Consider the following 142284-nt stretch of genomic DNA (forward strand, 5'->3'; position numbering starts at 1 on the left):
AAGAGGAGGCTGGACCTCATTGGTTCCTAACCACCACGCCCGAGGTGAATAAATTGGACGAAAGCATCCCCAGCGCCCATCTTTGCTCACTGAGCAAGCAGGTGAGAGGGTGTGGCGCCCTGTTCCCAACATTTCGGGTCCTCCTGCTCAGGGCGTTGCTCAGTCACCGTGCAGAACCCTCTCCCAAACTCCTGGCCCAGCTGAGCAGTCCATATGGGAATGGAGGCAAGTCTTGTGCAGAAGGGAAAGCAGTGTTTGCAGAGCCTCTCTCCTTCCTTTGCATAGAGAAAGAGGGGAGGGCTCACTGCCTGGCAAGAAGTCACCTCCTGCCTTGGACAGCTGCGGTTATTGCGTGTGGACGCCTTGAAAAACTCTGGGGAGCAAACGTGAGGTCGTTTTTATTAATAACAGCAGTAACAGCAATAGCAATAATAGTAAACATCTACTGAAGGCTTATTATGCACAAACATTATGCCAACTGCTTTACCGAGATTATTTTGGTTTTGCCACAACAACCCTATTGCTTTCTCCTGGAAACTAGGGCTTAGCCAAGCCTTGCAAGGAGCCCAGAGTAAGCCAGCTAGGAAGCGGTGGAGCACGGGTGGGAAAGCAGGCCTCCCTCCCTCCAGAGCCTGTGCTCGCAACCATTCTGCAGTTTTCTGGGCCTCTCTATCAGCTCATGTTGCTGTACCATGCCCCCTTCCTTCTCCCCTATCTCCCCCAGCCCCCGAGGCCATTCCTCCCTTGTGGCTCAAGTGTAAACCCTAAATAGTATAAATCAATCAGATTAGTCCCTTCTTTTGTCCAGGGCTTGGCTCAGAAAAAAGCACGTGACCCGTCCTAGCCTACGCGGAAGTTGGGGGAACGTCTGCGGGGTGGGGGCGGGTCTGAGAAATGCTTCCCTGCGGGATATCCGAGCGCTGTGTATAGTTTCAGGGTGCCCACCACCTGGTGGCGCTAGTGGTAGAGAACCAGCCTGGCAATGTAAGAGACAGAAGAGATGCGGGTTGGATCCCTGGCTTGAGAAGATCCCCTGGAGGAGGACATAGCCACCCACTCCAGTATTCTTGCCTGGAGAATCCCTTGAACAAAGGAGCCTGGAGAGCGGCGTGGGAGTACGGGGGGGGACTACAGCCCATAGGGTCGCACAGAGTCGGACACGGCTGAAGAGACTTAGCACACGCGCATCACCTGGTAACCAGCAACAGAGCTCCTCTCAACAGAGACAGATTTGCAAGATTTAGCGCAGTTAATGCCAGGGCTGAAGTTGAGGAAAGTGGCGTCCTAGTCCTTTCTCTATCAACAGTGAAATCATGCTGCTTCATGTTTATTCAGGATTTTATTTAAGGTTAATTCCTTTTTTGGAACAAGAGATAATATAAAGAAGTTAACAAATGAAAACTCGAGAAATTTGGCCGTGTCTCTTCCCGACTCCGTTTCTGTTTCTTCATCTGTAAAATGATGGAAGAACTTCTGCTTCTGGGCGCTTCAAATGGAACCTCACAATCCCAACTTCTCCTCCTGGGCACGCACATCCAACCTCATTCAGTCTCAAGGCTCTCAACAGCTTTTCCCCAGCTCCCTTTTCCATCAGGACTTCTCTTTGCCTACACAGGCAAGTCATCTCTTCCTTCCCAGGGCATCAGACCCTCCATCTAACTGTGCTGCAAGCGCACATCCAGGTGTCTGAGCTTGACTGCCTTCACAGTGTTGTTTGCCAGCCTTCAAGTAGTCTCTCTGGGGAACTTGCATCTGGTTTTAAGCGTTTTGGAAAACAATGGCTACTTAACCAGTCACTTACTTGGATCCCTTGGCAATTGCTTTAAAATATAGAATCAAATTAGAATGGAAATTTTCTTTGATTGTTTCATTAAAGTCATGCACACTTTCCATTAAAATATACAAAAAACCTATATACATACTATAATATATACTGTATACTTTAACAATTCATCCGGAATCAATAAGTGGTGACCAGCTCAAACACCCTCTAATGTTTCCCTCAACCGAGGAAACGAAGCCCAAGCTCCTTAACAAGACATTCAGTACAATTCACAGTCTACACCTAACCAGCTCCAGCCTTATCTATCTACCATTCAGTTCAGTTCAGTCGCTCAGTCGTGTCTGACTCTTTGTGACCCCATGAATCGCAGCACACCAGACCTCCCTGTTCAGCACCAACTCCCAGAGTTTACCCAAACTCATGTCCATTGAGTCGGTGATGCCATCCATCCATCTCATCCTCTCTCGTCCCCTTCTCCTCCAGCCTTCAATCTTTCCCAGCATCAGGGTCTTTTCAAATGAGTCAGCTTTTCAAATCAGGTGGCCAAAGGATTGGAGTTTCAGCTTCAACATCAGTCCTTCCAATGAACACTCAGGACTGACCTCCTTGAGGATGGACTGGTTGGATCTCCTTGCAGTCCAAGGGACTCTCAAGAGTCTTCTCCAACACTACAGTTGAAAAGCATCCATTCTTCGGCGCTCAGCTTTCTTTATAGTCCAACTCTCATATCCATACATGACTACTGGAAAAACCATAGCCTTGACTAGACGGACCTTTGTTGGCAAAGTAATGTCTCTGCTTTTTAATATGCGGTCTAGGTTGGTCATAACTTTCCTTCCAATGAGCGTCTCTTAATTTCATGGCTGCAATCACCATCTGCAGTGATTTTGGAGCCCAGAAAAATAAAGTCGGCCACTGTTTCCACTGTTTCCCCATCTATTTGCCATGAAGTGATAGGACTAGACGCCATGATCTTAGTTTTCTGAATGAGTTTTAAGCCAACTTTTTCACTCTCCTCTTTCATTTTCATTGAGGCTCTTTAGTTCTTCTTCACTTTCTGCCATAAGGGTGGTGTCATCCGCATATATGAGGTTATTGTTATTTCTCCCGGCAATCTTGATTCCAGCTTGTGCTTCCTCCAGCCCAGCATTTCTCATGATGTACTCTGCATATGAGTTAAATAAGCAGGGTGACAATATACAGCCTTGATGTACTCCTTTTCCTATTTGGAACCAGTCTGTTGTTCCATGTCCAGTTCTAACTGTTGCTTCCTGACCTGTGTACAGATTTCTCAGGAGGCAGGTCAGGTGGTCTGGTACTCCCATCTCTTTAAGAATTTTCCACAGTTTATTGTGATCCACATAGTCAAAGGCTTTGGCATAGTCAATAAAGCAGAAATAGGTGTTTTTCTGGAACTCTCTTTTGCTTTTTTGATGATCCAGCAGATGTTGGCAATTTGGTCTCTGTTTCCTCTGCCTTTTCTAAAACCGGCTTGAACATCTGGAATTGCATGGTTCATGTATTGCTGAAGCCTGGCTTGGAGAATTTTGAACATTACTTTACTGGCGTGTGAGATGAGTGCAATTGTGTGGTAGTTTGAGCATTCTTTGGCATTGCCTTTCTTTGGGATTGGAATGAAAACTCGCCTTTTCCAGTCCTGTGGGCACTGCTGAGATACCCCTAAGTCATTCTAGTGCATTTCCTCTCCCACGACATAGTACTTTAGTAGGTTGGGTGTCCACATTCTCTAGAATGCCCTTGAACCTCATCTCCAACTTTTCCGAGTCCAGATTAAATACCACTTTTTTGCAAGAAGCCTTTCCCTTTCCTCACATTTAACAACACAAATACTCAGTTGTCTAGTATTTGTTCTCAGTAAATTTAACGTTTTGTGTTTATTGATACCCAGTATTCTAGAAAGAATTCCCATGTCCAAATAGCAGAGGACTTAAACATTATTATGCAAACAAGTAAAGTGGGTTATAAATATTATAGCAGACTGTATAATAAAGCTCATTCCCAGTTTAAGGATGAGTTGTTCTTATAAAGGCATTAAAGCTTCTTTCACCTTGTTTGTGTTAGAAAAACTTTGATGCAGATAATAGAAGACCTGTCTCTACTAGCTTAAACAGCAAACAAAACATAGTATTTCCTGTAGGAAGGCTCAAGATAGCAGGTGCTGAGGTTAATTAATTCATGTTTAATATTGTCAAGGACCCAGATTGTTCTCATCTTTCCACTACTCCATCTTCAGCTTACTGAACTTGTCCTTAGGTAGTTCTTCTCAGGGTCCCAAAATGGCTACCATAGTTCCAGGCATCACTTGAAGACATAGTAAAGTCCAGCCCAAAAAATGAGACTAGTCTTACTTTAAATTTCTTCTTACAAATGAGTCAGTTATACCAGAAGACCCCTCAGAAGATCTTTCCTCCTATTTATTTGGCCAGAACAGGACCACGTGCCTCTCTGTACAATTTCACTAGCAAAGGAGATGAGATAATCATCACTGATAACAAATCAGGATTTACCTTTGAGTTATATTGGTGGAGAGGGAGTGGGGGAAAGGCAAGAATTAAGACAGGCAATATCAAAGCAAAAGCTGAATTTTAATCAGTATCTCAGTCATCTATTCCTGCAAACAAACTATCACAAAGCTTACTGTCTTAAAAAAAAATCTGTTTTCCTGAAGAATCTGGGCTGGGGAGAAAGGAGTGATTCCCAGGGAAGAAGGGAAGATTATTAGGTAGGTATTTAAAAGTATTTCTCTGCAACTTATTATGGTTTATGATTTGCAAATCAAATATTCTCATATTTAAATTATTCTTGTGAGTATGTATATGTGTCTATGCTCAGTTGTGTCTGACTCTTTGCGACCCCATGTACTGTAGCCCACCAGGCTCCTCTGTCCACGGGATTTCCCAGGCAAGAGTACTGGAGTGGGTTGCCATTTCCTTCTCCAGGGATCCTCCCGACCCAGGGATTTAACTCACATCTGCTGCATCTTCCTGTGGATTCTTTACCACTGAGCCATCTGGGAAGCCCCCAAATTATTCTTATATTGGTCTTTTCCACAAAATATGGTGTACATTTTGTATATCTGGAAAATATATACAAAAAAATGTGTATATTGATTTAGTCAATAGTAAGTTGGCTAAACTCAACCGGCAATTTTCTTCGAGGGCGGTAAAATCAGTTTTACTCTTTTGCTTTGTTTTTTTCCTAAAAACTAGCTACATAATGGACTCCACATCTTAAGTTTTCCTTTCAATAATAATTCTTAAATGAATGAAGTAATTTTTGCCCTAAATCTTTAGCTTGCAGATATCTAAGAATTAAGATCAGGAGGATAGCAATTAATTCCTTTGATTTAGCAAATAATTTGATAATGGGATTACTAACCATGGGAATATTACCCCTTTGAAAAATCAGTAAATCACAGAAGTTTTGAAGACATAACAATTAAGTAATCATTCCCCTCTTTTAATCAGGGCCAGTAGGAAAGTTGCAACATACAGTCTTTGTTTTGTAATGTCATGTTATCGTAAATAGGCCTTCTAGTTCTCTTGTAACTTTTATATATCTGAGGCAAAAAAGAAAGTTCTTAAGTGGTTGCTATAGATAGATTCATATCATTTACTAAAACAATACATGATATTCCTTTTGTGACTATATCTTCCATCTTCTTATAAATGTATAACTGCTGCTTTAACAATACCCAGTCAGATGATGAATGTTCATATATTAATGCTACCTCTCTCCCTTTTTTTTGCCCAAGAAACTCATGGCAGTGCTTGAACAAAATTGAATGTATTTCAACATCATCTTTGTGAATCATAGACCATTAAAGCCAGAATCAGCCCCAGAATCAGCTCTCTCATTTGATGAGTGAAGAACGAACTTAAAGAATTTTCTGGAAGTCTCCAGGCTAATTAGTGGTAGTGTGAGATCTCATTATCTTGTTTTCTGGTTGACTGCTCTTTACACCACATAATACTATTAATGATTAACATTAAGGACAGAGCTAAGTTTAACCAGGTTGTCAAGTCAGATACCTTAATGTGGAGTTGGTGGCACCCACTCAGTCATGTTCCTGCAGGGGGCAGGGTTTCCATTCTGTCCTCAGGGGCAGAGAACTTATCCTCTAACCTCCAGCCCATCGTACCCAGAAAGCCCACCTAGCACTATATATACCGTCAAGCCCCACTCACAGATACTTAAGATTTCCTCAGATCCCTGTTTTGTTACACGTCCTAGCAGCCCAGGAAAAACCAGGGTACGAGGAACGTACTTGCTAAGGTGCTTCTCTCTTCCATGCTTGTTTTTTAGTTAGTGAGGAAAAGGGGGGAAGGAAGAATGCAATTGATAGTGTATTTCTTGCCATCTTCTCGCCATCACAGTGAACTTAAAGCCAAATTTTAACATTAGAATCTGACAGCTCAATCATATAAGTAGGTTTTTCATTCTCAAATGCTAGTTGAATTTTCCCCCTTAAATAATTATTCGGATTTAGAAATCCCAGGGTCTGTATTTTTTCAATATGAAATTATTCCATTTGCTTCATTTATTTAAATCCACAACTCATCTGTTCAAATCATACACTTCTAAACAGGAGGAAGGAAAATGTACTCTAACTCTCTAATATTTTTTAAAAAACTAAAGCACAACTAAGAAAATGAAGCCTCTTCATCCCCCCCTTCCTCCACCTTCTCTTCCTCTTCTTCCTCTTTGACCAACAACTGCTATAATCCACACTAATGAGGTAGACTGCGCTAAGAATTTTCTTCACTTAACATTTCTCATTATTAATAAATTTTACACTGACAACTATAAAGTGAACACTTAGGATTTATGCACCTAACCTAATTACATATGCTGCATGTATGCATTTCATTATTTACTTGACAGATTCATTCCTTGATATCATAAATAATTAAATAAGAATCAAATATTAACAATCAGATACATATTAATTCTCCTCAAATCTGTAGAAACAAACTATATTTTTATCTTCAGTTCAACAAGCACTGATTAAAATGTCTTCATTAGGCAAATTTCATAAGCAAAGTTCTTGGTCTACATTTCTTACCTTCTGTAAAAATTAAACCTTGGCCAAATTATTCCAGAATTACTTCATGTAAAAAAATAAATATAACAGTATTTCTAACAGGTCATTGGATTCATAATCTTTCTCAAGCACTGCTGCATCTTATATATAAAACATTAATCTTTGTGTTTGTTAGGAATTTTCAAATATAGTTTTTATTATAAACTAGAAACCAGCACCATCTTGGTTCTTAGTAGCATATTACCAGAGCTTCCTGTCTTATGAGTTGATAGGTTTAACCAAACAACAATTATATAACTTGTTTAAAGAATAATTTCTAGGCATTGTGGATAATGGTAAGAACTACATTTATTGGGGCTGAAATTTTACCCTGAGATTAAAATGTGTAGCTGTTACTTTTTCTGCTTTTAATGAGCTAGGTCTAAATTTTTTTATTCATGTATATCAACATCCTCATTGATCAATCTTTTCTCACATATTATCAAATTTGCTTTGGTAGAGCATACCATACAATTTCATCATTTAAAAAATGTTAAAGATTCATGGATAGCCACATTATTCATAATAGAAGATTAATGCCAGGCTGACAGGTTTTTGTAAAGATCTAACTCTTTTTTTCTAAGTGCATATACCATATCTATGTGAAATGTACCTCTGATGTTGCATATTGATTACTCCCTTCTCTTCTAAAGCTAAAGAGAGAATATTATGAAATGATTGTCAGGGTTAGTGTGTCTCTGACCTACACATGTACTATTAATAATTTATGAGCTGACTTGAAATACAGCATCAAGAAACCAACTGAGGACCACTGCTGCTGCCTGGAATGACATATACTCGGGGTTGACAGCATGTGCACCCAGATTTTGAGGTCCTGTTGTTAAAATATGTAGAGAGACACAAACGTTCTAAGTGCCAGAGCTAACTGAATAGAAGAAAGCCTCGCTTCTTTGTTACAAATCTCTAGTAGCTATATTTATGTCTTTTCCTCCTATCCTTTCCATGCCATGAAATTGTTTTATTAAATTATTTAATCAGCTTGCCAAGTGAACTCATGGTGTCTATAAACATTAGAAAGTCTCCACTCAAGAAATATGGAGGTATAGAAAGCAGAAGCTTGGGTCTTCTTATCTGCTACATTCCTTCACATCCAGAGGTTGTCTGGGGTGGATCCTTCAAGACTGTGTTCTATGCTCACCCAAAGATAGTGGGGGGGGGGAGAGAGTCCCTCCTACCCTCAAAAATTGTATCACACTCTACACACTGATGCAATTTGTTTTTTTCACACATGTCAAAGACATTTCCCATATCAGCACATATGTTTATAGTTCTTTTTTTTTTTTACTTTTTTTCTCATTTTTTTTTTAATTGGAGTAAAATTGCTTTACAATGTTGAATTGGTTTCTGCTGAAGAATAACACAAATCAACCATAATTATACATATACCCCTCCCTCTTGATCCTCCCTGCCCTGCCCCGATCCCACTCCTCCTGGTCATCACAAAGCACCAGTCTGGGCTCCCTGTGTTATATAGCAACTTCTCACCAGCTGTAGTTCATTTTTTAAACAACAACATAGTGTTCCATTTTATAGAATACCATGGCTCATTTATCCATCCCCTTATTAATAGATTGTTAAGCTGTCCCAGATTTTTCAAAATTGAAAAACAATGCCACATACACTGAACATATATACTATGTACTTGTTTAACTATTTCGCTAAGACAGAGTTCCAGAAGTGAAATTGTTAGGTCAGTAACTAATCTTTTAAATCTCCTTAACCCATCAATTAGGTAAGAATCAATAAGTATTACTATTTAGTATTTAAATATTATAACATTTCATTAATAGATTGGCTTGTAATATGTAAGTGTATTTTTTTTAAAGCATACCTTTACAATTTTAAGAGTAGGGAGTAATTTTGGAAAAAGATTATGTTTTAGTTACATTAACTTCATATATGAGTAGCTTTCTGCAAAAGCAGACCAAAGTCAAAGTTGTTTCCAATGTCTTAGCAATATGTCATCAAATCACATGTCTGTATATATTATTTTTAACATCAATGTCCAAAGCAGCCAGTCTTCATTTCAGCAATGCTACCCATAACTAAGGATGTTTATGGAGATTGACAACTGTTAAACCGCTGAATGCTTTTCAAAATATAGTCAAAAAATTTTATGTGTGAAAACGTTTCATCTAGGAAATCTAATTAAAAGCAAGGTTATATTTATTTGAAACCATCACAAGTAAGTAAACTTATAAAATTTCCTGCTTTTCACCTAAATTGTTTGAAGCCTTCTACAAACAGAGTAATGGTTACCTAGTGTGTCAGGTTCTATTATGTGAACTAGAATATGTTTTCAGAGAAGAAGCTTGCATCCGATGACAGACAGTTCCTATCTACTAGGACTCATATATAAAAATTGGAACATTGATCATTTCATGTAGAGATTTTCCATAGCAAGAAGATAAAGGGAAATCTTGTTATGCTAACTGACTTACTAGTCAAAAGTAGCCAGGACACTGAAACCTAGAAACTAGTTAATGGTTTGTAACAAGTCAGAAATAAAGATGTTCAAACAAGAAAATGACATTAAGCAGCACTGGCTACAAGAGAAAAGAGCAGCCTGTCAGAATCACACGAGGACTGTGGTGACAGGTGGACAATAAAATGGGATGACACTGGGTCCTCTCACCGGGGGTGTTTTCAACAGCTTTCTCTTGGGAGTTTCCATGCACTTCCTTTGTAGAAAACCTTCCCTTTAAAAATGGCAGCGGACCCCTTGGAGGTCTTATTAAAATTCTCCTTCCGTGTTATGAAGCGTGCTGTTTAAGGCAGATGGCAGTATCCGAACAGTTTGTTCTTCATTGTATAAAGGAAAGTGAGGACAACAGTCATACCAAGAAGGTAGCTGGTGGCTGACATATCCCAGTAATGTTGCACGGTGGCCATCATCAGAGCGGAAATGAATCAAAGGGGAAAATCAGTCCACAATCCCACCTAAGATGGCAGAAAGCATGAACCTAAACAGAAGCAATATGGTGCGTAATGAATATTTCATATTCAGATTGATATCCATTATATCTGCAAACATTTCATATACCAGTTAAACCTCCATAGCACCACTAGGATAAACATTGTTTTTTGTTTTAAGAGAAATTTCCTTTCATTCATTCTCCACTAGAAAACTGCAGCTAAAACAGTGTAACTCTCCCTACCTCATTATGGAGTATAAAGGCTATGCCACGCAAGAACTGAAAGAAAGCAAAGAGCCTAACTATTGCCCAATGACTTCTTTAATACAAGTAATTTCAAGGAATCAATCTACTTTCTCTAAAATAATGCTATCACTTTTTTACTTAACCTGTTCTAATGTAAAGTTAAATCATTTCCTGTATGTCTAAAATATTATAATACCACTAAACTATTTCCAATAGAGTAATAGCTTTGAGAACACTCTTCTAAACCATTTCTCTCTTTTTTATTCTATCCCAACATATTTTAAGTTATATAACAAAATAAACGTTTCATAACCTTTTTCAGCTGAATTTTTTTCTACTAATGTCATTTCAACCAGTGGGAGATCTATATTTTCCATGCTGCAGTTCAACATCTAAAATTATTTCTGATATAGATTAGCTGTCCCTTCGTGAACCATGAAAGGCAAAATCTAAGCCTCTTTAAGCCTGTCTTGTTTGACAGCATGCACATATGTACATGAAATATAAAGCAAATATTTGTTCTTTTATACAAGATGTCAGCACAAACTTGTGTTGTTTAGAAACCTGTTCAGACAAACAGAATTGGCATTTACCACATAACATATGGTAAAAGGTCAACAACAGGTAAAAGCAAAGATTATCGAAAAAGAAAGCATTGACATGCATTTGTGGAACCAAAGTTGATCACATTATGCCGTAACTCATATACTACACTGACAATTAAAACTTCATTGTTTATTCATTGTTTGTTTAAGAAAATGTGAGCCTTAATTTTAGTTGCTTACTTATCAGAGTATTAACTTTTGGTTCACTGCAGGGATAGGTGTAAGAAAACTGTTACTTGAAAAGTTCCCAATTAAAGTTGCTTTTCAGCTTTTTCTCCATGCAACTTTCTAATTGCTAATAGGAACATACTCTGGACATTTCTTGATATTACTGCCACCTAATCAGGGTCACTGAGCTACCAACTCCAACTGCCCAGGACAGTCAGGCTCTTGCTTTAAGGAACTAGTGATTCCTGAGTGTGCAGGAGCAGTGGTTTACCAAAAGATCAAATTTGCTTTCCTCCTGCCTTGAGGATTTGCACTATCATGGCTTTCCTGGCAAATGCCTCCATCCTGGGGGCACATTTCATGTACCCCTAGACCTGCTCTGTTCTGAAGCCACAAGGATGGAACTTCTGCTTCCTGTGGACAGCGTCCCATCTGCTGAACACACATTTTAATAAGTGAACTCTATTTCCAGGGAAATACCTATTGGTATTAACAAGAAAATAGCATCTCTACAAGATTCTCTGAAAAGAAATGCTGTCAGTGCCACTCATTCTACCTTCAAAGACAAGTCCCTGTAATTACTTTCTCCCCTTCATTTCCTTGTCTGGATAAAGCAACGAGATCAAGAGAACCTATCCATTTTCCCCAGATACCTTCCAAACTGTGTGTCCGCTTTTGCAGGCTGGGATCAGAAATTTCATTATCTGTATTTGTATTAGTAATTCACTGCACAGAGAGAACAGGGGGCAGAGGAGGAGAGCAAGCATGAAAGCAAACATCAGACAGACAATTGTATATATGCAAATGCTTGCAAATTTCTGCCAGCATCTCCGTATCTATAACCAAGCAACATGGAAGCCTATTCATTCCTCAGTCTCTTCACTGCCAAACATGGTTGTGGGTTTGAAGGGGAAAATTCAGGAAACGTTGAACTTTCAGCCACTGAGACTAAATCTAACTCAAAAACTACTACATAAAAGGCTAATGCATAAATATAATCAACAATTTTCTAGAAAGTCATGAGATATGCAACCTCCTGGCCACAGAGAGCAGAAAAACAAAGATGCCCTGAGAGGGGGCGGGAGAAGGGATCTGTTGCAAGTGACTCTCCAGCCCAGTTGTCAGAGGACTGAAGGGTTGCACCCAGGCTTCATGTTGTGCATAAGCTGCCTGGGCAAGAAGGGGTATGGGAAACCAGAAAGAGGCACGATGAATAAAATGCCCCCAAATTCATAAATACAAAGTGTTCACTGTCCAATGAATATACATGGTGTTTGAAAATGACAGCAAAAATCATCATGTATTTTGTTTTGCCTTGAAATCAGTTATTCTCAAACTGTTGGTAATAGAAAATTTCATGACTTCATTCTTATATGTATACTCTACTCACTGCAAATCCCTTTCACATATGGTAATTCCATTCATCCTCAAAATTATGTTTCCAGGTAGGGTCAGCATTATACCCAATTTACAAGTAAAGAAACCTGGATGTGGAAGTTGAACCAGCTCCACTGTGAACAGAGAGCTAAAGGGGTGGGCCTGAAGACAATTAAGAAACTTGTGAGAAGAGAAGTGACAGTGGGTAGGTGAAACAATGGATGTTTACTATGCCTACTAGTTGTCCTTCAGCTACAGCCCCTGATTCATTCTGTCTGGTATTATGGTTAGATGTTTTCATGTGTATCTGCTCTCAGATGGACAGCCCCTGAGAACTATGTTATCACTGTATCTCCTGAAGGACCCAGGTCAATCCTTAGAATATAGGATACGCTCAATAAATGTCTTTTTGACATTATTGTTTCATTAAACTAGTTTAAACTAGTCTTTTAAACTAAAAGACCACTTCAGGTTTTTTAAGTTCTGTGGTGTCTTGTTCTTTTTATTTCATGGATATACATAAAATCTCAAACACTGTTAAATACCTTCTAACACTGTCAAAGACAGAACCTCAACAGTGGGAGCAAATAACCTATGTTCATAATTTACACATATTTTGACTCTCCTCTAAAATCATTTCCTCGGTTAATTTTACACAGGTGAGAAAGAGTAAGCTTCTGCGATGCCTTTCTAAGTCACTTCGTTTTGCTGTTCTATTTTTGTTCAGCAAATGTTATATTTGCTGAAAATTCGAGTGCCTAAGACTCCCTGTGTCCTTTCATAATCTGTTAGCATGCAGTTGTTCATCAATTGGATTTGACTGCAGTGTAGAAATGACCTTAGTCTTTCCTTGAGTCATTTAATTTCCATCTTTCTGGCCTTTCTCAAGGAGTCTCCTCAAAGCCTGCAATCTCAAGTACTGCTTCTTTTCCTTCTTTCTGGGTTTATAGCCACCCTGCTTGAGATTGCCCAGCCTTTCCTGCAGTTAGACATGGCCATGAGGCTGAGTTCTTACCAAGAGATGTGGTGATGGTTACAACTACCAGATCATCTGTTTAAGGATGTTTGAGATTTGATTTCAAAGAATCCAGCAAAGGGGGACATATTTGGAGGACAGAATGGTACAGGTTCTACCATATGACCCTAACTTGAAGCTGAGTGATGGGCACATGGGGATGAATTATACTACATTATCCCCACTTTTATTTCAATATATTTGGAATTTTCTATTGAAAAATAAATTCAAAGGTGCTTGCCCTAGTTGTGTTGTCTCCTTTCCTTATCACTGGCTGGAAATAGAAATGGCTGGAAATAGAAATGACTGGAGCGAGCTTGGAAAGCACCTGTAGAGGATGGCAGAGCCGCCCCCCCGCCCCCCCGCCCCCCCCCCCAGCCTGGGTCTTGGAGCAGGACTTGTCCACCTGTCTTGTAGACTTCCTGAAAGAGAAATTGATTTCTCGCTCATTTGAGCTATTGCACTGTGGGGTCTCTGATAGCTACAGAGTTCTCTACATAACTCAAGCCCCTTATTTAGTTAAATTCTATTTCAAAACAGACTGGACCATAAGGAAAGTCTTTGGACCACGAAGAAGGCTGAGTGCCAAAGAATTGATGCTTTTGAACTGTGGTGTTGGAGAAGACTCTTGAGAGTCCCTTGGACTACAAGGAGATCAAACCAGTTAATCCTAAAGGAAATCAATTCTGAATATTCATTAGAAGGACTGATGCTAAAGCTGAAGCTCCAATACTTTGGCCACCTGATGTGAAGAGCCGACTCATTGGAAAAAACCCAGATGCTGGGAAAGATGGAGAGAAGGAAAAGAAGGGGACAGCAGAGGATGAGATAGTTGTATGGCATCACCGACTCAATGGACATGAATTTGAGCAAACTCTGGGAGACAGTGGAAGACAGAGGCTGTGCTACAGCCATGGAGTTGCAAAGAGTAGGACATGACTTAACAACTGAACAACAACAAATTTCAAAACAGTCTCCTTTACTCTAACAGCCAGCATAATCTCACTCGTCTTCCCCATTCCTTTACTTTTCCTGGGTTCTCTTATTGGTCGGCAGGGTGTTAGAACTCAATCAACATTTACTATGGTTACATTTTTTTTGTTCCTCTGGAGATCAGGCTGAACCACAAGCCATACAAACACCTAGATTGCACCAAGACTACCTTAAATTAAATTGCTCACAATCCAACTCACCGTCAAAACCCTTACAAAAATGTCACTTTTTAGTCTGGAAGTCTACTATTTAATACATTTATTGACAAACTTGATTTAAAAAAGAACTATACGTTACTATAGCAAAACTTAGGATGAAGTAGTAATGTTGAGAACATCTCAATCAGATAATAAAAGGTTAAGAAAAAATTTAATTTTCTTTACACAAAATATGTTTGTATTTAAACCAGTATTCCTGCCTGGAAAATCCCATGGACAGAAGAGCCTGGCAGGCTACAGTCCATGGGGTCGCAAAGAGTCAGACACATCTAAACGTGAGTGCACACACAAACACACACATTCTAAACCACTGTGTAGGCTGCATCTGATCTACCAGTGTTTTGTCTCTCACCTCCCCAGTCCAGCACAATCCAACACAGTGCTTTCAGGACTTTTGAATTTCAGTGTGTGTACAAGGCAAATGCTCCGCAGTCCAGAAGTTTCTGTCCTTCCCTGTGGCCTCACACTGGCCTTTTCCACACTGACCCTGGCCATAGATTGGTCTTAACCTGTAGCATGAGGTGCGTGGGTTAAAATAATTTTCTAAAAGGAGTTGTTAATCCTTGTGATGAATTGCCAAAGAAGGTCACAGACTCTTTCTCCAAAGGTCCTTAGAAATAAAGTAGATTTTCACAGAATGACTTTTAGAGGAGGTCCCGTGAAGGTCAGAGGATGAACTTAGGTAAACCAACAAAGAGAAAAGCAAAAACAGGATGCAAGCTAATGTTTGTTATTCGTTGAAACTAAACAGAAGGAGGAGTTTGGGGAAGTTCTCTTTTCAGGGTTAGACTGCAGGTTTCACTCTACTCACTTTTGCTCACAGGAAAAAAGATAATCAGCTGTAAGTATAGCCGACTATTCCCACCCTCGGCCTCCCAGCACTGTTCACACTCCACACTGCCCTCCCAGTCCTCTTGCCCACATCCTTCAGGAGAATTCTGTCTTTGCCAGACTAGTTCCTGAGCTATGGCTGCCCAGGTTAGACTAAGTTGGGCAGGAATCGAGAGAATTGGGTTTACATTAAGAAGAGTAAATAAGGTTAGAGAACAAGGAAAAGACAAGAGCCAGTGTGGGCTGGGATCTGGAAGTTTGGAAAGAGACTAAAGTTATCACAAGTTCAAAACAAGCTGACAAGAAATGTGAGATGTAAATATCTATATCTATCTACGTGTATCTATCTAGAGACAGAAAGAGAAGAGGACTGAGGCTTTGAAGAAAATTTTGGAGGTTAGTAGCAGAATCCTTTGGTATTTTTTAAAGAGAATTCAGTAAAGCTTTAAATTATTTTTCAATTGCTTTTTAAAAGTCAGACTGGGCTTCACCTTTAAATAGGATTATATGACATAGCAGGCTACATTTGGAAAAAATACTAGTCTGTCCATCAAGTCAAATATTCCAACTTAATCATCCACTATTTATTGAATATCAATCGCTCTATTATGTACACACTGAGCTAGGCACACTGTCTTAGAAACAAATTAACCAAAAGAAATATCTCACCAAAATATTTCAACAAATGGTTTCTTTGATAACTGAAAAGAGGAATCTGAAGCAAAGCATTGATTGACTGCCATGTAGACCTCATGAATGGACAACTACATTAGCATGTCAAGGTCTTCTGCCACAGAGAAATGAGACATGAAGCGCTGTAACAGCAGGTTCTTCTACACCCTCCAAACAACCAACGTTTTCCAGTTCCAGGAGGCAGGTCTCTGAATCACCTACCACCATTTCTGAAGTTGATCTACTGCTACTTTTGCTAGTTCTACCACAGGAAAGGGGCTTTAAGAAGGGTCTGCATACCTTTTGCCTACATAGGATTGTAACTCATCCCTGACTCTGGAACTCGCTCTGTATTAAACTGTGGCTGGTGCTGGGAGGCTGTGGTGGGCCAGAGATAAAATGCAGTCTTCATCCTCCAGGGGCTTCTGCCTGAAGAGAAGATGGGTGACCAACCGTGCAGCACAGGGGCATGGGTGCTGCCAGAAAGGCAATGTGAATGTGAAGTAGGTCCTGAGCAGAAACAGCAAAAACATCCCTGCCCTGCAGGTGGTGTGGTCAGAGTGGGCATCTGCACCAGGAGACATTTCATTAGAGTCCTGAATAACTAGGCGAAAGGAACCAGGCAAGAAGGCATGAGTAAGGAAAGCAAAAGAGCCTTCCAAGCAGAGGGAACTCGCTCTGATTTCACCAGCACCTCACAACTTGCCCTCAGGGTGTATTATTATCTTCATGTTGTATATAAAGAAACAAACCCCAAAAAGTTGAGGGACCTACCCCAAGCCACTCATCTTTAGGCAGTGAACCTAAGATTTAAACTTAACACCACACTCCCTGCCTCTTTACAGAACCTGGTCACTGAAAGGGAATCGTTCTCATTTAGTGATAGCCACATTGACTTCCCTGGTGGCTCAGTAGTAAAGGACCCGTCTGACAATGCAGAAGACGTGGATTCGAGCCCTGGGGTGGGAAGATCTCCTGGAGAAGGCAATGGCAACCCATCCCAGTATTATTGCCTGGAAATCCCATGGACCAAGAAGCCTAGGGGGCTATAGTCCATAGGGTCACAAAGAGTCAGACATGACTTAGTGACTGAGCATGCATGCACCCATTTCTCACACCATATCCTCAAGAACACTTAGGATGAACATGTGCGTGCTCAGTTGCTCAGTCATGTCTGACTCTTTGCGACCCTATGGACTGTAGCTGCCCAGGGTCCCCTGTCCATGGGATTCTTCAGGCAAGAATATTGAAATGAGTTGCCATTTCCTCCTCCAGGGGATCTTCCCAACCCGGGGATGGAACCCTCATCTCTTGCATCTCTTTGCGTTGGCAGGCAGATTCTTACCACTGAGCCACCTGGGAAACTCAAGGATGAACACAAGTGTCCCTTAATCATTCTGGGAAAAAGATCCAAAGTATTATAGACTCAAAAGATCATGAAATTTTTATTGTCTTTTTGGATACAGTCTTATAAAACAGTATCTGCCTACACACACACACACACACACACACACATACAGTATATCAACATATGAAAGGCACTGAGAAGTCCTGCAAATATAATAGACCATGGAAACTTCCACCCTACCTCCTTTTTTCCCTTTCTTTCTTTCTTTTTTTAAAATAACATTTATTAACACCTTTAAAGACATTCTGTATTTAGTCTTCTTATTGTACTGATGAGGATACTGTAGTCTACAGAGGGTGGGAGCTGCCTTTGGGTATGTGTTAATGGCAGAGTTAGAACCCAATTCAACAGACTTCCCTCCTGTCAACACTCTCTTGGGTAAATCACACTTCAAAGTGTCCATTCCATACCTCCAATATATAAACAGTACACACAGCACAAGAGCTGATAACCTTGTAATTGTCAACTTACAAATTACTCTTTTAAAAAAATACAAAGAAATCCCTAGGTGAGAGCTGAGATGGTGTATACAAATTTGAAGTGTGTTTATACACACTATTAATCGCCCTTGTCATGGTTTACACTAGTTATCCAAGTCTTGCTGATATCAATTGTTTATCTTCACAGACTTCCCACTGAAATAATAATACTAATAACAACTACTAGCTCTTTTTCTGCTCTCAATGTGAAGGATAACATTAATATATTGATGCAAATTTCCAGTGTTTATCTTTATGCATGCACTTAAATGGAACCAAAGCTGAAGAAATCACTTCTTAACAAGATAATCACAAAACAAATCTTTGTACCAAGTACTTCGTTACTAGATCAAATTCCATTATCACTAACTAAAAAAAAAAAAAATACTTTGGAATCTGGTTGGAATCAAGACAGCAAAAAAAAAAAAAAGGTGGGAGGGAGATTGGAAATCCTTTTGTTTTTGCAAAGATTCACATTGTAGCACTATTTCTTATATTAAAATTAAAGCTGTTTGACTGGAAATTCCTTAAAGTAATGTACAAATTTAGAAACATATTTTAAGAGCAGTCAGTACTCAACTTTGAAGAGTATTTATGAATAATAACATACTAGAAAAGGTCAATTGGGCTTTCTGTCTAAAAAGTTAAATATTCAGTGCCTGTATTCTGCATTTGTTACCAAAGTCCCCTTTATCAGCAGAAGGAGGCAAGAAATACCCTGAAAATGTTTTAAACGTGCAACTTTGCTTATCTTCCTGTATTAATGATCCTTATGGCAGTTGTTACATTAACCTTATCACATTGCACAGCAATAGGGGAAACCGATTGTGAAAAGAAGAAAAAGAAAAAGCATTTAGTATAATCTTGGAAACTTTTTTTCTAATCAAGCATTTTTCTGATTGTCAAGGAGGGTGAAAATGAAAGTTAGATTTTTACTGGGCTTTCTTAAAATCTCAAAGAAGAAACTAGACATTTCCAAATGGGTGACTCATTAACCATCATATACTGTGAAAAGGACACAAATTAGACTATCGACAAATGGCTTGTTACATGAATTCTGAGTTTCCTGAGATCCACAAAGAGGCTCTGACTAGGAGACAGTCAGTGACTCCTGAGAAAACCAGTTTCTTTCAAGGCTCCGAATCTCTTATTTGTGGATATGCTATTCAAAACTTGCCATTTGCCTCTAAGACGTCTATGTCCTTCTTCATACATTTGTGTGCATGTAGAGGAAATTCAAAGGCTCCATCTTTTAATCCCTTTTACCTTTGACAATAGTAAACCTGACCCTGAGACCTTTCTATCTTCTCATTCTCTCGAGGTGCTTGAGAAACCACCTAACTTTATGACTGAAATTAATGTTTTTATTCAACATGCTTGAGCTCAACACCCATACCAGCAGAGTGAGAATCAGCCCCTTTCGTTCCTTCAGCCAGGTAATACGCTTTTTCCTTTTTTTCTTTTTCTTTTTTTTTCATTTTCCTTTTAATGCAGAGCAGGGCTACTGATTACAAAGAGGCAGTTTGACTCCAGCAATAGGTCTTCTTCACTAATCCTCACTGTCATGGAAATTCCAGCTGCTACAAGAATAAGAGGCTCAATCCATATTTGCCAGCTCTAATATGAAATCTGTCAGAGCCCAAATTAATGAGTTCCAAATTCCTTACATCACGATAACAGGTTAAGACTGGTCAATTAATTACATAAATCCTTCCCGATTCATTGTGCGTTTGCAGCCCAGATTGTGTCTTACATTACTCCATGACACAAGGCCTTTTGGCTCCTGTTGTTCTGCAGAAAGGCCCCATTTAAGTGGAGGCTGCCTGCCATGGCAAAATGTTAAATGTCACCCGTTAAATTTGCACTTTTCTGTAATTGCTTTTGTTAAAAAAAAAAATTAAATTAAATTACAGCACAGGGCTCCCAGTAAACCACTACACAGAGGGCTGGGGTTGTACTGAATGGATCCTAGGGCAGGCAAGCTTTTACAGTTTACACAGGTGTGATAGTTTACAGTCTCCTTTTTACCTGGTGCCCGGTAGGCAGCAAAGCCCAGAATGTGCACCTTTATGAAAAATATACCAAATTTCCCTAAGATCGATGGCAACAGAAACATATATTCAGAAGATTCTTTTATGAAAAGATTAAAATAGGATTCTTTAAGCCAGTTTCCCTTTTGTTTACCAGTGAAAGTATTAGATATATAAACCACTTGATCTAATCACCTTTTCAGGACCATATATTGTACAGATGTGAGTTATACTTGTTCAGGTCTTTGTGTTGAATGTTGCTGATGGTTTTGCTATTTGTAACTGGCACACACCTACAGAGGGCGAATAATTGAGGATTAAGATCTCAAAAGACTTAAAAAATTATCCAGACTTTAATCCTTATTAAAACATCAAGATGCACCTGGAATCACAACTGGTTAGATTTAGACCTAGGAATATAAGGCGTTCAAGTTCCAAATTCCGAGTGCCATCTCTCTTCACTGCACTACACTTCTGGTGGAGTGGACTCTTTATGCACTTAGTTGCTCTGTATCCAATGGAACCAGTGCCGGTCGTGTTTCTTGCATCATCCTTTTGACAACTGGCTGTTCTGAGAATAAGTAAATGAACAGATGACGCTCCCAAGTACCGACGGAAACCTGTGTAGAGCGTGGGTTCTTTCCACTTGGAAGCCTCCCCACCACACCACGACACAGAGGCTAGCCAGACCCCAGGCGGCGCGTTCTCCCCCGGATCGCCGGGCCACCACGCTGGCCTGGCAGCGCCCCCCTCTGTCCTCCTGCAGCCTTGCACCGGGTCTGCCACCAGCCGCGCCCTTTTTCCAGGGTAAAGGAAGCTCGGCCTCTGGGCTCCCGGCTCTCATGGAGTGAGGGACTTGTCTCTCCCTATACATTCCCCCACACTCCCTCCACACACGCGCACACATTAAACCTTGACCCAGGGCCGTTTCAGGACCCAGAAGCACGCGCTTTTTCCTCGGCGACCCAGTCCCGCAACCAAGCGCACCTGTCCCCTCCCTACCCAGAAGGGAGGGGGCGCATTAACGCGAAGGCGCTTCCACCGCAGGGTTTATTTAGGGCTCTGCAGAGACTACAGAGGAGAGGGGGCAACGCACGTGTGCGTTGCGGGCGCAGATAAAACATTCGGAACGCGTGGGCTTCGCCCCAGCTCCATCGCGACCCCGGAGCGCTCCCGGGCCCCTACAGGCCGCAACCACACCCTAGCTGGCGGCACGTTTTCGCCCTCTTTCGGGCCCGGCGGCGGGGTCGAGGGCGCAGCGCTGCGCGAGCTTCTGCAGAACAAAGACGGGTCCAGCCCTAGAGTGAGAACTGCCGCCGCCGCCTCCCCGGCTCCGGCCCGGCCGCCCTGACCCAGCCAAGCCCGAAACCCACCCGAGCGACTGGCTGCAGCCGGCTCCACGCCCGCTCCCAAACCAGCAGGGCCCCGGAAACGACTGAACCTGCAGTCCTCGGGGGTCATCGATATTCAAACCTCCCTCCTGCACCAAGCCCGTCACCCCAAGCCCCTCTGCATTATTATTTTTATTATTTTTTTCAAGCCGCCAAACTCTCATTCTAAAGTTAGGAAGGGGGCCTTGCGGTGCCCACGTTCGAGGCAGGTGGGCAGGGGAGGGGGCACTGCAGGTCGGTGCTGTAAATCCTGTCTCTTTGCGGTTGTTGTTCCTACTCACCACCCGCCGCCCCCCTCCACCCGGGTTGGGTTTTTTTCTTTCTTTCTTTCCGCCTAGCAGTTGCTATGGGTTACCAGGGCGGTTGCCATGGGTTACCGGACCGAGGCCGGCTGGCTCGCTACCTGCCACCCAGTCGTCGCCGCTGGCGGAGCGGCCCGGGCGGGAGGCAGCGGGAGCGCGCGTGTGCGGGCAGCGGCGCGGGGAGTGTGCGCGAGCCTGCCGGGCGCCGCAGCCAACAGGCGGCCTGGGTGCCGCAGCGGGAGCGCCGCCGCCGGTGGGGTGGGGGGCAGAGCTATAAAGAAGGCCCGGAGGTAAGAAACGAGCAAAAACACAACCACAAGTTATGCCCGTGCTGTGCCTCTAGCAGCAGAGACAAGCGGTGTGGGGTTTTGGATGCATCTACACTTCTCGTCGGGGGAGAAAGGGTATTTTCCTGTTTAGCATAAACCATCTGCGTAGTGTCTTCAGAGTTTAAATTCCGCAGAAAAGTTGTAGCTTAATTTTTTTTTCTCGTTTCCTATTATTTTGAAAGGAAGTCTTTGAAATTTTGGAGAGAAGGGGTCAACTACCAGTCTGCGCAGCTAAAATAGCGTCCAGTGAGTGCACTGTTCCTAACAATGATCTAGAAAAGTTTCCATCAAGAGTGAAGAGCAATTGTGTTTGACTTAAAGGAACAATGGTCACTCGTTTGTGAGCTGCATATGGCAAAGAAGAAAGCCAGAATCCTTTGTAAATATTTCAAATTTAAAGAAATTGTTGCTTATGTACATCCTAAAATTTTTGAATTCCATTCTACTAAAATGTATTAATTTCATATGACCTTTATGTGCAAAGGAAATTGTACCTATGCTTTGAATGTCTAATTACAATAACTAATTTCAGACAACTTTTTGTGTTTGAAAATATGTATATATACATATGTTATATATATAATAAAGGTCTATATTCCAAACAAAAGCAGAAAATGGTATTGAAATAAATTGTCCCACTGTTGAAAAGATGCTCGATTGTATTCAGAGGTATCAACTAAGTGACTTAAATATTAAGAAGAAAACTTACTTAGAAATAGATTAAGTTTTTGCTATTTTTGTCTTAAAATTTTTGAAGCCTTTCATGGAAAAGGGTCCTCCTTTATGGCTGAAATGTTGAAAACCTTATCTGTACCACAGATGCTCAATAATGATGAATCCTCAAGGCACCAAAAAACATAAACTGTGTTCAAAACAACATTCAATTTAATGTTGGGATATAATGATAATTGTGGCTAAGCGAAATGAATTTGTTTAAATTCTTAAGAGCCATAAAACAATTTTTTTATCTTATTATAGTAAGGTTATTGCATATCACTTGTTTGTATTTAATTATCTAGTAAAATGTGAACTAGAGTTAAAAAGATCCTGCAAGATATTTAATATCTTAAGGTACATAACTCAAGAGTAGCATTTCCGTTTTTCCTAATTTTTAAAACTTGAAATTTTAACGCAATTTCTTTAATCACTTTCTTCCAAGTGAGACTTTAAAAGAAGCCCTAAGTAACAGGTTGTTGACTTTCATTGTTGACACTTGGATTATACATAAAATCAGTTCTGAAACAGAACACATAAACTAGCTTAATAGGTGAATAGCGTGCCCTTGCAGAATTAGCTAGAGAAATATAGTTTTGGTGTATATAAATCATAAAGCATCCAGAAATTTGTTACATTTTAAATAGTTTTAAATAAACATCTATTTTGTTTAGTTATATAAGTAATTGTTTTCTTTCTCTAAAGAAAGCTTTATAGAAATATGCCAGAGAAAAATGAGAGACTTGAACAAAGCAAGAAAGCCACTAGGGGCTGAAGTTCATTTAAATATCTCAGCTGCTAGGAAATCAGTTTTAAGAAGCCAGTACTTAGATATCAAAACAACCAAACCAAGGCTAAACGCCTTAAATGTATACAACTACAGTGAATATGAAATCAAATTTTACAAAAATTATCCATTAAAAATTACTGATGATTCAGAAATTACTGAATTTAGATCTAAGTCAGAAGAAATAAATTGTATAAAATAAGCAATCCAACAAACAAGTTGTTTTTTTCATGTTTAATGTGAAAATGATGATCTCATGAAGTTTACATACCACAGTATTACGCATTACTTAATATCAATTTTGACAGCTATAATTTCATCATCTAAGAATTACATTACAATTGGTGGCACGATATATGCTTTTCAAAACTACTGTAAAACAGAACATGAATGCAAATACATATTGCCAAAGAGCTGGTGACCACACTGAAATGACTGAATACCAAACTTCACATGTCAGCAAGATAAAAAGAAATTGCTAAATCTTTTTTCCTCCAGTATTAAAATAATGAGTCTTAGATGATAAAGTAGTAAGATCCACGATACATTTTCAATAACATTTTAGACCAAACAGAAAACAAAAAGGCAAAATTAAGGAAATCATTCATATTCTAAATTTAATTTTTTTCTGTTAAGTCTTAGTTATAAGCTTTCAAAGAACTTTTTAAAATAATACAGTAACTTTTAATAAACTCCTAGTTAAAATGAGGGTAAGGTAACATTTAATTAAAGCAACAAGTTATCCCCCTTATATAAAGATATCTTCTTGTTAATTTCAGAGATATTTCATACCATTCAACAAGGAAGAAATATGAACAGTTATCTCAAGAAAATGCTTCCTCATCTGAAATTTGAAGTTCAATGTAGTTTATCTAAGATATTTTATCTTTTGACCACTATAAAAAAAGACATTTTGTTAAATTATACCAATCCTTAGGCAGATGCCTTAAAATAAAGGACTTTTAAAAAATGAATAATTAATTCTGAAATTAGCAAGTTCATATCCTTTTCTATATTATGGGAATATTTACTGGCAAATTTTATTAATTTTTATATAAGATCCTACTTTTAAAGTAACAAGCAACCGTCACTGATACTGAAAGTTATCTAGTGATAAGAAATTGCACATTAAGTCAGAAAATAAATCATGAACCTCTAATTCTAATTACACACAGATAATGAAAACAAATGGTTTGTTCCCAGAAACCATGTGTTAAAGCTGATTTTGGACAATGAAAATGTATTTCTGAATCATATATTGCAGATTCTTTACTGCTAAGCCACCAGGGAAGCCCTCTATATATTGCAAATATAAGCAAAATGACTAGCGCTATTTCTGGGCTTTTTATTTTTAAAGATGTAAACATTATTGTAACATGTGTCTATTCATAAGATACATTTTCCATCTAAGTGTGAAATAGAATAATGGAAAGGTTAAACACTCTTAAAATATTTCAATCAACCATTCCAAAGCTCAGTGTTTTTCCAGTGCAGAGGAGGTACCCACAAAATTCCAGCTGCCTGTCTAAGAGAGGCATTCTGGTCTGTGCCGTAAGTCATACACATACCTGCTGTGTTTATGCTAACACTGCCCCAGTAATACAAGAAGAAATGCTCCATCTGGATTTGAAATGCTACCTATTTACCTATCTTTTAAAATGCAATAAAGCCAACTAGGTTTTGTTTAAACATATAAATCATTTCATCTGAGGGCAGGATCTCGTTTTACCAACAGCGTGCGCTGATCAAGGAGAGTGCTGCATTCACAGGCTTTTAGCTTTTCACAGAAGCTTAGCCAAAATAAGACAACATAAAAATACCACTAATAAACAACACAACATCTTTACGAATTTAAATACTTAATATGACAGTGAGCTTTAGGTAAGAATATATTATTCGCAAGCTTTATTCTCTATGACTGGACACAATTTGCTATTCCTAAAATGGTAACATTAGAATTATTTTTCAGGATTCCTGCGGAGCTGTGCTCATTTTACATCCGTGCGAACTGCTGTCATCACTACTATGTCCAAACCCAGAGGATGAACTGGAAAAGAAGAGAGGGGGGAAAATAATAAAAAGAGGAAATTGGTTTTCACAACACACTCAAAGCCTGAGTAACAGAGGAGAACTTTAATTATCTCCAGTCACAAAGAGAGACAGGAAATTTGGACTTTTAATTAGCCATTTGGAGTGCAGTTGGATATTTTTTTAGCTAGATAATTTAAACGCGAATAATTCAAGTCTGACTAAATGAAAGTCACATAATCAGAATGCAGATAATTGAATTTCTACTGCATTCATTAATTCAGTGTGGAGGTGTGTGTGAAGACTACTATGATGAGCTGTCACAGCTCAATAAAATCTCAGTCAATTAATTTTTTCATTATCTTAGTATTACATCAACAAAAAGTGGAGTGTGTGTATATGTCTATACACACGCATATGTGTACAATGTGTTATATAAATACGTATACGTTAAATCAAAATGCAAGGAAATACCTTTCTGAATCATAATCTATATCATTTTCTTTTTTTCCTTCTTCTTCTTCTTCAGGGAAACGTCTGTTCATCAAGGCAAACTTGTGAATTGCTTCTTCTACAGAGTACTTAGTCTGCCCAGAAACACATGCCTCGATGTCTTCTGAATTCAGATGACTTTGCAGGAAGAGGTGAAGGCTGCTATCTGAAAGCAGAAGTGCATTCTGTAGAACCCTATGTAGAAGAAAAAAGAAGACATGATCAGTGCACAGGGAGGGACAGTTACAGGGTGGGAGAGAGAAAAACATTAGAAATGTGCCACTGAAGTGATTTCTCTACTATGGCAAACTTGGCATCAATTACAGACTCTCCCTATTAAAAGGATGAAAGCATATGTTAACTTTTATTCGATTATTTGGAAATTTAGGTGAGTAAAAACATGAAGCTAATAGTTAAGAACAGCTGTGAAAAGAATAACTTCAAGGACATTTCTTCAATTTAACCATCTGTTATGACCATGTGGATTAATTATGGAAATATTTTGCTTAGATAGTCAGAGAAATTTATTCTGCCTTTAAAAAATTTACTGCCAACCAGCATGTCAGTTCTGTGATCTTTATTGGTTAGGCTGTCATGAAACATCAAAACTTTCAATGACTATTAAAAACTATTAAAAAGTCAATACATTTCTCAGCATGTCTTACATTTTCAAACTTTACAAAGATGCTTACATACAGCTTCACAAGGGCTCAATTGAGAGGGAGCATTGTTTGAATACTTAAGATTGACTAGAAATTTCTCCAAAATCTTCAGCAGTGTATGTTTTTAAACATGAGTCACTAAATAAAGTTGCTCCCAGCCAGTTTTACCATATATGTAATTAAAGTATGATAAGTCTGTAATAAGTACATACTAGCCTTTCCACATTCCAAGATCAAAGTTTACAAAGGGAGTACAGATTTCAGCTAGTACATCACGGAGAATGAAACTACATGGAGAATGAAAAAGTGCCCTGTAGCAAAAGGTACACATGCTTAAATTCATATTATCAGTTAATGTGTCTTTTCTGAAATGCATATCAAAGAACACCCTTATGTTTAAATAAAAACTGGTTTTCTCTTTTTAGCAACGATTTTGACATATGATAATTTAGTCTCTCTTAATAGTTCAATAATGATATAACACAAGACACTAAGACCGGATATTGGGGACAAACCTGAAACACTGAAACGCAAGTATAATTCTGTTCAACACAGGATTTTTCATATGGAGATCTATGAGAAATAGAGTATTTCAGACCAACGAAACTTACCTTATATTCTGCATTTTTAGATGCAGAAAACAAGTTAGAAAAGTAAACAAGTTAATTAGAAAAGTAAATCTCTTTTGATCATTCATATCAATTTACTTAAAAACCAAGGTCACTGGAATATTTCCTTCTCTTCCAAATAAGACAGTTATTTCTTAAAGAAGGCAAGCATCTAAAAATACACAGTATCAAAACGAAAATCTGGCTGTCCTCTTTGCTTCAGATAGGTTTACAAATGGTTTTTGAGAAAACATTCTCTACTGACCTACTAAAATGAAAAGTAAAACCTTTGTGTGTTTTTAAAAGGCAAAGCCTCAAGCAAAATAGCTAAATATTTCCACTCTTCCATGTCCTCTGTCCTGAGTTCCCTCAGTAAATGACCATATCACATGATAAAGATTAATTTACCAAGTACAAGGAGTAAAGTAGTAAATCCTTTTTACTACTCTTTGAGATTTATTTTCTACATTTATAAATGTTTACCACTCTTGTTTTAAATGCTTCAAATCAAGAGAAGATTTATATAGCAACGACTCATTAATATTAACTTGCACTCGCTGTGAAGTTTGAACTGAGTGTTTCCTGTGTCCTTTCGTCAGTGGTTTCCTGCCCACGATGTTACAAGTAACTGTTCATGGGATTATACTTACTGCTTTGTTTCTGTTGGAAATGTGTTTTATTTTCTTTATAAAATAATGGGTAATCTTTAAAATTGATTTTGGATGCTTCGAGGCATTACACCACAAAAGTAATGAGCACTAATGCCAATGATATTGGACACAAATTCATTTTAGCTTTATTTCATGTCTAAAGCAATTCTATTGAGCCTTGAACTGGTCACACACTGTTATTAACTTGCTAGTAACCTAACACATGGGTACAGAAAACAAAAGTGATCAGAGTCCAGGTTGATCAGGACCTCGAGGCTACTGTCTTTTTTCTTGAACTATAATTCAATTTCCAATTTTACTGTACATTAGACTCATTATTTCCCAGTCTTGTCTTTTCTGCTTAATACTGCCATCTGGAGGACACACAGGTGAACAGCCAGAGGGAGCTTGGCACACCTAGCTCAATTCTGAAAGGGGAGAAGGATGTGGAGGACCCACACAGAAGGATCTGAAGACCCATACAGGCTCTTGAGTGCAAAAACATCTGCCCAGCTTAGGTTTTGTGAATTTCCTCTGTCTGGTTGGCTAAATTTATGCCACCATACTCCATGGATAAGTTTTAAATAAGCAAAAATAATTTTTTATTATATTTATGATTTTTATTTTCAGTCAAGTGTTTCATTCCAAAATTAAAAATACAAAATTTTCACAGTGTTTTCCCATCTGGTTCAGTAAGCATAATTAATTCATTTTAAGTAATATCTGATTTACTATATATCAGAGTATTGCGACTGCCATCATAATATTAAATCCTATTTTTACCCTAGTCATACTTGCACCACATTTTCCACAAACAAATTTAATTGCAGAAAATCACCTTCAAACTTAAAATAAAGAGTACTTTGTAAAACAGTCAGTAAAATGTCACCTTTATAAGTCTCCATAAAAATAAACGTATATAATTTTCAAGCCCTTATAAAAGGAACAAAAAATAGCCTCTAGAATTTTAAAGGAATTTTAAGCACATGGTATTTATAGCATGAGTCAAAAGTTATTCCTTTCTCCATAATAACTTTAAACAAAGCAAAACCTGGTTTTCCTTGAATTAAACACATTTGAAAATCTGGTTTTCCTCAACATGAGTTTATTAGGTCTATTCTATATTGCTTCAGCTGAGAATATATATAGCTATGCAAACCATGTAACCCTAACTAAGGATGCCCGGAGTCTACAGAATCCAATATAATGATATATATACACATCTGTATAGCACGTGGAAGGTTAGCAGTTTGATGTAGAAAAAAAAATTAATTCAGCCTGTTTACCTCTTACCATGAGAAAAAAATAAAACCTACAAATCTTCATTGAAGACATTCATGATCTGTGCTGTGGTGCCCTCTATTGAACATAAAAAGACTTATAAAAATTGTGTGTGTGTGTGTGTGCATGTGTGTGTATGAAACTAGCTGTAGTGTTTCCATGATATCCTTTCATAAAAATTTTTTATATAAATTCATTAAATTTTTAAGACATATAGAACTGTAATATGAAAGTCTACCTTGTAAGGTACGTGTAGTTATATTAATAGGATGAATTCAGTAAAGAGGAAAAGCTGGCGCCCACTTGTGATAGCAAAGTGCAAAAAAATAGTAGAAATGCCAATTTCATAGCTGGAGACTTACCAACAGAGCTTATAAATTAGTCTATAACTTCTTTGTTTATAACTATTAGTAAAAGTGACTTAAAATTTAAAATTAGCCAGGGAGGAAATCCCAAAGGGAGATTATACCCAAGACTGAGGGAAAATGAATATATTTGAAAAATTTCACAATCATACCAACTTTAGCTAGCATTTAAGAGTTCTAATTATAAAGCTGCCAGTTCCTGGAATTAATATAATGCCTCTACTTTTCTTATAATTTCCTTATCTATAAAACTGAGATGAAACTTGACTCCTAATATTGTCATAGGTATTGAGGTAAAACATGTAAAAAGCTAAACATAGCCAGTCTTCAATAAAATGGTATAAATTCCTCTTAATTGGTACCTCAGCAAAGAACAACTTTCTAATTTCTCTATGAAGACTGCCTGGCTATGTACTTTGCTATCAAATATATATTACTTACAGATGACCTTAAAATGGAAAAAAATACATATTTATATTATAGACACACACCTATTCACAGAAACAGCAGTATTTTGGTTTCAGAGAGGTTGAACATATACAATACTCTTGGTTTATAACTTCAAAATTTATATAAAAACCAAGTTTTTTAAGAATTCAGAAAGCAGCATGTTTATTTGGGGCATTTATTGGGAAGCCCCCTAATTTCATTCCCTTTCATCATCATCAGTTTAAAAACCAAGTCTTAAAAATACATGCTCAAAAGGGAATTCCCTGGTGTCCAGTGGTTGGGACTCTGTGCTTCCACTGCAGGGAGTTCAGGTTCAATCCCCAGTCAGGGAACTAGGATCCTGCATGCTGTGCGGTGCAGCCAGCAATAATTAAAAATACATGCTAAAAATCTACAATACACAGGCATGTTTCATACTTTAATATTGTGGTGTTTTCTTCTTAAATTCCAAAAGTGCTCTACAAACAACGAACAGGCTACCGACAGTGGCTTCACTTAACGGGTAGCCAACAGGGCCTCAGAGGACGTCAAGGTGGGGTCAGGACACAGATGGCTGAGTTGCACATTGCATCCAGTTTCCCAAAGTGGGCTTAGGCTGGGGGGACAGAGGGGTCCACTAGAGGCAAAGACATGCAAGGTTGCTATTTCTACACCCACTGGACAAAGAACAGGACTATGTATCAGATTTGAGGGGGACAGAAAAGACGGTGGGGAGGATAGCAGGGACCACAGCATTTAGGGCATTTAGGTGAGGACTGAATCCAATGGTGTGGTATTAGACTCCTTGTTTCCTTCAGGAGCAGACCACATAGAAGCACAAGCTTTCATTTTTCATGTGAAATTTATCTCTTGGAGACCAATGTTCACAGATCATAACGGGACAAATAACATCACAGTGGTGTCTGCTCCCTGATTTGACTTCTGGATGACATCAAGATTCAACTTTAATGAATCAAGACATCCCTGATAAGTATGCAGTTGCCCCCCTGCTAGAATGGAAGCTTCAAGGGGACAAGGATATGTGTCCGTCTTGTGCAGTCCTATATCCTCAGTACCCAGTCTGGTCAAAAGCAGTCACTTCATATATTGGCTCACTGAGTCCTTTCCCAACCCTCCTCTGAATGGCACAACTACCTATGAGGTCAGTGATGCGTGTGTTACGTTATCACACTTTCCAGCAAATCAAGGCTCATAAGAATGAATGACTTTTCTGAGGTTACAGAGCCAGAAAACAACCAGGAGCCAAGATTCACAGGAGACCTGGAACCCAATCCCTCGAGCTCCTGATCCAGGACACTTTCCATTATGACCTCTGCATGAAATTCAACCAGCAAACTGCCAAACAATACAGCATGCAAGAATAACCTAGAGTAACTAAGCACAACACCTCAACAGCCTGCTGCTGCTGCTGCTGCTGCTAAGTTGCTTCAGTCTTGGCTGACTCTGTGCGACCCCATAGACGGAAGCCCACCAGGCTCCCGAGTCCCTGGGATTCTCCAGGCAAGAATACTGGAGTGGGTTGCCATTTCCTTCTCCAATGCATGAAAGTGAAAAATGAAAGTGAAGTCGTGTCCGACTTCTAGCGACCCCATGGACTGCAGCCTACCAGGCTCCTCCGTCCATGGGATTTTCCAGGCAAGAGTACTGGAGTGGGGTGCCATTGCCTCCTCCCCTCAACAGCCTAGTGACTCTCAAACTGGCATGAATTTGGTTGCCCAATTGTGCAAGGAAAGGTCATGTTCAAAACAATGAAGTAATTCCTGGCCAAAAAACACATGCCTTGTGCTTAATAAGCAACAGAAGCAAAGAGACACATGGTGTCCTTTGATCTCAAATAAGGATACTTTCCTACAGAAAACACACAGCTTCCCAAATGCTTATGGAGACTGCAGGATATGACTAGCCTTGTCCGGGACTCACTGGCTATGGCCAGTCTGCAGCTTCCCCCAGCAGCATCTGGAGTGACAGGCCACTCTGCAAACTTGTCTGTGGGGATCAGGTCTTTAGGGAGAGGCCATCGGCCACCTGGGTCTCATATAGACAATTAAAATTGGAGCTATCCCGAAAGGGAAAGGGCAGGAAAAACTTGAGCAGGTCTTTGTTCTGCCATGCCTATGAAATTCCAAAGAACACCACTGTGAGGATTTCTGAGGACTTGGCTCGGTTAGATTCTTCTGTTCTCTTGTCATTTTTCTTCCTCTGTTTTCTTTTTCTTTTCCAGCCCTCCTCCAATTTATAACCTTGGCTGTTTCGGTATGTCTCCATGACCCCTTCAAAGGAAAAGCATGATACCAATCTAATAGAAATAAATATTAATATTCATGTGGATACTTAATACCCAAGCCTTTGATGAGTGAGCCATATAGAAAGAGAGAGCCAGAGGGCAGTATATTATTTCAGGCTTGCTCGAAGGTGCCGAGTAGAAACTCAAAAGATGGCTTCAGATCCTGAAACTAGTAGAAAAAGAGTTCAGGAGACTGGGCCCTGCCACTCACTAGTAGCCACAGGACTCAGCCTATTTACGTTTCTATAAATAGGAAGATAGAAAAATTAGCTCAAAGCTATTTCATGTCTAAGTGCATTAAAATAATGGCTGATACTTGGATATTACACATCATATTTCAGTCTGTTGTGAGTGCTTTACATTCATTAACTGATTTAATCCTCTTGACAGCCTTACGAAGTAGATACTATTATTATCCCATTTTACAGGTAGGCAAACACAAGCACAGAGGAGGTAAAAGGCTTGCCTAAATTCCCTGCTAATAAGTAGCAGAAGCAGGATTTGAACCCAGGCATCTGGCCTCAGAGTCTGTGTGCAGATCATTGTGTTGTCCCATGGGATGGATATTCCAGTATTACAGAGTGGAGAAAAAAAAGAGGAATTATAGCAGGGTGAATTCAAGTCACTTTCACTGCAGTACCAACCATTACCAAGTGCTCCAGAGTTAATAACACACTGTGTGCATGTGTGCTGAGACAATCAGCTGTGTCCTACTCTTTGCAACGCCATGGACAGTACCTGCCAGGCTTTTCTGTCCATGGGCTTCTCCAGGCAAGAATACTGGAGTGGGTAGCCATGCCCTTCTCCAGCAGATCTTCCTGACACAGGAATTAAACCCATGTCTCTTAAATCTCCTGCATTGGAAGGCAGGTTCTTGATCACTAGCGCCACCTGGGAGGCCCTAATAACCCACCAAGACTATTCAAACACCAATAAATACTGCCTTATAAACATTCCCTCCAAAGAATAGCAACAAGTTATTCACTTAGAGGAGCTCAGAACAGTATTAGCAGCCCACTGTAGCGCGGATGTTGGTATGTCAATCCTAAACCTTGTAAATAAAGAGAGTTTCTAAGAAGTGCCTTTTAATAAGACACATTTGTTTCCCGGCAAATTTTACTCTTGTCAGCTAAATTCCCAAGCAATTTGGCTCTGCTTTATAGCTTAAGGGAGTATATATTTATTATCTGATTGAATTAGTTCATTGTTTTCTTTCTGGAAGGTTTGGTCCTGAATATGCACTGTGTGAGGCGAGCCACAAGATGGTGCTCTAATATAGGGAATGTCTGACTTCAGCACACAGGGCACAAATGGATTTATAGTTCTGAGGAGGATTAGTATTGGCTTCTATTGGCCATAGCTGAAAGTTACTGTAGAGGATTGAATTGTGTCTCCTTGAGAGAGATGTTCTTCTTAAATCCCAGTAACCCGTGATCATGACCTTATTTGGAAATAAGGTTTTAGCAGGTAATTAAATTAAGGATCTCAAGATAGATGATCCTGGATTTAGGGTGGGCTCTAAATCCAATGATTGATTTTCTTTTGAGAGAAAGGAAAGGAAATCGGATACACAGAGAAAAGAAAGACATGTGAGGATGGAGGTAGGGATTAAACTAGCTTCCCTGGTGGTTCAGAATCTGCCTACAATGCAGGAGACCCAGGTTCAGTCCCTAGGTTGAGAAGATCCCCTGGAGAAGGGAATGGCAATCCACTTCAGTATTCTTGCCTGGAGAATCCCTTGGACAGAGAAGACTGGTGGACTAAAGTCCATGGGATCACAAAGAGTCAGACATAACTGAATGACCAACAATATAGGAAATGAATTACTGAGCATCCCTCCAAAGCAGATTATCAGCATTTTAGAAATAAGAACATTCTCTCCGGCTTGACCACAAGACCCTCAATTCTTACAGAGCACTGTGCTCACATCTCCCATCTGCCACCAGAGTTTTTGCACACTTACTTTCTGAGGAAATCCTCCAAACCCTGACGGCGCTGATCTACATGCTGGCGATTGTTCATGTTGAAAAATAGGTTTTTAGACGGAAGTTCTGGCAGTTGTCTTATGAGAAAGAAAAAAAAAATTTTTAATCATCAAATCAAGGTGATTTAGTTACAGAAATCCCTCAAAATGAAAGCAAATCATGCATGATAATTATCACACAACTATTATATAATTTTACACATATTTTATAGTTACATTATACAATAAGGGTATGAAAAAATCAGTTAACTTAAAGAAAAAATATTTTTAAACATTTTTGAGGCCTTTAATGATCAATACTCCTATAAATTAGTATAATTCAAGTGGTAAATTTTGAATTCAGAGGTAATGGCCAAAAAAATAAAGCTGTATATTGCAATCGAGAAGAAAGCCTACAAAATCCTTCATGTATATCAATACATGTCAATTTTTTAATTGATGTATATTGCTTACAATATTATCTTAGTTTCGGGTGTTTTCCATTGTTTTTCAGATTGTTATCCATAAGTTATTACAAGATATTGAATATAGTTCCCTGTGCTATTCAGTAAATCATTGTTGCTTATTTTATATATAAAAGTGAAAGTGAAGTCGCTCAGTTGTGTCCGACTCTTTGTGACCCCATGGACCGTAGCCTACCAGGCTTCTCCGTCCATGGGATTTTCCAGGCAAGAATACTGGAGTGGGGTGCCATTTCCTTCTCCAGGAGATCTTCCTGACCCAGGGATTGAATCCGGGTCTCCTGCATTGTAAGCAGATGCTTTACCGCCTGAGCCGTGGTGTGTCAAATTTTTAAATATTGAATATAATAATAAAGTCTTCTCAATATACTCTTTAAATCACTTACACCAGTAATGCATTACTTTGGAGTCTCTGCCTCAGCCACACAAATTCTCTATACCTTCTTCTCACACAGGATGTTTTCATTGTAAAACACATGCTATTGGTCTGTTTAAAGAAAACAAAAAACATAAGCCTCACTTGAGGAAAACATGCTTTTCTTGTCTCTATAACACTCTATATGCCCCAATATTCATTCAAAGTAGGATTTTAAAAATAAAAAATAGATTTGCATTTATGCCAGACTCAAATCTTGCATACAACCCACCAACATAGCATCCATGAAGACAGCTGGGGTGACATTAATGAGCAGTGATGTCTTGGGGCAAGGCATGAACCTGCCTTTCCCTGAGTCCTGATGTAGCTCCCTGCTCATCTATAGCACTCCTTTCAGAGACAAATCATAAACATTAGACAAAATCCTGAAGCATAAATGATCAGTTAAAGCTCAGAGTCATCCACTGCATTTAACCCCACCCATCCATCCATGGAGAAGCCTTTGGGGATTAGAGACACCTTCTCATGGTCCTGAATATGACATTGCAGAAGGCCACGTCCTTGATATGGCCATCGCCACAGACCACACAAATCACCTGGGATCCTGAAATCACCTTTAAACAAGAGATCAGCATTCCCCTTCTCTACTAGGTGTGCAAGAGAGTGTGATTGAGTGAAAGAGGCATGTGGTGCACAGGACAAGTATGTGTGTGGAGGACCCAAAGTCCAGTACTGGCTCTGCTATAAGGCAAGTGACTTGAACTCCAGTTCCTCGGGTGGGAAAATGGGGACAAAATAGCACATCCCTGTTTCCCAGGGTCATTGTCAGGATTGACAATATGCAATGGCAAATGTTATCTCTTAATATTATCATTAGTTACTAGATGTAACTGGTACTTTCTGCTACCTTAAGGCAGATTTAGGAAAAGCCACCCTCAGAGTTCCTACCTGAAGCAAAACTCGATGCTTCTCCTGTGGGTTTTACCCAAGGCTGTTTCTCCTTTTTGTAAAACAAGAGACTGGCTTATGTCTATTGGTTTTGTAAGAAGATCTCTATTCTGCCTATTAATTTCAACATTCTATTCATAATCTTTATATTGCCAAATGAGAAATTTTTTTGCCCCAGAGATTGATATTATTTCAAAAACTGTTATCAACTTGCTTAATATGCACCCAAAGGCTGTTTTCTCTGGGAAGTGTCAGTGATAGCAGGCATTAATTCCTGACCGTTCCCGTGAGATGTATGGCCCAGTTCCCGGTATTCCTGAATTTTATAAAATTCAAAGAATCTCAGGATGCAGAGAGGTGAAGAAACTTGTCCACAAAGTAGTTATTGGCCTAAATCTCATTGTGGACAATTCGGCAGCAAAATGTGCTAGATGGAGTTTGTGGCACAATAATAATATTGTGTGTGTGGATTTCAAAGCACACCAGGGCCTCCCTCTAATGTGACCCTTGGGGACTCAGTTGGCAGGCGGTTTACATCAGAATTCGTGCCCTAATGAGGCCTGGGTGGGCATCCTCAGTGCTCTCTCCCCAGAGAGGACCAGGCCACTGCAGAGCCTCCTGAGCCTCGGGCATAGACGGTGTCCAGGTCAGCTCCCTTCATTTCTCTGCTCAGAACCACTAGGGATGGAATAACTGGAGATCCATGTGGTGCCCACACCAGACAAAAGTCTATCTATAAGTCCTTCATTTGCAGGACAAGCTCAAGAGAGAATACATGAAGGGCTACTCACCTTGACTGTCCATTAGTTTAAAATTCCAGGTAAATGCTACAACTTCAGAGTTGCCTGGTATTATTTCCCTTGAGGCTCATTTAAATGGGTAACACCAGCTCCTCTACCTGCAAAGCTCTATGGGTCTACGGGTCCAGTGTCTAAGCGAGGCTAACTAGAACTATCCAGGCTCCCCAACCATTCCTAATCATATAACAGGTGGAAGCCTCCTCGGGATTAGGCTACACTGAGATCACTAATTTATTAAGTTCCTCTAAATCTAGTTGCTGGTTTCTGCTATCTACCAAACCAAGAACATGTATTTATTGTCAATGTATTAGCATCTCAGAGAAACGCCAACCACTACCACCACAGAAAAATGTCAGAGCACCACCAAATAGTACTTGTGGAACCCATCATTTCTGGCTTTTAATAGACATTTCTGAACTCACATCAAGTTAGTTATGTAGAAAAGAAGGATCTATACTTTCATTAACTCCCTGAGGATAATTAAATTTCATACCTACTATAAAGTGTGTCAATAAATATGCCAAAATTTGACCCACAAATTTTTTAGAGGAAGTCAAAAGGCAACTAAAGAATTTCATTTCATTTTCAAATGCTCAGTCTTATATACTCGTGTTATAATTTTCCACACAGAATGCATATCTAGTGTGACCTTATGAGTAAAACCAAAACAAAACCAAAATACAAGGCATACCCTGATAATGGCCTTCAACACCATCATCAAAAAAAGCATTCTGAGTTTTTACTTTATTTTCTAAGTTGAGGAATTTTGAAAGAAAAAGGGAAGAAAGGAGAAAAAAGAGAAGTTTGGTGGCACTGAGGTGCCCAATATAACAATTTAGCTATTAACAATGGGAAGAGTAAAGAGTGGCTAAATTTTATCTCACTTGTATAATACTACACAGTCACAGATAAAATCTGAGCCCATTTCTATGCTCTCAAGAGAAGTCTGGACTAAATCAGACAAAAGAAGTAACTATCTTCATGGTCAAGGGCCAATAAACTATATACACCTGTGGGCCAAATCCACATGCCACTTGTCTTCACAAATAAATTTTTATTGGAACACAATTATACTCATTCATTTATGTATTGTTTATGGCTGCTTTCAGTGATTCTGAGAGTCTGTATGGCCCACAAAGCCAAAGATTTTTACTACCTGGCCCTTTACAGAAAAAGATAGCTGACCCTTATTCAAGATAATTATAGGAGGCCACACAACACCAAATACTCCTCAAAAGATTATGATACAGTATTATTTCCAAATAAAATAAGTCATTTCTAGTTAATTACCTCTCTTAATTACTCAGAATTGAGACCAAGGCAAAAATAATTGCACATATTCATTTCCCACTTTTCTGTTCTACATATAAAACACTGCACATCTCTTTTCCAGAGAACTCTACGCCCTCTCAGAACTCAAGATTTATTGGGTAATATAGTCTGCAGAAATATGCCATAACAGATCATAAAGAAATACCATTAATGAGCTATAAAAACTCTTTGTGAATTTTAGATGTTTCACATCTTCAACATGAAGGCAATAAACATTAAAATATTAATATTAACAAAGGTACAACGAAGAATTCAAATAAGTCCATTTTTCAACTTTAGGAACCATCATACTACTTCATTTAAGAGACAAGCATTAGTTGCAATCATTCAAATTCAGTTCTTTGAATTAGAAACATTTTTATAAATTTCACTTACAGTACCCATCAAATGTATGCTACTTAAAAATTACTATGATTTCTATGTACTATTGATGGCATACTTACATGAATACATATCTCATAGTCGATATAAGAGTGCCAGAAGTCCTCCTTCTGAATCCTGGGATCTCGAACCCAGACACTTACAAATTCCTGTAAGGGCATCACAAAGAAATATATTTCAGAATTGCAAGTAGGGCTCGGAAGGGCTGAGAGAAATGACTGTACTAGAACAAAACTGAAAGGAGCTTTAACTGATGTGGTTGTCATCCTTTAAAAAAACAAGAAGTTAATGAATCAAGCACCACAGGAAGTCCAAAAAACACTATTGCCACAAATGGAATTTTTATAATAACGCAAAACCGAGCTGGGCGCGATTTGCTTTTACAGGTTATATGAAGACAATAAGAACGGAGTATTCTGAAACTGATTTTCAATTTTTAATCATGAAAAATAGGTTCACATTTGTATCAAGTTTTTAAAAAGGTCACTTTGTACTTTCTTCATTTCTCTGCATTGAAACTACAGGCCCTGCCTGATCAGTTACTTGCTAGAACACTAATAAGAAAGAGTGACAAAGGTCATGTGAAAAGCAAGCAAGGAGAGTTGAAAATTACTTTTGTGCACCCCGATGCCCTGAGAATAAGCAATACTAACTTAATAATATGAATAGAAAGATGGGTACTTTTGACATACGTTTCTATTTTTAAAATATACTTTCCCATGTGGTAAACTACTTCTTCATAACAACCTCATGTTATAGGTAAAAGTTAGAGAAGTTAAAAAAATACAGAGTAGATCATTTTATTCCTTTTTAAAGATAATAAGAACAGGAAATACAGGGTAAAAAGTGCTCTTCACTACATCAGCTTAATTTTAAAATATGAAAACATGTACAACAAAAAAGTGTTACGTTTGGCATGATGATCTTTGAAAGTATCATTTATTCATTTGGTGATTATAAATTTGCTAATTAAATTTCATTTTAAATATTTTAACCTTTTGTTTTGAAAAAAAAAAAAGACTTCAAGACTGAAATTATAGGCATTTCTACTGCTTTGCTTTGGCACATCTGAGAAGCAGGCTGTCAATCCACCAGAGCAGCAGAAGAAGAAATATTATGGAGTTTCTGGACAAAGAACATCTATTCTGTTATGCAGATAATAAAATGAGAGTTTGCAAGACAGAAAATTAACAGAAAATCAGAAAAACAGTTCATATTCCCTTAAATAGCTTTTGCTATCTATAAGTCTCACCTTCTAAAGTAATACTTTGTTCTTGCATTTCTGTCCTTCTGCTTGTCCTCAATATGTCCTCAATATGAGAGTTAATGCTCCAAAAAGACTCATTTTAAAATCTTTTCATTATGTATTTTTAAAGTCGTTTAGAAGACAGACAATAAAAACAAGGCAACAATACACCAATGTTCTAAACATTTTGGCCATTATTTCTTAAACGCACATTCTTACTTATAAGAAGGATTATAAACACAATTGTTGATAAGAGCCCCTCTTACATAAAGTGTGACTGGTTCAGTGTAAAGCAGATCCTGCCCAGGGGCAGAAATGAAACAGAACCCAGGCACCCTGCCCTCAGTACACATTTCATCTCCATCTCCTACCAGAGTGTGTGCACGTAACTCACTTTCCCGCAGTGCTTTTCACACACCCATAGTTCTTAGAAGGAATGAATCAATCATCAGTAAATCAATAAACAGAGGGACAAATAGGTTAAGAACAGGAGAGAAGACCAGAGTCCAGGGTAGACCACATCTAACCCTCTAAATTGTCCCCACACACTCAGGGCAAGACAGAATGTTGACAAGGGCTAACAAGGTTATCCTGCCCCCGTTCAGCCCAACTAAGGGAGAAGGCTCCTAGTCATCCAGTCACATGTAAGCTACACTCCCTCACAGGGTGCTGGCAGCTCCACTTTTCCACTGGAGAAGCAGAAGTTCTTGAAAATCCCACAGGGGAAATTAAATATTTCCAAGAGTTCAATGTTCCATATTAACAGTAGAAGACACGCACCCATTACTGAAATAGTGAGCCTTTACCCAGGTTAAACAAAAATGAAAAGACAAACAAATGCATTTGTCAATTTTCTACAAACCTGTCATTTAAAAAAGGGTTTCTGAACTAAAATTATAGAATCCACAGTTACTACACCATCACAGACTCCTTGACCACTCAACATATTATTAATTGAAGGTGGTAGTAATGACAAATAATTCTCAAAAAAATCAGAACTTTTCCTCCCTGTTTGCTATTGCCCAACTACTAACATCTAAACTTTGAGTAATATGTCCCTTTTCATGGAAAGGACACTGAAATTATGGTCACAAGACCGGGGTAAATTCTTGTTCACTTACTTCCTAAATTATGTGCTTATTCACTGAGCCTCTGTTTCTACATCAGGAAAATAGGAATGATGCCTATCCAACCTATCTCAGCTGTTCATTAAGAGGACCAAATTATAAAATACCTGTGAAAGCACCAGGAAAATTTTTATTGTTCTACATGAAGTTAAATATTACATAGAAAGGAAAGTGCTTATAAACCCAAAGCATGAAGGTCTTCCCATAAACCTTGGCAATAAGCAATTCAGAAAAGCTAACCCAATTATCTTTTTTAAGTATAAATTTATTAATTTAAGAACCTAGTAGAAAATACTTTAATACTGTAATTTTTCAGTGAAAGACAGAGAGACCTAAAGATTTCACAGGACTCAGAGCAGGCCCCTCATAATATTTGTAGAAGAAATGAATATCAAAATGACAAATTACAGTAAGGAACCTAGTTTCCTCATCTTAATGGGGTAGAATTCTCAGATTCTACCTTTATTAATACTCATTACATCTAATCTTTATGTAGGGAAGGGTATGTTGAAAACAGATTCTAAAACTATGCTGGGAAAAAAAAAATCTCCTAAGAACACAGCAATGCACTTTAAATGCACACTCAAAATTAACTATGGTGCTAAGTCTCCAAATACTTTCTCAGTCCTGAAAATCTTTAACTTGGTTGAAGTGCTAAATGGTAAGCTTCCTTCCTTCTCATTCCCCTCCACGTCGCCGTGGCCCTGAGAGCCATCCCAAGATGCTGTTCTTCACATCCTGCTACCATTCCAGGGTGACCTCATCCAAACATATGGTTTCAAGCACTCAGCATGAACTGATGATTCTCTCTCCATCTCGGTCCAGGCATCTCCCCACATATCCAGCCTCCTGCCTAGAAGGCTCACTTGAAAATCCCACTAGCGCACAGAGTCCACACCCTCCCCACATCCTCCTCCTCATCTCATCCCCAGCAACCCCAGCCAAAAATCCAGAGTCCCCAGACTTCTGTCTTTGACTAACTGACCAAGTCCTGCAGTTTCACCCTCCTTTGATACACCCACCACTCTATTCCCTCTGTGAGTGCTCTGACCCATGGATGGATAGCATGCCCAATGTTAACGCAAGTGTTAATTGATCTCTGGGCCTGTATCCAATTCATCCCCCATACTAAAACAAGTTCCAAAGCACACATCTGATGATATCATTTTCCTGCTCAAAATCCTACAAAACCTGTCCCATGACCTTCAAGATCAAGTTCAAAGTCTGTAGCTAGCACAATACAGCCTTTCATGATTTTCATTCTACTTATCTCCAAAGGTGAAGCTTGGGTCACCATACATAACAGGTCATTTCACACCTGTGTGCCTTTGAACACACTGTTCTCTCTGCCTGGACTGCTGTCCTCATCCCGCTTTCTGCTTTTTCCTTTATCGTCATCATCTGGTTCTTTCTTTCATTTTTTGCTAACTCAAATCCATTTTCAAAATGTAACTCAGTCTCTAGAAATCCTTCTGGAATTCCTCTGGAAATCCTCAGATTCATCCAGTCTGATTAATTTGACTCTTCTCCAAGCCCCTACTGCCTCTGGGCAGACCTTGGGCATCCTCTCTTTTCACCGTGCCTTGTTGCACTGTACTTACCTGCTGGCCTCCTTCACTAGATGCTAAGCTCCTTTAGGGTAGCTTAGGCTTTGCAGTATAACTTGAGTGCCTAGTACATCCAAAGCAGTCCATTAATATCACTTAATGAATAAATGAATGCCTGTAGGAATAAATGAATTGCCTTCAGGGGGAAAAATAAAGATGAGATCAAACTTCTACTGAAATGAAAACCTCATCCACTTGGGTTCTTGGACTCCATGAATTAATGATAAGTTATTTAGCAGCTGGTCTAAAGTTTATCTTAACAAACCCCTTCCTCTAAGGGTGTGCCAATTAACAGCACATGGCTACAAGAGCAATGTTCAAGATCTATGAGAATCAACTGTTTTTCGAGCACCCTAAAGAACTCCAGAATCACCTATTTACATAGAAATAATTGAAAATCATCCTGAAAGCTCCAATAACCGGAGTCCCCTAAGACTTCTACCAGATGACAATTTGTTTGCCTAGTTGGAGTTAAAATACGTACTTGAAAGTAATAAAAGTATATTTATTTTAAAATATTCCATAATTCAGATGGGCCTCCCCTCCCCCACTCCACAATTAGTAGGAATTAGTGAAGTTTCACGATACTTCCAGCTATGAACAGCACACCCAGGAAGCCAAGGTTCACCTATAATCTCTTAATTAGACGCATCCCTCATGATCCTGCCCACCATCCTTCAAGGGAATGTTGACAGCCTGTCAGCCACAAAGGACAGCTCCAAGTTCCATACCTAGAATCATATGGATTTCCTATGAAAATTGCTTCTGCAGCAGCAGTTAGTCAATTTAATAACCTTATTAAACACTTTAATGACTTCTTGGGCCTAATGATTATTTCTAGTATGAAGGAAGAAGTCAGGCAGAGTAGAATTAAAAATTTAAGCTAACTGATCCCTACTGTTCTCCATGTGAAAACAGGCTTCTGAAGAAAGACTGCTGCATTGTTTGAAAATCTAATTCCTATGTTGTCTTATAATGATCACACCTTGGTTTCAGTGTACCCCGTTCACTCTCCCAGCCCCATTCCAGGTTCAACCTTTATCCATGTATCCATCTACCTTGTCTTTTTTCCCTTAGTCCTTATATGAGATGAAATCAACACTAAAAATCACCATACTGAACAAAGCATGCGTATGGGTCATGCACTGTGGTGTTTTACACATGTTTTCCTTTAATCTTTACAACAATCCTAAGAGGTCAGTAATATTATTACTCCATGTGACAGACTAAAAAAAAGAAGAAATGAGCTTCTAAAGCTTAAACAACTGGCTCAAAGTCAAATGGCCAATAGGCTCAGCTAGGTTTCAAACTCTGGTCTGCCTTGCTCCAAAGCCAGTGCATTAAATACATTATATCTGGTGGTTCTTAAGCAATAAATAATAAATCTCCAATTTCACTGTATTTTAAATTTCATATAAGTGCATTATTCTGGAGTGGAAAAAATTATTTTCTTTGCTATTAGCTACAGCATCAGTTCAACCAGCATGCTCTTCTGAAATTCTGTCCCACAAGCCTCTCAAACGTCTTATATTTTATTTTTATATTTCTAGCACCAAGCACAGTACTGACACCCATTAGTAAGTGCTCATGAAATGCTTGAGAATTAATTAACCAATCAATTTCCTAGAAGATTCAAAAACAAAGGATGTATAGGTTCTGTATGCTGAAAATCATAAGACGATGTTAAAAAAAAATCGAAGGAGTATATACTTCTTTGTATATATTTATGGATTGGATGGTTGGCTGGCATCACCGACTCAACGGACATGAGTTTGAGCAAGCTCTGGGAGTTGGTGATGGACAGGGAAGTCTGGCGTGCTGCAGTCCATGGGGTCACAAAGAGTCGGACATGACTGAGCGACTGAACTGAACTGAATTGATGCTAAAGCTGAAACTCCAATACTTCGGCCACTGATGCGAAGAGCTGACTCACTGGAAAAGACCCTGATGTTGGGAAAGATTGAGGGCAAGAGGAGAAGGGGGCAACAGAGAATGAGATGGTTGGATGGCATCACTGACTTAATGGACAAGAGCTTGAGCAAACTCAGGGAGCGAGTGATGGACAGAGAAGCCTGGTATGCTGCAGTTCATGGGGTCACAAAGAGTGGGACATGAGTTAGTGATTGAATGAACAGTAAAACTTTTAGAAAAGAAATATAGGAGAAAATCTTTGCAACCTACAGTTAGACAAAAGCTCTTAGATTTGACACCAAGAGTATAATTCATACAAGGTAAGAGAGCTAAGGAGTTGTCCAGATTCAGCACTCCCAATGCAGGGGGCACAGGTTCGATCCCTGGTTGGGGAACTAAGATCTTGCATGCCACACACTTCAGACAAAAAAATAAAATACAATAAATAAATTCTTTAAAATGTTTTTTTTTTTAAAAAAGGAAAGAGCTAAATTCTACCTCACCAAAATTAAAAACCTTTGCTCAGCACCTCCTGCAAAGAGGCTGCAAAGACAAATTACAGACTAGAAGAACATATCTGCAAATCACTCATTCTTCAAAGGACTTGTAGTTAGAATATATAAAGAACTCTCAAAACCCAACATTAAAAAAAAAAAAAAAAACAAAGAATTCAACTAGAAAATGGGCAAAACACATGAAGAGACATTTCACTAAGGAGGACATACAGACAGCAAAGAAGCACATGAAAAGATGCTCAAAATCATTAGCCATTGTGTGTGTGTGTGTTAGTCGCTCAGTTGTGTCCAACCCTTTGTGACCCCATGGACTGTAGCCCACCAGGCTCCTCTATCCATGGAATTCTCCAGGCAAGAATTTTGGAGTGGGCTGCCATGCCCTTCTCCAGGGGATCTTCCCGATCCAGGGATCAAACCCAGGTCTCCCACATTGCAGGCAGAGTCTTTACCATTTGAGCTACCCAGGAAGCCATTAGGGAAATGCAAATTAATACCACAATGATATGTCACTATATACCTATCAGTTTCTAACAGTATTATCACTATTTTTTTTATTTTAGCCATCTTGACATACATTTTTAAATCTTCACTGTAGTCTAGCTTTAATCTTTATAGTACAGTAAACATAACTGTGTTAACTGAAAAAAACATTTATTCGGATTACAAAAACATGAACAGAGACAAAAGCTAATACCCAAAATACAAGGTGTTAGGTGCTAGTGAGTTTCAGTTTTTTATAGCCTTGATGAGAATTTTCTATCACAAAAATGAAAACTTGTTTCATTTTGTGCTCCCTTTCTCAGAACATTTTTTTCCTACTCCAAAGTATATACCATTTTATATGTTCATGTATTTGAACTGGAAGACTCATTCATTCTATTAAAATGTGTTGAGCCCTGGCTCAGTGCCGGCAGAGAACAGAATTTAACCCAACACCTTATTCACCAGGGTTCTAGCCAGGACTCCCACATAACAATCTCAAAGCTAAAATTTAGCCCATTTCACCCAAACTACATTCTTTACAAATAACATGCTTGAAAGGCAGAAGAAATGTACCAAGTAACCTTCCTGTATTTCCTGATAACAGTTATGATAAATAACCTAAAAGACATACTACAAGGGATGTTACTTGTCACTTTATAGCTTGAAGTAGGTTTAAATGCCATGCTCTGGCAGTTTTGAATGATGACTTTCAAGAAAGCTTTTATTACTTCAGGATAAATAACTGTGGTGAGCTTTGCCTTTTACATGAATTATAATAATTTGTGATGTTGCAAGTTTCTCTACACAAGCAGCATCCAGAATTAAGTACAGTTACCTTTCTGCATCTCATAATACATTAGGAAAAGTCCAGTGGAAAATGACTCACCTTTTACAACAAGAAATAATTGCCAACCTGTGTTAAACTACACCACAAGAACCTGAAAGATCAGCAAAATCCAGAATATGAAAATGTCTACAGGTCAAAAGATGCAGTTTCTTCAACAAATAAATTGCACAAGGGGGAAAAAGGGCAGAATAAGAGGTTTTAAGCAATATATTAACCAAATGCCAAGTGTATTCCTTATTTGCATCAGGATTAGAATAACCAAATATACAAAACTTTTTTCAACATCATCAGGGAGGCTTGAACACTGAATATTTGATGGTATAAAGGAATTAATGTTAGTTATTTAAGGTGTGATAATGTGGTGTGTTTCTAAGAAGGGTCATTTGTTAGAAATGCATACTGAAATATTTACAGATGAGATTACATTATGCCTAAAATTCATTTCAGATAATTCACCGGGTGGTAGCAGAAGGAAATGGGTGGGGGTGGGGCTTGGTCATGAATTAATAATGTGTTAATTGTTGAACCCTTAAGTATGTAAGGGTTCCTTATATTTTCTACTTTGTATATGTTTAAAATTTATAATGAAAAGTTAAAACCAGTAAAAGAAGAGAAGCAAGAGAGGAAGAGAAAAAGGGATGGAACTCATTTCAAGGGGACTGCTTTAAGAAGAGACACATATGGCACCTGAAAGTGAAAGTAAGTCAGCAATGTGAATCTAAAAGAGCTAACCATGAGTTCAGCCTGTACTGACACCACTAACATAATGACATCCTAATACTTATCTACCTTTGGAAAATACAATTTTTTCATTATTATAAAAATAAAATATTATGTAATTAGAGAGAGAGATACAATTGCAATTTCAGATGATAACACCATGAAAATGAAGTCCCCCTCCAACTGTACTCCCAGTTTCTTGCCCACCTATCTAGGACTTTTATATATTTTTAATATTATATGTATAACTAGCATATATATGGATATAGCATATATATATGTGCCACATATATATAATACTATATACATAAGTAGCATATATATGTCGGAGAAGGAAATGGCAACCCACTCCAGTACTCTTGCCTGGAAAATCCCACGGATGGAGGAGCCTGGTAGGCTGCAGTCCATGGGGTTGCTGAGAGTCAGACACGACTGAACGACTTCACTTTCACTTTTCAGTTTCGTGCATTGGAGAAGGAAATGGCAACCCACTCCAGTATTCTTGCCTGGAGAATCCCAGGGACCAGGGAGCCTGGTGGGCTGCCGTCTATGGGGTCGCACAGAGTCAGACACGACTGAAGTGACTTAGCAGCAGCAACATATATATGTGTCTATATATGTATGTGCTCACTTGTGTCCAACTCTTTGAAACCCCATGGACTGTAGACATCCAGGCTCCTGTGTCTATGGAATTTTCCAGGCAAGGATGCTGGAGTGGGTTGCCATTTCCTTCTCCAAGAGATCTTCCCAACCCAGGATTGAACCTGAGTCTCTTGCATCTCCTGCACTGGCAGGCAGGTTCTTTACCACCAGCACCACCTGGGAAGCCTCCTGTACATACATATACACACACATGAATATAAAATTTTTAATGCAAATGGGAGCACACCATAAATACTGCTTCATACCTTGGTTTATTCATTGCACAATCTGTTAGTAATCTTTATGTGTGAGCACATAAAACTCAATGTTATTTGTTTTAAAACAAATTGTTTATTTTAGTACAGTTTGAAACATACAGAAAAACTGTTCAAAGATAACAGAGAATTCCCATCTATCCTATCCTATACCCAGTTTCCCTGATTATTACACATCACATATGTAGGGAGGAAAGGAGGAAGGAAAAACAAATTGATTTATGGCGATTGGGAAAGGGTCATATCTTGTCTTATTGCTTCCATTCTAAAGTCCCCAGCATCACAAGACACCAGGTGGAAGCCTTGCTTATGGATATTCTTTAATATTATTCATGGGTTCCAGCTTAGTCAGTTTCCAATCAGATTTCTGATTTCCAATCAGAAATCAACATTAAAAACATGCTTTCCTAGAGCAAGCCCAAAACGTTACCATCAGTCAGCCTAAGTATATCTTGGACATCTAAGTGTCAAGCTCAGAGCCAACACATCCAAAATAGCAGCACCTCCCTCCTATCTCTCCCTGTAGGGGCCTGAGTGGCTGGGTCCTCATGGTGCCTGGAACTTTCCCAGACCCACTTGGTTCTGCCCTGCTCAGGGTACCTCCTGCCACAGAGCTAATGGATTTATTGTCACTCAAGTGTCAATAAATGGTGAAGTGAAGTGGAAAGTGTTAGTCACTCAGCTGTGTCCAACTCTTTGTGACCGCACGCACTGTAGCCCACCAGGCTCCTCTGTCCTTGGAATTCTCCAGGCAAGAATACTGGAGCAGGTAGCCATTCCCTTCTCTAGGGGATCTTCTCAACTAGGGAATGAACCTGCACTGCAGGCAGATTCTTTACCATCTGAGCCACCAGGGAAGCCCCAATAAAAGGTAATTGACATTATATCCAATATAAAGTATGTGCCTTTTGAAGGAATAAAAACTCTTATCCAAAAGACATGAATCTCTAGAAGTTAAACTCAGCCATCCTGATTCAGGAGAGCTGGGGAGACACACACAAACACACACACACACACACAAAGAGGTCTCAGCACACCCTTCCTGTCACATCACATACACAACACTGTCTCACACCAAGAAAGCTCTGGTCAGAGGAACAAACCCAGTTCCTTGGAGGGGCTAGAATGTCAGACTCCATGAAAGACTGTAAACTGCTTATTTACATATCACATAAGATGAGCTCCATGTAGCTGGAGCCAAGGGGCCTTAGTAATGTAGAAAACTCAAACTGTTCATTCTGGACATTAGAATATACAGAGAACAAAAATGCCTGACTCCACAAAAGACACCATCTGAAACGTGTTTCCTGTCACAGCCACCTGCCTTTTCATAAGGGTTCTGGGTTCTGTCTCATTAAACAGAAGAGTTGATTCAGTTGGGTCCATCTAATTATTCTTATTAAAATATGTAACCATAATATTTTAATTGTAAATTAAAGCTGCATGCATGAATGAATCTGAATTCATTTTAATTTTACAATGGCCCAGTGCCAAGGCCTTTTTATGGGGAAGATCCATCAGCACGGATACTGCTCTCATGGGAATTCAAACCAATGTGCAAATGGAACATGTTTAACTAACAAGGGAGCCTCTCCCTCCCTGCTCTCCTCTCTCTAGATTTATTGCAGTAATAAAGCTATTTTAACAAGAGAGTGCAATTGACTCCCCACTCCCCCCCACCACCATCTTTAAAAGAAAAATTTACCAAACTTCTAGGCTGACACTACCAGTTAGGTGGAACCAAAATGTCAGTCCGGGGCCGTCTGCATCTTAAACTTCTTTTGTTTGCCACACTGCATGGCTTATGGGATCTTAGTTCCCCAACCAGGGATCGAACCCGGGCCCTAGCAGTGAAAGCTTGGAGCTCGAACCATTGGACTGCCAGGGAGTTACCCAGTGTGCATCTTGAACAAGGATGGTAACTAGGTCTCAATTCATGTGCTAACCTCACGATTAATTAGCAACGTCCCCTGTGGGTACTGAGTGCAAAGTGCTTATACACACACTGCCCCCTGGGTCCGGATTCTAGAATAATTAGGGATACTGCATTCAGCCCTTACATACCCCGTTGGGGGGGAATTGAATTATTTTCCACTAAACAGCCACCAGCCACTAGGATATTTAAAGTCTCCACCAAAACCTCCACGCTAACTGGCACTGACTCCAGGGTGCTGCTGGGTAGGTGTTGAGATAAAAATACCTTGATAACTGAGGCTTGAGGAAAGCCTCTTCTTGATTTATAAGCTGAGGCCTGAAAAATAAGGAGTCAGCCAGCCAAGGTGGTGTGAAAGCAGTGGGAAAAACATCTGTGAAAGCGCAGGAGCCCAGGGCTAGCAGAGCAATAAAGTCTCTGAAATAAGGAGTGAGATGGGTGCTGGGTGGAGGAAGGGTGGGAGACGAGCCTGGGGAAAGAAGCAGGGTCAGATCATCTGGGGCCTTAGAAACCACATTGAGGAATTTGTACTTTGTTCTAAGAGCAATGTGTTAGAAGCCAGGAAGTCATTCTGACCACATGCAGAAAATGAACTGATAGGTGATGAACCTGAATGTGCTATGGTACATTGAGAATCTCACTTTGCTGTGCTGGTTTCTTGCTGACAGAGGCCAAAGTAAATTTCGAGACATTATACCTCTTTCTCCTTATGGGTATTTTCCTTTTCAGTTGAAGGACTTTCCAGTTTAAAATTCTTTAACATTATGCAGTTGCATTAACACTCTGTATGTGCTGTGTGCTCAGTCATGTCCAACCCTTTGTAACTCCATGGACTGTAGCCCACCAGGCTCCTCTGGCCATGGGTTTCTCCAGGCAAGAATACTGGAGTGGGCTGCATTTCCTTCTCCAGGGAATCTTCTCGACCCAGGGACTGAACCCAGGTCTCCTGTATTACAGGTGGTCTCTTTACTGACTGAGCCACCAGAGAAACATTAATGTTATAATAACATTAAGGTATAATGTTATATAACCTTAATGTTATAATATTACATAATTATTTATAATAAAGGACTTTGCAAGGTCAATAAAATGCTTTCTTTATGTAGTTGGTTAAAATTTGTGTCTAGTTTTTATGAATTGAAATGAACTAAAAATTAATGATTAAAATCTAATTAAAACTAAAAATCAAGCAATTAAACCAGCCAAGTCAAAAAGAAAAAGAAATGCTTCTTCTAATTGGAAAAAAAATCGCTGTTGCTTTCATGGGTAGCTTTCCCCTCCCAAGAGAATAATTTTTAAAATGTGCCTTTGGAATAATGCTGGCTGTCAGCACAGCCATGCTCCTTTGGCATAGCCTGCCCAGGGCTCAGGCTGATACTGGTGCTTAGTGAAGCATTCAGCTTACCTGAAGGGAGGTCTGGCCTCTGCCTCTGACTACTGAGAGGTGATCCCTAGGCCCCCAGAATGTCCTAACTGACAAGAGTATCTTTGTTTGTCTGGGCTTTGACCACTGGACAGTCTAACAATGTGAATATGCTGGAGGCTTAAGGTCACGCTGTATGAGCTATGACCTCTGGAGGAACTGGAGACTAAAGGTATTAGCCTGATCCCAGGAGGACTGGACACTAGAGACTGGCCACACAGGCAGGATGTTGTTGTTGTTGTTCAGTCCCTAAGTCGTGTCTGACTCTGAGACCCCATGGACTGTAGCACACCAGGCCTTCCTGTCCTCCACTATCTCCCAGAGTTTGTGCAAGTTCATGTCCATTAAGTCAGTGATACTATCTAACCAGCTCATTCTCTGCCGCCCTCTTCTTCTCCTGCCTTCAATCTTTCCCAGCATCAGGGTCTTTTCCAATGAGTTGGCTCTTTGAATCAGGTGGGCAAAGTATTGGAGCTTCAGCATCAGTCCTTCCAAGGAATATTCAGGGTTGATCTCCTTAAGGATTGAGATCAATATCTGAATATCCTGGTTTGATCTCCTTGCAGTCCAAGGGACTCTCAAGAGTCTTCTCCAGCAGGCAGGATGAGCCTCAGTGAAATCTCTGGACACCAAAGGCTCCGAGGAGCTTCTCTTAGGCATTATCATACAGAGGAAAGCTACTATCACACCCAGTAGCTCTGCATTTGGACCCTTCCCCAGCTTGAACCTCTGCATCCCTCCCTTTAGCTGATCCTAACTGGTATCCTTGCTCTGTAATAAACTATAACCGTGAATGTAACTGCTCTCAGTGAGTTCTGTGAGTCTTTCTTGTGAATAATCAAAACTGAAGCTGGTCTGGGGAACCCCTGAACTTGAAATCACTACTGGAAGTGACGGCAGTGAGGACTTGCAGTTTGGCCAGCTTCACAGAGAAGGTGCTTCCTGAAGCAAGCAGCTTGGTCCCAGTACTGTTTAATACAAAGACAAGGAAAAAGCATCCCTGGTCATGGTATTGTGTGGCGCTCACTCTGTGAGGATGTTAGGAGACTGACTGGAAAGGGATACAAGGTACCTTCTGGGGTGCTGGAAGCATCCATCCCTTGAGCTGAGTGGTGGTTACACAGTTGTACACATAAGTGAAAACCTACTGAGCTGCATACATAAGATAAGGGCATTTTATGCATTTACTGCAATTTACATGTGCTATACCAATTTTTAAAAGCTAAAAAACAAAAACACTGCCTTCGAAAATGGGGTAGGGAGCAGCCTGGAATACAAGTATGGAAGTGGGCTGGACTACTGAAGAGACCCTGAACTCAAACTTGGGGCTGAAAGAAAGAATGAGAGATCTAGCAAAGAAGTTTTCTGGAAGGATTCTCTGAAATGAATTGTTTAGGGCTTTACATTTGGGCAAAGTGAAAACTAAGGACCATGCAGCCATGTTTGACTGTGTCTGCAACTATGTGTGTATACTCGAAACTGTTGTGTGTACACGTGTGATTGAACCTGGAAAGGTCCAGCAAAACTACTGAGTTTCATTCAGCTCACCCTGTAATGACAATCAGCAGGGCAGACAAACAGGTTCTTCCGAGGGAGACCCCTCAACCCAGGGCTGGTGTGCTGGTCATCCTACCCAACCCCCAGCCAGACAGCAACTCAGGAAGCTGGGGTCGGAAGCCTGGAAGGTCAGGCTGGGATGGGGAAGGGACAGCCTTCCCCAAATTATGTGAAACCAATCCCAGAGATCTAAGAGGCAACAAGCAGGGCAAAACTGAAACTAGTGGCAGACAGTTACCCTGGGTGGTTACCAAAGGTGGGGGAATTCAGAATTAAGTAATGGAGCAGAAAACCCGAGACAGCAGGGCAAAGGGAGACTGTTCAAAGCAAAGTGGGGAGCAGAGCCTGGGAAAATTCTGAGTCATGGAAAAAGATCCTTTCAGAAGCAGTAGATGGGAGTGAGCAGAGAGAAAGCTCAGCCACTGGAACCAAAGAATAAGGGCCAAGATGGCTGCAGCAATGCTGGGGAGAGGGAGTGTAGGTGCAGGAAGACAAATGCTTTGTTCTTTCATTAGCCCCCTTCTACGATGCCCTATGGTATCTTGACTTTCCTCTACAGACTTGTGGTTAGAGAGCAAAGAACCAACCTGGAGTGAGTCAAAGCACATGGAGTCTTTATTTTCTGATTTCTTAAGACATACCTCTTTCTGCTGTTCTGGAAACATCTTCAACACAGAACACGATCAATCTGAAAAATAAGATACAACACTTGGTGATTTGGAACCTCCATACAGGAGAAGACAGGCCCCTCAGGGTCTCCTGCCCAAACTCTCACTGAGAACCTGCCCTCTGGGTCTCTGAAAAGTGTACCTCTGCTCCTCCCCGACCCCATCCCCTGCAGACTACACCAGAATGAAGATCGGTCCACCTGGGGATTGGGAGTTTGGGACATGGCAAGACCAAGGCAGCTGGATGATGACAGGCCTTCAAACTGAAGATCAGGCAGAGTCAGGCCAGAGTCGAAATCTTGGGAAAATCAGAAGGGGCTGGAGATGTCGAGGAGCAGAGGGGCCATGAGGCACAGCAGGGCATGCTGGTTAGCACTGAGATGGAGAGAATGAAAAAGATATCCAGAGATCCACCACTGAGAACAGCCCTGACGGTTTCACTATCAACCCAGTATCACTATCAACAGTCCATTCCCTTGACATTTAGACTACTCCAGAGTTCAGATGGTGCACCCTCAAGAAGGACAAAGGCTGGAACCTTGACTCTGACCCACAGTCAACGCAGGCAGCCTATCGGCCGATTCCAGACCCTGCACGTCCCTAGGATGGTCTATTGTTCCTTAAACCTTCATTTATTATAACAGCTCATTGGAGTTAACACCTACTCCCTGCCCCCTCCCACATCCCCCCAAAAAAATTAAATCCCCTGACTATAGGCACGCACATGTACCTTACAATGGAAAGGTGGCTATGACTGCAAAGTCAGAATTTGCCTTTATTTTGATAAAGTACATCTGACCTCATTTTTCCAGATGATTATCATCCACAAGTGTTTCCTGAATCTCTAAAAACGTCCCTGGAACCCTAGGGAGTATGAGGAAGCAAGAACATCAGCTCTGGCCCCCAGTCCCACGTGGTATTGGGGAGGACAGAACCCAGAGCAGGCAGAGTAAAGAGCTCCTGCAAGAGGAGAGCAAACCTAAATAGGGAGGTGGGGGAATGTCGCCTGGGAAGGTTTTACTGAGAAAGTAATTAAGCTGAGGCCTAAAGGGTGGTGTGATTTAGCCCAGAAGGCAACAGGGAAAAGGCATTTTAAGCAGAGGGACAGGGATGAGCAAAGGGGCAGAGGCTGGAAGGAGGAGCAGCTCAAAGAGTTCCCGTTATTAAAGGAATCCCTGCATCACCTGAGAAGTAGGCCATGGGTTGCATCCACCTGGGGACTTGGCTGAAACAATGACTGGGCAGGTTCTTGACCCCATGCCTCCACCCCTTCCAGATCCTCCTGCCAAGTCCCACTCCTCTTCCACGATGCCACCCAGAAATCACCTACCAGCTCTTGCCCCAGCTCTTGGCCCCCATTACACAGTGAGTTATACAATTACCTGCCGGCATTAACCTCACTTGCATCATGACCTTTATATATTCTCTGTCTCCCCAACTGACTGAATTTCTACAACAAAGCATTCTGTTTCCTTGTGTAAACTTCACAACCATCCTGTGAAATAGATTTAAATGTCCTTACTTTACAGGGCTTCCCTGGTGGCTCAGACGGGTAAAGAATCTGCCTGCAATGAAGGAGAGCTGGGTTGGGAAGATTCCCCTGGAGAGGGAAATTGCAATCCACTCCAGTATTCTTTCCTGGAGAATTCCATGAACAGAGGAGTCTGGTGGGCTACAGTCCATGGGGTCACATAGAGTTGGACATGGATGAGTGACTAACCACACATTTTACAGGTAAGAAAGCAGAAGGTCGGAGTGATTAAGTTGTCCTAGGTCACAAAGGAAGGGAGAGATGGCAAGTCCAGTGTCAACTCAACTTCCCAACCTTTGTCTTCCCATTGCCCAAGGCTGCCTCCATAACTGTGTGATGTAGACAAATGGTTCAAAGTTTTGGTCTTAATTTAATTCTTTCCAAACGTCTTGAGTTTTCCAACCTCTCCCAGCCAAGGCAGAGGGACTGTGCAATTCCCATGGGGTATTGGCCACCCTGAGACACTAAAGACCAAGTCAAACTGTAAAAATAGGAAGCTGAGAAGTTTAAACCTGTTCCAGAATATCACAGAGAACACATGGTCAAACTTTAATATTTTAAATCTGGATAGTGGGATGGGGGTGCGGTTAGAGGGGGCAAAGAGCTTTATTTTCCACTGATACATTTCCATATTGTTTGAATTTTTCCATAATTTTACACTTTATGAAGTAATAGTCATTTAAAAATAAACACCATAATTCTATCAGAAGTGTTAAAAAAAAAAAGATGACAGGACCAACATGGAGACACTTGTGCTCAAACCAAGACTTAATTCCTAACCAGTCTGCCATTACAAGGCTTCCCAGGTGGTGCTAGTGGTAAAGAACCCGCCAGCCAATGCAGGAGACACAGGAGAAGCGGGTTTGATCCCTGGGTGGGGAAGATCCCCCGAAGGAGGAAATGGCAACTCACTCCAGTATTCTTGCCTGGAAAATCCCATGGACAGAGGAGCCTGGCGGGGTACAGTCCATGGGGTTGAAAAGAGTCCGACACGACTGAAGAGACTCAGCACGCACTGCCATTACAACCTTTCCCAAGATTGCAATCCTAATCAGTGTGGAATTTTCTAGTCAGTACCAATGAGGTCACTCTTTCGATCCCCCAAAGGAAGATGAGGTAATCCCTTCTGTCCCCTATAGGGAGGTTACCTAAACCAGAAATAATCCTTTTGTTTGTTTATGTCTTCTTTGTCTTGCCTTTGAAAACCTCTCCCTCTCTGCAAGCCTCCAGAGCTCCTTTCAGCTTGCTAGATGGAATGCTGACGGATTCGTGAATCGTTCAATATGCAAATTAGATCTGTAAAATCTATCAATACTTGGTTGCATTTTTGTTATTCTACAGAAGAAATAATGACTCAAACACAAATTATAGAAGTTTTTACTTCATGTTAAATAAACAGCAGATTCAAATGTAGGAAGAGATGCTACCTTTATAACACATTACACATCAATAAAGTGGGGGGGGGAATTACATATTTTTAAAAAGAAAATAGAACAATGTATTCAAGTATTTTATTATTTCCCCTTCCAGTTAATTTCACTTTCTGTGTTTGTTTCATTTCCTCCTACAATGTTCAGCAAGTTTCCTATTCAAATAAAAAGAAAATCACTGACTTCTTATTTTCCTCTATTTAAGGACATACCATCAGTGGGGTTATTTAAAATTCAAGGTTTAATTTAGTGCCAGTTTTTCCCAGAGCAACTCTCATTGGCACCTATGTCCTTTGCAGGTGGGTGGTGGGGACAGCGGGTGGGGGTGGGGTGGAGGGCACAGTCCTCCCTTCCTCTGGGGGAAGTTCTTGGCTAGGGTCTTGCTGCAGGGGGTGGCTCTACAGGTACCCTGTTTTCTATCACCTGGGGGGCCCTCCTCAGACACAGAAAACAGCATCAGGGATGGGCATCGGACTCCAGAGAAGCCCATCCCTAGGTTAGCCAGGTGCCAGAGGAGTGGCCTGGCATGGAAAGCAGGGAAGGCTGTCACTGGCTTCCTCTCAGCATCTGGACTAGGAAACACCAAGACTTGGCAGCTCTCTGGGTCCTGAAGCTAGGAAATGATGGTGAGAAAATGGAGAGATAACAGTGCTTTAACTGGAGTTCTGCAGATCAGAGCTTATACTTAAACAGAAGTCATGATGTAGATAAAACATCTCTTGAGATATTAAAGAAACTGGCCACCAGAAAAGCTGCGTTGCAGAAGCCAACTTCAGCTGCTGATGTGCATACAGTGCCTGCACCCGCACCGTAATTCAGAGGTCTTACCTCCCCAGTGGCTTAAGCGCCCAGTGTCTCCTGGGTTCCCACGCACAGCATCCTTACGATAAACAACCCCTTGCTTGAGCTTGAGGGAGATACCAATTCATGTAATCAAAAGAGCTCAACAAAAAAGAAGAAAGAGCTGTACCAAAACATGAGAATGGACAGAAGTGAGGCATCCATGCACTTTTGAGGAGGGCCAGCAAGGTGTGCAGAACCATCCGTAAACCAGACCCACGTTGTTCTTCCTCAGTCTGATCTTAGAGCTTTATAAAGGCAAAACTCAAATAGGAAAATAAGATGAAATATGAAATTCAGTTAAAGACAAAAATTATCATTTTTTTGTCTGGAAAGACAAAATTATCATTAAATTTTTCCAGCATTTATCATGCAAATACTCACAAATGTATTAAAGAGGGTTGCTGTTGTTCAGTCACTAAGTCACGTCAGACTCTTTGCGACCCCATGGACTGCAGCACTCTAGGCTTCCCTGTCCTTCACCATCTGCCAGAGCTTGCTCAAACTCATGCCCATTGAGTTGGTGATGCCATCCAACCATCTCATCCTCTGTCAACCCCTTCTTCTCCTGCCCTCAATCTTTCCCAGCATCAGAGTCTTTTCTAATGAGTCTAAAGAGAATGAGCAGTCTAAAAAAAATTACTGGTTCATAATACATAAAATAATGAAACTACTAAGTTGCTAATCTCTAAGACATAATCTCTACAATGGGTTCCATTTATGGTCATAAGTATGCCGCTAGGCCAAATTTAGGGTCTGAAATCCAGAAACAAGAAAAAATATATATACAGATAACATTTTAGCCTCACAATTATTTTGGAGGCCTTTAGGGTAAGTGCTACCTTCGACTTACAGATGCTCCAGACACAAGCATGTGCATGACCTCTCCTTCCCTTCATACACATGCTAAGGAGAGTCACTGAGGGATAGCAAAACACAACCAGGATAAACAGAATTCAAGGGGAAAAGTCATAAAAAGCAGAGGAAGGAGAGAGGAGTGACCACTAGAGCAGACAAGCAGGTAATACTGGACTTTCTAACTTTTGCTGTGACATCCTCTCTCCTCAAAACAACCCTAACTTCCCAGATCAAATCCGAAAATATTTTTCATACTTCCCAAATGGTCTCCTTCCTCTTTAATGCTACTAAGTTTCTCCTAATTAGTGATTCATCTGGGCTACTCATTTTCCCCTTTTAGAAAAAGCTGATAAATCTCAGGGGTATTAGTAATTTAAATATTTAATGTGAGTTAGTCCAGTTGGATTGCATTTCTATTAACCAAGAGCGATCAATCTTCATCTACTCACTCCCATCCCCCACAGCACAAAACCATGCGCTCTTGGTTATATGGAGTTCTTTCCAGGCTGATGTATCCCTCAGCGCCCTGCCATAGGACCATGAAAGACCCAAACACACAGCCTCATGAAGAACAATAGAAAATGCCCTGCTTTTTTCTCCTGTCAACAATTGGAGAGGCATTTTTTCAACTCTCCACTCACTCTACCCCTTCACTTCATAAGAGGACTTCCCATCAAAATACTACCTGATGGGTAGCATCAAAAGAAAAAAACACCTGGTGGTCCAGTGGCTAAGACTCTGCACTCCCCAATGTAGGACACCTGGTATCCTTTGTGCTGCAACTAAGACCTGCCACAGGCAAATAAATAAATAAATATTTTTTTAAACAAAAAGAATAAAATGCCTAGGACTCTGAAAACTACAATACACTATTCAAAGAAATTAAAGATCTAAATAAATGGAAAAACATCCCATGTTCATGGATTGGAAAACTTCGTATTGCTAAGACGTCAATTCTCTCCAAACTATTTAACAAATTCAGTACAATCTACATCAGAATCCCAGATGAATTCTTGGTAAAAACTGAAAAACCAATTCTAAAATTCGTATCTAATTGCAAGGAACCCAGAACAGCCAAAACAACCCTGAAAAAGAAGAAAAAAGTAGGAGGACTCTTATTTCCTGATTTAAAAACTTGTTACAAACCGGTGGTACTCAAGACAGTGTGGGACTGGCACAAGGATAAACAAATAGAGCCACAGAATAGAACTGAGAGCCCAGAAATAAACCCATACCTCTATGATCAACTGATTACATCAAGGGTGCCAAAACCATTCAATGGGGAAAAAATAGCCTTTTTCTTAAATACTCCTGGGACAAGAGGCTAGCCAAGAATTAAGTTGGACCCCTACATTATACTACATATAAAAGCTAACTCAAAATGGACCAAAGACCTAAATGTTAAGAGCAAAAACTATGAACTCTTGGGTGAAAACAGGTAAATATTCATGGCCTCAGATTTAGCAAAGGATTCTTAGATATAATACCATAAGTATGAGCAAAAAAAGAAAAAAAACAGACTTCCTGAAAATTAAAGTTTTGTGCTTCAAAGGATACCATCAAGAAAGTGAAAGTCAGAGCACAGAATGGAAAAATATCTGCACGTCATTTATCTAAAAAGGAACTTGTATCCAGAATATATAAAGAACTCTTACAACTCAGTAATAAAAAGACTTAAGGATATAAAGTAAAACAGGCATTGTATAAATGAAATTTTCTAAGAGAATAGCATTTAAATGTTCTCACCAAAAAATAAAAGGTAAATAAGTGAGATGATGGCTGTGTTAATTAACTTGATGGGGGAATCCTTTCACAATGTATACATATACCACCATACTGTACACTTTAAAAATTTGTCACCTGTACCTCAATAAAGCTGCAAAAAAAATACTAAAAAGACTTACTTCAAAAATGGGCAAAGGATCCTGAATAGACATTCCTCCAAGGAAGATATACGAATGGACAATAAACACATGAAAAGATGCTAGATGTCATTAATCACTGGGGAAAGCAAAGCAAAACCACAGTGAGATACCACTTCATTTCCATTAGGCTGGCTAGAATTAAAAAGTCAGATAATAACTAATGCTGGCAAGAATGTGGAGAAATTGGAACTGTCATATATTGCTGGTGGAAATATAAAATGGTACAGCCCCTTAGGAAAACACTCGTATGTTCTCAAACAATTCAACAGAGTTACCATTTGACCCAGCAATTGCATTTTAGGTATATACTTAAGAAAAATGACACAAATGTCCACAGAGAAACTGATATATAAATATTAGCACTATTCATAATAGTAAAAAAGTGTAAACAACCCAAATGTCCAGTAACAGACAAATGGGTAAACAAAGTGTGGTATACCTATACAATGGAATATTATCTGAAAATAAAAAGGAATGAAATACTGACACAAGCTACAACAGAGATAAACCTTGAAAACATCATGGTAAGTGAAAAGAAGCCAGTCACAAAAGTCCACCTATTATGCAACTTCCATTCACATGAAAATCCAGCATAGAGAACTTTATAAAGACAGAAAAGAGATTTGGGGTTGCTTAGGGCTTGGGGCTGGGGACAGTGGGTGAAAGAATGGAGATTGGGGTTGCAGAGGGTGATAGCTAAAGGACAATGAAATGAGATAATGAAAATATTCTAAAATTGACTGTGGTGATGACTGCACCTATCTGTGAAGACACTAAAAACCACTGAATTGTATATTTTAATTGGGAAGTTGTACAGTATGCAGATATCACAGCAAAGCCATAAAAAAGAAAAAAGTAGAGTACTACCTAAAACCCTTCATTCACACCCCTAGTGTCAATCAACCTGCAAACCACATCTGCCAAGCAAAAGGCCCTCCAGGCATCATCTCTCCCGGCCCTTGTGGTTCCCTCATCCCTACCTGGTTCTGACCCCCTCCCACCTTTGCCATCTCTTCTTCTAACCCTGCCTTCCACCACGCCCCAGGAACCCTCAATCTCAAGCCAGCAAATGTCTCACACTTGCATTATCTCAGCAGCGTTAGCTTAGCTTAGTCCTGGCTTCTCCACTCTCTTCTTCCCTGTAACCCTCCCAAGTTCAGGCCGCTCATTTCCTCAGCACTCCCACTTCTCAAGATGAGGAGAAACCAAATTTAGTCATTGTCATCTCCAGACAATAACTACAAGAAGCACCCAGAACCTAGGCATGGGATCCAACTCCCTTCTCCTCACTTCCTAGCATCATTTCCTTCTCCCCAGACTCCTGCTCCTCATCTCTACATTTTTAGAGACCTCCTCTCTGTGTTCCCCACCACTTTTTCCTGATCCCTCCAAGCAGGACCTCATTCACAGTATGACCTAACATTCCCTCATCTCACCTTATTAGCCTGTTCCTCTTCATTCCTGTAACTTAATCCTTTGTTTATCAATAATTTATCAATCATGTGGCCACATCCCAACCAGGAACTGTTCTTTGAAACAGAACACTACAAGTCTCCTCTGATCACCACAGCCAACCCTTCCTTTTCTCACTTTCTCATTGTCATGCAATTTGCTCTTCCACTTGAATGAAAAGCCACCAGAAGTTTTGATCCTACCCTCTTCTTCCTGCTTTGGACTTCACTTCCTTACCATTCAAGTTTTCTCCCCTCCAGCATCCTTATTTTCCTGTTCCACTGACACACAGCCCCTTTTATCTGCCAGTCCCCCAAACATGGATCAACATAGCCTCTGTCTCCTCCACCTCTCTCTTGTCCTGTTCACTATCGAAGAAAAATCCAATCATTTCTGTGACAGGCTCCTTCTCCAGGTTCTGAGTTCCAGCCTAGGTGGGATCCTCCAGAGCTCAGGAGTCCCTCCACTCATCCAGCAACTTCAGACCATTATATCTCATCCAGCAGCCTCCTGCCTCCTTCTGGTCTACTCCTCTGTCATCTGATACCTGTTCCTCTCACTTCATCAAACAGTAAGACCATTAGGTTTATACTCTTCATCTTGGTCCTCTGCTACCTTGAAATCTACCCATACATTCACCCACTTCCCTTAGTCTCAAAAAAAACATAAAACTCATCCCTGTCTTCATGATCTTATCTTCCCTACCTTCTTTAATACATCAGTCCATCAATTAAACCACCTCCTTAATAACTTCAGCTTCTTTCTTTTCACTAGTCCCTTCTCCTTCCCCAACAAGCAAGCTCAGGTTCTTCTCACCCCAGTGCAGAGGGGCAGCCCTGGCTAGTCCATCAATCTAGGAAAGACCCAGCACTGTGGTAGACATCAGAGATGGGACAATGACCAGGTCCTGGGTTTACTTACATCAGAGTAGGAGAAGAAGGAGAGTTATCCAATAAATGGACAACTCATCCATAAAAAGAATGAAAGTTTGCCATTTGCCAAACATGGATGGATTCAGAGGATATTATGTTTAGTGAAATAAGTCAGACAGAGAAAGACAAATACTATATGATATCCCTTATACACAGAATCTAAAAAATACAAAACCAGTGAATATAACAGACTTCCCAGGTGGCGCTAGTGGTAAAGAACCCATCTGCCAATGCAGGAGACATAAGACATGGGTTCGAAAAAAAAAAAAAGACATGGGTTCGACCCGTGGGTCAGGAAGATCCCCTGGAGAAGGAAATGGCAACTCACTCCAGTATTCTTGTCTAGTGAATCCCAGAGACAGAGGAGCCTGGCGGGCTACGGTCCACAGAGTTGCAGAGTCAGAGTCAACTGAAGCAACTTAGCACAGCATGGTGAAAATAACAAAAAAGAAACAGAATCACAGATATAAAGAACAAACTAATGGTTACCACTAGAGAGAGGAAAGGGAGAAGGTCAGGATAGGAGTAGAAGATTCAGAGGTACAAACTATTAGGTACAAAATAAATAAGCCACAAGGATATATTGTACAACATAGGCAATATAATCAGCGTTTTATAATAACTATAAATGGAGCATAACTTTAAAAAATTGTGAATCTACATTGTACACTTGTAACATATAATATTGTACATCAACTGTACTTCAATTTTTAAACACTCCAGAAGGAGCAATCACCTTGTGCTGAAGTCCCAAGGCAGAACAAGCCTGGCTTACCTGGAGCCAAGGAAACCATGGGGATGGAGTTGGTGGAAGACAGAGAGGAGCTCAGAAAGGGAGGCAGGTGCCCTGTGGGCCTTAGTGAAGAATCTGGAAACCCTGCGGGCATTTCCAGCAGGTGAGAGACATAATCTGACTTACAGACTATCAGGGGCCAGAGCAGAAGCAGGAAGGTCTGTTGGGAGGCTACTGACATGGTACAGCCCACAGGTGGTAGTGGCCCAGACACAGAGCAGCAGTGGAGGGAGGTATGAGAGGAAGCGGCTGTTGGTGTGCTTCCTCCTTTGTGCATATCCAACTGGACAAGAGAGTAAGCAATGACCCACGGCTGCTAGGAGAAAAGGACCACAGCATCTATCTATTCAAGAAAGGTTCAAGACTTCTTGGTGGTCTGCGCTTCCAATGCAAGGTGCACATATTCAATCCCTAATCAAGAACTAAGATCCCACATGCTGCAGAGTACAGCCAAAATAAATAAATGCATTTTAAAATAAATAAATAAAGGTGTTTTTTTTTTTAAAGAGAAGAGTTCTGTGAGACATGCTGCAGGGGAAGAAGATAGACATGGTAGCTCGGGCCCCGCAGGTAATGAGCGAGGTCCTGGTGGGGAAGAGGGTGTTCTTCTCCCCACCTCCACACTGACACCAGAGGCTGGTCTTAACTTGCAGACAGTGAGTGGCATGTGCTTGGTGGGGGACCTGAGCAGTATTCATGGTAAGGCACTATGCATGGCTTCCCAGCAGAAGCCACAGACTCACACTCACCTTCCGCTTTAATCAGGGCAATTCCCAAAGGGTCACCACGGCCTCGTCTCTGCTGCTCCACACTCGTTCTCTGTCTCAGCCACCACCCCCATCTCACACCCAAAGGAGGCCACAATCAGAACCACCTGTGCACATCCCTGTCCAGACATCCTTCAGGCACCTCAAACTGACTGTGTCCCATCCAGGCTGGCTGTCGCATGCCACCTCTTCCTGCTCCCCCCAAAACACAACCAGTTCTCCCTCCTCCTATGCCATCCATCTTAGTTATGGTGTCAGTATCCACACACTGACTCAAGCAAGAATCCCAGAGACCATCTTTGATTGCTTCCTTTCCCTTACTTTACAAATCCAGCTGGTCAACAAGCCCTGGTCATCCTCTCTCTCTAAATGCCTCCTAAGCCCATTCCCTGCTCGCAGCCTCCAATGTCTCTAGCCTAATTCAGGCTCTCAACACTTCTCTCCTGGACTTGAGCTGGAACAATGGTAGATTCCCAGGCCGGTCACCCTTCAGTTCAGTTCAGTCGCTCAGTCGTGTCCGGCTCTTTGTGACCCCATGAACCGCAGCGTGCCAGCCCTCCCTGTCCATCACCAACTCCCGGAGTCCACCCAAACTCATGTCCATCGAGTCGGTGATGCCATCCAGCCATCTCATCCTCTGTTGTCCCCTTCCCCTCCTGCCCCCAATCCTTCCCAGCATTAGGGTCTTTTCCAATGAGTCAACTCCTCGCATGAGGTGGCCAAAGTATTGGAGTTTCAGCTTCAACATCAGTCCTTCCAATGAACACCCAGGACTGATCTCCCCCAGGATGGACTGGTTGGATCTTCCTGCAGTCCAAGGGACTTGCAAGTGCTTATAAATGATTTTTGAACAAATGAAAGAGAACGCATAAAGAAAACGACTGAGTGAACAGATGAGTGAGGAAATCAAAAGAATCAATGAATGCTGTGTAGAAACAAAGAAAACTAAAAAAGATACAGTCTAGTGGAGGAAATGCAACCAAGCAGGTACAAGGCATCACGTGACATAATGCTATAGCGGGGGAGGGACGGAAAATATAGAGATTGTCTTCCAGGTGTCAAGGATGAAACTGGGCACTTCACACATGCTTCACACATGACTCACCCAGAAACCATGTGATATACTGTGCTCCAGATGGGGAAACCGACATTCAAAGAAGTTACTGAAAGATAACCACCCAAGGCCATCCAACACATAGGGGCAAGGCTCAGACTCAAACCTAGGTCTGCAGTCCCTAAATCCCATGCTGGTTAATGGGCACAGACTTATAGGAAGGGCCAGACTTCAAAAGATAATGATAATAATCAATACCCAGAGAGTCCTTCTGCCAACAGTTACTGTGCTAAGCACTTTACATGTATCCTCATAAAAAATTCTATGAGGTAGATGTGAATATTAGCACCATTTTAGACTCAAGAAAACATAAGTACCAAGAAGGTAACAAGTAATTTGTCAAAGGTCATACAGCTACTAAGCAAAAGAATTGAGATTTGAGCCCCAGTGGTCTTGCTGCCATGTCCATACTGCTCATCCCTTTAACCTTGTTACATTGCCCTAATGATGGAGGTGAGATGCCAGAGGAGGGTTCCAGGTGGGAGGAATAGTCTGATTACCCAGGGAAGCAAGAAGTTACAAATCACTTTGGGGAACAGGAAGTGCCTCATTGTGGCTGGGATCAAGAGGTGGTGGAAAGTGAGATTCCAGGGAAAGGTGGGACCAGACAGGTGGCTTCCTATCAGCTCGTCCAGGGCATGGGCCTGTCTTGTCTGATCAAGTTCCTCCCTCCTCCACAAGGTAGTGAGCAGTTGGAGGAGCACATTCACCGTTTTCTTAACCAAGGTACCTCATTTTCTTGCATCTGAATGTGGAAAAGGCAAAGGAATAACTGATTCATTCAAGGTTTTACCGTTAACTAGACAGTACAACCTCCCCCATAGTCCATGGAGATAAATATCAGTGCCATGATCCCTTGGGATTGATTTTTTTTAATTATTTAAAATAATTTTATTTATTTTTGGCTGTGCTGGGTCTTCATTGCTGCGTGGACTCTTCTCTAGTTGCAGAGAGCAGGGGCTACTCTATAGTTGAATTGTGTGGGCTTCTCACTGTGGTGGCTTTTCTTGTTGTGGAGCACGGGCTCTAGGGCATGCAGGCTTCAGTAGTTGCAGTCCCCAGGCTCTAGAGCACAGTTTGAATAGCTGTGGTGCACAGACTTAGTTGTTTCATGGCATGTGGAATTCTCCTGGATCAGGAATCAAACCCATGTCTCCTACATTAGCAGGCAGATTCTTTACCACTGAGCCACCTGGGAGGCGGTGGCACTGATTCTCAGCACATATTTACTTTGAAAAGATTACCCTATTCTAAAAAATCCCTCTCTGATTTTATTTCCTGGTACTATAAGTGTCCAATACATTGTCATCTTTACACCTCATTGTGTTGTGCTGTGCTTAGTCGCTCAGTTCCAACTATTTGCGACCCCATGGACTGTAACCCACCAGGCTCCTCTGTCCATGGGATTCTCCAGGCAAGAATACTGGAGTGAGTTGCCATACCCTCCTCCAGGGGATCTTCTTGACCCAGGAATCGAACCAGGGTCTCCTGCATTGCAGACGGATTCTTCACCAGCTGAACTACCAGGGAAGCCCTTACACCTTACTACTATGAGGTTATACACAAGTCAGTCAAATACAAATTTCTATTAGGAAGGCTTTAGTAGAAAAAACTAAAAGGAAGATCCCCAAAACTAACTAATAATTTGAAAACTGCTTTGGGAAATTAAAAAAATAAAGAAGACCAGCTCTGCCAAATAATCTAAACAAGTCCTTGGGTCATTTTTGAGCCTACTGGGGTCATAATCCATCAATCACAGGAAAAGGTCATCTTGGAATCTGCAAGTGCTATTCTAGTTCCTTCTTTCCTGAAAATCTCAGGGGGGGAAATGATCACAGCATCAAAGCCTGCCAGCTTGAAAGAGACCAAGATGGTCCTTCCCCACAGTCAGGAGGACAGAATAATTAAGAGAGCCCAAAGAAATGCTCTCTGACCTCTGAAAGTAAATATTTTTAAGGAAAAGAACTATTTTGCATGTTTTAGTTCAAATTAAATTTAAAGTGGTATAATTCAGGAAGTTTGAAAAACAGAGAAGTAAAACAACCACCCACACTTAGGATGACCATATGGCCTGGGTTAGTCAAATCAATACTGGCTTATACTGGTCACACTGTAATTATTAATAGCATGCACACACATACACACACATTTTAAGAGTGCTCAAAAGCATTGTAGTTTAAATGGTAAGTTCTTTCTGGTCACCCTAGCATAATCCACAGTTAAAACGAATCATCACAGTTTGTGATGATGTCTTTGTTTTGGTATATTTCTTGGCTGACTTTTTCTTACATGCATATTTTTTATCACCATAATCAAGTGTTTTCACAAACCTACGTCTTTTCTTCAATTTTCATTACAACAAAAATAGCATTCTATGTTCCCAGATAGTAAGTCACAGCATTCCACTGAGTAAATGTTACCTTTCTTCTACTGTTGAACATTTAGGTGGCTGCAAGATAGCTTTAAAGGAAATGAATTTGTGGGGTGCTTAGAGAACCAGTATATAAATCTCAAGAGAAATTTCAACCTAAGTGAGGAAAAGTCAGAAAAAATAGCAATTAGGAGGAATTTTCACTAATTCCATTTTTATGAACAGGGGAGTCCCCTGTTTCCTTCTAGATGAAGCAATTTCTTCATTCTTCCCTGATTAAGGGCTGCCGGATTCAATTCCAGCATGCCTGTGTGAATTTTCCATTTGTGCCCATACAACCCATGCTCCATACATGCAGAACGAACCTCTCAATACAAAATTCAGAACAAATGCCTCTTCTACCTCAATTCCACCCACACTGGCCATGGCAGTAAGAATAAACTCCAAATCTCTGACCATGACTTACAAGCACCCTCCTGACTTACAGACCCCATGGTCTGATCCCAGCGTACATTCCTATTTTACCTACTTCTACTGTCTCCTTTACTTTCTGCCCTTCTCTCCATCTCTTATATGTACCAACTTCATTCCATCCCAGGGCTTCTATACCTACTAGTCCCTCTTTCTAGAACGTCTTTCTCTAGATGTTTTCTGATTGTGTCTTCAGCTCAAATGTCACCAGGGTCATCTTTGCTGCAACACCTTAACTAAAGTTTCCTCCCAAAGTCATTCTCTTTCCAATTACACTACTTTATTTTCCTTACAGCACTCAACACAACCTGAAATCTATGTTATTGGTTTATAGGTATATCTGTCCCTGTGATGTGGGCTCCAAGAGGGCAGAGACTCTGGCTAGTTCACTGCTGAACCCCAGAGCTAGCCCATAATAGCAGATGGATAGCATATAACTCGAGAAGGCAATGGCACTCCCACTCCAGTACTCTTGCCTGGAAAATCCCATGGATAGAGGAGCCTGGTGGGCTACAGTCCATGGGGTCGCAAAGAGTCGGACACAACTGAGCGACTTCACTTTCACTTTTCACTTTCACGCATTGGAGAAGGAAATGGCAACCCACTCCAGTGTTCTTGCCTGGAGAATCCCAGGGACGGGGGAGCCTGGTGGGCTGCCATCTATGTGGTTGCACAGAGTCAGACACGACTGAAGCAACTTAGCAGCAACAGCAGCAGCAGCATATATATAGAAAGAATGAATGACAGTGGACAGAGAGTCACTATGAGAACAGGTCCCTATTCAATTTGCAAAGTACTATAAACCCCTTTGTGTTATTTTGCAAGATGATCAACCAGTACTATTATGCAGAAATAATGAAATTAATGAAATAAAATGCTCATCCAAGAACACATCAACACCAATATACAATATTACCTGGATTAAAGGAATTAAATTTTTGCTTTGTAGTACCCTCCACCAAAATATAAAGAAGAAAACCTCTAGCAGTCTGAAATAAATAACAGGGGTCTCTAAATGGCCTTTAGGTCCATGACCAAGTTATTAATGGTCCACAGTAAAATGGGAAAAAGAAAACAATGCACTGAATTTCTAGAAAGCTAAAATCTTTCTATGTAAAGTACTCTGCTTTATTTTTAGACTATGTCTTTCCTACTTTTGGTGTATCAAAATAAGCCTCTCTTTTGTAAGACAACAATGATTGTATCTGATATGTTTTGAGGACGTTTTTATGCCCCTTATGTAAAAAGCAAAAGGTTGGCAATCCTGTGCTAGGCTTTAACTTTCTTTTATCATTTTAGAAACTCCAGAACTCCGCAGAACTGGGTATCATTCATCTCTGCATTCCCCATACTCCTTCTCAACTGTGACCCTTGGAGGTTTTACTAAGCCCACAGTTGTACTGGCTCTAATTCAGCAGCACCGGGGGCCCCTGGCTCTACGGTGAAAGGGCAGGATCAATCAATCAATCATTCAATCAATGAGTGACATCTATCATGGTAGGGAGAAGGGTGGGCAGGGGATGGGAGATGGAATTGGGGGAGACTGGCATGAGCAATGCATCCAGAAAAATAACCCCTCCCTAATATTAAAACCAGGCTTCCCTTGTGGCCCAGTAGTAAAGAACTCGCCTGCAATGCAGGAGATGGGGGTTCAATCCCTGGGTCAGGAAAATCCCCTGGAGAAAGAAATGGCAACCCACTCTAGTATTCATATCTGGGAAATCCCATGGACAAAGGAGCCTGGCGGGCTACAGAAAAAAAAGTCGCAAAGCGTTGGATACAATTGAGGAACTAAACAACGAACAATACAAAAACTACCTGGAAAATTATAAGTGAAAAATTGAAGTGACTTGTCTAGCCCCTTAACAGAAGTCGTTGCTGAACCCAGAGAAGTGAGGACAATGAAGTCATGAAGGTGCTCAGTGGTCAGCCGGCCTCCCTCGCTGCCTCCCGGTATGTGACCAAAATCGTGGGAAGCTGTCAGTGCAGCAGCCATGAATTCACAGGCTGTGGTGCCCCCGAGAAAGAACCATGACCAAGGTAGTCTGGCCAGGAAAGAGCTTGGGGCAAGGCGTCACAGAACTGACCAAATTAAACTAAGCCAGGGAGAATCGGTTTCAAAGAAGGCTAATCTTGTGATCTTGTCAGCAATTTTTAGAAGCCCAAAGGTTAACAAAATACCAAGAAGGAAAACAAATGCAGGTGGCTGGAGAGTGGGAAAGAAAACCATGACTGGCTTCATTCTTGGGGCAGACTGGGCATCCTGGAGTGAGGCAGAAGTCAAGATTTGAAAACTGTTACCCGCATAAAGTTTGGAAAAGGGTGAAATAGCGGGGAGAAGCATCATGCTCATTAACTAGCTCTGTCCAGGCTCGGGGGCTCCGGGTGCCGCTGCTTTGCCTGCCTTGGTGGAAACCAAGACGGGATTCTATCCGAGTCAGGCCGGAGCTCACACTTCACCTGGACCAGAACACAGGATTACTGGCTCCAAAGCCTGGAGCTCACACACCCTTCGACCTGGCATCCCTACATCTGGGAAGGGATCCTCGAGAAGGACCAGCACCCAGGCGCAAAGCCACACATCTGAGTCTGCTAACTGTGGCTGTGTTTATTGCTAAAAAAGTTGAGACCACCTGAATGCCCATTCCTAAGGGAGCGATTAAACAAAGTGAACCGCATTCATGAAAACCTTGTCGTTCAAAACACAGGGGAATCTGGAAGTACTGAGGGGAGGGGGAGTATCCATGACATACTAAGGAGAAACAACAAACTGTAGAACAGCGGCAGGGTGATTCCAGTGTTTAAGTATGTACATAAATGTGTATACACACACTGATATGCATGGGGATGCATAGAAAAAGATTCCAGAAGGATACATGCCAAACCACATACATGTATATATACACATGCATGTGGGGCAGGGGAGAAGGACCCATTTTTCTTATTTTTTACTTTATACACTCCTGGACTGTTGACAACTTTTTTTTTTAATATATTGCCTTCGTGATTTGAAACTATAGATCAAATCAACCTGTAAGGACATAAAGCATATATAAAATAAACAAGAGCCCTCCACCCCAGTCATCGTTTTTCCTCTTGCTGAATCAGGAAAAACCAGTCACTAAGACGGAAAGCAAGGCTGGAGAAGGGACCGCTCCGGCTTGCTCCCCTTCTCCACCAGCTGCTGGATATTTCTCCCTCCCTTAGCTGACACGTCAGGTTGTATTTTTATTTAGTTCTGATCAAGAACAACACGTACTTTTTGAAGCAAGATTTGCACTAGCAGAGAACAAAATAAGAAGTGCAGAACAAATCGGTTCAGAAGTGAGCTCTGCCCAGTCTGCGGCAGTATCAGGCACTGACAGCCAGCAGCTTTTGGCCGAATGTCTCCTTGATATGCCTTTCTGACTCCACCCACAGAGTCTACATCGAACTCTGAATTTTTTTGGTTGTGTGGGCGGGGGGCCACATCATGCGGTTTGTGGGATCTTAGTTCCTCGACCAGGAATTGAATCCAGGCCCTTGGTAGTGAAAGCCCAGTGTCCTAATCACTGGACTGCTGAGGAATTCCCTGTATTTTTTATTTATAATGCATCCTCCCTTTGCTTCCAAATGAATGTGAAGTAGTTCTCTAATAGATTTAAGCAGCAAACAATAGTTGATCTAATGATGGTAAAGTTATTAACATAGGAATTCAGGTAAGAATGAGAGAAAAGCAAAAATGTTATTTGAAGTATAAAGTCCTACCACTCATTAGCATATTTAATTTTTGGTTGCTATACACTAATGCTCTTTAAAGCCTGTACTGCAAAAGCAAAGTTTACAACTATCAGGAAAATAATCTAGAAAGACATTGCTATAATATCCACTTCCGATTCACTGAATAAATCTAAATTCAATAAGCTTCCTCAATGCTCTTCAGAGGCCACTAACATTTTTCATAAGCCTTCCTCATAACTATATAATGTATAATAAATCTTTTGACACACACCTACCTTGCTGACACAGCAGTTAGATCATCTCCAAAAACTTAGCTTGAAAGGCAGCAACAAAGTGTTTAGAGCTCAAGTTTGGAGCCACTCACATCTGAGTTCAAATCCCAACTATGTCACTGATGGCTGTGTGACCTTGGACAAGTTACTTAACCTCTCTGAGCCTACATGTTCTTATAGAAGAGGGGGAAAGCATTCTTAATAGTGCCTATTTCACAAGGGTACTGTGAGAACTATTTAAGTAATTCAAGCACTGAGCCAATGTGCAATAAAAATTAAGTTTGATCACTGGCTAAATTCTTGGTACTTTTTTTTTTTCAAAATATTTGTAAAAACTATGGAAAGTGCAAAAAATTGCATTACTTGAGTAAAAAGCTAGATTGGATATATGTACATACATGGGGGTCTCCAAAGATCAGAGAAAAAGTAAGAATTGCCTCTCAAAGGATGCAGACAGACCCCTGCACATTTAGCTATAAGAAATACCCATAAATAACTACAAACACCATGGCAAAAATTACTGGACAAATAGAATACAGTATTAGAACAGAAAACATCATGAGCCTAGCTATTCATGGTTGACTGCCATGAGAAATGGAGGAGATGTGATCTAACAATTCATGTATCTTAAAATCCTAGTATAATTAATGGCTTCCAAAGTAGCCCCATCCTGAATGTGACTTCACACCAATGACTCTATAAGAAGCCTTTCCCATATCTTCAAAGCTGAGGACACTTGGCCTATTTGAAAACCATCATTAAATCTCCCTTAGCTTCCATTTTCCAAGTTAACTATTCTGGAGTTATTTAGTAGCTCCTGCTAACCAGAACAAGGAAAGATTTAAGTGTCTTTTCAAAGTTTCCAGAAAAATGAACAGAAAGCAGAGAGAGAAATAAAACAGGTATCGTTATGAGTGTCAACTGCATGCCGGCAGCATGCTGAGTATATTCTGTGCACTTTCTCATTTAATTCTCGCAACCATCCTATTCACAGATGAAGCTACTAAGCCTTAGAAAGAGGAAATCACTTGCCCAAAGTAACCACCACAAGGTCACCCCTTGCTCAGGGGCAATGCTGGAATTCACACCCATCTGTCACTAGATGACTGCTACTCCCTTTTCAGACCTCTGTTCCCGTCTCACTACCTCGGGGGAGCTTCCCCTAACTCCCTCCAGCAGAGTCAAATCCCCCTTGTTACACTTGCCCTGCACCAAGCTCTTCCTCTGTGGTTCTGATCTCAGCGAGATTCTTACCCTTATTCATTTAGGCATTGAGTTAATGTCTATCTCCCCACCAAACTGTAGGCTCAGGGACAACACAGCTCTCATTGTTCTTTACTTAGGAGCTCTGGCCTAAAGGGAGATCTCTGCCTTAAGGGACCAGGCACTTAATGGGTTCCCTACATATATTTATACTGATTGAACAAATAAATGGGAGAAAACAGTGCTCAGAAATCACTCAGCCACTCAGGCACGGCAGTAAGGAAGCACAGGCAACCCAGTGTTCATTGACGTATGGGCATCACAATACTTGAGACCGAGGTCTTCTTCGGAACTGAAAAGATCTCAGGCACAAAGCCTCGCAGGGGTGAGATGGACACGGCAGCATCCTTGCAGGTGAAGGAGGGCAGTGTGAGGTATGGACTCTTCATCAACCCGGTTAACACATTATAAACAATAAACTGCTTTTCTGATTCCTCTGATTGTTTTTTTTTCACTATATACGGCTTCTGTTTTATTTTTCCTACTAGTTTAACTAGCTTTCCAATCTCTTCCTTGAATATCTTTTTTCTTAAAATACTTTAAGCAGAATCACAGGTCGTTCACAGGCTAGTTTCTTAACATTCAATTGTGAAACTGAAAACAACTGATATAAAGGAAACTATATACACACACATACACACACACACAAAGTGACCAAATCTCTGTACTTCTCCACAAGTCAGTGTCACAAGGAAAAGCCCAAGGGTTTCAGAATATTGTATTTTTAAGTAACTCATACAGCACCATCCCACATTACACTCACTCTTACTATAAAAATACTAAACCAGTAGAAACATTAAGTTCTTTATGAGAGAGGAAAACCTCCACAGGCAAGCTATTTTAGTCTAAAAAGATTTTAAAAAGAAAATTATATTTGTTGCTTGTCAAATAGTGAGGTTATCAGAGGTTCAGGATTTTGATTATCACTCAGCGATAGGCTTGATTTCACAATGTTTTCATTTTTTTGGCCGTGAGTGAACAACAAACTTTAAGAGGGGAGAAAAAGTGGAGAAAAGCAGGAGATGGAGTTTTGCTACGTGAATGTTCAGGAAAAAAAGGAAAATTATGAACTTAGCCACATTGGTTTGGCAGAGCCCTAAATTCACATAAGGCCCAAACTATCTGCCCCTTTTCAGTAGGCATGTAATTCCTCTGCACATTTTTTTCGGAGATTTAGAGATATAGCAGGTCCCACCAGACAGGCCAAACAATCTTGAAAAGCCCAGTTAAGCAACCTCCCAACCAAGAAAAGTGCCTCAGGTGAGTGACACTATAGTCTTGGGGAGGAAAGAATTCATTTACAGGATCTAACAAGATCACATATCTCTTAGATGAATGGGGCTTCCCTGGCAGCTCAGTTGGTAAAGAAACCACCCGCCAGTGCAGGAGACCCCAGGTTGATTCCTGGGTCAGGAAGGTCCCCTGGAGAAGGGATAGGCTACCCACCTCAGTATTCTTGGGCTTCCCTGGTGGCTCAGCGGGTAAAGAATCCACCTGCAATGTGGGAGACCTGGGTTCGATCCCTGGGTTGGGAAGATTCCCTGGAGAAGGGAATGGCTATCCATTACAGTATTCTGGCCTGAAGAATTCCATGGACTGTATAGCCTATGGGGTCGCAAAGAGTCGGACACTACTGAGCAACTGAACAACAGCAACGTCTCCACTTACTCCTCCTGGTGACTCTAATATGAAGTCGACAGTGCCCAAAGTCTCTGCTATTTGCTGCGAAGCTGAGTCCCTCTGCCTGGGAAGCAATTCCACATCCAGGGAGCACACCTGGGCATCAGGCTCACCTGTCACCTGTCAGCCCTGGTGGAGGAAGAGAACCCTCATAGATAGACTTCCAGTTGTCAAGTACTAGGCAACCCATTCCAGGCGCTTTATACATAGTACACACATGACTTAAGCAGAAACCATGTGACATCTTGTACTCTAGATGGGGAAACCAACTGAGGAAAAGGAAAGGACGGGGCTCTCAACCGCCCAGTCACCACCACCCAGGACCAAGGAGACCACCAGCCCAGGCTGCTGCTTCACAGGGAGGCCTTGGTCCTGGTAAACCAAAGATCACCATTTCAAATCACAACTCAGCCCCGTCACAGACATTGCCATGTACCTGTGAGTCAAAATCACATATGCTTTTATTTCCTGTTTGCTATCTATCTCCACAAGACAGCCTGTGACTCTTCTGCTCAAGAAGCCGTTCTACATGCTGAGAGGCCAAAGCCCCCAAATGGCCAAGGCTGGAAGGGAGTCAGCTTCTGAAAGACAACAGGGTAGGACCAACCATCAGCCCCTGGGGACCTGCCAAAGCCACATAGTTGGGGTTTGTGCTCCTCTCTCTGCAGGGACCCAGGAGAGCCACTGCAGATACCAGAGTGTTCTCTCTCCAGACACTGAGTCCTGGGGTCTGGTACCAGATACCAGGGCTTCCCCAGTGGCTCAGTGGTAAAGAATCTGTCTGCAATGCACAAGATGTGAATTCAATCCTTGGTTCAGGAAGATCCCCTGGAGAAGGGAATGGCTACCCACTTCAATATTCTTGCCTGGGAAATCCCACAGACAGAGGAGCCTGGCAGGCTACAGTCCATGCGGCTGCAAGAGTTGACCATGACTGAGCGCCTAAACACCTCCACCAGCCCAGGTACTAGGTAATCGCCCCTGATCCAGATATACCTCCAGGGTTGCCCAGTAGTCAGAGTCAGGGGATCATCGTGGTTAGAGATCAGGCTGCTCAGGGTAAGGAGACAGAGATGACAAGGGGTGGGGGGAAGATTTTGAAGTCAGGGCTCAGAAACAAAGCCTGCCTCCCCTCTTAAAGAAACTTGACCAGCACCCCAACTGTACCACTGTCACCCTACCTACTGAAACCCTTAGGCATTAGGTGGCCGCCGCAGCCCATCTTCCGAGGCCACCATCTTCTGGCTTCACACTCCTCCACACCTCATTTTCTGCTCCCTCCTCACCAGTGCGCCCACCACTGAGGTGAGGGCCCCCTCTTTGTCGCCCCAGCAGGAGGCCTGCTTTCCCCAGATGCTCCTCCACCTCTCTCTGCCTGGCCCCACCTTACTCTCCCCTCATTAGGACAAAACATCACCTGCAAACACTCCCACAGCCCTTGGAAAGGCCAGGAACTACTCCAAGCACTTTACACACATCCACTCTACACACATCCACTCCTTTCCTCAACACGAGAGCCCCTTTAGGAGGCATTATTAGTATCCCCACTTTACAGATTAGAAAACTAAGGCACACAGAGATGATGTGACTGTCTCAAGGCCCCACAGGCAGCACCCAAGTCCCTGCTCCCAACAAGGGAGCTGCAGTGCCTCTTACAACACAACTTCAACTGCCACCTCCTCCCCAGGTCTCCCCTGGCCTCCCCGGACACCTCATGCAGAGCCCCTTGCAAATCTCCAGATCACTTTCCACATTGGCTGGCGTGAGGACTGGCTAGGTTCTTGTCTTCTCTTCCCTCTTAGATTAAAAAGCACCTGACTAAGGCCTTGGGGTATTTCTACATCATCTTTGTATTAGTTTCTTGTTGCTGCTGAAAGAAACTGCCATCAACTTAGTGGCTTGAAACCACACAAATTTATGACCTTAGTTTTGTAGGTCAGAAGTCCAACACAGATCTCTTCAGGTTAAAATCAAGGCATCCTCGGGCTGTGTTCCTCCTGGAAGCTCTAGGGGAGGATCTGTTTCCTGGCCTTCTCCTGGTTCCCGAGGCTTGGCTCATGGCACCTTCCTCCATCTTCAAAGCCCACAACCTATCAGTTCTCTGACCCTTCTTCTGCAGTCTCATCTCCCCCTGAACACAGCTGGGAAAGGTTCTCTGCTTTTAAGGACTCATGTGACCATATGAGGCTCACTTGGATGACCCAGGATAATCTCCTCATTGATCAAGGCCCTTAACTTAATTATACAAAGTCCTTTGGACATGCAAGGAAAAATGTTCACTGGCTCCAAGGGTTAGAATGTAGACCAGTGTGGAGACTGTTATTCTACCTACCACACTCTTTGTACATAAAGTTTGAACACAATGGCCCCCATTGAACTTCAGGAGCTGCACCAGTCCCCAAAGACTGGATTATATGGCCCTTCCATGGCCTCTGATTGAGGTGGACATTAGTTCTGCACCTCCCAAATCCACCAAGAACTGTCTGAAGGAGTACCCCCAAACAGAGATAGTGATGATACATGGTGGACACTAAGGATGTCTGATAGTCTGGGGATCAAACACAATGCTAAGGAATTTACTGCATTCAGCTCATCAATCTCTACCTCAACCACTATTTTCTATTTTTTGCTCTGTATTTTACTTTTATTATTTTTTAAAGCTTAACACTTGTTTCAAAATGTAAATAATGCCAAAAGGTCAAGAATAAACATTCTCCTTCTCTCTTTTCTGCCTCTTAGTCATTTTTTGGTATCCTTCCAGGGACATTTTATGCATCTGCAAGTAGGATATATTCCTATTTATTTCCTACCCCCTACTCCCTTTTCTGTAAATGCTAACATCACTTACAGTCCTTCCCATGCCTCCCTCTTCACAACACAGACTGCACCACAGCTGTCCACAGAGTGTCCTGGTTCTCTTTTTGGGTACTATTCTACTGTGCAGCCAGAGCACAGTTCAGTTCACCAGCCCCCACACTGACAGATACTCTTTTGCTATTAGAAACGGTGCTCAGCAAGTTTGTGTGAATTTGTCTGAAGGATAAATTTCTATAAGTGGACTGAATCAAGCAAGGCAATGTGAATGAGTAACTCTGACAAGTTCTGGTAGATGCCCTCTGCAGGAGACTAATACACATTCACGAAGTGTGTATGTATGAGTTCTGTTTTCCCACATCCTCCCTAACATGGATGGTTATCAAAATTTTTTACTTTTGCCAAATCCAGGTAGGTGAAGTGTAGCATGTTTCAATGCACTTCAAATGGTATTTTTAAAATTATGTGTGAGGTCAAGCATTCTTCATGTGTTTAGGAGTCATTAAATTACTTTATATGGATTTTTTTGTTCATATCCTTTGACCATTTTCCTACACCATTCTGTTCTTTTCCTTATTAATTTGTAATTCTTTATGTATTAGGGAAATTAACCCTTAACCCATAACATGAAACACATGTGTATTTTTCCATTTTGTAATCTGTCTTTAGTTTTGCTTACAGGGGTTTTGCTATGCTGTTTTTAAGTAATGAATTGTATCAATTTTTTCCTTATGGCTTCTAAGTTTTGCAGCACACTTAGAAAGCCCATTCTTACTGAAAAGTTATAAAAATATTCTCCTTTGGATTATTCTAGAGATTAGTCTCCTATGAGCAGTGAAAAGTTCTTTTCTATGGTCATGGATTTACACCCTGGCTATAGTGTGCTTCTGGCCATACCATATGCAAACAAATTTTAATTTTATAAAGTAACTTTTATTTTCTGATACTCTGCCATTTATAAAGCACTGTCCCACGACAGTCAGTGAGACAGGCAGTGCAAGACTTATATGTCTTATTTTATAGAAGATAGCTTCCCAAGCCAACACCCAGAGAGGTTTATCTCCCATCCACATCCATACAGAATGGTCCAGACTCACACTGAGGACTCCGAAAGCTCTTCTCTCCTCTCCCCTCCACTGCCTCTCTTCACAAAAGGACATCTATACTCATTAAAATCTTAAAGGACATCGCCAAAGGCATTTCTAAATAACTTCAAAAGAATGTGAATAACTTTTCTATTCAAAAGACAGTATTAGACTTCCCCAGTGGCGCAGTGGATAAGAATCTGCCTGCCAACTCAGGGGATATAGGTTCGACATGCCGAGGAGCGACTAAGCTCTTGAGCCACAACCATGGAGCCTGTGCTCTAGAGCCCATGAGCTGTAACCACTGAGCCCAGGTGCCACAAGTACTGAAGCCCACATACCTAGAAGCCTGTGCACTGTAACGAAGAGTAGCCCCCACTCGCCACAACTAGAGAAAGCCCACACAAAGCGAAGAAGACCCAGCACAGCCAAAAAATAAAATAAATTTTTTAAAAAGGCCTTGAATGCCTTGCCAAGGACTAAAAAAAAAAACAACAAAAAAACCCCACAGTATTATTTAAATGGGCCACACAGTGATCCAATTCAACAGTGACTCATCCTCAAATGCCAGTGCCAGTGTTCTCAACAACAGGCAGAATTCCATGTTCCTACAGTGTGCCTATATAACCTTGCAAAATTTAATGAAAATTAAGAAATGTAAATGTTCCCAGATCCCAAGGCTTCTGAGTGGATCATTAAGAGCAACGCTTCTCATTTTGTGGTGAGTTATATTTAAGCTATGGAGGGGTCTTTTCAAATGACACATATCCCAGCCTTCTCATCACCCACCCCACCAAGGGTGTCCCCCCCCAGGAGCGTATCACTTGCCCCCTCCAGTGTACTGATGGTAGAAAACTTTTGAAAACCACTGTCCAGAGCACAGGGTCTGTATCAGCACAATTCCTATATACCACATGGCCTTGGTCCTCCCACCAACCCGGACTCTTCTGCCATAGTGTCCAGTTCCCCTAATCAGGTCAGTTCTGAGATTCCCCCTCAGGTCCTCTGTGCCTTTTGTTTCCTCTGACATCCCCCTCACCACCTTCCCTCTCCAATCCACCAAGATGGCTCCTTCCCACCCTGCAAGTATTGGTTTAAATGCCACCTCCTCAGGAGCCTTTCCTGACTGCCCACTAAAGCAAATCCTCCCCCAGTAATGCTCCATTCTTTTATTTTCTCCTTAGAACATGTCAGTCTGTATTATTTTTATCTATTAATTTACTTCCTTGTTTATTGTCTGTCCTCTCAAAAGTCCCACGAGGGCAGAGGTCTTGTCCATGTCATTCATACTTTATAACCCTAGCACTGAGCAACGTTCCTGGCATATAATAAGTGCCCATTAAAAAATGGGTCAATTACACTTGACTGAATTAGTCCTAGCTAATTCTCTCCATTTCTGCATAACCATCAAGTTTTTAAGCAGCCCCAACCACACGGGCTGGGAGGATGGACACTGGACAACTTGCCTGGTCCCTCCTGTTGGCCATCTCTGCTCATGGTTACTCAGTCATTTTGGGAAAAAAGAAAGCAGTTTAGCCAGGAACAGTCCAAGGTAGAATGCCTTCAAGACCACGCGCTTTCCTCTATTGTTTTCTCTTTTTCCTTCTGGTCTAATTCCACTGGACTCTGGAGGATGAGACTGGAGAATGATGTTAAAGTCAGACCATTCCTCATCAAAAACAGCAACCCAACTAAAAATAACTGACTGTTAATGATGGGGCCAGACACTGTGTGAAGAAAGCAACATGAATCATCTCATCTAACCCTCAAGATAGCCCCTCAGGCAAGTCTCACTACCTCAATTTTACAAATAAGGAAAAAGTGTGCAAGGTCATAGAGCTAGTAAGTGAAGGAGTCAGGACCCAAACCGAGCTAGCCAGACCCAGGAAAGCCCTCTCCTCCCCACACAGTATCCCCTACATCTAACACAGCACCCAAGTTACATGCTTAGAAATAAACGCTAAAAAGAGAGCAATGAGAGGAGAATACTAACCAATAAATAGAATTATTTATGTCTCAAATGCTTCAGGGATGTGGAGATTAGGGGCAGAGTTATGTCTGTACATGAACTGGGAAAGTTCACAGCCATACTTCTAGAAATGATTTTTTCATTCTCAGAAAGGAGGTAATATTGAGACAAGTGTAGTGTCTTCCTCTGAAAGACCTCTTTTAGGGTCATTAGCTATAAAGGAGGACCCCTAAGAATAACTAGAGGGCAGCAAAAATCCAATTCAATGAGCAATTACTGAGAGCCCATTATGTGAGAGTTCTAGGTTTGGTCCTGACAAGGGCTGTTTGTTGTTTTTTTTTTTTTAATAAATTTATTTATTTTAGTTGGGGACTAATTACTTTACAATATTGTAGTAGTTTTTGCCATACATTGACATGAATCAGCCATGGGTTTACATGTGTTCCCCTTCCTGGACCCCCCACCCACCTCCCTCCCCATCCCATCCCTCTGGGTCATCCCATTGCCCCGGCCCTGAGCATTTGTCTCATGCATCAAACATGGAATGGTGTTCTGTTTCACATATGATAATATACATGTTTCAATGCTATTCTCCCAGAATGTCCCACCCTCACCTTCTCCCTCAGAGTCCATAAGACTGTTCTATGCATCTGTGTCTCTTATTCTGTCTTGCATATAGGGTTATCGTTACCATCTTTCAAATTCCATATACATGCATTAGTATACTGTATTGGTGTTTTTCTTTCTGGCTTACTTCACTCTGTATAATGGGCTCCAGTTTCATCCATCTCAATAGAACCGATTCAAATGTATTTTTTTTTAATGGCTGAGTAATATTCCATTGTGTATACGTACCACAGCTTCCTTATCCATTCATCTGCTGATGGACATCTAGGTTGCTTCCATATCCTGGCTATTGTAAACAGTGCTGCGATGAACATTGGGGTACACGTGTCTCTTTCAATTCTGGTTTCCTCGGTGTGTATGCCCAGCAGTGGGATTGCTGGGTCGTATGGCAGTTCTATTCCCAGTTTTTTAAGGAATCTCCACACTGTTCTCCATAGTGGCTGTACTAGTTTGCATTCCCTCCAACAGTGTAAGAGGGTTCCCTTTTCTCCACACTCTCTCCAGCATTTATTGCTTGTAGACTTTTGGATAGCAGCCATTCTGACTGGTGTGAAATGGTACCTCATTGTGGTTTTGATTTGCATTTCTCTAATAATGAGTGATGTTGAGCATCTTTTCATGTGTTTGTTAGCCATCTGTATGTCTTTGGAGAAATGTCTGTTTAGTTCTTTGGCCCATTTTTTGATTGGGTCGTTTATTTTTCTGGAATTCAGCTGCAGGAGTTGCTTGTATATTTTTGACATTGTTTGTCTGTTGCTTCGTTTGCTATTATTTTCTCCCATTCTAAAGGCTGTCTTTTCACCTTGCTTATAGTTTCCTTTGTTGTGCAAAAGCTTTTAATTTTAATTAGGTCCCATTTGTTTATTTTTGCTTTTATTTCCAATATTCTGGGAGGTGGGTCATGGAGGATCCTGCTGTGATTTATGTCGGAGAGTGTTTTGCCTATGTTTTCCTCTAGGAGTTTTATAGTTTCTGGTCTTACGTTTAGATCTTTAATCCATTTTGAGTTTATTCTTGTGTATGGTGTTAGGAAGTGTTCTAGTTTCATTCTTTTACAAGTGGTTGACCAGTTTTCCCAGCACCGCTTGTTAAAGAGATTGTTTTTTCTCCATTGTATATTCTTGCCTCCTTTGTCGAAGATAAGGTGTCCATAGGTGCGTGGGTTTATCTCTGGGCTTTCTATTTTGTACCATTGATCTATATTTCTATCTTTGTGCCAGTACCATACTGTCTTGATGACTGTGGCTTTGTAGTAGAGCCTGAAGTCAGGCAGATTGATTCCTCCAGTTCCATTCTTCTTCCTCAAGATTGCTTTGGCTATTCGAGGTTTCTTAAATTTCCATACAAATTGTGAAATGATTTGTTCTAGTTCTGTGAAAAATACCATTAGTAGCTTGATAGGGATTGCATTGAATCTATAGATTGCTTTGGGTAGTATACTCATTTTCACTATATTAATTCTTCCAATCCATGAACACGGTATATTTCTCCATCTGTTTGTGTCCTCTTTGATTTCTTTCATCAGTGTTTTATAGTTTTCTATATATAAGTCTTTTGTTTCTTTAGGTAGATATATTCCTAAGTATTTTATTCTTCTTGTTGCAATGGTGAATGGTATTGCTTCCTTAATTTCTCTTTCTGTTTTCTCATTATTGGAGTATAGGAATGCAAGGGATTTCTGTGTGTTAATTTTATATCCTGCAAATTTACTATATTCATTGATTAGCTCTAGTAATTTTCTGGTAGAATCTTTAGGGTTTTCTATGTAGAGGATCATGTCATCTGCAAACAGTGAGAGTTTTACTTCTTCTTTTCCTATCTGTATTCCTTTTATTTCTTTTTCCGCTCTGATTGCTGTGGCCAAAACTTCCAAAACTATGTTGAATAGTAGTGGTGAAAGTGGGCATCCTTGCCTTGTTCCTGACTTTAGGGGAAATGCTTTCAATTTTTCACCATTGAGGATAATGTTTGCTGTGGGTTTGTCATATATAGCTTTCATTACGTTGAGGTATGTTCCTTCTATTCCTGCTTTCTGGAGAGTTTTTATCATAAATGAATGTTGAATTTTGTCAAAGGCTTTTTCTGCATCTATTGAGATAACCATATGGTTTTTATCTTTCAATTTGTTAATGTGGTGTATTACATTGATTGATTTGCGGATGTTAAAGAAACGACAAGGGCTGTTTTTAATGGTTAAGGCACACGTCCTGAGTTCTAAGATGTAGATGTCCAGATACAGACATGAAACAGTCTACTTGTAATGCAAACTTCAGTCTATGTGCCAAAAGAAATAGCGCTGGTAACAGGGTTATAGGAAGGAGGAGAGTGCAAAGGGAGAAGCATCATGAAGGAATGTAGGACCTAACAAGGCCTCAATGCTTGCATCAGGACAAGCAGGGAAAATAGGACCAGCCTGGGGTAATTAAGAAGTAGCACCACTTAGGAATTCCCTGGCAGTCCAGTGGTTAGGACTCCATGCTTCCATTGCAGGGAGCACAGGTTCAATCCCTTGTCAGGGAACTACAATCCTGCCAACTGTGATGTGTGGCCAAAAAAAATAGAAGCAACAGCATCACTTTCAGTAGACTTAAGTGTTCAGCCCCCCCAGCAGTGGAGAGCCTGCGTTGACAGAATATCATGAGGAGGTAAGCTGGGAAGAGCTCTAATGGGCATCCTAGGATGGGGAAGTCCTGAATGATGAGAGGAGGAACGCTGACTTCTCTTAGAAGGCAGGGATGTAGTACTCGGAAGCCTGCCATGATGGTGATGACTCACCTGGGGATGGAGTGGAGGATGGATTGGTAGGCTGTGAGCTTCATCAGAGAGCTGCTGGAATGCACCAACCAACAGAAGAGATCATGGACTCAAGGTGGGCGGGAGATGGCCAAGCACATTTGAAAATAACAAGAAGCAGAACGCTGAGGATTTGGTGGAGAGAGGTGAAATCATTTTGTGTGATACTACAATGGTGGACACATCATATACTTGTCAAAACCCAGTGTGTACAACACTAGGAATTAAGTGAACCTCAATGGAAAGTACAGACTTTGGGTGACAATGTGTCAATACAGGTTCATTGACTATAATAACATACATACCAGTCTGATGCCAAGGCTTATTAACAGGAGAGGGGAGGCAGGTTATGCATAGGATCTCTCTGTACTTTCCATCAGTTTTGCTGTGAACCTAAAACTGCTCTTAAAAATCAAATCTATTAGGACTTCCTTGGCAGTCCAGTAGTTAGGATTTCGTGGTTCTACTGTAGGGGGTCCCAGTTCAATCCCCAGTCAGGGAAATAATATCCCACAAACTGCACAGCACCCCCCCCCCCAAAAAAACAGGTTTATTAAAAAAAAGATGTATGGGGACTTCCCTGGCAGTCCAGTGGCTAAGACTCTGAGCTCCCAAAGCAGGAGGCCCAGATTCAATCCATAGTCAGGGAACTAGATTCCATACCCCGAACTAAAGATTCTGCATGCTACAATGAAGACACGGCACAGTGAAATAATTTTTTTTTTTAAGATAGATATAACAAGAATAACTTGGAGACAGCATGATGGAAGAAAGGCGTCAAGAGTGACTCACCACCCGGGTGACTGGAAGAAGACTGGGGTCACAGGCGGAATGGGGAAGCTGGAAAGGAGGTCTGTTTTTAGAGGTGAGAGAGAACAAAGGTGAGTTCAGCTGGGAACAAGCCAGGATGATGGTGGACATCCACACAGAACAGCCTTCAGGCACCTGAAGAACAGTTTGGGGCTAAGATAAGAAAAGGGTAGAGGCATGCAAACTGGAAACAAAAGCACTACATGTTCCTCTTTTAAAGTGACAAATTGTCTTTCAAAAAGGAAGATCATTGCAACACACCAGAAATAGTCTTCCCACTTGCCACTCTGTCGCAAAGAACTCTTGCTGGGGAGGCAAGTTTATTTACCAAGCAAGACAGCAGCACCAGGGGTTGTGATATACTAGTCACTTTCAACTCTGCCCAAAGTGACATCAGTCCAGATAGGAAGAGCTGGCAAGTTATCCGAGGGACAGCAAGAGGGAGATTTCCCTTTTAAGCAAACAGTGTCCCCTAACAAGTTTTTCCAGGTGACACCAGTGGTAAAGAACCCACCTGCCAATGAAGGTAGACCTAAGAGGCCTGGGTTTGATCCCTGGGTCAGGAAGATCCCCTGGAGAAGGAAATGGCAACCCATTCCAGTATTCTTGCCTGGGAAATCCCATGGACAGAGGAGCCTGGTGGGCTGCAGTCCATATTGTCACACAGAGTATCGGACATGACTGAAGCAACTTAGCACGCATGACCCCCTAACAAGAGTAGGAAGGACAACGTGAATGCCAAACTGCCTGACTCCCAACCCTTATTCTGCCCCTTGCCTGGGAAGATTTTTTCACATCTCCATGCCTCAGTTTCATCATCTGCGAAATGGGGATAATAGCCTGTTTCATGGATCAGCTGTAAAGATCACATGAGTAAATGTGGAGCTCAGCTACTGCATCAGCTACTGTCACTGATCATTACTTTCTAGAGTTTTCCAAGACCCCTGAGGGAGAAAATGCTGAGGTCTCTTCCTGATTATCACAGAGCAACTGTGCCTTTTTAAAAATATCCCCTTCAAGTATCTGATTTGTCAGATGGGACAGGAATATTTAAAAAAGCAGAACATTTTAAGTCTATATACTCTGAAACAGCCCACACAATGACGTGCACACCTTGGCCCTTCCCTGTGGCACAAACTTACCCACAGTTTCCTGGCACTGGCCTTGACCCAATAAGAATGAGATAACACATAAAGTTATTATGTGTTAATAACTGTTAATAATGCCAAACATAATATTCCTTAAACTCGCTGCCCAAAGCACCGACTGCAATCCAAAGCATCTGACTCATATCTGTCCACAGATCAGTCTGGCAAAGGTCTCATCTCAGAGGTCACATTTTCTCAAGGTTTCCCAACCATCAGGGAAAAGTGCTGGCTACAAAAAGCCAGCATCGGGTCTGCACTTCCCCATAAAAGGTGAAGCTGATCTCCCAGCATAGGAATTTTTAGGTGCATCTGGGCAGAAGCAGTCCCAATTCTCAGGGTCTGATCACCCAGAGAGAGCTGACAGAAAGGCTCCACATCCCCTGCTTTGAGACACTAGAATCCAGGGCTGTGGGAACACCTGCCTCCTCCTCAGCAGTCCCAAATGCCACTCTACAGTAAACAGGGCTGCTGTGTCAGTGAGGCAGGGGAGGATAATGATCAGTAATAGAAACCTCCTTCCTGTGTGTTGTATTCCTAATTTCTAAGGAGCAGCAGTTCCCTACACACAATGCCCCTTGTTCTGTTTTGCACTTTGAACCCTTAGGGTTTGTAAGTCTGAGAGGAACTGGAGAGCATCCATAGTAATAAAGATAAAGAGAAAAGACCCTGCAGCTCATGGGTAAGGGAGGAGGGTGAGGGGCAGGGCTGAGAGACCAAGAGAGGGACCCAGGAGATGGTGGAAGATCAGGAGGCCCACAAGGTGACTGCTCTACTCACCTAGTAAAGTCTTCTGAACCAGCAGAGCACATGGTGGGGGGGATTTCTCAATCAGTGAAAGATTTCCCCATCAGTATGGAGAAATGAGCTTGGACTTCTCTGGTGGTCCAGTGGATAAGACTCAGCTCCCAAGGCAGGGGCCCCGGGTTCGATCCCTGGTCAGGGGACGAAAGCCCACATGCCACAACTGAGAGTTCACAACGAACACGATTCCCATGTGTCACAATTAGAAGATCCAATGTGCCGCAATGAAAACCCAGTGCAAACAAGTATTTTTTTAAAAAATCTCACATATGTGTATATATATTTTAATATCTATAATTTTGGTTTTGACATTCAATCTTTACTCTAAGTGGCATTTACTTTTGTGAATGGTGAGGCTTGGATCTCATTTTTTCCTAACTGGATCTCATTTTTTTCCTAATTGGACCGATATCAGTCCCAGTAAACTTTACTACAGTAAATTTAATCACATGATGAATTCCTATCTTGACAAGGAAACTAGTTCTGGACTTGCTATTCCTGGTCTGAAGTAATGTACTTTGATGTCCAGTTGAACAATACATTTCAAAATATATTTCTTATTAGTACAATGTATTGATATTTTCCCAGAAAAACTTTATCAATTTGTAAAAATTAAGTGACTTTAAAGTGCTGGCCTAAACTAACAGCAGGTTCATGACCTATTAGTCTCATTTAGTCACTGGAGCATCAAGCTTTGGCCTGACTTCCCAGTGATTCACACCCTACATGGAAATCTCGGACTTTGTGGAATTTCACTTGAATTTACAAATCCCTCAGCAATAACTTTCCAACACTACAATTCGACCAAGAGGCCTGAGCGGCATCCTTGTGCCTTAACCAATACATGTTCTGACTCCTTCTTTGCTTTCTCTCAAAACAAGTTTTATCCTCCTGGCTCTTATCGAACAGCGTTGTAGATTCCCATCTTAAATTACTGCAGAGTGGTTCAGCATTAACAAGATGACATGCCAAAAGATGATGTATTTTAATAGTGCTTCCAGGAAACTTTGTTGGCCTCTCCCACACTGGGGAAGAGGGTGGGAAAGCTGGGAGTCTTTTAGCTTTTTGTAATTCATTCACCTGGCACCACTCATTCCAAAGGGAAATACTGGGGTTGATGGAAAGAATATGAGGCTGGAAGTTAGGAAACCTGAGTTTTATAGTCCCCTTTCTACTTCTAAGTAGCTGCATAGCTCAGATTAAGCTATTCCCTTATTTGTAAAATTGGATTATAGGAATAAAATAGTCATTACCAAATTTTCTTTCTACCATGAATGACCCTTTAAGAATCTAAAGTAAGGACCTCCCTGGTGGCCCAGTGGTTAAGACTCTGCACTTCCACTGTAAGGGGCACAGGTTAGATCCCTGGTCAGGGAACTCGGATCCCGCATCCCATGCAGCCAAAAAGAGAATACATAAATGAAAAAGTATTTTTAAAAAAGAGAATCTAAGGTAAGCTGTGGATTCTCACCTCTAGAATAATATATTCTTGTACAAGAGTATGAAATCTTATGTTTTCAGGGAGTTCACAACTCACTAAAGCCTATCTCTGTATTCCCAGGGTCAAGATCACTGACACCTACCACGAACTTCTAAAAAATAACACAGGCACCTGTGCGAACACGGCTCTGCGAGCGGTGCGGAGCGTGCGGGCAGCGGTCGGTGGCCTGCGGGCCATCTCGGCACCCAGCGCGCCCTGCTCGCCACGGCCCTGGTTACTGCAGGCGGGTGCCGTCCGGGCGCTGCGCACCGGCCCTGCTCTGCTGTTGGTGCGGAAATTCACAGAAAAACATGAATGAGTAACAACAGAAAACGGTGTTGGAACAGTGGGAATCAGCAATTTTGCACAGGAAGCTCTGGGAGATGTTGTTTACTGTAGTCTGCCTGAAGTTGGGACAAAGTTGAACAAACAAGAGGACTTTGATGCTTTGGAAAGTGTGAAAGCTGCTAGTGAACTGTTTTCTCCTCTATCAGGAGAAGTAACTGAAATTAATAAAGCTCTAGCAGAAAATCCAGGAGTTGTCAACAAATCTTGTTATGAAGATGGTTGGCTGATCAAGATGACATTCAGTAACCCTTCAGAACTAGATGAACTAATGAGTGAAGAAGCATATGAGAAATACATAAAATCTATTGAGGAGTGAAAATGGAACCCCTAAATAAACTACTTTGAAACAACTTAATCTAGCATAGTTGTCTTAAATTAGTGGTGGATAGATATTTAAAAAGCAACTTTAGCAAAAGAAACTACTTGTAACAATGTTTCCTGAAGAAAATACCCCTTAACTTCCTAATGACTTCAGATAAACACTGTGCATCTTTTCCACAGCATCCTGTGATTTTTAGGCTAGGCTCCAGTTATAATATTCAGAATTCCTGAAATTATCTCTGGTAAAACTAATTACAAAAACTATGTAATTCAAGGATAACATGGTTATCTTAAACCTTATATGACATTGTAACTTGCTTACAGCTATCCTTGGATTTGGGTCAGAATGATCTTCCCACTAGAAATAATTGCCAGTGGAGAACAGTTTGTTAGTTGTATAGTGCCCAACAAAGAATATTACTATCTTAATTTTGCAATATACTGGTTTGCTCATGCTATTTTTATACAGTGAAGCAACAGCCTTACAGGAGAATAAACAATTTAATAAAAATAAATAAATAAATAAAATAAAAAAAACACAGAGTACAACAGAAATGTATGTACAATCAAAACCTTAAGCAAAGTTGAATCATTTCCAGAACTAAAAGCATCTTCTTTTCCTCAGAGACTGAAAGGAGGAAGTGGCTTCTTAGGGTAAAATAAATGAAAATGCCAATTAAGGGCTGCCCTTGATTGAGGTCTGGCTAAGCCCTTTACCTACATTCACAGAGGAGTGGCTGAGGGAGAGCACCCAATCCAGAGCCAGGCTGCCTCGTTCATATCTCGGCTCCATCATTTATTAATTGACTTAGGCTTTGTGCCTATTTCTTCTTCTGTTATTGAAAAGGGGAGAAGGGAAGAAAAAAAAAACAAAACCTAGGACAGAATAAAAACAATACATATCTCAAGGACTGTTAATATACATATGGTACTTGAAATAAAGCCTGGCATATACTAAGCTCTAAATAACAATTCCACATTATAGGAATCTGGGACACATTTGCTGGGTGGTTAAGATCTTGAGCTGAAGAGTTTAGGGAAGCCATAGATATCTTGATAACTCATTTTCCTTCAGATGTAAACAGAATCTGCTTCAGAGGTTTGTTATAAGGATTAATGGGCCTGCCATGTTAAAAAACTCTTTTCACAATGCCTAGCACATAATCAGTGCTCAGTAAATGTCAGGTATTGTTATGAACAATTCTGGGAGGCAAGGATTATCAGTACCTTTTTTTAGTTCTGAAGAAAGGATAAATCAGGAAGTTAAGTGTTCTGCTGACAGTACCTCAGTTAGTAAATGATTATCCCCAGATTTCAACTCCAGTGTATCTGAAACCAGAAGTTGTAACCACTATCACACACAACCCCTTAATTTGAACAGGGCTTAGAGAACAGAAAAGCTGATTCATACCTACTAATTTTAAGAGAGAGGAAAAAAAAAAAAGACTGCTGGTGATAAGAGTCTCTTAACCAAAATGCAGGGTATTTATTCTCCAGGGAGGTCAATCATGACTGGCCAAAAGCCCTCATTTGCTACTCTTAGAAATGGAAGACTGGAAAGGCTGGACCCTGGTCTCATCGATTTCAAACCCCTTGCAAGTGGTTGTTAAACCACAGCCCTCACATCAAAAGAGGAAAAAGAAGCCATTTCCCATAATAGCTGCACAAACAAATAGAGTTCTCTAAAATGCAAGTAGAGACCCTAAAGCTGAGAAAAGTATTATTAAGAATGCTCCAAAATTCCATAGAAATGCCATAGTAGAACAGAACATTAGTCTTTAAACAACAAACTTTTATGTGGGAAGGAATGAAGGTGTTTATGTCTATTTCCAATACCAAGCTCCAGGAGGCCTTCCCCTAAGTAAAATAAGAGGAAGTTCCCACCACAGCCCACTGTTGCAGGAGGAGAAGCAGACTGTCAGTCAGTCAAGAGACCCCTGGTGAAGGGTGGTGTCACCAGAGAGTCACACCCCACTCCTCCAACACCAGTTTCCTCCCTAGTGAAACAGTCACCTTGGAAATGAGAATGAAATAGACCAGCAGGAGAAACAGGGTGGTCCACTGAAATACAGGTCAGTGCTAATCACCTTACTTTACATCTTCTATATATTTACTTCTGGGCGTATTGTATTTTTTGTCTTTTTTCAAAACAGTCCCCATTAGTCAATCTTAAATCTACCATGCCTTTAAAAAAAAGGGGGTGCAGTGCTTAGGACTCGGCATCACTGATCACTGGAAGGGATGGTAGAAACAGCAGAAGCATCTCTTTCAACTGCATCCTTGGAGCTTGGTCGATCGGAGGGAGTAGCCAGTTCCCCCCTGTGGCTGCACTCATCCCTTCCGCCCAGCCCACTCCCGGGGGAGAAGAGGGACTTTATGCATTCCCAGCCTATCCCCACCCCCAAGCCCCTAGAGATGTGGAGAAGGCTGCGGACGGAGGGAGTCAGAAGTCCACCACAATCTAGGCCTGTTTCTGCTCTCACTGGCTGGATGACTCTGCTCCCTGGGGCCTTAGTTTCCCAGCCTTAAAATGAGAGGTTTGAAGGAGATCACATGAAAGCTTCCTGCCTGCTCTAAATTTCTAAACCCATTATTCTGATACATAAACGTGTCCTGCAGAAATAGAAGCCCTTACTGGCAAGCAGGACTTGTAGTTCTACGTCCCCCTGACCATTCCCCTCAATCCCCCGCGGACCATCTTACCCAAGTATGATACATCAGAACTGAAAAACAGGCTGTTGCTTTCCCATGGCACCAAACCTAGTAATCAGTCAAACGTGGATTTTCTCTCGGCCTTTTCCCTCAAGCCCACAATCTCACGAAAACCCCCTGCCTACCCCTACCAATTTCTAAACTCAAAGCTACCGTTTCGTGAATTAAAAATACCCACCCCAACCCGGCCTGGAGTAAGGTGTCTCAGCACATTTCCCGCGCCCCACCCCCCCCACCCCCGCCGGCGTCCAGGATTCCACCTCTGCCCCACCTTCTCCCCGGGGTGTCTTTTTAGCCAGATCGATTCGATCCGTGCCCTCCCCGGGCAAACCAGGCGACCGATTCCTCTTCCCCGGCAGGAGAGGAGGCAGCGCCCGGCTCCTACCCTAGGAGACCCAAGCATCTTCCCAGCCCTCAGGGAGAGGCACCTGGGCGCAGAGGAAAGGGCCCCAAGCCTCCGCGAAGGAAAGGAAAGGGCGGCCGGCTCGTCCCTGGTCGCGGTCCCCACCCGGCGGCGGAGGAGGCCTTCCCGGCAGATCGCCTGTCACTTACGGGCGGCACCTCCAGGCAGAGCCGGGCAGAGCAGGGACAGCGGGCCAGCGGGCCAGCGGGTGGCGGAGTTTGCTGACTCAAAGGCGCGGCGGCGGCGGCGGCGAGCGCCTAGGAGCGCACACGAGCGCAGCCCCGCGCTCCCCGTGCACGTAGCGGCCCCGCGCCCGCGCTCCGCGCCCGCTCTCGTGGCCACCGCACCGCCCAACCCAACCCAGGTATGGCCCCGCGCAGGCCTGCCCCGCCCCTGCCTCGGACCTGGAAGCTGCCCTCGGCCCCCGGGACTGGGGAGAGCTGTGCGGCCGCTGTGGGGCGCCACTTGAAAGCCACCAGGAGCTTGCTAACCCCGCCCCGCCCCCTTAGTTACTTACGGAGAGGATGGTTGAATGGGAAGAGTGATGGGTAGATAATGGTACAATGTCAATGGTAGAACCTAGGTGGTGGGCATACGGGTGTTTGCTGAAAAATTCTTTCAACTTTTCTGTATGTTTGAATTTTTTCACAAGACATCCTGGGGGGAAAGAAATGAGGTCTGTCAAGGTGGCTGAATCAGTAAACCATTTTCCAAGTGGCATCTTGGGTTGCATCTAACCCACTTGTTTGCGTGGAAAGCCTCAATAATCACTTAAACCGCTAATGAGTGACTAATGACAGAGTAATAAACGCAGTGTTTAAAAAAAAATCCACTGAGTAAATTTTAAAGATTTTACTGGTTTGATTCAATGATTCATGATTAGTCAGCATCCAATTTAGCAGATAGGAAGAAGCGCTAAGGAGTTGTACAAAATAAAAGGCTCTTACAGACATAAGACGGGGAGACAAGGAAGTTATCCTAGCAAAAATCGGATTGGTCATGGCAAGATCACTTCTCTAGGAGAAGACAGGGGTCTATCAGGGAGACAGTCACCACTGCTGACCAGGTTGATACTAAGTTCCCATTTTGTGATGTCTCAGCAGATGGCCACAGTGGTAAAGAACCCACCTGCCAATCCAGAAGACATAAGAGCAGGTTAGATCCCTGGGTTGGAAAGGTCCTCTGGAGGAGGGCATGGCAACCCACCCCAGTATTCTTGCCTGGAGAATCCCATGAGCAGAGGAGCCTGGCAGGCTACAGTCCATGGGGTCCTAAAGAGTCTGACGTGACTGAAGCAGCTTAGTACACAGTGTAAGTTCTCACTGTAAGTGACTCCACTCTGGGCCTATTCTCTCTCTTTTAACAGGAGTCTAACATTTCATAATTGAAACACGAATTTTCCCACTAGACCCAGCCAGCCCTGTTGATCATATCCAAATCTATATTCCACATTCAAATTGGCTTAACTTAAGAAAACTTCTAAATCTACAATGCTGTGTCTTAACATCTTGGATACTAATAATTCATTGCTGAATCTTGGATCATTTGTATTTAATTTCCTAAAATTGCAACCCAGCTATACAACACAAGTAAATGTAAATATGATCACTTCTGAAAATCAAGTTAAATTGTCTTTTTCAAGTTCTTTTCCCTATGCTGCACAAAGAAAAGCATTGACTAGAAAACAAAATGCAGCATGTGTCTAAGATCCTAACAAATTCTGCAAAATTAAAATCTTTCTAAGTTTATTATCAACAAGAGCACAATTTTACAATGTGGGCAGGGCGTTAAAAAATAAAATAAAAAACCTTTGGAGAGTCTATAGGAGTCATTTAAATATCTGACTTCCACAGAAAGGAAGAACATGAAAAAATCAGAATAGAATAAAGCAATAATGGGTTTTAATCCACTCTATCAGGGTAGCTACTAGGTGGTGTTTCTAGTTTAAGAATTGTAATGTACAACCTGAATCCAGGGGACTGAGCTAAGTGACCACCACAGTTTTAGACTGTGACTTTTTGTTATACAATCAGGTAAAAAACTGGACTCTCTGGTTCTTAAGAAATCCTAGGATGCTAATAAAATCACCATAAAATTGCTATTAAGGAGAAATCCTCTTGCCAGTCCCAATCCTACCTCAACTCTGGCTTCTAGGGTCAAGTTAACTGATTCAAACCCCAACTTTATCACCTCTCACTATGTGATCCTGGGATAATGAAACTTTCTGGGTCTCATTTTACCATCTGAAAAAAAAAGAGAGATGATAATACTAGCACCAGCCCCATAGGGTTGTTGTGGGGGTTAAGTGAAATATTTCAGGTAAAGCTCCTGAATTGTGCTAGAACATAGTAAGTGCTCAATAAATTTTTATTATTATAACTGTTATTACAACATGATACTCTTCTCTAATTTCTTTCATCTCCAAATGCCCTTAGTTAGACATATTAAGGAAAGCCAACTGTGTCCCCTACCTCTAACTCAAGAATCAAGAAGAAGACAGAGTCCATCTGTCTCCTGGGAAAATTGCAAAATGCACAGACAGTAAAAATAGAATTTGCCTGGACTTGATCTTCAGCAGCCTGGACTTGATCTTCAGCAGTTATAATTAACTGATACAATACAGTTATTCTATACTATCCAAAATTTACATGAATGGTCCTGCCTTCTTGAGAAACACTGTCATGGTACATATTCATTCTGTAAAAAAGATGGTCTTATCATTCATCAAACAACTAATAATGAGATGCAAGCAAAAAAATTTAAACAAATAATTTGGATTTTGATTTCTCATTTTACATCATCTTTTTTTAATAATATGAAGACATGCTGATTAATGTGAATAAAAATAATTTCTCTTGACTATTGTTGATGGAAAATTAATCAGTCAATCTAAGAAAGAAATGGAAAATTTTATTCGTGCCAAATTGAGGATTATAACCTGGGAACAGCCTCTCAGGAAACTCAGAGAACTGTTCCACGCATTAGAGGTCAAAGCATAGTTACATAGGTTTTTGTGTAACTTAAACGACCTATTAATAGTTTGCACAATCTGGAACTGCAAGTACCAAGTAGTGGGTCATCATGGCCCCTTACAAGATTAAGAAGGAATGTTATCTTTAAGGAGTTGTCTTCTTGGTGCTAGGAGAATGTTGTTCTTTATGATTGAGTAGGCATTTTTGCTGCTGGGGAGGTCTGGTCAATGTATAACACAGATACACAATGCACAGTAGAGTGGGAAAAGAAGGCCAAAGGCCAGAGAAAATTTTTTATGTTTAAATTTTCCTTAACTTGCCTTAGAATATGAGCTTTTATTTCATCATGATTAATCTAATGTGTTTTTTCAAAATACCTCTCTTATGCATCCGTCCCCCCCAAAAAAAGGCTAGAAAAAAGTTTTGAGACTGCTTACTTACTTGTAAAGAGGTTTAGACTTCTCCATCTACTCACGCCTCCATCTTCCTTATGTGTTTATTGACTACTGTTCTCTCAGTTAACAACCCAAACCTACTAACTTTGGCATTACCTTTGACCGACTCCCATCCCCTGATTCACTCAGGTCCAAGTCCTGTACATTTCTTCTCAGTTAGATCTTGGTGTTGCCTTCTGCTTTGCATTCTCGTGTCTAAACTCTCAGCTCAAAATCCTACAATAGCCTCTTTATGAAACTAAGCAGGACCCTGTGGAACTCTTTCCTGTAGCCCCTGTTTTTCTTGTTTGCAGGGAATAGACTCCAGCCTCCAAGACCTTCCCTGAGTTCCAAAGGGTAGATTGGAACAGTTGCTAATCAGGGAAGAGAGGATATGCAGAGACACGGAAGGAGATGACCTGAGGCCAGACTGAAGGAGGGCAGGCCCTGCAAACACCATGATCCTTATTTGCAACTCCACCCTTGAACCATTGCTATAAAACTCCTCACCAAATCCTCCCAGTTTGGGACACATGGGTTTTTGAGGCACAAACCCTTTGTGTTCCCATATGCCTGGCAAATCAACAAAGCTATTCTTTTCTACTTCACCCAAAGCTCTATCTGTGAAATTCGATTTGGCACTGATGCAGAGGCTGAGTTTTTGGCATCATCTACAATGGTCTGATTAAGTAGTTTTCAAATATTTTTAGCAACAGGATCTTTTCTTCACAAGAACCTCATTGATAAACTAGTGAAACCAGTATTTCATTACTATACGTTTATTAGAGGAATTCAATTTTGTAACAGTTTATCATAAAGAAATCAATGACTCCCAGAAGTTGCTTTGCTGAATACCAAAATCAAAAGTTTGTGAATGACTCTTGGAGTCTCCTATCAGAGTCAACATCCAATTTATTTCTCTATTCGATTGCTCAATACTGAGAAAATTCTACTCTCTGCTGAGAAGTATTTGCAAATAATAAGAGCTTGGAGAGGAGTCTTGAGAGTCCCTTGGACTGCCAGGAGATCAAACCAGTCAATCCTGAAGGAAATCAACCCTGAATATTCATTGGAAGGACTGATGCTGCATCTGAGGCTCCAATAATTTGGCCACCTGATGCAAAGAGCTGACTCATTGGAAAAGACCCTGATGCTGGGAAAGACTGAAGGCAGGAGGAGAAGGGAAAAACAGAGGACAAAATAGTTGGATGGTATCACCAGTTCAATGGGCATGAGTTTGAGCAAGCTCCAGGAGATGGTGATTGACAGGGAAGCCTGGTATGCTGCAATCCATGGGGTCACAAAGAGTCAGACACCTGAGCGACTGAACAAAAATGAGTGGTTGCCCTATGGTTATAGTTTATACCAGAATGACTGGTCTTGCTACTCATTTATCTCTTACAAGTGAGCTGTCTCACCACCAGACTTCCTCTTGCGGGAAATGCACAGTCTTGGTGGAACTGTCAATCAAGGGTGGTAGGGGAGGCAGGATCTGAGACCCAAATGAGCCAATCAGACTCTTCTGGAAATTTGAATTACGAGGGAAATAGCATCAGATCAGGAAATTAATTCAAGTTCCCAGTGCTGGGAGCCTGGGTTCAATCCCTAGTGGGGGAACTAGATCCCACATGCCATAAAGGAGAATTTGCATGCCACAATTAAAGATCCCACAGCTAAGACCCAATGCAGCCAAATAAATAAATAAAAGCATTGGTTTTAATGGCAGATTTTACTTCATTATTACAAACTAAAAATAACAAATTTGTTGGTTAAAACTGACCAGAAACAAAGTGTAGCATTACTGAGCAAATCCTGAACATAAATCCAGGCCCAAGTCGTCTAACTTCTAGGCCTTTGATACAAATTGCAGTATGATAGAATTACCACCAACATCAACCAAAGAGCCAGTGGAGAAGCCCATCGTCTTGGATGGAGCAGTTAGAGGTTCCTGCTCTGCATTTATGGTAGCTTTATTTTACATCTATGGCACTACTTCTGGATCATGGGTGCATTACAGCCAATAGCCATATCGAGATAGTAGAGTGCAGTGGTTAGGGCTCCAGAGCCAGGGGTTCAGTTCTAATTCCGAAACTTTTACTTGGTAGCCAACTGACCTCAGGCAAATCATTTCATCTCTCCCAACCTCAATTTTCCTATCTGTGAAATAAGATCCACCCTACAAGGTTAGAATTAGGAGATAAAGTATATAAATAACATATCCCAGTTCTGTAACAGAATAAAAAAGAGCTTCATAAATATTACTTAGTGTGCGGTAAAATTCATATTTTATGGCAAGACAAAAAAAAAGTTAAACATAAAAAACTATCTCTGCCCTTTGGCTTCCTCTCTCTCCTCTTTTGTGCACTGTGTGTCTGCATTATGCATAGACCAATCTGCCCCATTTTTGGACATTATCCTACATCAATAAGACAACTCCTTAAAAGATAACATTCCTTCTAGATCTTGTTAGGGGCTTAGATCAAGATGTGTAAATCATCCATAATATGCGTCATTTAATGTACAGCCCTTTGTCTCAAAATATTTGTATAACTGTGCCCTGATATATATATACATATATATATATATATATATATATATATATTTGTATGTATGTATGCTGCTGCTGCTGCTGCTGCTAAGTTGCTTCAGTCGTGTCCAACTTCATGACCCCATAGATGGCAGCCAACCAGGCTCCTCCGTCCCTGGGGTTCTCCAGGCAAGAATGCTAGAGTGGGTTGCCATTTCCTTCTCCAATACATGCATGCATGCTAAGTCGCCTCAGTCGTGTCCGACTCTGTGCGACCCTATGGACAGCAACCCACCAGTCTCCTCCATCCACAGGATTCTCCAGGCAAGAATACTGGAGTGGGCTGTCATTTCTGCTGTTGTGGTACACAGGCTTCTCTGGCTGCGGAGCATGGTCTTAGTTGCCCCGCAGCAGGTGGCATCTTAGTTTCCAGACCAGGGATCGAATCCATATCCCTTGCACTGGGAAGCAGATTCTTTACCACTGGACCACCAGGAAAGTCCCATGTGCCCTGACTTAGGGGAATAGTTCCCAGAGTTTCTGAGATGTTCTTCCTGGGTTCTAGTCCTCAGATTTGGCTTGAATAAAAATTTCCCATTTCTTTCTTAGATCAGCTGTTTAATTTTATATGTAGATATAGGTATTGATATATGGTCTAGAAGGGCAGCCTCAAACTTTGAACAGATGCTACCCCTGAGGAGAAGAAGGACCCAACACTGCTGCTGGTCCATGTAACACCTTTGTGAAAATTTTTTTTTTTAAGCTTCTTTTCTTCCAGACAATTTACTGCCATGTGCTGGAAAACTATCATTTTAAAATGTTAAAACTGACTACCCTGTGAATAGAGATATCTAGCGTTGTTCAGAACACAACCTGCACAACTGTGCGCCGTGACCCTAGAGGCCATGCCCTTTATGGGTAATGATTGAACTTCTTATAATGATACTGAGATCCAGCTACATTCTGGGGTTTATACAAAGCAAGTTAAGTTGGCCACATGAATAAACATTAGTTTTCAATGTGTTAAAATTTAACTCATAACACATTTCAGTGTACAAAGGTGGCTGGGTGCCAAAGCAATGAGATTTGTGTGTTGTCATTGCCAGCATCAGAGACTCAAAGCTTACAAGTGCTGGGAGGGCTTAAGTAGTAGGAAGCTTGGATATCAGACAAGACACATTTATTACCTCTCAAATCCTTCCTTTTAGATGGCAGGAATGCAATAAATTCTTGCATAACAAAGTATCATTTCTCAGTAGTCCCAAGCATCCATTTTCTTGCTTCTCTTTATGTTTCAAATATAATTTTGAAGCACCAGGAATTGGTAAGCTATTTGAAGCCATTTGCTCATAGCAGCTTAAAATACTTTTGCAACATTAATTTAAATTAAATATTAATTTAAATTAAGTATTAATTTAAATTTAATTAATTAAATTACATTTCTATCTATGTGGATTTAGACTCACATGGGCAAAATGTGATGCTAATTAGCAGTGAATATTAGAACTGTGAAGAATGTTGTTTGTATGAAAGTATTAAATAATATTCCATTCAGTTCAGTTCAGTCGCTCAGTCATGTCCAACTCTTTGCGACCCCATGGACTTGAGCATACCAGGCCTCCCTGTCCATCACCAGCTCCCGGAGTTTACCCAAACTCATGTCTACCGAGTCGGTGATGCCATCCAGCCATCTCATCCTATGTTGTCCCCTTCTCCTCCTGCATCAGGCTCTTTTCCAATGAGTCAACTCTTCACATGAGGTGGCCAAAATATTGGAGTTTCAGCTTCAACATCAGTCCTCCCAGTGAACACCCAGGGCTGATCTCCTTTAGAATGGACTGGCTGGATCTCCTTGCAGTCCAAGGGACTCTCAAGAGTCTTCTCCAACACCATAGTTCAAAAGCATCCATTCTTCGGTGCTCAGCTTTCTTCACAGTCCAAATCTCACATCCATACACAACCATTGGAAAAACCATAGCCTTGACTAGACGGACCTTTGTTGGCACAGTAATGTCTCTGCTTTTAAATATGCTATCTAGGTTGATCATAACTTTCCTTCCAAGGAGTAAGCATCTTTTAATTTCATGGCTGCAATCACCATCTGCAGTGATTTTGGAGCCTTCAAAAATAAAGTCTGACACTGTTTCCACTGTTTCCACTGTTTCCCCATCCGTTTCCCATGAAGTGATAGGACCAGATGCCATGATCTTAGTTTTCTGAATGTTGAGGTTTAAGCCAACTTTTTCACTCTCCTCTTTCACTTTCATCAAGAGGCTTTTTAGTTCCTCTTCACTTTCTGCCATAAGGGTGGTGTCATCTGCATATCTGAGGTTACTGATATTTCTCCTGGCAGTCTTGATTCCAGCTTGTGTTTCTTCCAGCCCAGTGTTTCTCATGATGTACTCTGCATATAAGTTAAATAAGCAGGGTGACAATACACAGCCTTGACGTACTCTTTTCCTATTTGGAACCAGTCTGTTGTTCCATGTCCACTTCTAACTGTTTCTTCCTGACCTGTATACAGGTTTCTCAAGAGGCAGGTCAGGTGGTCTGGTATTCCCATCTCTTTCAGAATTTTCCACAGTTTATTGTGATCCATGCAGTCAGGGGCTTTGGCATAGTCAATAAAGCAGAAATAGATGTTTTTCTGGAACTCTCTTACTTTTTCGATGATCCAGCGGATATTGGCAATTTGATCTCTGGTTCCTCTGCCTTTTCTAAAACCAGCTTGAACATCTGGAAGTTCACAGTTTCCTTATTGCTGAAGCCTGGCTTGAAGAATTTAGAGCATTACTTTACTAGCATGTGAGATGAGTGCAATTGTGTGGTAGTTTGAGCATTCTTTGGCATTGCCTTTCTTAGGGATTGGGATGAAAACTGACCTTTTCCAGTCCTGTGGCCACTGCTGAGTTTTCCGAATTTGCTGGCATATTGAGTGCAACACTTTCACAGCATCATCTTTCAGGATTTGAAATAGCTCAACTAGAATTCCATCACCTCCACTAGCTTTGTTCATAGTGATGCTTTCTAAGGCCCACTTGACTTCACATTCCAGAATGTCTGGCTGTAGGTGAGTGATCACACCATCGTGATTATCTGGGTCATGAAGATCTTTTTTGTACAGTTCTTCTGTGTATTCTTGCCACCTCTTCTTAATATCTTCTGCTTCTGTTAGGTCCATACCATTTTTGTCCTTTATTGAGCCCATCTTTGCATGAAATGTTCCCTTGGTATCTCTAATTTTCTTGAAGAGATCTCTAGTCTTTTCCATTTTGTTGTTTTCCTCTATTTCTTTGCATTGATCACTGAGGAAGGCTTTCTTATCTCGTATTTGGTTGAATCCTTTTTTTTAATGTGGGCCTTTTAAGTCTTTTGTGAATTTGTTACAATATTGCTTCTGTTTTTCATGTTATAGTTTTCTGGCCTTGAGGCATGTGGAATCTCAGCTCCCTGACCAAGAATCAAACCTGTATCCCTTGCATTGGAAGGTGAAGTCCTGACCACTGGACCTCCAGGGAAGTCCCTGTTTGGTTAAATCTTATCAAAGTGGAATAAATGGCTTTTGTGAGCAAATTTTTTTGCAATCTCAACTAGATGTGACTATCACATTAATTCCTGCACAGTGAAGCATTTTCTTATTTAACACACCTTGTATACAGTTTTATGCATGCTGCCCTGCCTCCCTGGCCTCCCAATCCAGAGACACAATTGATAACCTACTGTCCATGATGGTGGCATCATTATCGGTGTTGCTGGAGGCAGGAGCAGCTTCCTGGAGATGATCAAAAGGAAAAAAAATACAGGATGAAGTGAGGCTCAGGGATGCAGTGGGATAGAGCGGGGTGTTCTTTAGTGTTTATGACTCAGCGCCTTTTTAAAAGAGAAAACTCAAATTTAATGGTTTATTTTGTCTCCATGAAAATATGTTATGGCAAAACATCAACATCAGCTTCAACTAGCTGGCAGCCAGATAATTGTTAACAAGGTCACATACTGTAATAAACAGCTTAACTCCTGTTTTTATTTTTTTAATGTTCTCTGACAGCTTTTAAGTCTCATATCTCTCTCATGAGTCTGGTGCTCCCCACTTTGCTACCAACAGGATGTTCAAACGCATACAGAATCCTCACCTTGACCTTACTTCCAAACATTAGAGTACCCTCAAGCCAGTCTCTTTTCCCTGCTCTCTCAGCTATTCAGATCTGTTTAAGAGCCACCCTAGTCTCCCCAGTGAGTAATAAACCTATTCATGCTCCCTTTTAAAACATTTTATTTATTCATTTGGCTGCTCTGGATCTTCATTGCAACGTGTGACATGTGGCATGTGGGATCTAGTTCCTTGGCCAGGGATTGAACCCAGGTCCCTTGCATTGGGTGTGCAGAGTCTTAGCCACTGGACCACCAGGGAAGTGCTTTCATGCCTTTCTGATCTGTGTGTGGCATCATCAGTTTCAACATTCCAACCAAATTTGGGATTGGGATATGTTCTATTTTTTTCTGAGTGGCCATAACATATTCCCTTAGCAAGTGTCCCTTGTATCATATTCTTGGGTAATTAATTTGTACAGATGTGCTACAGATTCACTAGGGTTTAAAATAATCCCAGGTGAAGGCCCCCAAATGAACTTCAAGTGTAAAAAATGGTACATCTATGTTAATGGCCAAATCATAACACTTTGAACTATCACCTGCTTGAGAGCAGAATCTCAGCTTCCCATTCCTCAGACCCCTCCTCCAGGTATCTTTGGAAGCCCCCAAAGCGATCCTCATGTGTTGATAAATCTGTCAGCATCAGTCACCATCTGGAATCATCATATTCTTCCTCTACTGCTCCAACAACCCCACGTTACTGTCCACTGCCAGTAAAGCTACTTCAAGGAAGTTCGCCTTGGTTGTTGTGATGGAGCCAAGTTGGGAGACAAAATTTGTCTTTTTCCTCTTGTATGGGCTTCCTCCCTCACCCGGCCCAGACATTCTTCCACATTGCTCTCCAGTGTGTGAGACAGAATGCCCCAAGCTTTTCCATTTGTTTTGTCACTGCCCAGGAGAAGACAGTCAGCCCTTTTCTGAATGCAAGCCAGCTTTGAGGAGCATTCTAGAAACTCAGACAATCTGACAGCTTTAGAATTGTTTCTTGCAAACCATAGTTTCCTCTGCCACCCTGGCTGGCACTGGCTCTACTTGACAACCCCCCCCCCCCAGCATCTCCTGGTTTCTGTTTCCTTGGCAACAGACAGCCCTGAAGGAGCACACTTTCCATCTTTTCTCCACAGGACAAAATTAGGGTGCCCACAAGTAGTTCACCAGTGAAACAAAGACAATCGGATAAAAAGAAAATGCGGAAATAAAGGAGCAACTGATCTGAACAATGAGCAAAATAAAACAATAAAATTAACACGTGGACCTAGAGATTATCATACCAGGTGAAGTAAGTCAGACAGAGAAAGACAAATACCATATGATACCACTTATACGTGGAATCTAAAAAATGATACAAATGAGCTTATTTACAAAACAGAAACAGACTCATAGGAAACAAATTTATGGTTAACAAAGGGGAAAGAAAGTGGGGAGGGATAAATTGGGAGATTTGGATTAGCATATACAGACTACTATACATAAAATATATAAACAACAAGGATTTACTGTATAGCACAGGGAACTATATTCAATATCTTGCAACAAACTATGATGGAAAAGAATCTGAAAAAAAGAAGTATATATATGGGCTTCCTTGGTGGCTCAGTGGTAAAGGATTCGCCTGCCAATGCAGGAGATGCGGGTTCGATCCCTGGGTCAGGAAGATCAGCTGGAGAAGGAAATGGCAACCCACTCCAATATTCTTGCCTGGAAAATCACATGGACAGAGGAGCCTGGTGGGCTACAGTTCATAGGGTCACAAAGAGTCAGACATGACTAAAGCAACTGAGTATATGTATAGGCTTTCCTGGTGGCTCAGATGGTATAAAGAATCCACTAGCTAACACAACATTATAAATCAACTATATTTGAATTTTTTAAAGTTAACAAAAGCAAAAGAAAATACGTAAGGATAGAAAGAAGTAGTGAAAAGGGCAGGTTATAAAAGGTATGTAAATTACCCTTTCTTTTTTGTTTTCTTAGAGAAGGCACATAGAGCGGGTACAAAGTGACAACCATAATTTCATTTTCTCAAGATATAACCCATTTCTCTATTTTGTTTATGAAAATAAATCTGACTATAAACCCTGCTCCACTGGATTAGTGGGAAAATTAATCTCAGGCATTACTAAATGCCTGTTATTGCCTTCCCCCGCAGTCTGATTCCTGCCTCCATGCCAGGCTGAAAACGAAACCAGAGATTTCACTCAGAGCTAAATATTTGAGCAAGCTTCAGACTTCTAGTCTCCACTGGTTCTCACTGAGATGCCCATTGACCAAACTCTCACAGTCCTTTCATGTTACTTCTGTGTCATGGCATTTGATGAAGCTACACAAAACAAACAAACAAACAAAAAAAAACCCTGCATGTTCTAAGCATGTTAAAAAAGACAAATAAGTAATTCCATTGGAGAAAAAAGAAATCATAAATACAAAATAGAAGGAAAGCAAAAATAATTGGGTATTAAAAAATTGCCAATAAAAATTCTGGGGAAAATTATAGTCAATGAAATTTAAATCTCAATGCACAAAATAAACTCTAGGCTGGACACAGGTGAAGAGAGAATTATTAAACTGGGAAACATAATTTCAGCATTTGCCCAGGATGTATCAGAGACAGTTGAGAGATGTGGCTATTAGCATTGAGAGAGTCCAAAATACACACAAGTGGTGCTCCAAAAAGAGACACTGGATTGAAAGGTTGTAAGGTGATGTTTAACAAACCCAAAATTGTTAAAAGTCATGATTCTTCACATAGAAAGTTCACTCTAAAATCCAGAAAGAAAAATAAAACTAAACCTACACTTAAGAGCTGTAAAAGTGATATTCTAGAACATCAGGGATAAAAGAAAATCTATGACACTATCAGAGAGAAAAAGTAGATTACAGGAAGTATTTACACTGACCGTAACCTTCAGTAAAGAATCCGCCTGTAATGCAGGAGACCCTGGTTCAATTCCTGGGTCGGGAAGATCCGCTGGAGAAGGGAAAGGCTACCCACTCCAGTATTCTGGCCTAGAGAATTCCATGGACTGTATAGTCCATGGGGTCACAAAGAGTCAGACACAACTGAGCAACTTTCATTTCACTAACCTTCTCACCAGCAGCAACAGATACCAGAAATGCTTAGCAAAAACAAATGACAACCTGGAATTTTTTTTTTTTTAATCCAGCTAAGTGATCATTCAAGAGCGAAATCAAATTTAAGATACACTTAGATGAAGGGAATTTCCTACCCACAAACAAGCAAAATCAGGGCTCTTGAGGTAGCCACAGCTCTGGCCCACAGGGAGGTCAAGGGTTGCCGAGAAAATGTACTGGCTCTGAAAACAGTTGCCAAGAATTTGTGTCCCACATTCCAGGCACCATCTTACTTTATCCTTCAATGCCCCCACCATAGGAGTAGTCAAAGTACATAAATGTCAAACGGGGGATATATAGTTATTCCCTGTTACACATTACTTTGCCTCTGCAATAAGTCATTTGCTTCACATCTTTAGAGGATAGAATGTTATATATGTTCCAGATGAGATGAAATAGAAAAGAGTAACGCCCTCTCTCACTAGAAAATTCTGGTCAGCACAATTGCTTGCAACAAACTCCACAATTGTTACGAAGAATGTACAAGCCCCATTACGAAAGCCCAACACCTCACAGATAAGAGCCCCTTAAAATTCAGCCAGACCTCTTCTCCTTTTATTTACCGCAATTCTTCACTATGTGGTAGCCCAGAAAGCAAAAGGGGACAGGAAATGTTAGAGATAGATATGACAACACCAGCAAAGAGAGAGGAAAACTTTTTGAAAGCAAGTCTGAAAAGATCCCTGAACTTCCAGCCCCACAACAAGGCTGATGTCCACCCTCCGCACTAGACTGTGAGCTTCCTGAGGACAGGACCTGTGCCTGCAGACATCTGTAGCTCCAGACACAGTGCCTGACACACAGAGAGTAGAGCCTCAATAGTCACTAGGATGGAAGGGGGAGGAGATGAGGGAAGGAAAGGAAAGAAAAAAGGAAGTAAGCTGAAAGGAATGCTCTGAAAAAAAAAAAAAAGCAAAAACCCAAAACCTGCTGAGAAAGCCCCAGTCAGCTGATCCTAAGGTGTATTGACCTATTTTCTCTCTCTCCCTCTTTTTTTTTGCCTGAGCTGTGTGGCATATGGGATCTTAGTTCTCTAATCCAGGATCAAACCCACACCTCCTGCAACGGAAGCAAGGAGTTTTAACCACTGGAGGACTGCCAGGTAAGTCCCTATTTTCTCTAGTCTTTATGCTCTTGGGGTCTTGATCCTGGAGTGACTGTCCCTCCCCACCACCTCCCCCACCCAGGCCAGCTAATTCCTAGAAAAAGCAAATGACTCCCCTGCAAGTGCGCCTTTAATATACAAATGAACCAACCAATCCAGAGCTCAAGCCCTAACCCTCTGGTTTATCAAACTCTCACACACCAAGCCAGTATTCTCCTTGCCCTAAATTGCCCTGGGCTTCCCTCATAGCTCAGCTGGTAAAGAATCCGCCTGCAATGTGAGAGATCTGGGTTTGACCCCTGGGTTGAGAAGATCCCCTGGAGAAGGGAAAGGCTACCAATTCCAATATTCTGACCTGGAGAATCTATACAGTCCATGGAGTCACAAAGAGTCAGACACGACTGAGCGACTTTCACTTTAAATTGCCCCAGGGCTAGGTGCTGAAAATCAGGGATCACCCAAATAGCCCAGTGTGTGGGTGTGCTCAGTCTAGTGTCTGACTCTTTGCAGCTCAGCAGGCTCCTCTGTCCCTTGGACTGCAAGGAGATCCAACCAGTCCATCCTAAAGGAAATCAGTCCTGAATATTCATTGGAAGGACTGATGCTGAAGCTGAAACGCCAATACTTTGCCCACCTGATGTGAAGAGCTGACTCATTTGAAAAAACCCTGATGCTGGGAAAGATTGAAGAGGAGGAAAAGGGGACGACTGAGGATGAGATGGTTGGAGGGCATCACCGACTCATGAGTTGGAGTAAACTCCGGGAGTTGGTGATGGACGGGGAGGCCTGGTGTGCTGCAATCCATGGGGTTGCAAAGAGTCGGACACGACTGAACAACTGAACTGAACTGAACTGAGGCTCTTCTGTCTATGGAATTTTCCAGGCAAGAATACTGGAGAGGGTTGTCATTTCCTACTCCAGGGGATCTTCCCAACCCAGCGATCAAACTCCCCTCTCTTGCATTCGCAGGCAGATTTTTTATCACTGTGCCACCTGGGAAGTTGTAAATAGCCCAGAGCCTGCTGAACTTATTTAAACCATCCCATCCTAAATCTATTCAGTCTACCTACTCTGCCTGGCACATTCCTTCCCAAGAGAATCTCAAAAGGCTCTGGGCCAGGCTCTGCCCTCTCCTACTCTCCTGCCACCTGGCTGTCCCTGGTCCTTCCCCATGTGGCCTTGTATGGAGGGCGTGGTGGGCCTCCTGTATCTAGGGATCAGCGCGGATAAACGTCTTCATGACAATCATGTCCACATCCATGGGTCTTAACTATATCTGATTAAAACAAATTCTAAGTACATTTTTAATACACAAACTGATCTTTCTTTCCGTAGAAATATCTTTCCAACTAAATAACAGAATTGTGTAGAGAATAGAGATAGCGTTTGTGGATTTTTCCTGTAATATCTATTTCATTAAGCAAAGGGAAATGAAGAAAACTCCACAAATTTTATAAAAAGAAAACAAACAGCCCATATCTTTGCATCAAGCCAAAGATAGGAGTCCTTTAAAGAGAGGGTCTCTTCTTTTCTCCCTCAGGTACACCTTGGTCAAGCCCTAAAGAGATAATAGCTTGGTTGTGGAATTTTTTTAAGTGTTATTATCTAGAGAGCCCGGTTCAATTTCCAGTTGAGAGAAGATGAAATTAACAATACAAGTAGCATTGAATTGTGTGAAGCAGCATTGAGACAGAGCTAATCACAGTCTGTTCTGTTCCACTGCCTCATTTGGAATATTTCTCTTTCTTCAGTTTCACTGTGATTCACTTTTCCTGGAAATTAGTGTGAACAAGATGAACCCAGTTCAAGCTGTTCTGGAGTACTTTTCCTATACAGAAATGAATACACTTAGCTGTGTATCAATACCCTAGTCAGCAAACATCACCTCCGTACTTATTTTGTCTAAATATTAAAATATCTTTCTTTGTTTTCCACAATTCCCTTTGTGTAAGTAAGGCCACCAGAGTAAACCCACAACCATAGATAATTGCAACCCTTTTCTTTTCCCCTGCTTTGATTTATATTTATCTTCTTAAAGTGTATTAATTCAATCAATATGTATTTATTGAGCACCTACTAGGTGTCAGTCCACCTACTAGGTGTCAGTCTACTAGTTGGTTCACTAGATATTGTCCATTTCCTCATGGAGCTAATAATCTAATTAGAGACACAAATGTTAATTTAATAATCACAAGTTAATGATTAAATATTTTCTGTATTAAGGCTGAGATTAATTTCTACCACTCACTGAAGGAGCAGCTTTTAAAAGAGAAAATTCAGGCACTGAGTGCAGGTAACCGTAGGATTAATCCTGACAGAAAAATACAAGAAGCCAAGATAGCTAAGGAAGAAAGAAGAGTAGGCTGTGTAATTTCACCCCAGAAAGCATCACTCTTTCCTTGGGTCTCTAAGTCATCTTTTTCTGCACTCATATCCAGTCAGATTTTTCTCCACAGCAGTTTAAACACAACATGTACAGTCAGGGAAACAACTTATATCCTTAGGTTGTTTTCAGACTCTTTCAGAACTGTTTTGAATTCTTGATACAGTTCTAGACAGTTCTCAGGTCTCTATCTGAGAGCTGGATGGAGAATGGCTAGGGGCAAGAGGACTACACACTGAGGTGAGAGCTGGACCTGGGGAGTTAACCTAGATGCAGGCCTGGCTTCCATATACTAAGTTCTAGCCATCGTGAACCCTGTGGCAGGAAATTTTAAAGACATTATCTCATATCCCTCCTTCTTCTCTCCCTACCCGTTGCTCATCCACAATATTTTCCTTTGGTTTCCAAAACCCTAACCCCACTGAGATTAACCTAAGCATCCCTGAGTAACACACCAAGAAAAAGCATTAAGAATGCATTTGATCCAACAAACAGTGGCCTAATAAAGAGGTGTTTCTTTTTTCTTTCAATCAATAGATAGTCCTGAGGTAGGCCTTTCTTATTTGGGTTCAGAAACTCTTTGATACCAAGGCTCTGGGGCCACATCTCTTGAATTCAATCTGCCTTCTCATCATGGTTCTAAGACAGAGTGAGGACATTGTGTGTAGCAGAGATAGTCACCCCATATCTCTGTGGCATACTCCATTTTCAGGGATGCTGGCCCAGATTTCAACTGCCAGCACCCTTCCACCACCCCACTCCTTGCTGAGATTCCTCTCTGGCCACCAAAACCTCCTAGAACAGCACTCAAGTAATAGTTGATGAGAGTTGGTGAGTAAATCCTGCTGCCTTGACTCTGAAAGGGGTGATCACGTTAAAGTTAAGGTTCTACATTGCTCCCCCAGGGAGAATATGTCTCAATTACCCACACTGGGAAACTTGCTTTGAGAATTCATCTTTTATTGACTTCTTGTCCTTCCTGGTCTCTCTTCCCCACTTTTCTACAATGTTTCCTGGAAACACCTTCCAAAGAAACCACTGATGCTCACATCCTTATTTCAGAGTTTACTCCTAGGGTAACCCAAGCTAGGACAGGAGGTGATGACAGCAGAACCAGAAGCTCTATTGTCCTCCTGCTTTCCCCTCTGAGGAGAGGGGGAGTTTCCCAGAAACCCTCTGGAGATTCCTCTTACAGCCTATTGATCCAAGTGGCTCACGTGGACTCCCTCAGCTATTGGGAGGCTGGAAGAGCGGCTGTAGTGGAGGATGGACAAAAGACTAGGGCTTGGTCATGGCGCTTGAGCTGGCCAGTGTATTTGTCAGGATAAAGCTCAGGAATAAGGGAAGGAAAACCCCAAACAAGAGTGACTTAGACAAGGTAAAAGGGTATTTCACTTTCTCACTTAAGAACTGAGAGCCCACTACACATTGGTCAGGGGACTATGCTTTTATTTGTTGCTCCTTTGCTCCACAAGGCCTGACTTCCACCCCAAGTTCACCGTGTGGTCTGAAAGATTTCCTGTGTGGCAGGTATTGTTCTAAACTTCTCATATGCATTGTTTTGTGTAATCCTCTTAACCTTGTGACTTAAGTGCTATTATTACGGAGATACTAAGGGGTTAAGTAACTTGCCTGCTGCAGAGTGGCTGAATCAAGGGCAATCTGGATCCAGAGTTTATGCTCTTAAGCTGTGCTTTTAAGATAGTATCTACTTGCCCTGAAACATGGATGTATCTGCATTTATTTAAGTGTTCTTTAATGTCTTGTGCATTTCTACTATACTTATTACTGTTAGAGACCTGAGTTCTTAGACTCTTGTATCAATAGAAATTGAAAAGAGGCCAGGTGAGCTATTCAGGCAAGGCTTTTTGGGACTCGTGGAGCTGAGGGAGCAGGAGCAAGAACAAGGAACAGGTGCTCTTGCTCCTGTGTGTGTGTGTGTGTGTGTGTGTGTGTGTGTGTGTGTGTGTGTGTGTGTGTGTGTGTGTGTGTGTTAGTCGGGGGAGTAGGGAGGCAAGCTGGTTGAGCTGGTCCTTTAAAGGCTGGAATGGTGGAGGGGGGATTCTGTGGGGTGGGTGTGAGGGGTGGCTTAGGCGGTCTGCCCACCCCCTTGGTGGTGCTGTGTGCAAAGATCATGCATAATACCCTGCATCATGCTCCCTGCACCTTAGAAGTGGCAATTGGGTCTTGGCCCTTTTGTATATTAATGTGCCTTACCTGTGCATGCGTGCAGCTATTTTTAGTCTCTTATGGTTGGTTTGTATTCTGTTGCTGGAGGAGATCTTTGTTCAGATGCAAGCACCGAGGTAAAGGGCCTCAGGTCTCAGCCTATCTCATTGATAGGGTCTTTATCTTGCTATTGTTAATGGCATTTTGGAAACTGTTTTCTTTATGGCTGGGGTATCTAAATATAATGAATTTTTTGTATATTGGCTCTGTATCTCTCCATCTTACTAAATTTATTAATTTGTCTGAATAATCTTGGGTTTTCTGTGTATACATTTGTCATCTGTGAATAAAATCAATTTTATTCATTTCTAACCCTAATACTTGCCTGCTTTTCTCCCCTCCTTCCTCCCTACCTTCCCTTCCCCCCTCTTCTCCCCTCTTCTTCCCTCTTCCCCCTTCTTCCTTAATTCAATGGCTAAAACTCTAGTACAGTGTAAAATAGGATAGTGTAGATAATAGTGAGCATCTTTTTCTTCTTCTTGATTTTTAAGGAGACCGTTTCTCATGTTTTATTAATTAGAATTATTTTGACAGTAGGTTTTTTGTAGATACTCTTTATCTGGCTAAAGAAACTTCACTCTGTTTCCTGGTTGGCTGAGGTTCTTTTTTCACAAGTGCTTTCTCTACAACTATTGAGAATATAGTAATTTTCTTCTTTAATTATTAATGTAATGAATTACATTTATTAACTTTAAAAAAAATAATATTTATTTTTATTTATTTATTTGACTGTTCTGGGTCTTAGCTGCAGCATGTGAGATCTAGTTCCCTGACAAGGGATTGAACCCCAGCCCCTGCATTGGGAGCATGGAGTCTTAGCCACTGGACCACCAGGGAAGTCTCCTACATTTTAATGTTAGATTGGACTTGTATTCCAGGGATAAACTGAATTTAGTTTAGGTGTATTATCTTTTCTACACATTGCTGTGTTCAGTTTACTAATATATTTTTTAGGGTTTCTCACCTGTGTTCATGCATGAGATTGGGCTGTAATTCCCCCTTTTTCTACTATCATATTTTTTTTAGGTATCAAGGTTGAGGACTGTTTCTTCCTTTTGTATTCTTTGGAAGTCTTTTATTAAACTGGAAATGATCTATTTCTTGAAAGCTTAGTAAAATTTTCTTATTGTCACGGTGATTTGTTCTATTTTTTGAACATTGTCTTAACTTCTTATTTTGAAATGATTTCAGCTTACTGAAAAGTTGCACATACACTAGAAAGAATTCCTATATATCATTTACCTGGATTCCCCCAATTGATAAGATTTTATCTTATTTGCCTGTTATTATGTTTGTATTGCATACATATTTTTCTGAACTATTTGAGAGTAAGTTGTAAACATGAAATTTCATTATCTCTTAATTCTTCAGGTTATGTTTCCTAAAAACAAAAATGCTCTTCTACATAACTACCTACAACCAACAAAATTAACATAAATATTGTATTTCCGTGTATCCACAGACCTCATTCAGATTTCACTGTTAATCCCAATAATGTCCTTTAAGGTCTGAGATCCAATCCAAGGTTAAAATTGTACTTACTATTATGCTTCTGAGTCTTTATTCTGGAACAGTTTGTCTTTCATGACCTTGACATACTTTAAAATAACAGTTTCTTTACTTTGAAAATTGTGCTGAAATTTGGATTTGCCTAATTCCTCATAATTATGTTCAGGGTATGCACTGCTGACAAAGAAAATATATAAGTGATGATGTGTTCTCAGTGTAACGTATCAGAAGGTGCATAATGTCTATTTGTTCCGTTACTGGTGAGGTTAACTCTTAGCACTTGGTTAAGTTAATGTCTCCCATGTTTTCCCACTATAAAGTTAATTAGTAAGTATTCTGCACTATTAATTAATAAGTAATCAATTACTATTTTGTGAAAAGAGACTATTTAAATATCCTGTTCCTCATTCAACTTTCAGCCATATACTTTAAGATTTACTGATGATTCTTATCTGAATCATTTATTACTATTACAGTGGTGGTCAATTGATTTTTTTCTAATTCTAACATTCCTTCTATATTTATTTGTTGGCATATACTAAAAGGTAGAGCTTTACTTTCTCCATTTATCTATCCATTTTTTTAATCACAATAGACTCAAAGATTCCTTATTCACTACGTTAAAATCTGATGTAATTATTTATAAAAAAGAAAATTATTTTTATAACACAAATTATTACATATTATACAATGGGAACTGGTTTTATGTCCTTTTGACATGCTCCCCATAATTCTTTGAGGATTTCCTTACTTTTCAGTGCAATAAGTTCAAGGTAATTTCTCCACCCTGGACCTCTGTTTAAGTCATTTCTCAAGGATCCTTGATTCCTTTTCCAGGAGGATGATATTTAGTTAACTTAGAAATGAAGACCTGAGTACTAGGCACATTCATTGTGTCTGGGGTGTATTGTTTCTAGTTCTAAGCTTGTTACTGTAGATTGAGTTAAGCTGCCTTTTAAATTCTCTGTACCAGGCTTTGGCTTCCCTCGTAGCTCAGACAGTAAAGCGTCTGCCTGCAATGCAAGAGACCTGGGTTCAATCCCTGGGTCGGGAAGATCCCTTGGAGAAGGAAATGGCAACCCACTCCAGTACTCTTGCCTGGAAAATTCCGTGGATGCCTGGTAGGCTACAGTCCATTTGATCACAAAGAGTCGGACAAGACTGAGCAACTTCACTGGTTCACTTGGGAGTGCAGTTTCCCAGATGCCCAGCAAGGAACCAGCTACTGATTAGCCCGAGCAATATCTACCACATATCTACCACTATACCAGGCTTTAAATGACTTGAAGCCAGACCTGAGCTACCAGCCTAGTGAGTTCCCACCACCTCTTTGCATCAAGCCAAAAATTTGCATTTTGGATATAATAAGAGTTCTAACGGCTTAAATAGAGGATAATAATAACAATAAACTACATACTAGACATTATTTTGAGTGTTTTGGTATATTAACTTATTCAATTTTTATAAAATTTTATGATGTGGTACCATTATTTCCCTCATTTTATTAATGAGAATTTTGAATCATGGGATGTTTAAGTAACTGCTTAAGGGACTCAACTAGATCCTTGTATAAACAGAATTAATCAAACAAAATAAGGGGACCTTCCGCTGTGATGCAATCAGAAATATAATATGCAGTGTTCTCACTAAAAGATTATGAACAAAGTATTGCATTTCTTTCTCTAAATCTAATTATTATTGAATCTTCATTCCACCAGGCTGGTGAGAAATTCAACCTCGGTCATTCCTGGGGCTCCTTTACCTTCCACACAAGAGTCTAGAGAGCTCCAGGGCATCTAGAAAACAACAGAAAACCTCAGACTTCTAGCTCATATCCATTCCATCAGCCACCACTCATATCTTCATTTCCAAGGCACAAGGTCCCTGTTCATTCTGGCCACCCTGCAAAATTAGAGATCAGAAATCCCTACAGAGACTATGATCTCTATGTCTGGGTCTAGCTTTCCTGCCCCCTGCCGGGAACACTACCAAGTCTGAGGCCTGTTGCCTACCTCTCCCAGGATCTATTCCGGATCCATCGTCCTCCTTGCCCATTCCTGGATTCCTAGTATAATCTCTTCACAAAAGGCAGAAATAGCCATTTTCAAGAAGTTTCTTTCTTTAAGTCCTGTAAAAAAAAAAGACACAAGAAGACAAGGACACTTAAAGAGCCTAACTACCTTCTTGGAATGCAGAAGAGAGGAAATCAAGGAAAACAAAGTATAGAAATTATCCAGCCCCAAATCTAAGTGGTCCAACTGATAACTCAAAACCAAATCCTTGCTGGTCCTAACAGAACAGTGGTGAAATTCCCTGTAAGATGATGCATGGTCTTCATCTTCTTATGTGGGGCAGATCCAGCCACAGCCATGCCATACAACCTAAGCACCAAATCTAAAAGATGATACTGCATATAAAATCTTGACTGATTTATTTTCTGACTTGAAAAAACAACCAAGTGGAGGGCTTAAAAATGCGCCACCAATAACCAAGTTCTCACAAAACCCCTTTGGAGGACCAGTGAGAAGAGGACTTTTTCCCCTTAAAGATCCTTCTCTGATGGCAGTCCTTCAAATACACAGAGTAAAAGCCAAAGTCCTTTCAGTGATTTTCAAGGTTCTACATGTTCTAGAACTAAAGAGCCTCTTGATGAAGGTGAAAGAGGAGAGTGAAAAAGTTGGCTTAAAGCTCAACGTTCAGAAAACTAAGATCATGGCATCTGGTCCCATCACTTGATGGCAAATAGATGGGGAAACAGTGGAAACAGTGACAGACTTTATTTTTTTGGGCTCCAGAATCACTGCTGATGGTGACTGCAGCCATGAAATTAAAAGACGCTTACTCCTTGGAAGGAAGCTTATGGCCAACCTAGATAGCATATTTAAAAGCAGAGACATTACTTTGCCAACAAAAGTCCGTCTAGTCAAGGCTATGGTTTTTCCAGTGGTCATGTATGGATGTGAGAGTTGGACGGTGAAGAAAGCTGAGCGCCAAAGAATTGATGCTTTTGAACTGTGGTGTTGGAGAAGACTCTTGAGAGTCCCTTGGACTGCAAGGAGATCCAATCAATCCATCCTAAAGGAGATCAATCCTGGGTGTTCATTGGAAGGTCTGATGTTGAAGCTGAAACTCCAATACTTTGGCCACCTCATGCGAAGGGGTGACTCATTGGAAAAGACCCTAATGCTGGGTAGGATTGGGGGCAGGAGGAGAAAGGGACGACAGAGGATAAGATGGTTGGATGGCACCACTGACTCGATGCACATGGGTTTGGGTAGACTCCGGGAGTCGGTGATGGACAGAGAGGCCTGTCGTGCTGCAATTCATGGGGTCGCAAAGAGTCGGACACGACTGAGCGACTGAACTGAACTGCCATGTTCTATTCCCGTCTGCCCCCAGTCAATGTTCACTTTAAGACTTATCACTGGAAGCATAAGGCCCAATCTGTGTTGATCAGTGCCTTGATGTGGTCACAGCATTTTGGGGTCTCGTGCACAGATTTGTGGCTCTAGAAATTTGCTTTTGTCCATAAGCCAGAATTAAGCAAACAGACTTAGGTTAACCATACCATTTCTGTTCATTAATTTTACAGTGAAGAGGACATAACTATCCAGTGAAGGGAATAGGTGTATCCTCTATCACTGTATTCCTCTTCTGCCCAGGGTGGGCAGAATTATTGACCAAAAGGCTTCCTGGAAGCATAGAATCAGAGTATGGATTTCTGGAGGTGAGGGGGCAGGGTCAGACAGAAGGTATATTTACAGCTGACCCTTGAACAACATGGGTTTGAACTGTGCTATCTACTTATACAAGATTTTTTTTTCACTAAATACGTACATGATCTGCAGTTCATTGAATCCCAGGATTCAGAACCACTTATATGGAGGGATGACTACAAAGTTATAGGTGGATTTTGACTGTGGAAGTTGGCACCCATAACCTCTGAGTTGTTCAAGGGTCAACTATATTTAATCCATGAAGTGGATGCTCTCATATACTTTGATGGCAGTGGCAAATTGGTATACCTTGGGGAGCAATTAAGTACAATCTATTAAATTTTAAAATGCATATACTCTTTGATATAATAATTTCACAACTAGGAATATAGTGTGGCTTTCACTTATACAAAGGACATATATGCAAAGATATTCACTGGAGCATTGTTTAGAAATAGTAGAGATATCTATTACCAGGGAATTGGTTAAATAAAGAAATGGAATATCAGCTGATAAAAAAGAATGAGTTAGTTATGAATTGAAAAATAATAATGTCCAAGGTGAATTTTTAACCACTTTGTTAAAAGTTATATAGAAATACTATGCATATACTTCTATAACCCATGAAGGGTACATGAGAAATGGTAATAATGAGTAGCTATGGACAAACTACTGGGGTCCACCTGTACCAGTCAGGGAGCCTCACCAGCTCTGAGATTAGGTAGATGAAATCTGCTTAGCATCCCTATGATAGGGAATAAGGTAAAGCACTTTTAGTGACCTTTGTCTCTTTGTGTCCATAAATGTCCACCCCTCCACCTTGAAAAGTACTTTGGGCAGTGTGATTAGATTAAGCAAATAGTCTGGGAAGTCAGTCCATGTGGGTTTGAATCCTAAATCCACTGCTCATAAATCCTGCAGCGTTGTTCAAGTTACTGAACTCTGTGATACAGTGTTCTCATCTGAAAATTGAGATCATAAACTGAAAATATTCTGAGAGCTGTGTGTGTGGTGGGGGGTGGGGGTTGAATGAGTTAATATATATAGGAAGTTTAGTTTTTGGCACACAGTAACCACTAGAAATATGTGATCTATTGTCATTATTATACCCAGAGAGGGAAGGAAAGCAGTCTCTAACTCTGGCCATCTTAAGACAAGGATGCTTGTTTTCACTGTATAAACATTAGTAATGTCCGATCTTTTTTTCTTAATGATGAACATGATTTCCTCTAGGGGAAAAAAATTATTCTGATGAATTGAAAAAAAAAATCCAGGTCATGGTAGATTCGAATGAATTATCTAGTTCTCCCCCAAGGTACACTGGGGCAGGTCATTCATTCATTCATGAGCATTAGGGTCAGATTCCCTCTCTCCATAGAACTGGCTAAATGTACCCAAATTTATCATGCATATCATCCTCTCTTTATTAATTCTTACTTGAAGGACAATATAAAGGACAAAAAAATTATATTTATATAAATATAAAGTTTGATCTTTCTTAATTATAACCACATCAGACCACACTGTCCTGATATTTCATCCAGATGATTTTAATTGGCTTTGACTGCCCTGAAGTCAATCCCATCTTCACAGGCTGCTTCATACCTCAGTACTTCTCATCAGGTCTCCCCATTCCCAGGTCTCCTCCTGAAACTCCAACCCTCACATTGATGAGCAGAGTCCTTCCTTGCTCAGAAGTTTCATTGGCTCTCTCAACTGCACAGAGACATAAGTACTAATTAAAAAGTTTTAATTCCAATCCCAAAGAAAGGCAATGCCAAAGAATATTCAAACTATCGCACAATTGCACTCATGTCACACGATACCAAAGTAATGCTCAAAATTCTACAAGCTAGGCTTCAACAGTACATGAACCGAGAACTTCCAGATGTTAAAGCTGGATTTAGAAAAGGCAGAGGAACCAGAGATCAAATTGCCAACATCCGTTGGATCATAGGAAAAGCAAGTGAATTCCGGAAAAGCATCTACTTCTGCTTCATTGACTGTTCTAAAGCCTTTGACTGTTGATCACAATAAACAGTGGAAAATTGTTAAAGAGATAAGAATACCAGGCCACCTTACCTGCCTCCTGAGAAACCTGTATGCAGGTCAAGAAGCAACAGTTAGAACTAGACATGGAACAACGGACTGGTTCCAAATTGGGAAAGGAGTACGTCAAAGCTGTGTATTGTCACCCTGCTTATTTAACTTATATGCAGAGTACATCATGAGAAAGGGTTGGGTGGATGAAGCACAAGCTGGAGTCAAGATTGCCGGGAGAAATATCAATAACCTCAGATATGCAGATGACACCATCCTTATAGCAGAAAGCAAAGAGGAACTAAAGAGCCTCTTGATGAAAGTGAAAGAGGAGAGTGAAAAAGCTGACTTGAAACTCAACATTCAAAAAACTAAGATCATGGCATCTGGTCCCATCACTTCATGGCAAATAGATGGGGAAAAAATGGAAAGAGTGAGACTCTTTATTTTCTTGGACTCCAAAATCACTGTGGACGGTGATTGCAGTCATGAAGTTAAAAGATGCTTGCTCTTTGGAAGAAAAGCTATGACCAACCTAGACAGCATATTAAAAAGCAGAGACATTAACTTTGCTGACAAAGGTCCATATAGCCAAAGGTATGGGTTTCCCAGTAGTTGTGTATGGATGTGAGAGTTGGACCATAAAGAAAGCTGAGTGCTGAAGAACTGATGCTTTTGAGCTGTAGTGTTGGAGAAGACTCTTGAGAGTCCCTGGGACTGCAAAGAGACCAAACCAGTCAATCCTAAAGGAAATCAGTCATTGGAAGGACTGATGCTGAATCTGAAGCTCCAATACTTTGGCCACCTGATGTGAAGAACTGATGTATTGGAAAAGACCTTGATGCTGGGCAAGATTGAAGGCAGGAGGAGAAGGGGATGACAGAGGATGAGATGGTTGGATGGCATCATTGATGGACATGAGTTTGAGCAAGCTCCAGGAGTTGGTGTCGGACAGGGAAGCCTGGCATGCTGCAATCCATGGGGTTGCAAAGAGTTGGACATGACTGAGCGACTGAACTGAACTGATTAAAACCAAAATAGAATACCAAGTTGGAGGTTTTTATTTTGTTTGTTTGACTATCTTGTTGGCAAAAATTGAAAAAGTAAAGAGTGCATATATTGGTAAAGAGGTTGAGAAGCAAGAATTCTCATACACTACTGGTGAGATTAACCATCTCTCTGGGTATACATCTGAGAATATGTATTAACATTTTTAATGTGCATGTCCTTTGCCTCAGCATTTCCCCTCTGGAAATTTAATTTAAGAAAATAATCCAAATATACAAAGATGGTTGCATAAGAATTAAATGTAGCTTTAAATGATAATAATAGAGAATTTGTTTTCCACTTGTGGTGTATCATAGCATGGAATACTATGTACCCATTAAAATGATTATACAGATTTATATTTATTGACATAGAAAAATATCTAGTATATAAAACAATGTTTGGCACATGGTAGATGTTCAATAATATTTATTGGATGAATCAATTTATAATAGTAGTTATATGTTTCTATTTTTGTTTTTTAAAAATATAGGTATCTCTGTGTTACATTATATTATATATATATCTCTGTCTCTCTCTGCCCCACCCCCTTTCTCTGTCTATCATTTACCTATCTCTACCTTACTATCTGAAAAAAATCCTAGAAATGTATTGATTAAAAAGTAGAGAGTATTCGGTTACTCCTGAGTAAAAAGTAGAGAGTAGAGTTGGGAGAAGCAGGGTTTCACATTCTGCTAATTGATCTTCAGCATTGCTTAATTTTTTTAAATTAGCATATATCAATTTTATGATTTATTTCAATTCTGAAAGATAAAAATCATATTGTGTGGAATGTACAAATAAATAGAAATTCATACATATGATGGAAGGGTAAATTCCTACAATCCTTACAAGGATAATTTGGCATTTTGTCTCCAAATCCTTAAACATTAGCATAGTACATGATGCAGCAATCTCACTTGAAGGAATTTGTCCTAAGGAAGCAAATGAAAATTCCCACTAAAATGGCTAATAAGAGAAGGTAGTTAAGTAAATTATAATATCCATATGAGAGAATAATGTCAGCCAAACAATATGTAATTACATTTGGGGGATATTAAGAAAGGGTTCCCCACATTTCCTTGAATCACTTGCTCTCTTCCCATTCTTCCTACACATACCATAGTATGTGTAGTCGTCATCTCAGTGGAAGACCGAAAGATTTTTAAGGTTCAAAAGGTGAAGAGGCCCATGTAGATAGATGAAAATGAGCTCAGACCAGGTACTAGTCTTCTCATCCCTTCCCCCAACCTTTGGCAGAGAAAGGGGAAGGATATTTAATGTACAGAGAGTCAGTTTCCACTCCTAGATGGAAGGGGGCTTGAAAAAAATATTAAGTTCACTTATACAGAAGAGTTTAAAGAGTTATGATTCTTGCACAGCTGAGTTTACATCTAACAGAATTCTAAGATTTTTTAAAGTGTGCATGAAGAAGATTGAAGAATATATATCAAAATATTCACGTAATGAATTTTTTCTCAATTTTGGCTCTTTTTTAGAATGAATAAGAATTACCTTTGGAATTGAAAAATAAAACAGTGTTAATAGAAATGCTCCTAAGCACAACTTTTCTTGCTTTTCCTTTTAATAATATAGTGTAAACACTCAGACTCCACTTTGCTCTCACTATCAAGGTGCTATATTAATAGCTATTGCCTTTGCCAAGCTTACCTTTTTTTACTTTGTATTAAATCCAGTTTTCTGGGAATTTTTCTCTCTGTCATGTTTGTTTTTCCCATGTTCCCATGGTGAAGGCAGAAGTAGGCACTGGCAGCTGTTGTCATGGATATAGATGACACTAAGTTGGCTTAGAAGTATGTGATGACAAGTTAACAAAAAGTAATTATGTAGTCTCTGAGACAAAATTGTCATGTTTTGAAAAAAAATTGTCAGTGAAAGAAGATTTGACAGTGATTTCCATAGAGCATTTTCTGCTTTCATTGTTCTTTTACAATTATGTGGCTATGAAGAGAGATGCCTGGTGGTGTAAAGGTCAAACCTGGACATGACACAAAGCTGTGCTTACTTCTGTCACTAATCCACTGTGTTCAAGGTCCTCTGAGTCCATTTCCAAAAGGGTTTAAACAGTGACCTGGAAGAGCGTCCCAGTGTTCAGAAATAGTGCCCTAGCTCCAGCTTTCAAAACTTTTTTGCCTGCAGGTTTCTCTGTACATTATATATTCTGACAACAATATGGTATTTAATTCACAGACAATGAAATTGAGAAAGACATAGATTAAAAGTTGGCCAAGGTTGAGGCTTCTCTGGTGGCTCAGTGGGAAAGAGTAGCCTGCCAATACAGGAGACACGGGTTCAATCCCTGATCCAGGAAGATTACACATGCTTGAAGCATCTGACCCCATGGGCCATAACTATTGAGCCTGTGCTCTAGAGCCCAAGAACCACAGCTACTGAGCCCACAACCTGCAACTACTGGAGCCTTCATGCCCTGCAGTCTGTGCTCCACAACAAGAGAAGCTACCACAATAAGAAGCCTCTGCACTACAATGAAGAGTAGCCCCTGCTCTCCGCACAGCTAAATAAATAAACACAATTAGTTTTTTAAAAAGTTGACCAAGGTCGCTCAGCTGGGTTGGGAGGCAACAGAGATCCAAACTCAGGACTTCAGCTGGAACACTAATCACTACAGGAAAAATACACAAGCAACGACATTTGTGAAGTGCCTCCTATGAGCAGGAATACAGCAGGACTTATTCATGGTGCTTTAAATTTCCCCAAAGCCATGAATGCTGAGGGAGAATTATCATTCCTGTTAAACAGATGAGGAATGGGAGGAACTAAAACCATTTGTGACTTCCCCATAGGAAAGGGAATCTCAGGCATGAATCCAGGAATTCAGGTTCTACGTCAAATGACCTTGAATGAGTTTTGAACATCCTTTTCTGTGAGGCTTGTGGGACCCTAGTTCCCTGACCAGGGGTTGAACCCAGGCCTTCTGCGGTGAGAGTACAGAGTCCTAACCACTGGACCTCCAGGGAACTCCTGAACAACTTATAACTTTAACATTATGGTTAAAATGAAGGTCAGATTACCTCTGAGTAGGGGTGAGGATCGATTGGAAATGCCCATGAATGAACTCCATGGGAAGAAGGGAATGTTCTCTATCTTGATCTGGGTGATGGTATGATAGTTGTGATGGCTGTATCCCTATGAAAGCAGTCACTGAGCTGTAACTATAAACTTAAGATTTAGGAATTTGATTGTAGGTAAATTTTATCTCAATAAAGTGCCGCAAAAATATTGCTCACTGTTCTACTCCAACACCTGTTTTACATCAGTATCATCAGCTATGACAAACCTAGACAGCATATTAAAAAGCAGGGACATTACTTTGCCAACAAAGGTCTGTATAGTCAAAGCTATGGTTTTTCCAGTAGTCTTGTATGGATGTGAGTTGGACCACAGAGAAGGCTGAGCACCGAAGAATTGATGCTTTTGAACTGTGGTGTTGGAGAAGATTCTTGAGAGTCCCTTGGACTGCAAGGAGATCAAACCAGCCTAAGGAAATCAGTCCTGAATATTCATTGGAAGGACTGATGCTGAAGCTGAAGCTCCAATACTTTGGCCACCTGATGTGGAGAGCTGACTCATTAGAAAAGACCCTGATGCTGGAAAAGATTGAAGGCAGGAGGAGAAGGAGAGGACAGAGGACGAGATGGTTGGATAGCATCGGTGACTCAATGGACATGAGTTTGAGCAAGCTCCGGGAGGTGGTGAAGCACAGGGAAGCCTGGTGTGCTGCAGTCCATGGGGTCGCAAAGAGTTGGACATGACTGAGTGACTGAACAAGATCAGCATGTATGTACAAGGATGTGATATCTTCTTTTTCACTTATTTTGATAAGAAAACATTTTCCCACATTGTATCATAATGTGCATATTTGTCATCTTGATTTGATGATGTTGACATGTTTAGAAATATTTTCCTGTCCTTTCACTTGATTCTCAAAGCCACTCTGCCAGATGGGAAAAACAGACTTTATATTCTCTTTTAGTAAATAAAGAGAAATAAGACTCAGGGAAGTAAATAACTGATTTTATTTATAATGATTTATTTTCAATCTGCTTTCAAAAAATATTAGAGGTATCAGTTAAGAGACTTGTCCAAAGCCCTGAGGAAGCAGGGGTAGAACAAAGACTAACTCTGGGATTGTTGCTTATTCCTCTGGGCCACAGGTTCTCATAGCTGCTCCCATCTATGCATCTGACAGGTGTGTACTAGGGCTCAATGCAACTGTTCACGTGGCACCTGGACATCAAACTGGTCTCTGATTCTTTCAGGCAAGAAGATAAGAAAGAATATGCAGCACAGTTACATACCTAAGGTTCTCCCTCTTTGTAAGATTACATAAACTACACATTTTAATTGTAGAAGAATTGGAAATCTAGATTTGGCAAAAATTCAAATAATCACTGAAACAGCAATGCTCAGACATAACCACTGCTAATATTTTGGCCTGCATCCTTTCAGACTATTCTTTGTATTGGTATATGTATAGCTGTATTTTCTTTAGGTTAACACCATATCACAACATTTATCCACATTTATAAACATAAAACTGCATCATCTCAATAATTATACAGGTCTCATGATATAACCACACAGTTCTCTTGATGTAACTAACCCTATCTTAGCATCACAGGTTACTTCTAATATTTCTGTATTACAAATAATGCTTCTTTTGAATAATCTTAAATGTATATATATTTTACATTTAAATATATATTGTATTTGTTTTATTTTCTTAGAATACATTTCTAGAAATAGAATTGTTGAATCAAATTTCTGGGTTTTAAAAGCATGAATATATTTTAAAATTACTTACACAATCATATTTTATCAATAATGACAATTCATGAAAAAAGTCATTTCATTTTTACCACCTAAACAAACTTTTCTGATATTTTTGTTTTTCTTTTTAAACCTTGTCCATAAACATAAATAATTTATACAGCTATAGTTTACTAACCTTTCTGTCTTCTTTTTTATTGTAACTTTATTATAACTTATTAGCACCTGCTCTTTCTAATTTTCATTTGTAATGACTGTATACTAGTTTATCAGCTGGAAACACTGTCTCTATTTAACAGGCCCTTATTGTTGGACATTCAGATTGTTTTCAAACTTTCAATTTTATGCTATTTTCATTGCTGTAGATGCAGGCCTAATAATAGTTTGGCTAGTTTGAGAAGTCCAGTATTGGCCTAAAAGGCATGGTTCTTAGTTTAGTCCAGTGCCCAACCACAGCTTCATGATGACTGGGGCACAACAGAAGACCTTGCAGAGCAGGGCTCTTACACCTGGAACTATGGCTCCTCCCAGTACCAGCACAATCAGGAAAGGCTATCAAGGGCCTAGGATGGGCTTACCTAGCCCTGCTTCTCTTGATTTACCTCTGCCTCAAGAACTGGTTTTAAAACCCACTGCTTCTAAGACTTTCTCTAAAGACTCCTCATCATGTAGAGATGCCTGTAAATACCACCAATCCCATCCCTACCCCACCATGCTTGGTTATACAGATACTGCTCTGCACAACCCTGGGGCTTGCAATCCAATGGGATACTCCCATTCCTACCTCAAATCCAACCCCAAACTAAAATACACAGTTAGGAACTCAACTGTTAAGTTGACTCTGTGGCACCTACTTTGCAAGGAAATTAAAATCATTTAGAAATTTTAAAAAATGCAGTCACGAGTAGGGGTTATATAATAGATATTGTGTATTTGTTAATACAGATGGTCCCTGACCTAATGATAGTTTGACTTACACTTCTTCAGCTTCAGGATGGTGCAAAAGTGATGCAATTCAGTAGGGACTATAATTTTTTTTATTGAAGTAGTTGATTTATAGTGTTGTATTAATTACTGCTGTACAGAAAAGTGATTCAGTTATACATACATACACACACATATATGTATTCTTTTTTTAAGTCATTGAATTTTTTATCCATGGGCTCTTTTTCAGTGTATCTGAATTTTTTAGTGGCCTATAAAACTTTCCAGTTACATTTTAGTATGGAAGTATATTTGATTTACAGTGTTGAGCCAAACTGCTGTACGGCAAAGTGACTCAGTTATACACATACATACATTCTTTTTTTAAAAATATCCTTTTTCCATATGGTTTATCCCAGGAGATTGGATACAGTTCCCTGTGCCATACAGTAGGACCCTGTTGTTCATACCTTGAATTTTGAATTGTGATCTTTTCCAGGCTAGAGATTCATAGTATGACACTCTCTCCTGATGGGCAGGGTAGCAAGCCACAGCTCCCAGTTGGTCATACAATCATCTAGTTAACAACCATACACTTACAGCCCTTCAGTATCCAAACAACCATTCTGCTTTCCATTTTCAGAACAGTATTCAATAAATTACATGAGATATTCAACATTTTATTACAAAATAGGCTTTGTGTTAGATGATTTTGCCCAACTGTAGGCTATTGTAAGTGTTCTGAGTATGTTAAAGGTAGGTGAAGCTAGGCTATGATGTTAGGTAGACTACATGTATTAAATGAATTTTTGACTTAAAATATTTTCAATTTATGACAGATTTCCTAGTTGGGACATAACCCCTTTGTAAATTGAAGATCTGTACTTTATTTATATTATTTCGTTGGTCTGTCACAGACATCTTTCTGTCTGTAAGCACTGACATTATTAACATTATCCCCATTTCCCAGATAAAGAAACTATAACATAGAGAGATAAAAATTAGCTAACTGGCCAAAAGTTATATAGTTTTTAAGTGGCATAGCTAGAGTTTTTAACTCCAAATGTATTGATTATCCTATGAGAAAACACCTTCTGCTCTACCTGCCCAACCAAAATATTCTCCCATAACCTCACGTCCCAGTGACAGTCACAAGTAAAATTTCAAGCATACCCTTTTTCCTTTCAGTTCAGGTCAGTTCAGTTGCTCAGTCGTGTCCAAATCTTTGCAACCCCATGGACCGCAGCACGCCAGGCCTCCCTGTACATCACCAACTCCTGGAGTTTACTCAAACTCATGTGTATTGAATCGGTGATGCCATCCAGCCAGCTCATCCTCTGTCATCCCCTTCTCCTCTTGCCTTCAATCTTTCCCAGCAACAGGGTCTTTTCAAATGAGTCAGCTCTTCACATCAGGTGGCCAAAGTATTGGAGTTTCAGCTTCAACATCAGTCCTTCCAATGAACACCCAGGACTGATCTCCTTTAGGATGGACTGGTTAGATCTCCTTGCAGTCCAAGGGATTCTTAAGAGTCTTCTTCAACACCATAGTTCAAAAGCATCAATTCTTCGGCGCTCAGCTTTCTTTATAGTCCAACTCTCACATTCATACATAACTACTGGAAAAACCATAGCCTTGACTTGATGGACCTTTGTTGACAAAGTAATGTCTTTGCTTTCTAACATGCTATCTAGGTTGGTCATAACTTTTCTCCCAAGGAGTAACCATCTTTTGATTTCATGGCTGAAATCACCATCTGCAGTGATTTTGGAGTTCCCCAAAAATAAAATCTGCCACTGTTTCCCCATCTATTTCCCATGAAGTGATGGGACCAGATGCCATGATCTTAGTTTTCTGAATGTTGAGCTTTGAGCCAGCTTTTTCACTCTCCTCTTTTACTTTCATCAAGAGGCTTTTTAGTTCCTCTTCACTTTCTGCCATAAGGGTGGTATCATCTGCATATTTGAGGTTACTGATATTCCTCCCAGCTATCTTGATTCCAGCTTGTGTTTCTTCCAGCCCAGTGTTTCTCATGATGTACTCTGCATATAAGTTAAATAAGCAGGCTGACAATATACAGCCTTGACGTACTCCTTTTCCTATTTGGAACCAGTCCGTTGTTCCATGTCCAGTTCTAACTGTTGCTTCCTGACTTGCATACAGGTTTCTTAAGAGGCAGGTCGGGTGGTCTGGTATTCCCATCTCTTTCAGAATTTTCCACAGTTTATTTTGATCCACACAGTCAAAGGCTTTGGCATAGTCAATAAAGCAGAAATAGATGTTTTTCTGGAACTCTCTTGCTTTTTCGATGATCCAGTGGATGTTGACAATTTGATCTCTGGTTCTCTGCCTTTTCTAAAACCAGTGTGAACATCTGGAAGTTCACGGTTCACATATTGCTGAAGCCTGGCTTGGAGAATTTTGAGCATTACTTTGCTAGCGTCTGAGATGAGTGCAATTGTGTGGTAGTTTGAGCATTCTTTGGCATTGCCTTTCTTTGGGATTGGGATGAAAACTGACCTTTTCCAGTCCTGTGGCCACTGCTGAGTTTTCCAAATTTGCTGGCATATTGAGTGCAGCACTTTCACAGTATCATCTTTTAGGATTTGAAATAGCTCAACTGGAATTCCATCACCTCCACTAGCTTTGTTTGTAGTGACAGTTCCTAAGGCCCACTTGACTTCACATTCCAGGATGTCTGGCTGTAGGTGAGTGATCACACCATCGTGATTATCTGAGTTGTGAAGATCTTTATTGTACAGTTCTTCTGTGTATTCTTGTCACCTCTTCTCAATATCTTCTGCTTCTTTTTCTTTTAATGCATATTATTAGTGTTACATGTTATTAGTGTAATATTCTATATAGTTCTATATTAGCTGTGTACCCATAAATTTCTCAATTTCAGTGTTCATCATCAAAATTCTTTCAAATGGCTCCATTAGAGTTCATTATATATCTTTGTCATAATTTACCATTCCTCTAGTGACTGACGTTTATTAGTCATGTGGCATTGGAATTTCATTTTTATACATCATTTCATAATTTTATAGGAAAAAGTTCAATATACAATTTTTGAGTCACCTACCCCCTGAAGACAGGTGAGGGGGAGTACATAAATGTTTTATCTTTCTTCTTTGTCTCAGTGGACATGTTCAACCTAGCATAGTTGCATGGGTGTAGTGAAATTTTTTAAAAAATGATATGGATGTTAATACTTCATTAATAAAGAATAGACACTATAGGAGCAATCTAATGAACTACTAGTCCTCCTTAAAGGATTCTTCACTTGCTTGATTTTCTGTCCTGGGTTTATTTATTTTTTCTCATACTGGTGTTCTGCCAGATTAACAAAACTAGTTTCATCCAGTTTTCTTAGAGTTCTCTGTGTGAAAGACAAGGAAGTCATCTGTATTAGTTATCTATCTCTGCATAACAAATTAGCAGCTTAAAGCAGAAAACATTTATTAGCTCACACTGTTTTCTGAGAGTCAAGGACCTGGGAGTGGTTTAGCTTAGTGTTCTCACCGTATAATGTTCCTCTAACTCCAAACTCAGTCTGGCCCTGTCGTAATGGCATAGCTGACACACCGTCCATGCTTATCTTTTTGCCACCACAGTGCTCATGTCCTCACTTACTCTGATGGAAACACAGCTTGATGCTATGTTTCCTATATGTCCTCTCCCATAAATGAAACCAGTCTCTTCAAAGCAAGATGCATTAGGGAATAACAGTGGCCAGGGAATGTGGCAGACAGTTTATATAACACCAGTGATCCCAAACCAGGGGTTGTTACCCTCCAGGGGAGAATTGTCAACATCTGGAGACATTTTTGGCTGTCACAGCAGGAGTGGGTGTTACTGGCATCTAGTGGGCAGAGGCAATGGATGTTATTTAACATCCTACAATACATGGAGCATTCAATATGTCAGCAAATCTGGAAGACCCAGCAGTGGCCACAGAACTGGAAAAGGTCAATTCTCATCCCAATTCCCAAGAAGGGTGGTACTAAAGAATGTTCTAACCATTGGACAGTTACACTCATCTCCCATGTTAGTAAGGTCATGCTTAAAATCTTGCATGCTAGACTTCAGCATTATGTGAACCAAAAACTTCCAGATGTCCAAGATGGGTTTAGAAAAGGCAGAGGAACCAGAGATCAAATTGCCAACATTTACTGGATCATAGAGAAGGCAAGGGAATTCCAGAAAAACATCTACCTCTATTTCATCGACTACACTGAAGTCTTTGACTGTGTGGATCATAATAAAGTGGAAAGCTCTTAAAGAGATGAGAATACCAGGCCATCTTAATTGTCTCCTGAGAAACCTGCATGTGGATCAAAAAGCAACAATTAGAACCCTGTATGGAACAACTGGTTAGTTCAAGATTGAGAAAGGAGTATGACAGGGTTGTCTGCTGTCACCTTGTTTGTTTAATCTATATGCTGAGCACATCATGAGAAATGCCGGGCTGGATGAGTTACAAACTGGAATCAAGATAGGCAGGAGAAACATCAGCAACCTCAGATGATACCAGTCTAATGGCAGAAAGCAAAGAGGAACTAAAGAGCCCCTTGATGAGGGTGAAGGAGGAGAGTGAAAGAATCGACTTAAAAATAATATTAAAAAAAATTAAGACCATGGCATCCAGCCCCATTATTTCATGGCAAACAGAGGGGAAAAGGTGGAGGTAGTGACAGATTTCCTCTTTTTGGCTCCTAAAATCACTGCGGATGGAGACTGCAGCCATGAAATCAGAAGACAATTACCTCTTGACAGAAAAGCAATGACAAACCTAGACCATTGTGTTGAAAAGCAGATGCATTATTCTGCTGACAAAAGTCTGTATAGTCAAGGCTATGGTTTTCCCAGTGGTCGGTCTCATACGGTTGTGAGAGTTAGACTGTAAAGAAGGCAGAGTGCCAAAAAATTGATGCCTTTGAACTGTGGTGCTGAAGACTCCTGAAAGTCCCTTGGACTGCAGGAAGATCAGATCAGTCAGTCTTAAGGGAAATCAACCCCGAATAGTGGAAGGACTGATGCTGAAGCTGAAGCTCCATTATTTTGGTCATCTGATGTGAACAGCCGACTCATTGGAAAAGTCCCTGATGCTAGAGAAGATTGAGGGCAAAAGGAGAAGAGGGTGTCAGAGGATGAGATGACTGGATGGCATCACCGATGCAATGGACGTGCACTTGGGCAAATTTCGGGAGATGGTGAGGGACAGGGAGGCCAGGCGTGCTGCAATCCATGGGATCACAAAGAGTCAGACACAACTGGGCAACTAAACAACAGCAATACATGAAACAGCCCCCACAACAGTAATTATCCAGCTCCAAATGTCAGTAGTGGCAAGGTTGAGAAACTGTGTATGCACTGTCTCATTTAGTCCTCACAGAAGCCCCACAAGTATCTTATCCCCTTTTTTCCAGATACGGAGGCTTTTCCTTTCCTTGGTTTCCTTTTCCTCTTGGCTGAGAAGTTTTTGCAGTTCCACTCTGTGGTGGTAGGAGAATTTGCACTCATGTTTCAGTTTAGAAAAGCTATGGTCTTTTTTTCTGTTACTTCCTGCAAGGAGCAGGGCTCTCCTGACTGCCATTCAGGAACAGCTGGGCAGGACTGAGCATGCTCTGCGCCAGTGTTGTTCAAACTGCAGTTTCCCATCTGTTAATAGGTTGTACATAAAATTAGTGGTCATCTGGGATCAGCAAAATAATAATCATAATAATAAAAGAAAAATATTAGAAAACATGTTGTATTGTTTTGTGAAACTTTAATTTCAGATATGTGGGTGGGTGGGTATATACACTTCTGCTTATGTGAAATTTATATCTTCTTAAGATTTACCATCAAAATGTTTGAGAAGCCTGCTCCACATAGTTGCTGAGTTGTGGGTATAACCCATTAAGAAATCCTTAGTCATGATCCTTGACGATACTGAAGCCAGTTTGGTCTAATTCATGGATGATAAGAAGGAAAAGGTAAAATTGGGTTAATTATATACTGGGGACACTATCTCTGCATTAATCACCCATTCATCAAATATTTACTAAGCGTCTGCTCCACCTGGACCTGTTTTAGGTTGTAAACTACAATGGAGAACAAAACAATTATGTTCTAATGGAACTTACATTCTGGTGGAGGAAGGCAGGCAACAGACATTCAGACAAAGAGTAGAAATGACCCACCTGATAGAGACTGCGGTCACTTTCAGAGCTGCTATCTTTCCGGGAACTTCTTTCCCCTCAACATCCCAGTCAGTCATTCCATTCACAGGTGATACGCTGGTTTCTGGTGATTCTAGTCCACTGATTCTAGAATCAGTGCTGTGATCAGCCTCGGCACACATAGAATTCAGAGACAGGAAAAATTAAAGAAAAGGGCTGAAGATGAGTGAGAAATCGGATAATATAATCCCCAAGCCTTATAATTTACTAGACCTTTTAAAATACTGTTAAGATGCTTCAGAATTGCCATCAAGAGATGGCAATAAATTGTATAGTTTTTAGTCCTTTAGATAAAAATATTATAAATTCAAGAAACTTGTCTTCCCAATTTTTTTTTGAAGAGCTGCTTTCTTTATCTTTCAGGGGCATCTATCTCATGCTTATAGATGATGAACAATGGCATCTGTACATAGGAGTTATGAATGAGCTGTGAATTATTGACATGGAATTAATAAATAATCAGACTAGTGCTTCTTTTGTTCCTGTGATACAGTAACACTGTTTAATATAGACATACTGTTAGGATATGTTACACATATTTGGAATTTTACAAGATGTATACATACATGAACTGCATCTAACTAGGGCTGGAAGTGTCTGGTTTGTGAAGTGAGTTGAAAGTTTTTGGTCAAAGGCAGGTAAGGACATTACAAAGGATAAACCTGTAAGTTTAGATGGAAATAGTCTTTAGGCTCTGGGAGCATGTGGATGTGTGTGGTGCTTGAACAGGTTAACTAGTTGAGCTTTTATTTATATCTTTGTCAAACGGTTAATCAGAACCAGTTGTAGGTGTGCTAGACACAGAAGCTCAAACAGTGACCAAGACATAATCCCTGCCACCTAGGGGCTTGTCATAGGAAGACAGGCAAATGAACCAGCAATTATAATATCAAGAGAGTTAAGAGGTGCTATGGAGCACAACCAGGAAGCCCACGGTAGGAAGTCTAACTCACAAAGCTCTTTTTAGGGGGGAAATGTAAAGTAGAACTTAACAGAAGGCAGAAAGATCTGGTAAGAAATGGAGGAGATAAATAAAAGAAGGGAGATCACAGAAGGGCAGGGCATGTCTAAGTCTATGTGAGCATTGTAAGGGGCACTTTGAGACCTACCAGTAATTCCAGTTTGGGTTTAAGTAAGTGTTAGTCATTCTGTTGTGTCCAACTTTTTGCAGCCCCATGGACTGTAGACTCCTCTGCCATGGGGTTCTCCAGGCAAGAATATGGGAGTGTGTTGTCATTTCCTACTCCAGGGGATCTTCCCAACCCAGGAATCGAACCTGTGTCTCTGGCATTGGCAGGCAAGTTCTTTCCTTCTAGTACCACTTGGGAAACTTTGGGTTTGGGTATTGTTTCTATGACACTGTTAAAGTACACACATATTAAAAGGATGGCGAAGGAGGGTTAAAGTATTTCTTTAGTTTGCCTATTTTACTATGGAAAAATAATATTTTTGGAATGGGTAATGGGACTCTTTTTAACATACTAATTAAATTCTACCACAGAAGACACTGCAAGATTCTTTCCGCTTTTCCATTTAACGAATACAATTGAATAAAAATACTTTCTTTTTGCAAGGAAACTGCCCTTCTTCCCTCTACAGATTTCATGGGCACCTCCTGTGGCCACTCTAATGTAGCTACAGCACTCACACTCGAGCTCCAGCTGTGTCCATGTCCCCTTACACAAACCTCTTTTCCCGTCAATGGAAATGGCTACCTCTCATTTAACATGCATGCAAATATTACTTAGATATGGTTCTGAAAGATAGAAACAGGACATGTGGCTTTGAAAAATGCTGCAGAAAAGAACTAAAATAGTAGTCTTAAACCAACTTTTACTTATAGAATTATTTGAGAATGTGTTCCAATTATGGGCCATTCTCCCTGACACACAAACACACACACACACCATTCTCCCAAGACATACACACACACACACTCTCTCTCTCTCTCTCTTTCTGTTTTGCATAGGGCCTATAGCATCAGGTTAGGAATGTCTGGTTTAAAGCACAGGTATGGGTAGTCCCCTGTAGAGGAGACCCAGGGCAGCTGTTTAGGAACCAATGAAGGAAAGGGGAATCTCAGGAAGTGAGGATGAGGGGCTCAGAAATCTCATGATTTTTCCAGACATTGGCCCTGGAAGGTAGTAGTGAATAAAATGAATAAAAAGAAAGATATGCCTCACTGACAATGTAGGGTAAAAATTCTTAACCATTCTTTTAGAGAGAAGGTTTATTCACACACTTAATGCTATAGAACAGGCATTGGCAAACTACTGCCTTTAGGCCAAATCTGCCTGTGCTTATTTGATCAGCTACCTGTTTTTCGGTGATCCAAAAGCAAAGAATGGGTTTTATATTTTTAAATGGCTGAAAAAATATTGACAGATATTTAATGACTTGAAAATACATGAAATTCAAATTTCAGTATCAGTAAAGAGTTTTTTTGGAATATAGCCACACTCGTTCATCTATGGCTGTTTCCCTGCTACAGTGGCAGAGTTGGTAGTTACCACAAAAATCATATGGTCCACAAAAGCCAAAACTATGTATTATGTGGTCCTTTATAGGCAAAGTTTGCCATCCTCTTCTTTAAATAAAGGTATAAGGCATGGGACTTCCCTGGTTGTACAGTGGCTAAGATGCTGTGCTCTCAATGCAGGGGTGCCAGGTTCAATCCCTTGTTAGGGAACTAGATCCCACATGGTACAACTAAAGATCCCACTTGCCGCAATTAAGACCCACCCGGTGCAGCCAAAAAAATAAACAAAGATTTTTAAAAATAGGCATCAGAAGATTTAAGTGATGAGGTGAATTATTTGGGGCTAATGTCAATGAAATAATCATTCTCATAAAAACAGACCTCTGAATTTCTTATACACCAGGTGGACTAGAGAGATATTTTACAAAGATCTTTCTCATGTACTCACATTCATATTAATTCTTAGGGAACATATCATTGGAGAAGGTAATGGTACCCCACTCCAGTACTCTTTTGCCTGGAAAATCCCATGGATGGGGGAGCCTGGCAGGCTTCAGTCCATGGGGTCGCTAAGAGTCGGACACGACTGAGAGACTTCACTTTCACTTTTCACTTTCATGCATTGGAGAAGGAAATGGCAACCCACTCCAGTGTTCTTGCCTGGAGAATCCCAGGGACGGCGGAGCCTGGTGGGCTGCCGTCTATGGGGTCGCACAGAGTCAGACACGACTTAAGTGACTTAGCAGCAACAGCAGCACTCTACCTTCCATCCCCTTAACAAGCAGAATTGCCTGTTCGCTGATTAGTATGTATAGTTATTCTGCAAACTTCAGTGCTGTCATATTTATTTTAGCATCTCTAACATCTTTCTATGCTACAAATCAGAGTACTGTGACAATCATACAACTTTTTAAAAAATTATTCTAAAATTTAGTTGACCAATTTGGTACAAGAATCCTTTGAATGAGCATGAAATATGATGCCTCTCAGGAAAATTTCAGTTAAGATCTAAGGATTCTTTTATGATTTGTAACCTAGATAAAAACTCTAGTTTTTATTCTAAGTGAAAGTGTTAGTCTCTCAGTCGTGTTTGACTCTTTGCAATCCCATGGACTGTAGCCCACCAGGCTCCTCTGTCCATGGAATTCTCTAGGCAAGAATACTGGAGTGGGTTGCCATATCCTTCTCCAGGAGATCTTCCCAACCTAGGGATCAAACCCGGGTGTCTTGCAGCACAAGCAGATTCTTTATCGTCTGAACCATCAGGAAAGCCTGTTAACCTAAAGATATTTGTTTCCTGTGTTTGAGAATTAAACTTCTGGATTGTTGTTGCATAGGAGCAAGTTGGTAATAATAGTTAATTTGACACGTTAGGAGAAATTATTCTAAAAATCTGCCAACTTTGTTTTAATACTTTATTGTAGGATTTTTCTTTGGGTTAGAGATAGAGATTGCTTTGCATGTTCGTTTTGAAATTTGGTGGGTCAGGGGAAAGGGTCAAGGAGAAATCAGTAAAAATCAATTAGTAAACAAATGATAAAAAAATAAGTGGGTTATTTTTTAACTTTTTGTTGAAAACCTGAAAGTCTGCCAAAGTTAAAAAATTGTTGAGCCTTCTCATATCCCAGCCTTTTCTTTACAAACTATTGATATAACTTACATACCATAAAATTCACCAGCTTAAAGTGTACAATTCACTGACTATCAGTATATTCAACCAGAGCATGACTCTTAAATGTGGCCTATTCTTTTTTCTGATTGACTGAACGTGGTTTCACAACTGAATGTCTGTTTTATTCAATGCTTTATTTTTAGGTCAACCTGATTGGGTATTCTCACTACCTGGATGGGTAGTGTTCATCTTAAAACATAAATGCCACCAGGAAAAGAAGTATATCTAAAACAGACCTGCATCCACCACCTAGGACAGTACCAAACAAGAACAGAGCAAATGGACACTTATTTCATAATAATTGTACCACTTTTAATTGGAACCTGTTTGTTGGAAGGGATGATAGTGATTTCCACCATAGATTTAATTCATCCACAAAAATGGATATGTACTCACAATCTCTAAGTTCTTACTTTTCCTCCTTCCTCTTATTTGTTTCAGCTCAAAACAGCAAAATAGGACCCTTTGAGTCCACTTTTTTCGGAATATATATGCTGAATGGGGAACGTGTATTTGCTACTGAAGACAAATACTTATGCTCTGGTTAGACAAATGAGAAGTAATAAAAATTATCAGAAGTTTAAAAAACATTGATGAGCACAAGGGAGACCATTGCAAATTATGTGGGGCTAAATGAAAGTAGGCTTCATGATTATGAAAAAAAAAAAGAGTGAATATCCCTAGATATATTTTTATTAATTCAGGTACTTGACTCTCCCAAACTACAGCACTTTAAATTTTAAAATATATAACTTTGCCCTTTTCAGCCTTAATATGAGGTCCATATACAGAGCTTGCTCGATTTAGGGGTTTACTATTTTTTGCCTTTTTAAAATTAAGCTAAAATTTTTTGTTGAAGTATAGTTGATTTATAAGGTTGTGCTACTTTCTGCTATATAGCATAATGACTCACTTATGCACATATATACACATATTTTATTATATTCTTTTCCATTATGGTTTATCCCAGGAAACTGGATATAGTTTCTTGTACTATACAGTAGAACCTCGTTGTTTCTCCTTTCTAAATGTAATAATTTGCATCTATTCCAACCCCAAACTCCCAGTCCCTCCCCCTCTCCTGCTTGACAACCACAAGTCTGTTCTTTATGTGTGTGTGTGTTTCTGCTTTGTAGGTAGTTTCATTTGTGCCTTATTTTAGATTCTAGATATGTGATATCATATAGTATTTCTTACTTACTTCATTCTGTATGATAATCTCTAGTTGCATCCATGCTGTTGCAACTGGCATTATTTCATTCTTTATGGCTGAGTAATATTCCATTGCATATATGTACACCTTCTTTATCGATTCATCTGTCAGTGGACATTTAGGCTGTTTTCATGTCTTGGCTTTTGTGAATAGTGCTGCTGTGAACATAGGTGTGCATGTATCTTTTTAAATTATACTTTTGTGTGGGTGTATGTCCAGGAGTGGGATTGCTGGATCATATGGTAGTTCTATTTTCAGTTTTCTGAGGAAACTTCATTGTGTTTTCCATAGTGACTGTACCAACTTACACTCCCATCAACAGTGTGGGAGGGTTCCCTTTTCCCCATACCTATTTTACTCTTTTGACAGATCCTTTTGGAATTTTTGAATGGTAGCAACACTATATTTATGACAAGCCCAAATTTAAATCCAAGCTTCCCCTACCCCCTCTCTATCATTCCTTTCCTCAAACTGATGCCAGGCCCTCTCATAGGGGCTAGGCACACTATAGTGAAAAAGACAAGTACTTGCTCCCATGACACTTACATTCTAGAAGAGAAAACAAAAGTTCAGAGTTCTTCTCTGCCCTCAATTGGTAACACCCACCTGTAGCAAGATCAATATTCTATTTATCTATGATAGTATAAGAAATGGAGAAGGCAATGGCACCCCACTCCAGCACTCTTGCCTGGAAAATCCCATGAACAGAGGAGCCTGGTGGGCTGCAGTCCATGGGGTCGCTAAGAGTCGGACACGACTGAGCGACTTCACTTTCACTTTTCACTTTCATACATTGGAGAAGGAAATGGCAACCCACTCCAGTATTCTTGCCTGGAGAATCCCAGGGATGGGGGAGCCTGTTGGGCTGCCATCTATGGGGTCACACAGAGTTGGACACGACTGAAGCATCTTAGCAGCAGCAGCAGCAGCAGTATAAGAAAGTATAATTTAAGAAGCCTCTCCTATTAGGGGCTCTGGTGCTAGAAAGTTGCTGAGCATGGCTTTCTCTGGAGAAAAACTGGGACTTCAGAGTAAAACTGAGTTTTCCTTTGTATTGCCACTCTGTACAGCTAAATGCAAGAAAGCTACAATATTCCCTCTGCAAAATTTACAGACTCTTATCCCTTTCAGCACATCAGAGATAAATTTCTAGAACTCTGAAAAGTTTTCCTGGTGCAGAGGAATTAGATGTTCATGACATCTATCTATTGAGATATTCCTTTGGTTAGTGTATTAGTACACATATTACGTAATTTGGCCAAAAGTGGGAGAAACCCAACTCAAACTTTGATAAGGGGAGGAATATCTCAATATATGTCCAAAGCCACTTTTAATATCCTCCCCCTCAAGGTTTCTCCTAGCGTCCCTTTCTCACTAAATGACATTGTCATCCATTACAGAAAAAATGGCATCTTAGGAATCATTCTGGATCCCTTCCTAACCTCCACATCACTTCATTTTATATACAAAACCACTTTATTATACAAGCACATACTGGGCAGTTACTATGGACAAAACTCTTACCTTCAACCCAGTCCCCTTCTCTTTATTCCCATAGTTAATGCTCTGGTTCATACAACTGACCTTGACCTTTCTTCAGTGTTTTTGTGCCCTTTTTCCTCACCTGTAATCTGGGGTCAATCACACCTATTCCAGAAGGCTATTTTGAGAATTAAATGTGATAAAGTATAAAAACCAGTAGTCATTCAACTATCAGAGTATTTCTTCTAAGAATGAAACCATTCTTATGTGTGATCAAGATTTTCATACTGCTTGCTTTTACAGTAAAAACATGGGTTGTAACGGTAAAGACTCCATGAACACAATTTCATATTTTTGTATTTTTTCAGTTAACATGACTGCCTGCAGAAATCTTTTAACATAAATTCTTAGAACACACACATAAAACCCCACCATAAAACCCAACAAGCCTAAATCCCCCCTGCTTATCCTCTACTAGCAGATATGCTAAAGATTGTTATGTATCTGAATAGTGCAGCACATTTACAGGAAACACATTCATAAGGAGAATTGAGCTATTAAGTATTATCAATGGGATAGATAGGCACCTACTACAACCTCCTTAGTTATACCAAATCACCTCAGTCCTGTTGAGTGGCTCAGTCGTGTCCGACTCTTTGCGACCGCATGTACCGCAGCACGCCAGGCCTCCCTGTCCATCACCAACTCCCGGAGTTTACCCAAACTCATGTCCATCGAGTCGGTGATGCCATCCAACCATCTCATCCTCTGTCGTCCCCTTCTCCTCCCGCCCTCAATCCTTCCCAGCATTAGGGTCTTTTCCAATGAGTCAACTCTTTGCATGAGGTGGTCAAAGTATTGGAGCTTCAGCTTCAACATCAGTCCTTCCAATGAACACCCAGGACTGATCTCCCCTAGGATGGACTGGTTGAATCTCCTTGCAGTCCAAGGGACTCTCAAGAGTCTTCTCCAACACCACACTTCAAAAGCATCAATTCTTTGGTGCTCAGCTTTCTTCACAGTCCAAGTCTCACATCAATACACGACTACTGGAAAAACCATAGCCTTGACTAGACGGACCTTTGTTGGCAAAGTAATGTCTCTGCTTTTTAATATGCTATCTAGGTTGGTCATAACTTTCCTTCCAAGGAGTAAGCATCTTTTAATTTCATGGCTGCAATCACCATCTGCAGTGACTTTGGAGCCCAGAAAAATAAAGTCTGCCACTGTTTCCACTGTTTCCCCATCTATTTCCCATGAAGCGATGGGACCAGATGCCATCTTAGTTTTCTGAATGTTGAGCTTTAAGCCAACTTTTTCATTCTCTTTCACTTTCATCAAGAGGCTTTTTAGTTCCTCTTTGCTTTCTGCCATAAGGGTGGTGTCATCTTCGTATCTGAGGTTATTGATATTTCTCCCGGCAATCTTGATTCCAACTTGTGCTTCTTCCAGCCCAGCGTTTCTCATGATGTACTCTGCATATAAGTTAAATAAGCAGGGTGAGAACATACAGCCTTGATGTACTCCTTTTCCTATTTGGAACCAGTCCGTTGTTCCATGTCCAGTTCTAACTGTTGCTTCCTGACCTGCATACAGGTTTCTTAAGAGGCAGGTCAGGTGGTCTGATATTCCCATAGAATAAGAATTTTCTACAGTTTATTGTGATCCACACAGTCGGCATAGTCAATAAAGCAGAAATAGATGTTTTTCTGGAACTCTCTTGCTTTTTCGATGATCCAGTGGATGTTGGCAATTTGATCTCTGGTTCCTCCGCCTTTTCTAAAACCAGCTTGAATATCTGGAAGTTCACATTCACCAAATCACCTACTGGAGCTTTGTTAAAATTGCTCCACTTGTTTAATAAATGTTCAAAGGTACAAATTCATTTAACAGAAGTAAAGGGTCTGTGTATCATATATGGTGGGGCTTTCCTGGTAGCTCAGCCGGTAAAGAATCTGCCTGCAATGCAGGAGACCTAGGTTGGGAAGATCCCCTGGAGGGCATGGCAACCTACTCCAGTATTCTTGCCTGGAGAATGCCCACGGACAGAGGAACCTGGCGGGCTTACATGGAGTCCATGGAGTTGCAAAGAGTTGGACACAACTGAGCAGCTAAGCACATCAGTGTACAAATACACACACTATTCATATTCAACTTATAGATTTTTATCTTTTCCTTGATGCCAATCTGTCCAGGTATTTGAACACATTTCAGGCCTTTTATGAAAAACTTCAGTTTTATATGTGGGGCAAGCTTTTTTTTTTGTAGTGGCATTATTTTCTTTGATCCATGAGATCAAGGAAACTCCTGTCTACACACCTGACTTCTTCAGAGGCATTGATGTCCATCTTGGAAAACAAAAATCAGAAATGTTCACAATATGGAACAAAATCTCTGACTAAACACCTGACTATAAAAATGCAAGGAAGAAAATGAAAATACAAGAAATTTTAAAAGACTATCCATGTAACTTTAACTTCAGAATGGGAGAGGTATTTTCAAACATGACATGAAATCTAGAAGACCAAAGACTGACAAGAGTTTCCCTGGTGGTCCAGTGGGTAAGATCCAGTGCTCCTAACGCAGGGGGCCCCGAGTTTGAACCCTGACCAGGGAACTATATAACGCATGCCACAACTAAAGAACCCATGTCACAACAAAGATGGAAGATCTCTGTGCTGTGACTGAGACCTGGTGCAGTCAAATACATTTTTTAAAAAAGTTGACCACGTAACATTTGTTACAACAAAAGGATCTCATAAATCATGTCAAAAAAATTGGCAGTAACATTATTTGCAACACAAAAAATATTATTACATAAGTAACTCCTACCAATTAAAAAAAATTTGTAAAACTAGCAATTTATTGATAAGGAAATGCAAACAGTATGAAAAGGATGCTCACAAAAATATCAGACATGCAAATTAAAACAAGATGCCACTGGACTGGCAACAAAATCAGACTCTATTAATTTGCAGTACAAATGAGGATATGGGATAATGACTACTGACAGAAGAGTACACCAGTACAACCTTGACTTCAATAATTTCTGGGAATCCATCTGTATCTACTTAAGTCTTACTATACATTATGTAAGAGAATGTTCACAATCATCTAAAAGCAGAAAGTTACAAACAACCTAAGTGTTCATACTCAGTAACTGATTCAGTTGGGGAACCTCCACACAATACCTTACAGTGTCCCTATATTAAAATCAGATAAAAAATTCTCACACAATTATTATTTCGTCATGATTTATGTTTTACAGATGAGGAAACTGAAGTACAGAGAGGTCAAATAATTTAAGACACTACACTATACTGCTGGTTTTGAAGATGGAAGGGGCCAGGAACCAAGGAAGAGATGGCCTCTAGGAACGGAAAAAGACAAGCCGATTTTGCCATCAGAGCCTCCAGAAGGAACCAGCCCTCACACTGTATTTCAGACTTCTGACCTCCAGAACTGAAACAAATGTGTTGTTTTAAGCCATTCAAGTTCGTGACTTTTTAAAGCACCCACAAGAAAGATACAACATAATGAATATGAAAATACATGGACAACAGTTTGCAGAAATGCTCTAACGCTCAACGCAGGGTCATCAATTTCTGATCAAAACGTTCTGTATCACTTACAAACCCACTGTTCAGAGAAAACAGTAGGTCTACAAAATGGTTAATAAACAGTTTAGTGTAAGTAATTTTTCCTTTTCTCTGTATAAACTTTCAAAATTAGTAGAAATGTGTCTGTCACAACAGTCCTCATAATACCTGATTTAAGATGGCAGTTTCAACAGCATAGAATCTAAGTATCAAAATTTCACTTTGATGAAAAAAGTTCCTCCTGAAGCATCACCGGAAACTAATTTTAGTAAGAAAATCTTTTTGTGTTAATACATATTCCAGTTGAAACAACTCAACTCAAAGGGTCTAAAACAGGTACTGTAATGCCTTAGTGGTGAGTCAATTCCTAGGTAGGTTGATAAGAAGTCCAGGGTTCCCGAGGAGAAATGAGTCTGGAGCCCTAGAAAACGAGAAGGGGGTCTGGGGCTCTCAAGGAGA

At 40.7% G+C, this 142284-nt stretch overlaps 2 protein-coding genes and 1 pseudogene across 16 annotated transcripts; 2 read left to right on the plus strand and 1 right to left on the minus strand.

The window, feature by feature from the left end:
* Nucleotides 1-20780: 20780 nt before the first annotated feature.
* On the plus strand, nucleotides 20781-26551 carry LOC145523488 (uncharacterized). 3 transcript variants are annotated; one of them, XM_081533831.1, is made up of 3 exons: nucleotides 20781-21848; nucleotides 22070-22133; nucleotides 25946-26551. In XM_081533831.1, the coding sequence occupies exons 1-3, from the start codon at nucleotides 21603-21605 to the stop codon at nucleotides 25975-25977; spliced, it is 342 nt and encodes a 113-aa protein (XP_081389957.1). In that variant the 5' UTR covers nucleotides 20781-21602; the 3' UTR covers nucleotides 25978-26551. The 3 variants fall into 3 exon arrangements, 2 of the variants coding, with proteins under 2 accessions (XP_081389957.1, XP_081389955.1); XM_081533829.1 differs by lacking the exon at nucleotides 25946-26551 and having other exon boundaries at nucleotides 22070-22300; XR_014066617.1 differs by lacking the exon at nucleotides 25946-26551 and having other exon boundaries at nucleotides 20992-21168; nucleotides 22070-22153.
* On the minus strand, nucleotides 25279-121356 carry SNX10 (sorting nexin 10). Of its 13 annotated transcripts, none has more exons than XM_081533817.1 (9): nucleotides 121089-121356; nucleotides 117936-118046; nucleotides 114627-114742; nucleotides 53418-53464; nucleotides 38553-38639; nucleotides 35040-35140; nucleotides 34172-34270; nucleotides 25891-26103; nucleotides 25279-25435 (listed from the first exon to the last, which is right to left on the minus strand). In XM_081533817.1, exons 4-9 carry the CDS (start codon nucleotides 53439-53441, stop codon nucleotides 25354-25356), a joined length of 606 nt encoding a protein of 201 aa, XP_081389943.1. In that variant the 5' UTR covers nucleotides 53442-53464; nucleotides 114627-114742; nucleotides 117936-118046; nucleotides 121089-121356; the 3' UTR covers nucleotides 25279-25353. The 13 variants fall into 13 exon arrangements, with proteins under 13 accessions (XP_081389943.1, XP_081389944.1, XP_081389949.1 ...); XM_081533818.1 differs by lacking the exons at nucleotides 114627-114742; nucleotides 117936-118046; nucleotides 121089-121356 and adding exons at nucleotides 80229-80401; nucleotides 84134-84276; nucleotides 92324-92558; XM_081533823.1 differs by lacking the exons at nucleotides 114627-114742; nucleotides 117936-118046; nucleotides 121089-121356 and adding exons at nucleotides 80229-80401; nucleotides 84134-84276; nucleotides 86887-87041.
* On the plus strand, nucleotides 84983-89186 carry LOC145522477 (glycine cleavage system H protein, mitochondrial pseudogene; annotated as a pseudogene).
* Nucleotides 121357-142284: the final 20928 nt, after the last annotated feature.

Source organism: Giraffa tippelskirchi, chromosome 10, assembly GCF_054371585.1.
Source record: "Giraffa tippelskirchi isolate mGirTip1 chromosome 10, T2T-mGirTip1v1.2.pri, whole genome shotgun sequence".
NCBI lineage: Eukaryota > Metazoa > Chordata > Mammalia > Artiodactyla > Giraffidae > Giraffa > Giraffa tippelskirchi.

What these genes read in the sequence shown, in the direction of transcription:
- SNX10 (XM_081533817.1), bottom strand. Translation starts at nt 53,441, where the DNA reads ATGTTTCCAGAACAGCAGAAAGAG. An exon ending in TTCCAGAACAGCAGAAAGAG is followed by an intron (nt 38,640 to 53,417) that starts GTATGTCTTAAG and finishes ATGCCCTTACAG; the next exon opens with GAATTTGTAAGTGTCTGGGT. An exon ending in TTGGAGGATTTCCTCAGAAA is followed by an intron (nt 26,104 to 34,171) that starts GTAAGTGTGCAA and finishes TCTTCTACATAG; the next exon opens with GGTTCTACAGAATGCACTTC.
- LOC145523488 (XM_081533829.1), top strand. Translation starts at nt 21,603, where the DNA reads ATGGGTTACCAGGGCGGTTGCCATGGGTTACCGGACCGAGGCCGGCTG. An exon ending in GCTATAAAGAAGGCCCGGAG is followed by an intron (nt 21,849 to 22,069) that starts GTAAGAAACGAG and finishes TTATTTTGAAAG; the next exon opens with GAAGTCTTTGAAATTTTGGA.